The 144,179-nt window shown below is 41.5% G+C and overlaps 1 protein-coding gene across 1 annotated transcript; it reads left to right on the forward strand.

The window, feature by feature from the left end:
- Positions 1–21,405: 21,405 nt before the first annotated feature.
- Positions 21,406–100,770, forward strand: LOC126488687 (histone deacetylase 9-like). Its single transcript, XM_050122335.1, has 7 exons — positions 21,406–21,528; positions 34,096–34,203; positions 55,609–55,664; positions 55,911–55,998; positions 61,225–61,344; positions 61,656–61,753; positions 100,539–100,770. The coding sequence occupies exons 1-7, from the start codon at positions 21,406–21,408 to the stop codon at positions 100,768–100,770; spliced, it is 825 nt and encodes a 274-aa protein (XP_049978292.1).
- Positions 100,771–144,179: the final 43,409 nt, after the last annotated feature.

Genomic DNA, 144,179 nt, shown 5'->3' on the forward strand with positions numbered 1-144,179 from the left:
CCCCCAGCCTCTTCTCTTGCCTCAAACACAGTAACGTATATTGAAATTGCATTTTCCTCCCGAAGGCAAATTCTAAAATCACAGTGAAGTGTTTTAAGCTTTAAATGCGTAGTTTTTATTGTTTTCACACAGGATCTTATCACTATTATGAATATAAACTTCAGAATAGCTTATCCAACCTTTGTTTTTGACATGAAGAAACCAAGGCCTGTGGAAACACCTCAATGGGTCGCTATTGTCACCCATGACATAGGAGAGTTAGGGCTGGAATTCTGGACTCCCAATTACAAGCCAGTGTGTTTCTGTATGACCAATAAAAAGGACCAAAACCCAGCAAGGACACATGCTGAATTGCTTTCTTCCTCACCTCATTCCCCATTTTAAGCAAAATTCTGAGGGAACCGGGTGACTGGGGGCTGCAGGAGTAGCTGGAGGGCTTACAGAGAGTCTTTTAATGGAATAGCCAGACATGTGACTACAGCCTGGTAATGCTGAAAGAGATACACTTGTGCATAAATAGTGAGAGCATGCTCCTTTTGTATCCTGAGAAAAACTTATATCAAGAATAATCAGTAAGCCATGCTGAAACAGTTTGATATTGCATTTGCTGTCGAAGTCAACTAAAGCTACTTACAGCTCATCCCCCCCCACACAAACTCTGACTCTCTGCAGCTCTGTGGAGTTCTCAGAGAAAAAGCCATATAAACACATCCTTCTACTTACAAATAATGGAGGAAATCTTCTTAGAAATTGAGACACTTCGGTAGATAATTTTGCCTAATATGTCCATACTTTGAAAATGATTAAAGAAAACGGAGTCTCCCTGCCCCCAGTGAGGGCAGGTACTTTGACTTGTCAAATTGAAGTTGGACATTTTCTCTTCGTTTGGAACTGCCGCAGAATAAGCCCTTTCATGTCCTCAATAATACCAAACCAATGCAATCCATCTGTTCTGCCAAATTATTTCTAGTTCCCTAACCAAAGGCACTGCTTTTTCATGCATTTTATCATGATTTTATGCCCTTTATTATATTTTACAAAAGGTTCTGATTCCTCCAGGGCCAATGAGAACTGATTAGGACACTGGCCTCAATCCAGCCTTTGAACACAGGAGAGGAAGGAATAGAACCGTTTCCTTTTTTCTCTACTCCTTGGCAGAAAAGCATATGAATCTATACCGTGTGTGCGCTCCGTGTGTGGGTGGGTGTGGGCAGGCCATGTTTTATCCTGTCACAGTATGACTTTGGAGATCATGTTCAGAGCATTCTTTCTGTAATCACGTTGCATTAAGGGGCTTTATTTCAGAAAGACTATTTCTTTAGGAAAGAACCACGGAGCAGCGTGAGACTCAATGATACCGTCATTTTACAAGACTTTAGTCAAACTTCCAATCTGAATGGAAACCATCTTGGATCTGTGTTGAATCAGAATACACTCATAATTGCAAAGTAGGTATTCATTAAGCACTGGTTCCTTCCTGATTTTCAGTGGGCACTGATTGAAGGCAAGACACAGAGAATGGTAATGGAGCAGTACACACAGGCTTAGAGAGACATAAGCACTGTAAGTACTTATTGCCTGTATAGGCAAAAATCTAGGCCTATGTTTGAGTACCATGAAGAAGCTCCCCAGATAAACCATATCTTTTAAATGCATTAAATGTCCCAATGTGCTCAGAATTCTTAATAATACTTTGGGTCAGACTATCATAAATGAGTTTACATAGCCATCCTTCAGACCAGTTATCTCTGAGAATAGAACCAGCATCTTCCTAAATCACGATGAACAGAGCACTTTGTTCCATTTTGATGCTTTTGACCTTTGGCTCTTGGGAGCATCTTGGAGGGAAAATGAAGAATAAAGGGCACGTGGGAAACAGAAAGAGAAAGGATGAGATAAAAAATATCTACAGTTAAGGCTAAACAAGTGAAAGAGCAGATGAAAATGAGAAGTACTGGCTATCAGTCTGGGGAAAGTTGACGGTGACCAGTGTATGGCATCTGGGAAGAGTGGGCGAGCCAGAGCCACTCCAGTGATGTGGAGAGAGAGCTCAGCTGTCCACTAGGTTCCCACAGAGAGACCAAACTCTCAAGCTCTGCTTTCTCCTAGTTCCTCCAGAGAGTGAGAAGCCTGTCAGAGGCTGGCTTCTGCTGCTTCTTCCTCTCCTGCAGCTGGGAGAAACAAAGGTGGTTGTCAGGAGATCAGTTCTTCCTGTCTGGTGTGATGGAGCCTCCCTGTTCTCCCAGTACTCACAAAGTTGAGGCAGGAGGATGGTGACTTAAATAATAAAGCAAACACAGGAAAAGAATGATTGCTTCCTTATATTGGATACGATTATTTTTCAAGCAGTGTAGATAGATGGTAGATGGGTAAATATATAGATGGAGACAGATAGATCCAACATTTGTGTCAAATGAGTTATCAAGATGAAAACTTATCTACAGTGGTGAATTTAAATAATGAAGCAAGAATAGATTATGAAATAGAAGTGGAAACTCAAAGTAAGAGCAGAGCTGGATCCTTGTCGCCTGTCTGGAGTCTTACCCTAGTGTGATTCAGTAGGTATCCTCTTATGGTTGCCATCACGGAGAGACTACTGTTACTTCTACTAGGAATCCTGATCCTGTTACAGAGTGTTTGCTACATGGCCGGGCATTCAACTAGAATGCTTTTGGAATCACTGAAGAATAAGAAAAACATTTGCAGCAAGCATGGGGTATATAGTATGAACATGTACGTGAACAGCTATAAAAACACTATTGATTATACCAGAGGCAAAAATTCAATGTAGACCAAAAAAATCTTAGCAAGAAAGGAGGGGGAGGAACATGATAAGTGTTTAGGATAAAATAGTCAAAACAGGGATCTAAATGTCGATTGTAGAGCTGACTTTGTTAGCGTGGCTTAGTGGCGTAGCCTGTCATCCCAGGCTGAGGCAAGACTTTTGCAAGTCATGGCCCTCCTAGGCAATTTAGTAAGATTTTTTCTCAAAATCTAGTGTGCTGTGGATGGAGCTTAGTGGTAGAGTGAAGGCGTAAGTCACGAACAAGGCCACACCAGTTTGGAGTTATGATTAATAGGGTGTTATTTATTTAAAGGGGAAAAACTTACAGATCACCGTCCCAGACAACAGCCATCTGCACAACCAGGAAGGGAGTCTAGTCTCCGGTGGAGCAGGAAGTGAAGAGAGCGAGCAGAGGAAATAGCCGCTTTTTTAAAGGGAGAGAGACCACGCCCCAATGGGCTGGTATCACAGCAGCTATTGGTTGGAGGGGCGGAAGGACCTCCCGCAACAGTAGAGTGAGTGCTCTTGGGTGCAATCTCCAATCCTTTAAAAACAACAGAGGACTTGACATTGTTTAATGTGCTGCTGCCTCACTGTATCCACACACATCATATGTGTCTAGGGACAGGCTGTTGTTTCCTTTCCAAGTGGCCATTGTTATGCAACTAGGATTGATTGGCTCTTTCGATTTTCTGATCTCTTCTCATTGTAGTTTTAGATGACTCAGACCATAGAGTTACCAGGGTTTCAGTGGTTTCCACCTTTGAATCTCCTTATTAAACTTTGTCTTGAGTTCTTGACTTTCAACTTTCTCTTACTTGTTTTATCTTTGTTAGTTGCTCTAATTATATAGTTGTCCTGGGCTTTCACAGACGTTTCCAAACCTCAGGTTTAGCAGCCGTTCACCCACTTCCAGCAGATGTTTGTGACTTAATCAAAACAAAGGCTAATCATTGCCAAGTTTTTCTTAATCTTTCATATTAGATTTCTGATCTTAAAAATAATTTCTCTAAATTATATCATTCTAAAGTATAGTTTTCTAGAACTGTAAACTAGATTTATATAATGCTGAATGATGGTGTCAAAAACAGGAAACTTCTTCAATAGTATAGCAAAGAAAATTCCTAACTATTTGCTTGTTTATTTGGGACATGGCGGTGGTCTTTCCTACTTCCTGTCACTCTCTTACTCTGTGGCCCCTGCCATTCCTCCCTAACTGTGACCTGATCATCTATTTTAATGACAAGCACAGCACTGCCCCCTGCACAGTAAGACGTGAGGGTCACTATGCAGCCCTTTCTCCAGCCTGCCCTCTCAGTGAACCATACATCAGCATTGAACGGCCAGCCTTCAGCCTCACCCCCTTACACCCAGGAGACGAAGATGGGCCTGACCTGGTCCCTGGGGAGATGCTTTTCTGATTTACCTAGCGCTCCTTTCTTCCTCTGCGACATGGAAGAATATTTTTTTTTGTTTTGTTTTGTTTTAAATCTCACCAAAGCTCTGGGCCTCAGTGTTCACTTGCTGCTTGCTTGTGATCTGGGTGTAGCATTAACGTCGTCTGTAGCTTTAGGGAGCACAGCAGCTTTCAAAAGTGGAGGTGAATTAACATCTACGTCAGAACAACCGTTATCAGGTTCGTGGATGTACTAACAGAGGAACATAGCCAGGAAGACCACACGTCAGCTAATTGAGATTTAATTTAATGCATTGCTTTGACAATTACAAAGGTCACTTCTTTGTTAGAGTGAGTGAAATTCTCTCCAGAGCCTGAGTCTAGATTGTCTCAAATTATCAGTAGCGTTTGTATTTGTTTAATTGCGCATCTATCACCAACTAAGACTTTTATAAAATACATTAAATGAGTCATTTTAAGAGTGAAATCTAGACTGAGGAATTGAAAAAAAATGTTAGTTTTAAAACACACAAAAAACTACAGTCAGATTGCCTTGTAAGTTTCTAAATATTGACTGCAAATTTCTACACTGACTCAGTAGAGACCTTTGATAGCCAGACTCTGAGCTTTATATCCTGTGGATACACTTTGAGAAATGTCAATCTAGTGCACGGTTACCATGAGGGGCGCACACATGAAGTAGTAATCGCCATGTTTGTCATAGTGAAAACCCAATGCAGTCAGATTTAGTGATGTTAATCATATCCTTCCTTCAGCATCTTCTTCAGGTCAGTGAAAGACAAGAGAGCAATAAGTTTGCTCATTATATAAACCGTGACCCCTGTTATTCTTGAGCAGACACTTTATACACAGGAGTCAATTGCTAATTTCTTTGTTATAAGTTCATTTTTATGCCAGAAAAGAATAAGTTTAATGTCATCAGATGCCTATGATCTGAGTCTTGCATCTGCTCTTTTTCCAGTTTTTGGTATGGTACTTTACCAAGCAGACTATGTCTCATGCTTGCATGATGAATCTGAGTCCATTATTAATCATCTTAAATGTGACTGGAGGTCTCATTCTTTCCCGAGTGTTGCCAGTGGAAGACTGTAAATTGCTGTTGTTTTCTTTCAGCGAATTCAAGGTCGAAAAGCCAGCCTGGAGGAAATACAGCTAGTTCACTCTGAACATCACTCATTGCTGTACGGCACCAGCCCCCTGGACGGGCAGAAGCTGGACTCCCGGACACTGTTAGGTCTGTACGGGCCTCCCCTCTACTGAGAACAGCACATTCCACCACGGCCATTAGTCAACGCTGGTGTCAGCTAAAATACTTGGCAAGCAGTGTGACAAAATAAAAATCAATTTTTCCAGCAGTTGCTGCCTGGAATGAGTTGTGTAAGATAGAAAAGCCAGTGCAGATCAAGAGAATCCTGCATGAGAAAATGACGCAGCCGAGCGTGGGGGCTTATTTTTAAATTAACTTTTATTTGAGTAGCGGTTATACGGTAATGCTTTCGCATGTAGAAATATTGGAGTTTGCCAAATGTGTTTGCTCATCTTTTTAAATGGAAAGCTCATAAGACCTTTTCACACTCTTTATAAAGATTTCTTTTACCCTTCTTGTTTTCTGTCTTTCAGTTCTTATTTCTGAGCTCCACACAGGGAGATAGCAGAGTGCCTTGCTTAAATAAAAGCTGGAGGTCTTAATGCAGTCCGTTAAATACTTGCTGTTCTTCTGAAAACTAAATATTCCAGTAAATGCTGCAAGTAGAAAATTAATGGTTGTAATTTGTTTTCATGAACAGATGATTTTTCCCCTAAAACTGTATCAGATTTTAAAATAAAATTTAAGCAACGACACCTAGTATGGATACTTGCAGCAGTATTTTTGGAAAATATTAGTGCAAAACAGGAGTAGAAAACTGTGTTTTATTCATAGCCCCTCATAATTGAATAGCAATACCTAACTTGGAAACGTATGTTAAATAATTGTATTTTACAGTTTTAACTTAAAAGGAACACTTGAAAACTTGCCTCTTTCCTTTGAAGAAATCTATTGAATCAGCTTTACTTTATCAAACTCTCTTACATAACTCAACACTATTTCAAAGTAATTTATGTTAACCGGCCTTACGTAGTTCAGAGCTAGTATATGGCGCTCATAGGGAAGCGTCACGGAAAGCAGTGAAGCGAGGTTATTGGCTTAGCACACGTCCCGGGCCCTCTTACATGAGTGGCAAGCCCCTCTGATGAGGGAACCCTTCACTAGTGTGCCCTGCCCATGTGTGGACCAGCACAGGCCTGGCATCTCGGGAGAGCTAAACAGAATGAGAACAAAGACATTCCTCAGTTTTTAGAAAGAATGTTGCTCAAAATTGGTTCTGGTAAGCAATTTATTTCACATAATTAAATTCATGTATGACACACGTGAGTACAGATAAATCAATTTAAACATCTATAGCTTAGATCATTTTTCTGGTTCTTTTTATTGGGTCTATGAGCGTGGCCCAGGTTGGCTTTGAGCTCTTGGTTCTCCCTCCTCAGCATCTCAAGAGCCGGCCACCATACCCAGGTCCCTGTCCTTTGGGTGAAATCACACTTTGAAAATACAAATGCTTCACTCAGGTGTGTGTAAGCATTAGTGAGCATGGACTGATGTGTGCAGTCTTCCCTAGCAACCACCATTTCATTCTGGCAACCATCATTCCATGTTTTAAGAACAAAGACATTTGTTAATGAAGTGAATTTTGAACTTGGACAACATTATACTTTAGGAATACACTGTATTTATCAATTACAGATAACTACATTGATCAAGGCAACACTTTCAGTACGGGCTACCCCAGTGCAGGCAGTGCAGAGGGGCTACATTCTCTGAAGCCTTTCAGGCAGCCGCTCTAGTTCACTTTGGTGACACCTAGAACTCCCTGAGTCGGTGTGCAGAAGGAACAGTGTAGTTGGTCCCCATCTGTTCCTGGTCTCGGTAGATGGCTAGGTTCTCTTAAAAGCTTGCACTACATTCTTTGTGGAATTTGGATTACTGTGCTTTGTGAGTCCTTAGTTTCCAATAGACGGGGGGAATGATGCTGTTTTCTGTGTAGAAACTCGGGATGCTTTGTCTAATGTATCCATCCTGTTCAGCCCCATGCAACTGCTAGACTTCCCCTATTCCTCCCAACAAGATGGGAGGTGTCACTTCTAACTCCAGATCTATACTAGACTCCAGATAACTACGATTTGAAGTAGAAGAAAGATTTAAGTAAAATTCAGTACGACCAGACCAACCAGTTTTTGTATCTTGAAAAACATCTATATATTACAAAGTAATTGTGTTTTATTGTGACTGCCCATTTATCTCTGTAGATACTCTGGACCTTGTATGACGATATTTTGAAAATATTGTCCTCCCTGGTTTCTAGCAGGAGATTTTCTGTAGCATCTATGCCTCTGCCGTTTTATTGCCATTTTCAGTTCCCTCCAGTTCATCAGATTTCAGGCCACTGATCAGTTAATACAGGCTGCCAACAGCAGTTTCAGAAAATGAAGTAAATGTTTTTCACACAGCTGAATTAAAGTGATCAATTACTTAATTCATTTTATTATCACATAACTAAAGTTTAAACGTCATTAAATAAATTTATTTCCCTTATTCCCTTAGAGTTTAATGAATTCTTTGATCACTTCTTTAAAATACTTGATTGCATTAAACAGTTCCTTTACCTCTGTTGCTCGCTCATAAATAATAATATTTTAAGATAATAAAAATGTGTTTAATTCACATTTGAGATATGAGTACCCTTGTTAATAATAACAATATTAAACAAGTTTATCTGTGGAGTTATGCAGAAGTGTTTGTTGATTTATGTGTGTGTGTTCACTTGTTTGTATTTTTGTGCAGCACTATGCAGTAGTATTTACTGATTTATGTGTGTGTGTGCTCACTTGTTTGTATGTATCAGTGACGTTTGCAAGGGCCCTGTGATCAGAGAACAAGTTATAAGACTCTTGTTTTCTCTTGAGTCCTGAACACAGGTTACCCTGTTTTGCAGCCCAACTAAGCCATCTCTCTTGTCCCTAAATTTTCTGTCTTGTTTTTGTCTGTTTTTTGAGACAGGGTTTCTCTGTAGCTTTTGGAGCCTGTCCTGGAACTAGCTCCTGTAGACCAGGCTGGCCTCAAACTCCCAGAGATCCGCCTGCCTCTGCCTCCCGAGTGCTGGGATTAAAGGCGTGTGCCACCACCACCTGGCTCTGTTTTGTTTGCTTCTTAAGTGTTGTTTACTGGTGCCAGTGTTCCGAGGCCTTGCGCCTTCTACACAAGTGCTGTGTGATTGAGCTCACTGAGCTATGCTTCCTGTTTTTTAAGAAATAATGTCTCTTCCTAATTAGATGTATTCATTTACACACTGGATGTTCTTTATAATTTTCTTGTAAGTTAGTGTACTGAAAAACCCAACTCATAAAATGTATTGCTTTCAAAATAAGCTCTTTTCGGTGACAGTCCGTCTCTGTAGACTTACACTCAGCTCGTGTGTATTTCACCACAACCTCTTTTCCATTTTAATTGGCATTTCACTGATTGGCAGCGGAGCATAGGTGAAGTGGAAGATTGTACCGGGCTCCACCAATGATGCGGAGCACCCTACCTTCATTTCAGGAGACAATCATAATTAATATTTCAGGACATATGTTAAATTTGACTTTGTTTATATCAATAGACTCTCCCCCAAATGATACCATCCTATTATATTACATTTTCAAATATTTGTGAACAATGGAGAAGCCTGTGCTGTACTTGATCTTACTTATTCCTTAGGTAGACTGAGATACTCAGAATATGTAAATATACATACACATTTCTAGGACTAAGTTCCTGGTTCTGGGGGGGTAGCTGGATGGTTAGAGCACTGACTACTCTTGCAAAGAACCCAGTTTGGATTCCCAGCACCCACAGGATGTCTCATTACTACCTGTAGCTCCAGTTTTAAAGAGTCCCAAGCATACACGTGGTGCCCATACACATAACCTGGCCAAACACACAAAAATAAAATAATTAAATAACTAATAAAAAGCCAATGACACTTGAGAAAATATATTGCATTTGAACTTTTTAAAACAGCACTGTGAGCCACCCTATTGGAAAATAAGCTCAGTAGATCACAGAGTCGCCTTTCATGAGTCGCAGTTTTTTTAAATGCCAATAAACAGTTACTGCCATATTTTAAAATTCTTTTGAGCTTGTGTGGTGCTTTAGTGCTTTAGAGACTGGGGCAAGAGGATTGTTGTGAGGGGCAGCCTGGGCTACTGAGAAAGTTGTACCAACCAGCAAGACAGAAAGAGATTCTATCTCAAAAACAAGCAAACAAAACCAAAGTTGCTATCTTCCTGAGGAAGGCAGAGTGTATTTCCAAATGCCCTCACGGGGAGGTGGGGTGGGCAGACTGTGTGTACAACCCACAACCCATCTCTGCTTCTGCTTCAACCCTGAACACACACAGCATCACCCAAGGAGGGTTCCGGCAAGAGAGGGGCTCCAGGGAATGAAGGTCAGGGACATCTTGGAAGTATAAGTGAGGGAGTAGGGGAGACAAGGGGACACTGCTGCAGGCCAGGAAGTAGGGAAAAGCTTCAGCTGATGCTCAGCCAGTATCTTCACTTGGGGCTCAAAGGCCCATGGGAGTCATGAGCTGAAGAAGTTTCGTACCGCAAACAACAGACCAATTTTTACACCAAATTTCATTTACATGTTCTTGTTCATGTGAGTTAACCAATTCTCTCTCTCTCTCTCTCTCTCTCTCTCTCTCTCTCTCTCTCTCTCTCTCTCTCTCTGTGTGTGTGTGTGTGGTTTATTTTCCTGTTTTCATTGGCTTTGAGTTTGTAGCTGTGTACCTGTATAAAGAAGCAGCGTGTTCTGAAGATTAACTCTGATTGGTCTAAATTTCCGTTTATTTTCTAATAAGTGAAATAAGGAACACATACGGTGTACAATGTTTATAAACACCCGAGGAGTGGGAACTGTCCATTCATAGCACGTATGTTTCTTGTCTCTCACTGTGCAGGTGATGACTCCCGAAAGTTCTTTTCCTCGTTGCCTTGTGGCGGACTTGGGGTAAGTAGAAATTTGTTTACTGCTTTTAAGTTGCACGGGCTTACAGAAACTCTTCCTTGATTTCCAAGGGTTGCCTTGCAGAAAGGGCTGAGTGTGACCTGCTCAGCTTGTTGCAAAATCTGGAGCTTCCTGTTCCAAACAGATTTATGGGTTTTGAGATGATGACTTAGACTTAAACCGAATGCAAGGGCCTATCCATTCTCGCTGTGTGATAAGGCACGCACTCCTCGAGACGGCTTCGTTAGACTTTCCTATGGCAGGAGAACATTCTCAGGAATGATTTCTAAGTGACTGTGCTCACAACTCCCTTCTCTAGACTCCACCAGCTGTGTGCATGCATTAAAATGCCACGGACTATGCAAAGCGCTTTGCACTGTGGGGCACATTGTGAGCCCCTTGAGGTTGATTTTTTTTTCTTCTTCTTCAATAATTAGCAAAGACTTTTGACCCAGGATATTTCTACCACATTTGAAGGAAAGATATGTTCAGATTCAGCAACATATGAAGAGAAATATCTCCATTTTTGTGGATGATGAGAGCAAACCTTATAGCCTACAATCTAGTTAATCCTTACCAGTAACAAACCTTCATTCTCTAACAGAAAGTGACCAGTCATGTGGGGTAGTCTACCTCTCAGAAAGTGTCCGGTCATGTCGGTACAGCTTACCTCTAGGTCAGCTTCCCAGGGACTCAGGCATTTAAATCAAGTACAATTTTGCAGCACACAACGCCCATCTGTGCTCTATGCGCTACCATATAGTTCATGATCTTCCAGGCTTCGGGCAAGGGGCTGGAGGTTGAAACACACAAAGACACACAGACAGAGAGAGACACGGACCTCTAGTCACTAGTAAGAAGCTCTTTATTGAATAGCACCATGGAGGCTTAGATGCCAAACACAGTCAGGGTGGCCAACAGGTGAAAACCTCATCCTCTGATCCTCAAGGCCAAGGCAACACGTGCTCGTGAAGCAGAGCCGGTAAACAACTTTGACACAGCTTTCAGTAACTCAAATCAGAAGGAAAGTAAAGATCTCTAGCAGGGAAGAGCANGAGACCTCTAGTCACTGATAAGAAGCCCTTTATTCAATAGCACCATGGAGGTTTATATACCCAACACAGTCAGGTGGGCCAACAAGTGAAAACCTTATCCTCTGATCCTCAAGGCCAAGGCAACACGTGCTCGTGAAGCAGAGCCGGTAAACAACTTTGACACAGCTTTCAGTAACTCAAATCAGAAGGAAAGTAAAGATCTCTAGCAGGGAAGAGCAGCTGAAGGCCAGGACTCCAAATGGTCCTAACACAATTTGTAGAATTTGAACAGAGAGAACAAAAATCATGTTTTTTGACAATTCTTTGCTAATCCTTACACAGAAAATTTCCATAGACTTCTGTTCATCTCATCATTTTCATGATGCCTAATCTAGGAATCTCTTCCTGTTCCCTGTTCTTGCCTCTCTGGAAATAAAATGCCAACACTAATCAATATCTACTTGGACTGGACAGTTTATCACAATTGTTTCAAATCCCACAGCCAGTGGTGAAGGACTAGAAGAACCGACAGGCACACTCACAAGTAGACGCTGTGAAGCAGCCTTTCCAGTTCTTCCAGGGGCTTCACCATCTGCAGACGGCTGCTGGCTCTGTCCTCATCCCTCCAGCCTCACGGTTCCTGGTGTGGCCTCTTCGTAGCCGCTCGCCACTGACTGTGGTTGTTTGAACCTTGACACAGAACAGTTACCATCCCACTCTAGAGCTGGCTAGTTGTAGCAAACCCCTGCGGTGCTGGGAGCTTGCTGGACGCTTCTAAAAAGGCGGAGGATAAATGACTTTTGAAATGGCTTCCATTGCCTTTGCAGCATGTTCTAATATCACCAGTAACTGCTCTGGGAGAAAGAGTGCTTACTTACAAGTGGGACAAAAGATAACCTGGGTTCCTGCGGTCCACCCTTCAGAGTGCCCCTACAAACCCTCACTAAACTCACGCCAAGTTAACTTAATCTTCAGCGAGAATGACTTCGGTAACCTCTGTAAAGTACCTGAAGAAAGAGTATTGACTGCTCCTGCTGACTCTGTGTGCCCGGCGTGAAGCACAGCAGGGCCAAAGAACACAGTCTTATCCTTATCTCAGACACAACCCTGATCAACATGGCGGCAGTGCTGGGGGACAACCACAGTGTGGGCAGAGACAGGAAAACATGTAGGTCAGGTGGCCTCACTACTCCTGGATGTGGTTGGGAAGGACTTGAGAGGGACACTGTGATTAGCAAATTTTATTCTGTCATCTTGATAGGACTTGGTGAATCGTGTTTGTGTGTGTGTGTGTGCATACATGTATGCACACGTATAGCAAGAGTCACACTTTTAACTTGATGATGCCGTGGCAAAGTTATATGGTTCAATAGTTTCGTGTGTCTCTGCAGTTACATTTCAATTTCGTCTGTTGGGTTGAAGAGAACCCAAGACAAGATTGTGGAAGTCAGCAGCAACTCTGGGTATTTAACTCTCTCCTTTCACCATGAATCCATGAATTCTGGGGATTAAATTTAGGTCAGAAGCGCTTTTACCCACTGAGCCATCTTGGGTCTATAATGATTTTAATTAATTATTACTGTTATTTTAAAGAACCAAATCATATTCTTGACTATACCTGAGCCGTCTTGCTTCCTTGGGTCTTGAGTTTTGATACAGCCCTAGGAAGAGCTCTGGGTCCTTTGGATTTGAACCGGCCTATATCGTCGCCTCCAGAACAACCACAGATAAAGCATATACAAGAGACAGCCAACATGAACCTGGAGTAGCCCAGTTTAGAGTTAAGGATGCACCATGGAGGTTTGGAATCGTTTGGTAGTTGCTTTTGTCTTAAAAACACTCCTCTGGTTCAAATTATCTAAGACAGACCCATTGCTTTCAGTTCAGAAATACTCCGTGATTTCCTGGCCTGAATGTGAACTGTCATTGCTTTGAATCTAGAGCTTGATTCTCTCTGGGTTTAATGTGAAGCTACTGAATGATGATGGATTAATTGGTTTTTGAGGAGATGACCTGGGACATTATGAAATCACCAAACCTCTGCTTCTTATTAGACTTCTCCCCTAGAATTGCTCGCAGTAATTGGATTCTCGGTCAGGCAGCTCGCGGGCAAGCAGCATCCAGGATCCTTAGGATATGCTCGCCAGAACTGGGTTTTGAGCGACGACGTCAGCTTTCCAATCTTCTTTGTGCTCGTCTCATTTTCTTCGTTTCCAGGGCATGACTCATTTCTAATTATGAAGCAATGCCACTGCAAGAAAACCCTCCATCTGAAAGATCGCGTTGCCAAATCTGAGCCTTGGCCATCATGGAGTGAAACAGATTATCAGGAGACCCTGGGAACAATAGCCTGAGCGAGACCATGCTAGCTCTCTCTCCTCAGGATACATCACTAAAAATAGTGATCATTTTCCTGGCCATCTGACCTCCGGCTGTGTGAAGAAATCTTGAAGTCATTTCTCAGCCTTATTTTACCCCTCTTTGCTTGATAGGAAAAAAAACAAACCACAAACGCAAGGACGAGCAGGCTTTTATGATAATGTCGTCATCAGCTCCCGGCTTCAAACGCTTCTGTGGCTTTTGAGATGTCGTTTATAACTTGGAACTGAATCGACCCATAATTCCCCCGGCACACTTAGAGAAATTGATAACAGACTCTGCCCCTCTTTTATGGCTCAGAGGAGGCAACTCCAATCACATCACTATTGGCAGGCAATATTATTTTTTGACATGGTTGTAAAAGTATAAAGGGGCTCATGGCATTTGTTTAGATGAGGAATGGACTCTCAAGCTCTGCTGGGGTTTATGGGACCCGATCAGTGAGAAGCGGAGGGAGTATGGTGTTTGCAAACAGGATATGATTTTATATAAGTTTGGGTTTCAAGCTCTGTTCCCTGGGGGAAGCCCTGCAGACAGCAGAGAATTCCACTTTTATCCTCCAATAAACCAGCCCCCAGTGCCAAGATGTAGAAAAGAACATTGCTCACTGGGCAGCGTTGGGCCTTGCTGGGAAGAGGAGGAGCAAGTCCCTAGACCTTGAGAGGCACAGGCGCAATGCGAAGACAAAATCCGGGCCTGACTTGCCAGTCCAGGATGGGCCTGAAAGTGAGGCGTTGTGTGAGATTAAACTGAAACCCCTTCCCCCAGTGGCAAGCTTCTGACCCTGGGGCACTAATACAGCTTTTACATTACAAACGTCTATTTTTTTTTTGTCTCTGTTCTGTATGGTGACACCAGGATCTCACACACTTAGAGGGCTTATGGGTGTCGTTTTTATTTTGTTTTATTTATTTACTTAGGGGCAGGCAAATGGAAAAGAAATGATCGTGTGTGCTGGGGGATTGGTCAGTTAGTCTGAGGTCTCCTGCAGACACCCCAATTATGTGCCCCTGTACAGGGGCAGGCTTGGATGAAATCCTGTACGTTTGTTTTCTTTCCTCCTCTCAGAGCCGGTCTTCTTTCCCATATGCAAATTTACACATACGTGTATTTGCATATATATGACCACCTCCATTACCAGCATGCAGAAACTAATGGCAAAGGACATTTGCACCACTGGGTAGCATTATTGTTTCTACTGTGCACACTGCACCGGTACCTCACTACCTTAAGTCCCCTCAATAGCTGTGACCAAGTTCCATGGCAAAGCCTCTAACAGGTTGTTCTGAATTTCCCTTTCTATTGTGTAATACTAGAGAATAATTTAGTGACCAAATGTACGGACATACCGTTAAGTCCAATACAATGAAAGGTTCAGTCAGCAGTGGGATCTATCTGTTATTTAGAATTGTCTTCTTCAAAACATTACTAATGTTTTAGAAGTGTAACCTGTGCTGTCGGGCGGTGACCACAAGGCGGGAAGACTGAGTTCCTCGGGCCCGGGGATGGCCTGGTTTGGTCGGATGCACTGTGGGGGTACAGACAAGTGGATTTCCAATGCAGAGAAGGAGAAGGATGGTGTAGGGGTGCACAGTCGTGAGCAGATCCCCGAGAGCACTGAGTACTGTGCTGTGGATGTTTGTGGGAGTCGTGTAGAGCGAATCCGTCTGAATGCGGGAGTCGTGGAGGCAGCCTGGCATAACTGTCCTGGTCGTAATGCCCCTCCGCACTGCTGACCGTTGTACCAACCTGATGCCTCTGGGAGAGAATTTCCACTCTCCCGACCCGCTAGAGCAGTTCGTGTTGAAGCATGCCAGACATCTGGGTGTTCCTTAGGTTATGATAATTAACAGAGGAACCTCTTTTTTTTTTTTTTATCAAATCTCATCTCGTGCAGTTCCACACCAGTAACCTCCGCAGGCACAATGCCTTTTATGACATCAGCAGAAAGAGAGTGCTCTCACGCGGAGAAATCAAGATAGTGTTCATTCCCCTTATATTCACGTGCAGCTCAGAGGTGTTTGCAGTCAGCGCCAGAGCTGAATGTAACTATGTATGCTCCCCCCGTCCCTGGATCAAACCAGCATCAGGACCATCCCCTCAGCACAGAAGATTTGCCATGGTTTCTCATGTCTCCTTTCCTTGTCCTCAGCCTAGTGGTATTTGGATTTTCATTAGTTTTAAACTTGGTACAAATGACACTAGGAAAAAGTCAGATTGATAAATCTGTCCTTTAGTTTTATTTCATGTTGTGAATTCTATTCAAAACTCATGTTGCCCTTGAGTTAAAAAAATGTAGCAAGAATTATTTTCCAGGAAGTTTCTAGTATTATATAGATTATGCTAATTGTATATCCTCAGTTGTATAATAGCGGTGGAGTATTGACGACAACATGTTGGTACTCAGTGTTTACTGTAAATGCTGGCATTTTATAAATATTGAGAGCTCAGAAAGCTTAGCTGTGGACTCTGTGGTTGCTGCAGATAAATTAATGGGATGAGTTTGAGCTTTTATATAAACTGACACACACACAGAGTGAGCTGCTGGAGAGATGGCTCTGTAGGTAAGGACAGGGACTTCCGTCTAGAATGTGTGTTTGTGTCCCAGACCCACCTGGTGGCTCACAAATGTGTGTAACTCCACCCAGCATGCCTGATGCATGCATGTGGCGCACGTATGTACACGCTGGCAAAACATTCATACACATTTAATTAATTAATTAATTAAAAGCCATATGTGGTATTATGAAATAAAAACCCAGAAAATTGAAACATACTGACTAGATTTAAACATATAAACATCTGATTGTCACTTCTAACTCTCAAGAAAAAATATAAGGGGGGCTGGGGAGATGGCTCAGTGGTTAAGAGCAGTGCCTGTTCTTCCAAAGGTCCTGAGTTCAATTCCCAGCAACCACATGGTGGCTCACAACCATCTGTAATGAGGTCTGGTGCCCTCTTCTGGCCTGCAGATATACANATAAATAAAAATTAAAAAAAAAAAAAAAAGAAAAGAAAAAATATAAGGCCAAGTGAAAGTTAAGGGCAAATAAAGGAAATGGAACTATCCGGATATAAACAATCTTCTGACAGCTTGCTGTGTGGTAAACTGAGTCCCAGCTCAGCATTTTCTTTTGGATATGACGATATCAAACTCACAAGGCTTTTATTTTGTTTTTGTTGTTTGTTTTGTTTTGTTTTTGTTATACTTCGATCTCCAAGGATTTCAGTGTCAGAAACCCAGCCTCTTAACAAACTAAACCCCAGTACACAATAGTGATGTTCCATTATTAGGACTGTCTGTGACTACAACCATACCACCGCTAACACATCTGACCTTGTCTAGTTTGTCTGCTTTGTCTCTATTAACAAAGTTTCTGTTTTAGTTAACATAAAACGGGATGTTTCTTTTGTTAGAATCTAAAACTAAAATGAAAAACAATCCCAATGCAACTCAAGCACTAGTGAGGGAGAGAGAGAAACAATGGATATATTTCAGTTGAAGTGTGCATGATGTGTGTGTATGTGTGTGTATGTGTGAGTATGTGCATGTGTTATGTGAGTATGTGAGTGTATTGTGAGTGTGTGTATATGTGTGTGTGTGTTGTGTGAGGTGTAAATGTGTATGTGTTTTGTGTTAGTGTGCGTATATGTATTTATGTATTGTGTTTGTGTGTGTATTGTGTGCAGATGTATCTGTGTGTGACTGTGTGTATGATTTGTGTGTGTGTGTCTGTGTGTCTGTGCTTGTATATGTGTACCCTGTGTGAGTCTGTGTGTACGAATATGTGTTTGTGAAGACTGTTATAGGGAAAAGTCAACTAACATGGTGTTGAGTCTTGTGTGGTTGGAAGACTGAGCTGGAGAATAGGGGAAAAGTGCTACCTTTTCACAATTAGAATAGGAAAAGTAAGAACTGGATTGAGAGCCCCAGAATTTTAGAGACTGGCTCGAAGAGCAGTGTTATAGGAAGGCTGCTTGTTAGTTCCCGGCTGCGCTGCCCTGAAATAATAATCACACATATTATTTAAATTGATGCTTGTCCCATTAGCCCTAGATTCTTTTTGGCTAACTCTTCCATATTAATTTAACTCATCTCATTAGTCTGTGTATCACCATGTGGCCGTGGCTTACCGGGTAAAGTTCCATCAGGCATCTGTCTCCGGTGGGGGCTACACGACTTCTCTCCAACTCCACCTCCTTTCTCCGAGCATTCAATTTAGTTTTCCCTGCCTAGCTCTGTTCCCCCATAGCTCTGCTATAGGCCCAAAGCAGTTCCTCTATTAACCAATGATATTCACAGCATACAGACAGGAATCCCACATCAGAGGAGTCCAGAAAATAGAGACCTCTGTGGAGGTAGTATAGAAGCAGTGAGAACTCAGAAGGTTGAAAAAGAGCCACAACTACCAGACATCTGGGAGAGCTAGCCCATCCTCACTGTGAAGTCATGGGCAACAGTAGGAGGGTTGTTTTGTCCAGAACCCAGAATAGGTGGACTTCCTTTTCATTTCTGGATTTTGGTGCAGTAGGCCAGATGGAGGAGTGATGAGCACTCCTTGAAATCCTAAGATCTCCAAAGATCTGGCCAGGAATGACAGGAAGAGCCTAGGTGCAAACACACTTATCTAGACATTCAAAGGTCTAGGACTTACATGTGGTCTGTGTGAGTGACCCCAATGTCTGAGACTGTGTGTTGGGGTTCCCAGTGTCTGGGGCTATTATTTCTATATACTTTATTATTTAAATTGTCAAGCTAAAGTTATGCACCGTCCTCTAGCATCTGCCCATTTTCAAGTCTGATGCAAATTTCATGACATTTGCATGTAGCGCATCTGCATGTTGACAGAGGTTTCTGTCTGCCTGGTCCCGCAGTCATTCAGGCCCAAATAAACACACAGAGGCCTATATTAATTATAAACTGATTGGCCTATTAGCTCAGGCTTCTTATTAACTCTTATAACTTATATTAGCCCATAATTCTTGTCTGTGTTAGCCACGTGGCTTGGTGTCTTTTTTGGCAAGGCAGTCACGTCTTGCTTGCTCTGTGTCTGGGTGACGACTGCAGAGTGAAACTTCCCTCCTCCCAGAATTCTCGTTGCTCCACCTCTACTTCCTGCCTGGTTGTCCCGCCTATACTTCCTGCCTGGTTGTCCCGCCTATACTTCCTGCCTGGTTGTCCCGCCTATACTTCCTGCCTGGCTACTGGCCAATTAGCATTTTACTAAACAAGTACAAGAAACAAATCTTTACAGGGTAAAACCATTGTCCCACAGAAGATGTATGTGTGTTTTTGTGGCTTCTCAGCTGGCATTTTTGTTATGACATATTTATCTATGTCTGTTTCCTCCTTGTTTATATCTGAGCTGCAAGAGCCAGGAGAACAAACATACATGTAGGTTTCATTAGGTTACTAAATGGGCCAACAAATGCCATCTCATGACCCTTAATTCTCAACATGGGTTTCTCTGTGTAGCTTTGGAACCTGTCCTGGAACTTGCTCTGTAGATCAGGCTGACCTCGGAATCACAAAGATCCCCCGTCTCTGTCTCTGGAGTGCTTGGATTAAAGGCGTGTGCCACCACCGCCTATCCAACATCTGAGTTTTTAGAGATTTATTTTTATGTGTGAATGCCTGTATGCATGTATATTCACCACATGCATGATTGATGCTGTGGAGGACAGAAGAGGATGTAGGATCACCTGAGACTGGAGTTACAGGTATTTATGAGCCACACAAAATGAGTGCTGGAAACTGGCGTTCTCTGCAAGGGCAGCAGGTACTCTTAACTACTGAGCCATCTGTCCAGCTCCGGACTTCCCCATTTTTATTTTATGACTTCTAATTCTGTTTTTTTTTTTTTTTTTTTGGTTTTTTNGGAGCCTGTCCTGGAAGTGGCTCTTGTAAACCAGGCTGGTCTAGAACTCACAGAGATCCGCCTGCCTCTGCCTCCCGAGTGCTGGGATTAAAGGCGTGCACCGCCATCGCCCAGCATGACTTCTAATTCTGTATCGTAGGAACATGTTCCATGGAACACAAGGGATAATATCTGCATTTTAGGAATACTTTTTGCTGTCATATGCCAGTCTTTATCCTCAGAGTATTCTGTGTTGAGACATTATCAGTACATTTTTGGACTGAGTCGTTTGGAATTATGCCCAGAAGGCTGATTTTAGTGCTGATATTATCCATCAAGAATGGGACAGAGAAGATGTTTTAGAGGAAGTGGCTCCACAGAGAAGCCAGTGAAACATGGCACATTAGTGTTGGAAAAATTAGGGTGGTTCACAGCCTCACAAAAGAAAATGGCAATTACGTCGGCAAGCGTCCAGTGACAATCCACATCGGTCTTCTCAGTCTGCACAATAGGCCCAGGCATCTCATTCCTAAGGATGCCATGAAGACTTTGTATTCTATAGAAGAGAAACTGCCGCTCAGAGAGGCCACTTCCTTGAGTCACATGAATAGGGGTTATTGCAATAGAGGCAGGCTGACCTCTTAGCTCTCAACCCCAGTACTGGGCACTCACACTTCACTGTGGTTTAACCTCATATGATTGTCACTAGTCCTGTCTGGAACAAAAACACCCCAACCACAAGGAAAAAATATAATTTCTTCTTTGACCACAAGCATTTTCCTTTTATTAAAACTCCTATGAAGGGTTAAATCTAGTTCCCATGGGTTAGGGTTAAAAAGAATTTTATGTCAGTAGAAAGCATGTCTCTGGGAAATCTACGCGTTGGACCAAACCACTGAGATAATGCAGAGGAAATCTCATTCCACACACCTACTGAGGCAGCTTAATTTTATTACGCTGCTCTCTGTAGAAACAGGGCTATAACATTTGCCATCTGATGAATACGGGATTAGCGTATTATGAAGTACTCCTTACGCGGTATATACTTCAGATGAAATGAAGCGGTAAGTAGATCATAGAACGGTGTTTTTTTGGCTCTGTTTCTAACTCAGCTCTAAGAGGACGATGAGAACTCACTGAAACTATGGGTAGCAACAACCGGATGCTCAGATTGCTGGCCTGGCCCTTTTAACCCACAGAATCTGTATACTATTTGACACACTTTTGAGTGCATCCGTATCTGCAAGTCAGCATCCTTCAAGTGTCGAGATGCAGCCCCACTGCTAAAGCAAACACACTCTGTCCTTTATTTCTGGCAACTAAAGAGCAAAGGATACTTTGCTGAAGAGGATGAGTAACTAGAATTCACACCTGCGAGATCCGTGAAGCTTCCAGAAAGCAGTTGGTCAGACTGGGATTGGTTGTGGTTGCGTGTGAAGGCTGTCAGCATTCCCCTTGACTCCCGGTGGTGACATGAAGTTCATGACTTCTTTCCATATGGAATATCAGTCACAGTGTTCATTCATCATATCCATGCTTTTCCCGGGAACCTGAGGTCTTCCCCATAGCCGCTCTGTTTATTTTTCATCTCACCATGACTAAAGAAGCTAAGGTGTGGGCATTACAGCCTACAAGTGATCCCACGGGAGTGGGCTGTCAGTCATGTCTCCTCCTAGAGCTGAGGAGAAGAGAGAACGTATGTGGGTTTGTCTGCCCATTGTCATCACGAATCCATCTCAGCTCCATTTCAAGAGTCTCGGGGTGTCAACAGAACATGGCATGACTACGTACACGTCTGTTTTGTATCATGTGAGAAGCGAGCATACACATCATTACAGGCTGTAGAGATGACGGAGGAAAAGCACCACATGGAACATGAGGATTATGAGTCCAGCACCATCCCACAGGAGGAAATAAATGACAGTCACTTTGAATCAGAGAGGTCTCGCGGGGTTTTAGGGAATGGCAAAGTCACTGCAGAATGGTTCCTGAATAGTTTGATGATGATGTTTAAGATGTCTTCTTTCAATCTGCGATTCTAAAAAGTTGGCCATACAAAGCCTCTGCCAATTATTGATCTGAGTTTCAGTTTCTGCATCTACCCAATAGAATTCAAGAAGCCTCCCTTATTACACGACCCTCCCTGAGGGTCAAATGTGATGATGTATGTTGGTACACCTCCGCTCCATCCCCATGAAATAGTCCAGTGGCTTTGGGGAGCAAACGCATGCGTGTGCCCTGGGAAAGCCGGCTTGTACCCTTGAGATCTGATGTGATTGCTGAAACAGCAGATGATCTGCCGTGAAAACCATGACACCATAGGACGCTAATCCAGGGCCATAACTGGTAGGCTTTACCTTCAGAAACGTCAGTGAGGATACAGAAGCACAGGGGCTTTTATTTACTAATTACTAAACTTGGACCCAAAGCCCTGATTGCCAGTACTTCAGGTGCATCTCTAACCTCACAGTGAGGACCAGGTGGGACCAGATAGTCTGCACTACTCACGACTCACAGTGTGTACGGGTAATGTCTGCGCTACCCAAGCAGGGTCCCTGCCCCAAGTGTCAGGATTCTGAGGAGTAGCTGCCCACTGTTTAACTTCTCTAGGCCTAGGTTCTTTGCCGAAGATGTCCAGTGGGGGGTGAACAATGATCTTCCCTAGGTATCACACAGGGCGTGGCCATTGCCTGCATTTGAAATTGAGGTTTTCTAAAGATTCTTTTGTTTCTTCTTAAGAGATCGGTTAGCAGACTCCCACTATCCCATCACTAGGAACTTAGTTGTCTTGTGCTCTAGACAATCTATCTCCTTTTGGGAAATAGATACTGGAGAGAGAAATTTCTATGGAAGTCAAAGAAGTCCATAGCAATAGAATGTCCAGATATGGGGCACTGTACAGTGTAGGTGGTTTAGTGAAGACCCAATGTCACATGACGTATAAAGTGAAGCCCAAAGCATGGGCAGGTGAGAGTTGAATTCCTGGACTGTACTAACTGCAGAAGAGAGGGAAGCTCTTCGTTAAATCACGAACATATTACAGGACCTGAACTGGAGGCAGGGGGGGCATTTAATAATACATTTTAGGTTCTTATCTGCAGTGAAATCCTGACCTAGAAGTGTGAGCATAAGACCACTGATCACATTCATTAACTTAGCAGAACTGAGAGAGTCTCTCTTATGTGTCTCATCTTTGAGATGCGGTTAGAAGCCAACCACTGTCCCAGGCTTAGGGCATTTTCCATCAGCATCATGGTGTATCATTAATAGGGATGTTATGCAGCAAACATGTATAGACTAGATGTGAAGTTCACCTCCCTGTTAGTCCAGCTAATGTTGCCAAACCAAAATTCTAGCGACTGGACAACTTAGGCAGAAAGCTATTTCTTCATAGTACTGGTGTCGAGAAATCCAAGATCAAAGTGTGGCCGTATCTGGCTTTTCAAAGGCTCCTGCCCTGGTGTTCCGATTATTCATATGTATGCTTCCTGCGTCTCTTTCCTTATAAAGAAATCCGTCACATTGCAATACACCCTTATAATACATCCAATCTTATGGGACTTTGAGAGGCCTTGTCTCCAAATGTGGGCACAATAAGAACTTCAATGTCAGGGAGGAGGTCACGATTCAGCCAGTATGATGATGAGCAAAGCAGACTTAGGTACAATCCCAGCTATTTATTAACTATTTATGTTCAAGTTGCCTAAATTCTCTAAGGTTCAGCTTCTCCTCTTCCAGCAGAAACTAGCCACGCACCTCAGTGTTAAAACAGGTAAAGCACACACGCAGGGGGTGCCACCGTATCACCATGGATGTGTGAGATGCTGGCGAATCTATTTATGGGATGATCCATCTGACACACGTACGTCCACTAAATCTGCTAAGAAGTTAGATTTTCCTTTCTGTGGACTCTCTCCTCCCACCCCTTCTGTGTCCATGGCCCGAAACAAAGGGTTAGCATTTCTGGAACTAGCTCTGAGAGTGATGGGTTCAGAATAGAAAAAAAATATTAATATTCTCAAATACCCTTTAAATGAAACAAAATATTATTTTAACAAAAAGAAAAAGAAATTTGACTTGTAGCTCAGCTTACTCAGCATATAGGGCTTAAAACAGAATAAGCTAGTCAAAAAATATTTTTAAAAAAACAGTATTTTATATGTTAAACAAAGTAAGAACTATTTTAACAATCTGAAAACACTGGATTTGTTTTCTATATTACCAAACCAGAATGCTCCATGCAGAAACAGTTGAGTCACAGTAGACGGCTGCTTTAAAATAAACGCACTACCTGGGAGAATGCAAAGTTCAAAATGCCCTCAATTGCATTTGCCACTAACGATTCTACAGCATGCTTGCAAAGGCAGAGTCTGCGCTGTGATGAAAAGCCTCTGCTTCATTGTTGAGTCTGGTGTCTGTCAGGGGTCTCCAAGGGCATCTGATCATTATTTAAGCTTAAACTCAATTATTCAGGCATGCTCACGGCCCTAGGAGCCCAGCACAATAATAGCAAATGCTCACAGAACTGCTTAGTGCCAGGAGAGGGGCTTCAGTGCCCAGCTTACAGGGTGAAATGTTCAAGACATCGGAGTAACCATCATGTGCCACATGGCCACCTCATAGGAAACCCGTTTTCTTAATGGGAACAGTAGTATTATATTTAGCTCTGGAACTATTTCCAAAAGAAATCAACCGGCCGCGTTCAGATCCTACAAAGGAGACGGTGCCGAAATTCCTTTTCCTCTAAGTCATTCCCTCTCCAGTTTAAATACCATCACATCCATTCAGGACAGGTAGCTTAATCTCTATCACGTGCGGCTTTGCAGGCCATTAGCTTTGTTTCCAGTGCCAGTGAAGGAGCACTGCTCCATGTGCTTGGAAAGCCCGCAAAGGCCCACATTCATTCAGGAAACTCTGGCTGAACTAGATCCATATGTTGCTTAAACATGGAGCTCGCTGATTGGAGGGAGTTTCTGGCTTCCAGCATCATCACAGATGATTCTTGTCCTTTGATGTGCTGCTGAATAGAAAGTAATGTTAGGACCAGACCCTCAGCTTCCCTTCTCCTCCTCCTCTCTCTCTGTCTCTCTCTCTGTCTCTCTCTGTGTCTCTCTCTCTGTCTCTCTCTGTCTCTGTCTCTCTCTCTCTCATATCCCTTCTCTCTCCTCCTCCTCCTCCCTTCCTTTCCTCCTTTTCTGTTTGAGTTAATGTTTACTGAGCGCTTCCTGGTGCTGCGTTCCACCACCCTTTCTGAAACACACTGTGTAATCTGATGAATTCAAAGCTATTCTGATGGGGATGGTGTCGCTTTCATTTTTCTTGGAGTTTCTATTATTTAATGAATTTGCCAATGTTTATTTAAGTAATCTGCGAACAGGGGGGGGGTTGGTCCTTAAGGTGCCTACCATTCATGTCAATACAGAACCTGAGGTCTCATTGATCTATGTGGGGGACAGTATTAGCATGCTACCACTAGAACAGAATAGGGAAGATACCCTGCAATTATCTGTAAAAGTATATTTGGCATTAATTGTTTTCTAGTCCTAGGATTTGGAAACCACTAGATACAAATTCTTCCTATGTGACTAGACACGGTATTAGCAATCCTTCTCTCCTATACATTTCAGTAAAATGACTATGTGTAAGTTATTACAAATATAAATACTTCAAGTGCATTTCTCGTGGTCCTGCTTTGCATTGTTTTGTGTCCTTCTCACTCAGATAAGATTCCTTCTTTGTTCAGTTTGGAAGGAAAGTCCTTTTCTGTGAAATCAAGGCCGCTCCAGCCATCACAACTTGAAAGACATGTATTTACTCATGTTATATTTCCTATCGGTCACGCAGCAATACTTTTATAAAAGATAATAATTTCTAATCACTAAGGATGAGGTTAGATGACAAAATAAGAACGGAATAAAACCCCTAACTATTTTTCATTCTGTCCAACCCGCTGTTCTCCAGTGGCAGCCCTGATACAGGGGCTGGAATCATGAGCACACCTCCTGAACTCGGAGGTCAGCCTCCCAAATGCTCTACCCTGAGGAGTCTCCTGGGCTAAGCTTTGATCTCAGCTACACAGGAAGCAGCCCAGTTAGTTCACATGAGCCGTGGTTTTGCCTTCTTCACTCTGGAACTTTTAAACTTTGCGTAAAAGTGTGGCTCCCCCGATGGTTTGTGTAACAATTGGTAGTAGAAGGTTTGCCCAGCATGTACCATATTTCGGGGTCTATCCCCAGCACTGTGAAATAGATAAACCAATAAGTACCTGAATATAGATAAAGAGCACACATATTGAACACAGATAGGTTTGGTTTAGCATGCCCTGGGACTTTTCAAATTTTAATTTTTATCAATATTAATAATTAAAATGTTGCCTCTAACCATATAGCAACTAGGAGTTCTATTAAAACACCATACCATCCATTCCTTAAGATAAAAATTTGGAACTCAATAGCCACTGCCCTTTTAGACAGAACGCAGACACCATCTGATCTGAGATCATTCATCTTCAACCTGAGCACAAGTGATACCTGTGGAACCAGCCTGGCCATGGCTGTGGAGCCTTTCTAAAGATTAAGTTTCAAAATAGTTTTAATTTGCATTTCCTTAATGGTTAGGATGTGATACATTTTAAAGATGTTTCTCAGTCATTTATATTTCATCTATTTTTTTTTCTATTTGATACAGGATTTCTCTGTGCAGCTTCAGGCTATCTTGGAATTCACTCTGTAGACCAGGCTAGCCTCAAACTCAAAAATTCACTTTCCTCTGCTTGCCGAGTGCCAGGATTAACGACTTGTGCCACCACCATCTGGCTTGTATATCATCTTTCAAGAACTCTTTTGTTCTATGCCCCATTTTAATTGAGTTGTTTGTTTTCTCAATGTTTATTTTTTGAGGTATTTGTATATTCTAGATATTAATCCTTTGTCATATGCATAGCTGGTAAAATTTATTTCAAATTTTGCCTTTTCTCTCAAGTAATAGTGTTCTTCGCTCTATAAAAACAATTTAGCTTAATGAAGTGCCATTTATTTTTGGTCCTAATGCCTGCACTTTTAGGGTCCTGTTGAGAAAAGACTTCCCTGGGCCAATGGTTTTAAACAGAGGTGCAGGGTGTCCACTCCTTGATCCACGTGGATTTGAGTTTGCACAGGGCAAGAGATAAAGATCAGACCTCCATCTTCTAAATGGTTTGGCCAACACAATTGGTTGCAGATACTCTCTTCACCTATATATTGTTGGACTCTGTCAAAAATTAAGTGGGCTGTAGGGTGTGGATTTGCATATGGGTCATCAATTCTAGTTCACTGATCACAGAGTCTGTGTTAGTGCTGGTGCCATGCTGTTCGTATCCCTGTCACTCCAAAGTATAACCTGACCTCTGGGACGGTGATGCCTTCAGCAGATCTGTTCTTGTTGTTGTTGTTGTGGTTTTTGAGGATTGTTTGGACATCCTGAGTCTTTTGTATTTCCATATGAAATTTAAGATTTTTTTCTTCATTTCTGTAAAGAATTGCCTTGGAATTGTGATGGAGATTTCATTGAATCTAGATAGTTTCTGGTAGGGTGGCAATTTTCACAAATTTAATCTGACCAATTCATGAGCATTGAGTTCTTTTCATCTTCTGGTATCTCCTTCAATTTATTTTTCTTTTCTTTTAGTGTCCAAAAACTGTTCTTTGTACAAATACTTTTATTTTCTTGGTTACAGTTATTCCAAAATATTTCAAGGTGTTTTTGAATGGTTTTGCTTCTTTGATTTCTTTCTAGATGTGTTGCCATTAGTTATAAAAGGACCACGAATTGTTGTATGTTAATTTTATTTTATTTATTTATTTTTGGTTTTTTGAGGCAGAGTTTCTCAGGGCAACAGCCCTAGCTATCTTATAACTAGTTCTTGTCGACCAGGTTGGCCTTGAACATGCAGAGATCTGCCTGCCTCTATCTCCCTAGTGCTGAGATTAAAGGCGTGCACCATCACCACCCAGCTGTGTGTTAATTTCACATCATGATACTTTGCTGAATGTATTTATCAGGTGTAGGGGATTTTCTGGTAGAGTCTTCCTGTCCTTTTATGAATATAATCATATCATCAGAAATTGAAAATAGCTTTATTTTTTTCTTGTTTGTAACCACTTTATTTCTTTTACTTGTTTTATCACTTTAGTTAAAATTTTAGCATGGGCATCCTGGAATTGCTCACAATATTAGCAGAAATCTCAATTTTTCTTTAGTTAAGATGATGTTGGCTTTCTTTCTTTTTCCTTGGGGTTGATTTCACTTGGTTTTTATATCAGGGTCATATGGAACTTGGAAATGTCCCCTCCATTTCTGTCTTCTAGAGTAATTTGAGAGCTGTTGCTGGTCTTCTTTGAAGGTCTGGTAGAATTTTGTACCAAATCCATCTGGCCCTTTAAAATTAATTGCTGTTTCTATCTAACTAGATGTCATGAGTCTATTCCAATTATTTACTTCATCAGGATTTAACTTTAGCATAGTGTATATATCTAGAAATTGATCTTTTTTTTACAGTTTCCAGTTTTATGGATTATATGATTTTTAAAGTATGTTCTTTGATTTTCTGAGTTTCTTCAGTGTCCATTGTAATCTCTCCCTTTTTCTCTCTAATTTTGTTATTTTGAATCCTCTTTCAGTTAGTTTAACTAAGAACTTATCAATCTTGTTGGTCCTTTCAAATAACCTGTACTGAGAATCACAGCTATAGGATGTTGACAGATATAAATAAATAAGCAAATAAGCAAGCAAACAACAACAGAAGAAGCACCAAAATGTGCCAGGTTCAATTTATCAAAAGCATCTGATATTTAAAATAAAATATTTTAGTAATCTTAACAGGGTAAAGTTAAATTATTTTAAGCCCAAAATATTCACCTGGTTTTAGAGAATGTATTTAATTAGGGAACTATAGATTCTGCAAATATGATTATAATCTGCTTTTAAAAATCATGTTGTTTTGCTTTCTGGATTTCGGTTTTACTTTTAGAATAATCAATATAGTTAAGCACTCCAGATGCCTGAGCTCGCAATGCAGTTTTCTATTTAGTTATGGAAACATTTCTATGTACTTGGTTTCTGAACTTTTCTGCTTTTTATTTCTTCTTCTTTTGTCAAGACAGTTTCTTTGTGTAGTCTATAGACCAGGCTGGCCTTGAACTCACAGAGCTCTTCCTGCCCGCCACTGCCTCCCGATTGCTGGGATTACAGGTGTGCGCCACCACCACCCAGCTGGAACTGCTTAATAATAGTGCTTCCTTCCAACAGTGATGGCTGGGAAACTCACAAGTTAAATAGGCAGAAGCTTTATATATTTCAAAGATTGCATCAAAGAGCACATCAAGTTCTCCGTACGTGTTAGATGAGAACCACCAGAATAATTAGTAATAATCTTTACTTTCAAATAGCAGAAATCAAAGCTTCAGAGGAAGGGAGTACATACAGCTAAAAATATAAGGAACTCATGCTCGCTCTCTGGTGTGCCTTTGCTGGACTGTACTCTGCTGTGTTGTGAGTGAATGAGGTGTGTGTCACCTCTCCAGGCTCCTTGGGGACGTTTACTGTCGTCCCACAGCCTTCAATCCTACATCCCCTTAACTGTCAGACAAAGATCGGGACGTGTGATTCTTCCAGATGGCAATAGCATTAGTGAGTGTTTGGGTTTCGTGTTTAGGTGTGCACGCATGAACATAGCATTATGTATGCATGCCTGCATGAATGTACGCATTATATTTAGAGGCATAGTGGCTCATTTTTTTATATTCATAATATATAATGTATAACATACATGGGTACTTTATGGATATTTTGCCTTCATACATGTTTATGTACCATGTGCATGCCTGGTACTCTGAGACGTGTTGCTCAGAAGAGGACTGATGACCGCACTATCTCCTTCATCCTGGCTTTTTAGAAACAGTAACTATTTTGCCCGTTTTAGGTTTTTCTTAGGCCTTTCTTTCACTCTAACACAAGGGACATTCTTGTGGCCTGCTCAGCCATAGTTTGCCTTACAAACATCTTCCTTTCTGCCTCACTAAGCAGACATCTCTCCTCTCCAGGGTGGATATTTTCATTGTGTCTCTGCCTCCTAGGCCTTCCTCCTGCGGCAAGGTCAAAGGCTCCTCACCCAAAAGCAAAGTACTGGCCTTTCTCAGCAATCTGTGTTTTTCCTATCTCTGTGATAAATGACCCTGTCGAAAGCCACGTGACAAAGGCTGAGCTGCTGGGTGATGGTGGTGCACACCTTTAATCCCAGTATGTGGAAGGCAGAGGCAGGCAGATGGATCTCAGCCTGGTCTACAGAGTGAGCTGACTCAAGAAAATATGTCAGAGGTTGAAAGCACACTGTTAATTAAAATGACATAAAAATAAGTTGGTAAATGCTACAGATGAATTGGGAGGATGGTAATTTGGGTATTGTCCTTTTAGGCATACTATACAATTATACCCCCTTGTTTCTGTATATAGAATAGTCTTTAGATATGGAAAACTCAAGTCCAAATGGATCAAAGATCTCAACATGAAGCCAGTCACACTGAACCTCATAGAAGAGAAAGTGGGAAGGACACTTGAATGATTTGGCACAAGGACATGTGCTCAACTATGTTCATAACCGCATTGTTTGTCATAGCCAGAACCTGGAAACAACCTAAATGCCCCTTGACCAAAGAATGGTTAAAGAACACATGGTAAAAATTATATTTAAAAAAAATAAAGTAAAAAAAAAAAGAACACGTGGTACATTTACACAATGGAGTACTACATAGGAGAAAAAATAATGACGTCTTAAAATTTGCAGGCAAATGGATGGATCTAGAAAAGCATCATTTTGAGTGAGGTAACCCAAACTCAGAAAGACAATTAACACATGTACTCACTCATAAGTGGTTTTTAAACATAAAGCAAAGAAAACCAGCCTATAAATCACAATCCCAGAAAGCCTAGACAACATTGAGGACCCTAAGAGAGACATACATGGATCTTATCTACATGGGGAGTAGAAAAAGACAAGATCCCTAAGTAAATTGGGAGCATGGGGACCATGGGAGAGAGTTGAAGGGGAGCAGAGAGGAAGGGAAGGAAGCAGAGAAAAATGTATAGCTCGATAAAATCAGTAATAGAAAAATAGCCTTCAGAGACTTTGTTCAGAACTCGGGATAAATATTTTCCCCTGGGATCTAGCCAAGTCATTTTTTGTCCTTGAAAATGAGATAAAATTTGAGGATGTAGCTTAGAGGTAGAACCCTTGCTGAGCATGATATGACACAATGGTGCAAAATTAACACTGATAATAATAAGATCACACGTGAGAGGTTTAAGCAGTTGACCTCACTCTACGTCTACTCAATGTAAAAGCGTCAAACGTGAGTGCAGAGTCTTTTCCCTTGAACCACTTTGCTAAGCTCCTGGATCTGTCTGGCGTGTGCTAACAGTCCCTTCCAGATCTTGCTAACTGGCTAATACGGCCATCAGAGTATCTTAACTATTCTGCGGGAGGTCTTGTAAGATGTGGAAATACAGGTGAGGTGTGTTTCATAGCTAAGTTGATCCTGAAATGCCATTTGGAACCATAGTATCTTGGGAGTGTGTTTGTAAATGGACTGGTGAACAAACTTTGGGGATAGAGCCTTGATATCCCTAAAACTCTTCCAAAACTATTACAGTGAATCCAAAACCCATGATAGTGATTAATAAGCATTTAGAAAATAATTAATAGTAAATGAAAAGAGAAAAATGGGCTCCTCGTCTAATAGGACAAGTGGCCTTCTAAGCATTAGACCCTGAGAACAAGGGAAAGCTGTGTGAGAACAGAAAGTCGTCTGCAGGCCAAAGGTAACTGTGTCCAATGCACTTGTGCTGTGCAAATTACCCTGTCTGTGACTTGTTGTCACAGCTGAGTCACCGAGGGAAAGAAACCTACTCATAAATCTAGGCTCCAGTGATCGGATGATCTCTGCAAACCTTGCTCATTCTTACCACCTAATTATAAACTGTACATAGCACAGATATTCGAGCAGTTCTTACATAAGCATCCTGCATAGTTACATATGAATAAATGAACACGTGAGAAATCCCATGGATTCCTAAGGGAGGATGTGTTTGGAGATAAGCAAAACTTTGGATATAAGCCATAAAATCTCAAGAATCCATTGACCAGGCTTTGAGAACAATAACTATATCTTTATTACAAAAAAAACCCAAATAACAACTCATACTGGATATTAGACAGATGTTAGCCACATCAAAATCACACTGTCACCACTACTGTTTTATGCACTACTACTAATTGTACAGGCACAGACTTTTTATCAATACAAAATACTTCCAGAAATCAGAAGGTGTGTGAACAGGCAGGTGGATGTCACCCAAATGTATCTGTGGTAACTAAAGCCTTTTAGTCTTGTAGTTAATCCAACCTTGTCCTTAGTTGAAATAACAGATAATATTTCTTTTACCCCCCCCCCCCCATTTTTTTCTTTCAGACAGGGTTTCTCTATGTATCTCTGCCTGTCCTGAAACACACTCTGTTGACCAGACTGGCTTTGAACTCACAGAGATTGCCTGCCTCTGCCTCCCAAGTGCTGCCACCACTGCCCAGCAACAGCTAATACTTCTAACCCGATGGGGGTATTTAACATTTTTGGAAGGAAATTTCTAACCGCTTTAAGAATTTATAGAAATGAGTTATGCCTGATTGTTCCAAATTGACCAGTCAAGGTGCTTAGAATCTACGTGGTTATTCAATCCAGTCTGGCTACTGTGGATTCAGCCAGCGATAAGCCTTTAACTTCTCAGGTCAAGCTCCCATGCATTTAGACGCTACTATAGTCACAGCAGGTGTTTAGTGATGTAAAAAGCTGATTCTATGCTATATGGCGCCAATCAACAGCGGTTCATGAAGCGTTTGCCAGGGCTTTGCTTCTCACCTCCTTATTCAGCCTCGGAGCAACCATATACACATGGTATTCTATATTATTTTTTTGTTTGCATGGAGATGTGCCATGTGGTTACTGAACCTAGATCAGAGCCTCTGGAAGAATAGTTCGTGCTGTTAACCTCTGATGATACTCAAGATGGTTTCATGGATAAGCAAATCAGGGCACAGAGAATTTAATCATTGGCTCAGGGTAGCCCAGGTTTAATAACAAAGCTACAAGGTCTTTCCTAGCAGACGGGCTTGAAAAACTTCTCTCCTCACAGCCACTCTGTTTAGATTTGTTTTCTGTGTGCCTATTTGTGTTTGTCTGCATGGTTATATAGCTCTCATGCTTTTTTATTTTTTGTTGACAACTTGGGGTCACAGTTGTTTGGATAAGGGTCAGAACTCAAGCATCCATCGAGCACCTGTATGCCCAGGACTCCTAGACATCAGTGTGATTGTGTTATTGGTTCTATTGTTGACAGCTTGCCATGATTAGAGTTAATCATGAATGCATGAGAAATGAATAGACATGTGTCATGACTCACAAAACCAGTTAGGGCTTTGCAAGTATGCCTTGTTTTTATCGATTTCATTTTCCCATGTTACTTGGCCTTAGATTTATTCTCAACTTTTTAAAACCAAATCTTGTTTTGAGCAGGAAACCCTCTCTGGCCCATTTGAAGAGGCTTGATATTTGCATCCACAAACATTTAATCTCATTTATTAACACTTCACATGGTTTACACACTCTGAAATCTGGTATCAGAGCTGCCCGTCATTTGATACTGACATTTCAATATTTGAAATACCTGATACGTACGATGTGGGACACACGTTATAATTAAAACCACTACTACTGTATGTTTAATATTCTTAATGTATGCATTCTTAGTGTGTGCGTGGAAAAGAACCAGTGGCATTTTCAAAAGGCCCGCTAGTACACTAGTGCACAAATGGTGCTCTAGCTCAGAAGCAGTGTGCACTGAAACCAGCCTCAGAACCGTACCTGTCCAAGAAGAAGGAAGCCTCTTTGTAAATCAATCCCTCTACGTGGGAGGTCCAGGAGTCCCTTCCATCCTGGGGCTGAGCCGCGGTTGCTCCTTCCTCTTCACGGCCTGCTACTGCTACCTGCCTGAACCTTGTCTTTGGCTCCCGACAAACCTGCAGTCAGAATGGCGTTTTCTCTCTCCAGCACTTGCAAATCCGATTTTTATGTCTAGCTAAGTGCTCTTGGTTTTCGCTCTACCTACTGCTGGGGCCTGGTTTCTAGCAGGCCTGTACCTAAGCCAGATCCGGCCTATGTAATGCTGTTTGTAATGAGAAATCTAAACAGGGAATGGCAGTGAGGCATGGCAAGAATGTGTTTCCATTGGAGAAGTCAGCGCAGAGAAAAAGTATATGCAAAGCTGTGTCCAGAAGGTCTTTTCAGCGGGCCAGGACTGCAGACTAATGTTATTGCACTTAGCTGTTAGTCTGCCAGCCCTTCCTCACAGATTTGCTTTCTTGTCCCTTCCTCCCACCGCACCCTCTTCTCACCCTTCTCTTCTCTTTTCCTTTTCTCTCCTTCTTTGGCCCCTGCTGACTGTTTGCTCAGGTGGACAGTGACACCATTTGGAACGAGCTGCACTCGTCCGGTGCTGCACGCATGGCTGTTGGCTGTGTCATTGAGCTGGCTTCCAAAGTGGCCTCAGGAGAGCTGAAGGTGAGGTCTGGGTTGCATTAAGTGTGGGAAATCCAGAGAAGACACTGAAACAGAGATGTTGTTGTTTTGGGGGATGTGGAGGGTGTAGTGTGTTAATAAAGGGAAGAGATGGAGGGAGGAGGGCGAGGAGATGGTCACTAAGGTGTGAGCAGAACTCCTCTGTAAGGAGGTGGTTGCTATCCTGCTTTAAGAGTCTTACTCCTCTCTGGAATGTTCTGTAGTCAGAGCACAATAGTGTACTTGTAAGACCATAGTCATGGTGAGCAAAATTGTGGTCCATATTAAAAATACGATGTGGAGCGTGTGTGTGTGTGAGTGTGTGGTGTTTGTGTGCTGTGTGTATGTGTGTATGTGTGTGTGTGTGTGTGTGAGAGAGAGAGAGAGAGAGAGAGAGAGATCTGTGATGCTCTCCCAGCGTTCTCTTTTGAAGTGACTTAGGAACTAGAGTTCCTGAGTAGTGTGTGTAAGTTCAGAATACCACCCAGAGAGAGGAGGGGGAGAAAGTCAACACAGACGGAAGGATTGGGAGGAAATTGTTGATTGGATGGGTAATGAACCGAAGTATGTTTTTCCATGAAAGAACTTCAAACATGAGCTCTGCTTTATTGTTCTTCTCTTTCCATGGTCTCTTCTTTTTACATCATATGAAAAGAACAATGTCCAAACCCCAATGTCTCCAGTCTAAACAATTTATAAAAACCAGAGACCTGACAGACATTGACATTTTATTTGCTATTTTAACAGTGCTCTTTAAAGGTATGCCATGTGTGTCTTGAATGTAGCTACCCCAATAAACCTGGTTGGTGCTAACACAGTTTTTAATGCACTGGTTCACACACTTCATAACGTGATCTGGGACGGTGATTGGTCTGGTATTTTTAGCAGTTGTGAGGCTTGAGGGAAATTACCCCGACTAGCAATATATGCACTGGGAGTTTTGTGAATCTAAGATAAAGTCCAAATAGAATGGCTATTCTTAGGGTTAAATGGAATTTTATTCAAATTATGCCTGAATCTGATGATTGGAAAATGTAGGGTGGTCCTGGAAACTGTGGTGTCATCTTTCCCAGAAGTCAGAATTTATAGAAATAAGCGCTGGATGTGGTAGGTTCTAGGGTTTTGTTGTTTTTAAAGAATTGCCTGTGTGTGTTTGACAAAACTGAGCCTGGGGACATTAACTGCTCATCGGAGACTAATGGGGCCATTAATGAAAGCAATGTTAATTTTCAGGCCTTATCTTTGCAAATGATAAATTAAAAGGTCAGAGGGATTCCGCTTTCTGGGCAGGCTTCGCTGTCCCCTGTAATTTCTTCGGGATAATTACTCTTATTTGATGACGTCATAAATTATGATAAGTGGACATCTCTAAAGAATATTTGAGAATCTTGTTTTCAAAAGGACTCATGTGGCAAGCACTAATACCACGGCTACATATTCCAGTGTTTACGGTTGCTTTGTTGCCATGCCCACTCTTGATGTCAAAATTGCTTTTAGTGTCAGACAATTTCATTGATAATCTAGATGCCTACTTAACTGGAATGCAGACGGTCAAGAAAATCATGACTGTTCTTACTCGGGCTCTGCGGAATTCATAAATTTATGAATGAGGAGAATGAAACAGAAACTTAATTCCATTTTAAGCAGGTAGTCATTTCAGATGATCAGTTACAAATAAACTGTGGACAGTGTCCTGCGGACATGCTGGCCACCAGCTGTACTAACACGGGCTATTTATGTTAAGAGCAAGAATTCCTGCAGATGGTTTTTCTCCACTTTGCTAAACAGTCAGCAGGCTTGGTTGGTAGAGGAAAGGGCTCTGCTATCCCAGTACCCTGTGCAGCATTGTATGGCTTCTCTGGGCTTCTTTCCTGACCGATCGCCAAGCAGGGCTGAAGAGGTTGAACGTTGTCCACACCACAGACACTGACCCTGAGAGGGTTGTAAGTAAGAAAAGCAGAGTTCAGTCTCAAGTATGACTGACAGCATACAAAATAAGCAAATATCATAAACCTAAGTTCATCTGGCTTTGGCGAACGTTTCAGATTTTGAAGTTAACTCTTCTTTCTGAGGGTCAAGAAAGAAAATCCAAGACAGTACCATAATAAACTGATTCCATGTTGACATCACAAGTGAACCCCTGGCAGTTACTGATTTGGGGACAGGGAAATTACATTGGAAACATAGAAACCAAAAATGATTTGTAGCCACAGTGAGAATTCCAAAAACTAAGCTAGAGCCACCTTTGTGAACCCCTGGTCAACCAGATGGTCGTTCCATTTCACTGCTCTCAACACCATTTTCCAGCCTGGAGGACCTGCTGGCTCAGGGCATTGCTGCCCATGACTTCTGGGTCCACTACATTCTGACCCAAGAAGGAAATGGGGTCAGGAAATTTAGGACCCTGGTAAACAATACCTTGGTAATAAATACCAAAAGAAACAAACAATTAAAAACCCCCACTTTTTGTAATTTTCTGTCTATGTTCAGTTCTCACACAATTTTCCCATTTTCCTAGAAAGTCTAAACTTTAATAAAATACCACTGGTGTAGCATAATATTACATCTTTTAAGAGAGTGTTACTTTATCTTGGAAAATATCTAAAAGAATTAAGAGCTTTCTTGAAGAATAGTGGGGATGGATATGTTAGGAACTAAGAGATGAGCTGGAGGGAGATCATGGGGATCACAAAGGATGGAAAACTGATTCAAACACACTATAGAAGAGAAACAACCAAGTAAGATAACCTGGGTCCACCCAGGAGCTGCATCTGACCTTGCCTGTCCTGTCTTCCTCCCTTTTTGCCTGGATTGCACTGGAGAAACTAATAAAGCAGAAGAATTACAAGAATGAATCCAGCAGAGAAGAAAGGCTTCAAAGTGACATTTAAATAGAACACGTGTAGCAAACTATCGCTGTAAATTGGTATATTTTTAGTACAGAATGGAAATAATCATCAGAGTGGAATGGAAATTATGAGACATTTCAAGCTTTCTGGGTTTTTAACAACACATACGCATAATTCCTCACATAGGTTTCTGGTACCAAGGGACAGACACTCTGAAAATGTTGGAATTTTTGGTATACCAGAAGAGTAATTATCTCAAAATGAAATTCTGTAGGGCGTTATAAAAAGTACATATGGAATATAGAAATATCTCTAAATTGTAATACTTGTTCAGCTCATTAAATAAATACACAGTAAGAATCTCTTAAGAATTCCTGTAGCAATCTACTTTGATGACACTTTGAGCTGCCTGCACAATTTATTCAGAAATGACAACAAAAAGTCAAACTATCTGGTTGCGTGGCAGATGATGTCTCTGATGTTTGAGCGCATATTTTGCAATGTGATGTTGCTATGACAACCCTTCTTTGAGTAACTAGTAGAGTTGGTTTGCTTGGCATGCACCCCCCATGCTCACTGAGCACCCTTGAAGTAAATTCCCCTGCTAGGATACTGCCTTAAAGAATTTAACCAACCCTTTAAGATCCTGTATTCAGCTAATAATGTTTATAAACTTCACGACCCTCTATTTTCTTCCAGCTGTCACATTGGAGCTGTGCTGTAGCACACGTAGCTGACCTGGATCCTCATTTTATGGCTAGAATTATTTGATGTGTGTGAAAAGAAAAGATGGGGCTAGAGAAATGGCTCGATCATTAAGACCAACAACTGCTCTTTAAGAAAGCTGGATTCGGTTCCCAGCTCCATCTTAAGTAGCATCTTAAGCACCTGTTACTTTAGTCCCAGGAGATCTGAGGTCCTCTTTGTACCCCGGAGGACATCAGACATGCATATGATGCACATGCAAATACACAGGTAAAACATTAATAAGCATAAATTAAAAATAAAGAAATCCTTTTTTGAAAGACAAAAGAAGTACTTCCAAATTCAAAAGGCAGGAGAATAGCAAGCTATCCACGATCCATACATTCATCAGACTCGAGACTGTGCTGGCCAAACAAATGTGCGCTCACAACCACCTCATTCCTAGCTTTTTGAACCAGGCATAGCAATCTACTTCTCTTTCAGAAATTACCTACTTATTTATTTTGATAGTTTTGAACATTTTAGTCCTTAAAAAAACATAGAATAGTATTGATGTTTTCTCCTCTAGTGTTCTTCAACTTAAAATCATGCCAGGAAGATGTGTGCATCTTCATTGGAGTAATAAAGTATTCCTTTGTACATCAAAAATAGTTCATTCTTCTGTTAGGTGTTTTTGTTATTGCCAGCATTTGCTCTTTGAACAATACTTCAACATGCTGCCTTTTTTTTTTACTATGCATTACAAGAATGTCTAGTTTCTAGGCTAACCACATAATAAATCTTAGTAAGTAATGCCAAGTGGAATTCCAAAGTAATTCTGCTAAAATAAGATCAGTATAAAAGCTTTCCTCCAAAGGCATTTATTGAAAAACTAGGAGGCAATCAAGAAGCTTCACGTGATTCGGTTGATGGACAAGTGCATGGCCAACATACAGCAGGCTACATTCATGACAGGCTATGGCGCTGTGTGAACCCAGGGCTGTGTTCAAGATCAGGAAGGACCTACAGAGGCCCTAAACTGGTTCAAGCTGATTTTGAGACTCTCCTCAAACTGGCAGTGAAGGACAAGGTTAGCTGCCCAAATAGATACTGAGTGTGTACACTGACACACTTGCATACATGTGGTGACCCCACAAAGGCTGAAGCAATACCTGGGCACTAAGCTAACAAAACAGAAGGCATCACTACACAAAGCATAGAGAGCAAACTTTATAGAAGATGTTCAGAAAACCACCAAACAAAACAATTATCAACTGTACTAAGCCCCACTCCCAGAGAGGTGGGGCTCTAATGTTCAGGGATAACATAGAAAATATCTTTAAATGATACTTACTATGTACTGTTTTAAAAGCTTACATTTATTTTTTATTCTTTTTTCTTTTTATTTATTCTTCTTTAATACAATGCATCCCACCTGCAGCCTCCTTTCCCTCCACTCCTCCTGTCCCCCCAACCTCCTTTTTCCCTTCCAGAAAAGAACTGGGATGTGTGACATCAATCACTCCATTGATTAGGGGTTGATTCAGCTAATCTGGTTGACTAGATGGGTATTTCCTGCCTGCCTCACCACTGTAAGCCCTACAGCTCAGATGGGAAGGTATCAAGGCAATTGGGAGCCAAGGAATCCCACAAAGTCACACCACATACCACACGACAAACCTCACACAAAAGATTTATTGCGAGGGATAAAAAAACAACACAAAAGAGTGGCTGCCTCTTCTGTGGCAAGAAACAGAAGAGAACTGAACAGGATACAGGGTTTATAAAGTCTTTCTTGTGGAGGGGGGGGGAATTTTTCAGGGGGAAGCTTTCGAGCGTGGAAATGGGTGAGACTTCATGTCACCATCTATTGCAGAAAGAAGCTTCCACGGTGAGAGTTGAAAGATACCTTTACCTATGAGTGTAAGTACTTCAGAAGCAGAATAATGCTATGCCAATTTAACAGAATAAAAGATTTGGAGTGTTTTTTAGCTCGTGTGATCTGCCCAGCCATGTGATTTTGGCCCAGTTAATAGTATCAGGCATGAGTCCTCCTTATGGTGTAGGCTTTAAGTGCCACCGGAAGTGGTTTGCTTACACCTGTAACATTCACACCAGCCTTGAAACAGTGGGCATATGTGTCAGACCACTTGGCGTTATGTGATAAGACCTTCTGGAAGCATGCATAGAAACTTCCAACACTATGGAAGTTAGCCAGTAGGGGTTAACTCCCAAGTAATTATCAGTTTGATTTCTCTATAAGAGTGACAACAGAAATGCTTAACTATACATAGCCAGTCATCCCAACTCAAGGTAGACTCCTAGCCAGTCATCCCAACTCAGGTAGACTCCTAGCCAGTCATCCCAACTCAAGGTAGACTCCTCAATAATGCATTACATTTTTTCTTAAATAAAAGAGTTTTTGTTTTTGTTGATTTTTTTTCGGTCATAGTATGATGTAGAATTATATCCAGTATGTATGATGGTTTGGTTTTGTCAACTTGATACAAACTAGACTCACTTTCGTAGTGGGAACCTCAATTAAAGAATTGCTCTCATTACATTTGCCTGTGGCAGTGTCTATGGAACATTTCTTGATTGACGGTTGATGTGAAGAGCCCAGAGCACTATGGGTGATGCTGCCCCTGGGCTGTGGGCCTGGGTTGTCTATGAAAGCAAGCAGAGCAAGCTGTGGGAGCCAAACAGTAAGTTCCTCCATGGCTTCTGACTCAATTCCTTCCTCTAGGTTTCTGCCTTGACTTCCTGCCCAGACTTCTCTCACTGATGGATATGACCAGACATGTAAGCCAAGTAAACCCTTTCCTTCCAAGCAGCAGAAATCAAACCAAGACATTACATCTTTTTAAAAATGCCTGTACCTAGATATACCACAAGTTGTAAATATCTAAATATTCCCCTCATATTCCCTCAAGGTCAAGACAAATGTGCATCCGAGTTTTCTCATCATTAGATGTTTTTCTTTTTTGTGATATAGAACTTCACCTATGTGTAAACTACAATAATAATGTAGTTATAAATATATAAAAACTTACTTCTAATATTTTTGCTTTGACTTCTCTTTCTTAGCCCAGTGTTATAGTAATGCACCATGAAGCTGCATTCATTAGGAGCTTGATAACATTTATTGCTAGATGTCATACTGGGTGAATATTACTCCTTATATTGATTCATTTTTGCTTGAATTTCTCATGAATAAAATCATCACCAAGATACCTTTCCAACAATGTTTTGGGCATATGTGAATATTTTATATGGGAAATAGCCTAGGGGATAAAGCTCTGTGTCATAAGTAAAGAATCTGTGTGCTTTATGAGAAAAAAGATTTTTGAAAGAAATTAAATTTTCGACTGTAGACCAAATGCTAGCTCTCTCCTTCCTAATCGTGATGCTCACAGATTGTTTCGAAGCAGCTGCTTCTGCTTTGTTATCATCCTCTTCTTTTTCTCTTTTCTATTTCATGGATTAGACCTTCACTATTTTCTGCTTACACTGAGTTCCATGTGATTGTTTTTCAACATTTGAAGAAGCTAAGTCTGTAGGTCTCAGTTTTTCCAGTAGAGACATTTTAGGACTATATATTTCTTTCTTTTAACACTTCTTTAGCCACATTTTATAAATTTCAATGTATTAAAATACTGTCTTATTTCTCTCCTGACATCTTCTCCAGTACGGTTACTAGAATTCTGTTATTCAGTTACTTCCTAGCTGAACGCTCCCAGACCGTCTTTCATAATTCACTTAGAATGAATCCTTCTACGGTCAAAAAACTATTTTCTGTAATTTGAACCTTTTGTAATTATTGCAAGTTATAATGGTGAAATTCTCTTTACCTCCTGATGTATGTCTTATTACTTTATCATATATTTTAGTTCTGCAACAATTATAGATACCCACATTGAGTTATCCATATTCCTTTAACACCAAATGCTTTTGAGATAATTAAATTTCTTATGATGGATTGTAGTTGGGAGAGAGGGGGAGAAGGAGAGAAAGGAGAGGAGAGAAAAGAGTAGGAGCAGAGAAGGGGACAGGAAGAGAAGATACGTATAAACATATCAGTAAAACAATGATTGATATTAGCCCACATCTTTAATCTCCCCAGTGCTCTGAACCCATTCGGGCAGATCAGCTATCTGTACATCTGGCAGTGTTTCTTCTCAACCTGCAGTGCATCCTTCCACATTTCTTGTCCTGCAGGTCTACTGACACCAAATCATCTTTAATTTATAAATAATAACAAGTCTAGAATTTCATGCTGGCTGGTATTTCACACTTTAAACGTACTTTCACAGTTACCCACTTTTTTCTTTTTATTAGAGAAATCAGCTGTCATTTGTCATTTTTATTATTGATCTTTTTAAAAATATTTTATTGTCTTTTATCTCCAAATTGGATAACTTTACTCTTCTTTGAACACTTTCTGCTGCACCCGAGGCTCCGGTTGCGTGTCCTATGCCGACTACATGCTGTTCTGTTAGACACTGGCGCTCTGCTTATTGTCTTCAGTCCCGTGTCCTTCTCTGTGCTTCGGTTTGGATCCCTGCCCTCCACCGCTCTGCAGGTTCTGTGGGTTCTCTCGCGTCCTGTCTGCTCATCTTCCTTTGCAAACAGGTTCTTCCCTTTCACATCATGCTGTTAAGATTCCTCCTTAGTTCCTCTCTTTTTTTATAATTTTCCTTTTCTTCAGCATACCCATCTCCCCAAACTTTGTGTGTGATAATTTACAAATGCTTGGAATTTGTTTGTACCTTATTTTTACTTGCTTGTGTATCCTGCTTTTTTTTTTTTTTACTGCTTGCTTCTTTCCATGTTTTATATTTGAGTATATGCTAGGTGTTGCCTTTTGGAAGGCAAGTAAAGCCTAGCAAGGCTATTTATTTCTAGTTCAGTTTTGAAAGTTTTTGTGCCCCAAGATCTTATATGATTTTTAAACCATGTATTTATCTATTTAGTTATTTGTTGTTAACTTTGCAGACTTGAAATTTTGTCCATTGTTTTTCTACCAATCAGGCATGGATTTTAAAAACAAAAAAACAAAAAAAATCAAAAAAAAAAAAACAAATCTATGCTTACTAGAATGCTGAAATTCTTCCTATTTGAAAATTCTACATATCAGACTCACAGAGGACACATTTCAGTGATTAGGATGGAAATGGGTTTAATTTAAATTTAAATCTGTTTGATTCTTCGGTCCAAATGAAAGAATAAGCAGCTATGTTACTAAGGCAGTGTCCGCATGGCTGCTTGTAAGTGCTGTTACCAGTCCTGAGAACAGCAACAGCCCCCACTCACATGCGTGATCTGTGAGTAGACGCATCCTTAGGGCCTCCTCACAGCTGCCATGTGTGTCAGCTGCTCTGACTTGTCCTGAAAGTTGTTCGGTAAGCCATGATGTCTCTGAGAACTGACCAAGTTAGGAACGTTTATTAGATCTTGGTAACGGTGAAGTAGATGGCAGGTCTGTCTGATGCTTCCGACCATCACCTAGGTGTACGGCTGGGCTCCTTCCGTAATGTCTTCCCACCCATCTGCTCTTCTCATAGCTACTATTTCATTGGGGTTTTCACTGTGTGGTCCTTGGTGGTTGGATGTGCGTATTCCCAGCCTCCGCAACTGATTGTTATCTCTGTTGTGGCTTAACTCAGAGTGAAGAAAATTTGTTGATAGTCTCTTACTATAGACTAGCAAAGGCCAAAACCTAAATCAGGCACAGGTTTTCTCACTGACACCTAATTTACACTGTTAGTAAGAAGAGTGTTCATGAGTGGATTGGGAGCAGGTGTGGAGGGAACATGAAGGGAGGGGGACAGAGGCGGGGAGGACTGAAAGAGACTGAAAGGGGGTGCATTTTGAGGTCAGACCAGAGCCCGCCACAAGGGAGGACTCTGCAGAGAAGACGCTAGCTCAGACTTCTAGCAATAGCACATGGGAAGCCTGAGCTGGCCATCTCCTGCGACCAGACTGATGCCCAGCCAAATGGTCATCAGAGAGGCTCCATCCAGCCATTGATGGAAACAGATGCAGATGCAGACCCACAGCCAACATTAGGAGGAGTTCTGGAATCCTGCAGAAGAGAAGAAAGGATTGTAGGAGCCAGAAGGGTCACGGACACCACAAGGGAACTCACAGAATCAACTAACCTGGACTCATAGGGGCTCATGGAGACTGAACTGACAATCAGGGAGCCTGTGCGGGGCTGCCCTAGGCACTCTGCATATTTATTCCAGTTCCACAGCTTGGTCCTAACAGTAGGATTCCTAACAGTGGGAGCAGGGGCTGTCTCTGACTCTTTACTGGCTTTTGGGACCCTACTCCCATACTTGGTCAACTTGCCCAGCCTTAATATATGGGGAGGTGCTCAGTCTTACTGCAACTTGATATGCCATGTTTTGTTGATTCACATAGGAGACCTGCCCTTTCCTAAACAGAAATGGAGGAGGAGTGGATTAAGGGGTAGCAACAGAGAAGAGGTCCAGGAAAGGACTGGGAGGGGAGGAGGGAGCAGAAACTGCAGCTGGGATGTAAAATAAATAAATTTATTTTTAAAATGCCAAGTTCCAGAAAGTCAATAAAGCTTCTTCCCCAGTTCAGTGCGTTCTCTGGAAAGAGGCAAGCTCAGCCACTGCCTAATTTTCTCTTCCTATTCTTGTTTCTGGGAGTAATAAAAACCACTGGATTTTTTTTTTTAACAAAAAGAAAAAAAAGCTTCAGTGAGACTTAAAAAATAATTTAGTTCGGAAAGAATTGCAACACAAACTCTAGTATCAAATTCAGCATTTATATACAAAGCTTTCCAGTGCTTTGTTTTACTTTCAGAACTTAAAATATGAAATAAGTAATATCTTACAAATATATGCTCCAAGTAATTTCTTTTGTCTGTGATCCTATTAAGTTCAATACCTACTGATTTGTTTATACTGCAAGTGTTTCAGTTTCTACAAAGGAAATATTTTTCTATACTGAAACCTGAATTGCACATATCATACACTCTCAGGGAATGTAAGTTTTTTTGCACCTTTGGAATTTGAGAAAAGGTAAATTTCACATACAACCACAGACTCAAACACACATTCATATAAGCACCATGTAAAATAAAAATTTGTTTGGTATTCTTTAGCACTAACCACTATTAAGTATTTAATGCGCTGCGATTTAAATTCTGTGGTTGAAATTTTTATTTAATTGCCTAGCTTGAAGTTATTGATCAAACTTACTTGTTGGTAGCTATTCTTCCCAGGAGGTGTGTTCACAGACAATTAGAATTTGATGCAAGAAGCCATCCATGGCCAAAATGGAAATCCTACATGAAAAATTATTATTTTGGTACCAGAAATAAAATTACTGAAATTTCATTAAATTTATCAAAGATGTTTGTATAAACTAAATGATACCAAAATTATCGGGGGGCTGTAACTGAGAACAAATTTCCTGGAGTCCGCAGGAGCAAAATGGTTTGTGACACTTGGTGGTCATCATCCTTCTCACCCAGCACAGCTTTAATTCACAGCATGGTCATCACCATATTTGGTTTTGCTACTTTTATGGAAGGCTATATTCATCATTCTTTATTAAAAAAATTGCAACTTCTGAAAAAAATAGCAAAATTATCTTGCCCTAATTCTTTTTCCCCCTGAAGTCTTTCATAATGTGGTTCTATTTACATGATGAAAAATACCTGATAGTTTTTGGTTAATGTGGTCCAAGAAACAGTCATGTTTCAAAAAATCCAGCAATTGAATTGCTGGGCCATGAGTCAAATTCAACCACTGATTGATAAACTAAACAAATTGCTTTTGGTAGGTTATTATGGCCTTACCAAGTCCACATCCTGATGACTTCCTCCCTCCCAAGGCCTTCTTCATAGTGGACCCATTGTTATTATTTTCGAAAAGGCTCAACTTAAATTACATGTAACATGAGCATCATCAGGTCCCTTGTCTCCTTACCAGAAGCCTGATTTTCAGGAGTGCGTTTCATCCCTGTGCAGCCAGAGTGCTGCCAGGCTCGAGCCTGAGGGCATTAAAGCCCACAGATGCCAGGCTGCCCTGACCCTGTGTTCTAATGCTGTCATCAAGCTCCTTCCTTCTGGGTCTTCCAGGGAGAAAGAAAGGCAGCCGTCTGTGCTTCTGCTCCTGCATCCTCGAGCAGTTAAACTGCTAATGTTGGGCTCCCATTTTCCCGGCTCCCTTGAGCTTATTCAATGAAACAAAATGCGATTCCCACATGTCCTTTATTGTTTTCTTGGCAAGTCTTCCCACCTCTCTTAACCTTCCAGATTCTGGTATGCTAAAGACAGCCTTTCTTTGTGGTACTTTTCTTCCTTCAAAGGTTTGATTCATAGCATTGGTTCTAAGCTAAGCTAATCATTTTGGAAAGTCCTTCTGCAGGCTAAATTAGCTGGTATTAAGAACTATACTAATACATTCCAAAATATTGTACAGTCTAGTGAAGTAAAGTAGAAGAGAATCCAAAAAAATCGACTATGATTTACTAATTTGAATGTAAAATTTATAAATATGTAATATTTGGATAGTGTTAGGGCATTCCTATTGGCTAGTGGGCCTCTTTCTTTTCCTAAAGAATTGTATGTTAGAGAAAGCTGAACATCTATGATCTTTAGCAAATGCAAATTATTTTATTACTCTAGGTAGACATTAATTTCTAGGAATTAAATTGCCATTACAATGTAATCAACATGGAGCCATATTTCATAGCAGAAATGAGCATAGCTCAGCAGAAGGGGCTCAGGACGGATCCAGCACCACGGTGGGTAGGGAGCAAGGGTTTTGATGGGAAGCGATAGAAGGCACGTTCACGAGTAAATGATGAGCAGTACCAGTTCATAAATGTCAACGTTAGAGAGTTCGGTTACTTAGCAACTCCTCAGCCACATGGCTATGCGTGAGTTACTCCTGGAAAGTAGACTCTGATGTACTTGCTATTTACTCTTAAACTACGGATGTGGGAAGGAATGAGAGGGGACAGAAGAGGAGACAACTTGTCTGTCTATCCCTGAGTCCATCTCTGACGGTGTGTCCCACGTGCAGTATTGGGGACTGGCAGGAGGAGGGACAGTTTCCTTCAACATTTGTGTAGGATCTTGGCCAGAAACCTTACCGTGCAGTGGTAGCAACAGTGAAGCTTCACTTCCACTGGAGGGTTTTTCAGCTTAAGTAAAAGAGTCAAATCCCACGTCGCTCTCTTTAGTATCATATGGGTAATTGAATCAAATCTTACACCGCTATCTTAGTACCACAAATGCAATTTTGGATGGGAACACAGATAAAGGAATTCAAATGTCCTATCATAGGTTTCCTCCAAGAATTGTGATTGATATTTTTGGTCTGATTCAAGTACTTGATGTGTGTAGTGCGATGTGATTCTCAGTGTTATTTACCAACCAACCCTTAAATGAAAGATTAAAACCCCAGTAATACCTAACAGATTATAGTTTAATTTTAAATACTTATTTTATTTTACATGTATGTGTGTTTTGCTCACATTTATGTATGATTATCAAGTGCATGCCTGGTGTCCATGGAGGCCAGAAGAGGGCATCAGGTCCCTTGGAACTAGGGTCAATAGTGGTTATATGTCAGAACTGAACCGTAATCCCTGGAACTAGGGTCACCAGTGGTTGTATGTCAGAACTGAACCCTGGTCCCTGGACTTCTACAAGTACAAGTGCTCCTAACTACTCAGTCATTTCTGCAGCCCTACACTGTTTAAAAAACAAATTTTAGAATCTGGAGATGGCTCAATGGTTAAGAGGACTGTGGCTTTTACAGGATACCTAGGGTTTGTTCCCAGCACTCACATATCAGGTTAAAACCGTCTGTAACCAGTTGTCTAGAATTCGATTCCATCTTCTGGCCTCTGTTGGAACCAGGTATGCATGTGGTACATATACATACATGCAGGCAAAACACTCACACACATAAAATAAAAATAAATATTTTTATAGCTTGAGTATTATAGGAGCACTTTAAAATAGTTCCAGCCTTCCTTCATTCCTTCCCCACCCCCCCCCTCTCTCTCTCAGAGAGAGAGAGAGAGAGAGAGAGAGAGAGAGAGAGAGAGAGAGAAAGTTCATCATCATCAGATAAAAAGTTTGTACATACGACAAACTCTTTGAGAATTTGGAAAGGGACTTATGGTCAAGTTAATACGAGGGAAGAAGAGACAGACCGTCACGGCATAGTATTATACAATGAATAACAAGAAGAAAAGCTGCTTCTTTTGTTTGTTTATTTGTTTACTTAATCAGAATCAGATGGTTTATTCATAGGCATATTAGATAAGTGTAGTTAGAACTGAAGATCAGTGTGGGTTTGAAAATCCCAAACTAGCTCTCTTGAAAGAAATAAAACCCACCACAACCTCTACAAAGGTAAAGAATGAACTGCAAAGTCGTTTGTTTCACTACACATCTCTCTGGCGTGGCTGGACTGTGGCTTCCAGTTATCTGTTACAGCCGCACAAGGCATAGCTTATGAACCTCCAGTTCAGCCAACGCATTAGAGGTAAGAACTCAACCATCACATCGATGCTACTTAGAAATAAGTGCTGCAAAACTTTTCCATTCTGTGCCTGGTTTGGATAGACGCTCTTCCCCTGAGCACTGGTACTTTAGTACATTAGAAATACTTCAGTAATGGTCCTTAATATCAGGAGATAATGGCCAAGCTCTAAATTAGCAATATATTGAAATAGTCCTTCTGCAAAACAAATCCGAATCTGCTGTTCTGAAATCTCAGTCAATATTTAGATGGTTTGTGGTTAATGCTACGCAGAAAGCACACTGCAATGTGCTCAAAATAAAGCTATGTCTAAAATAATTGATCAAAAAAATCTAAAATGTGATTAGGGACTTATAAAAAAAGACATGCAGCCATCATGGCCTGTTTTCATTTTGTGAAGGCAACATTGACTGTCTGGTCTTCCTTTTGCTTTTACTTTAATCTAGAAACAAGAAAAGAAATGGCTGGCCTATGAGACATGTCAGCATTATAGGTTGTGTTGGTTCATGCCTCAGATTTTCTTAAAATGTGCATAAATAATAACATGCACTTTCCATCGGAGACTGCATTAGCTGAATGTTCCTTCAAGGTCACTCTCGTCAGGGGTCACCGAACCCTGCATTTCCCATCTCAGCGCGTGTTGGAATTGTGGGTGATATTTTGTTATTTGTGGACGACCTAGCTGTTCACATGGTTGTCAGGTAAATGAAAATGTGCATTCCCGCCATTTGTGGGACGATAGTTATAAGCAGGTCAAACAAAATAGCTGGGTTATTTTGTACCTTCTGAATTTTCTGTGCCTGCTGTTGCCATAGCAATGGACTTAGCTTTATGTGGAGAAGCAAATGTTTAAAGTGGTTCCAGTAATTTCTTTACTGCTTTCTCTTTATTTGCCTTGAAAAAAATTTTACTCTGCCTGTGAAGAACACAAAAATAAATTTGACATTTTGATAAATTTGTCCAGAAAAATATAGATTTCATCAATTGTAAAAATAGAGTAGTCTAAAGTGATTAGAATTCTTTTCCTCAAATCGCGTTTTATATATAGGTAATATTATAAATGTCATCTGGCCGTATAGCAGAGTCAATTATATTTCTTCACATGCTGTCACCAAACACACATCGATTCTCTCCTTTAACTGAGAAGTTCCCTTTGCACTAATTGAAGCTCCAAACACAAAGCCGGAGTAAATTCGGGACGTAAGATATAAACTCTCACTGTTGATGGTGATGAAATATTCTAAAAGCTCCCTGGTTTGTCGCATTCTAAGCTGCAGAGAATTCGAAACTGGAGCAGAGGAAAATTGGATTATTCAAATGAAAATGTTAGCACCATAAAGTTGCCCCCAGTGCACAGAAAAGTATGAATTTGCTCGAATTAGTGCCTTGGTCTTTACAACTTGGAATAAAATGTAGATTAAAGAGCAGTTCCATGGGGTAAAATGGGAAATAAATCAGAATTTTACGGAGTAAACACTCCTCCTTTTGTACCGTAGCCCTCTAGATGCAGATTAAAAGGACAGCATGAGCTAGGAGCAGTGCATGTGTTCTCAAACTTGAATACCTGGTTATTTTTTACAAAACTAAAACCATTATCTTTTACCATGGCCATAGTAGTAAAACAGGACAATGTATGCCTTTTGTGTGCTCTGTCTGTTCACCTCCTTCCCTTTGTCCTGACCTCCTTCCTCCTTCCGTCCCTCATCCACCTCTCTATCTCTCTCTTTTTCATTCTTTCTTCATATGTGGATAGGATTTTGCTGTGTAGCCCAAGCCAACCTCAAACCTCCAGACCTCCAGAGCCGCCCAGAAATGCTGAGAATGCCGGTAGTTTCCCAAAATGGCTGCATTCTTTCTAATAGCTATGCTTTGTGACTAGTATATTATTGTTTCAAAACAGCGAAGTATTAAAAACTATAGAAAAATATTAATGGAAGTGGTATGGATCTAAAATCTGGGGAAATCCTGTTTTACAGTATGCCATACAACAAATCTTTGTTTGTCGGACATAGAGGGATATAGACAAACAGTAAATGAATTACTTGTCGTGGAGTTCAGAGTATCTAGATAGTTCTATAATATTAATATTGTCATTTGAAGTCATTCCCAGCCTATTTCGTCAAACCAAAATGCTCTTCATCTTTTTGCCATTTTGTCAAAATTCAAGAACAATTTAACTTAAATGTTTTATTTGGCATACGGTCATGGAGGGCTCAGTCCAAGGTCTCTGGTTCTATGTTTCTAGACCATGGTAAAGAGAGTGTCATGATAGGAGGCTGAACTCGGGGAAATCTACACTCATGGCAGCCAGGAAAAGAGAAGATGGTGGGAGGAGCCAAGGATCACATGTCCTTCATGGGGCCTGTGTGTTCCAGCTAAGGCCTGCCTCCTTTGTTTCTACTGCACCCTAAAACAGAGCCGCCAGCTGGGGCCCAAATATTCACACAAGTGCCTGTGAGATACACTTCACATCGAAAATGGAACACAAAGATTTTATTTATTATTATAAGGCATAAAATACTTCATGTGTTTCTGAGGAAGCTAGCCTAAGAGGTGACCTCCAACTTAATGGGTGACTTCCCATAACAAGTCTAATGGTCACCTACAAAAAGAAAGAGTACAAACACCTGGGAGAGTAAAGAACTTGAAGCCAAGGCCAGAATGGAGGAGCGAAGTAGGCACATGCTGTACGACCGAGCAGAAATACCTCATTTTTTCACTGGCGTCTTGTTACGTGCCCAATGTCATGTCAGAGTAGAGAACAGTGACAGGCACAAAGCAGGTGCCTTGGTGAGTATGGACATGATACATCCGGGTCACAATATCAAAACCAATCAAAGGAAGTACACCCAGTCTTCACCCACATTAGATGGTGCTCAGAAATAGTGCCTGGCACAACTGTGAGAATGTCTTCTTCTGTTTTTGTCAAAGCAAAATTCCACCAGCTGCATAGCTCAGAAAGTGGATTAGCCTCCCAGCCTGACATACTTGAATCCCAAGCCTAGATGAGGCTTGCTGCGATCCCAGAGCTGAGCTGCCTTCTGCTTCCAAGATGCTGGAAGGAAGAGCAAATAAACCACAGGCTGCACGAAGCCCCTGGAAACAGGACTTTAATCCCGTTAAAAGGGAGAAGCCCTCAAGATGAGCTCCCTCTATAAAGTCCCACCTCCTGAGCACATCACATTGGTCGTTAAGTTTCTGTTTCTTTTCTTTAAGACGAGAAAATTAAACATTTGCTCTGATTGCAATACTGTAGCAGAAGAGAAAAAGATGCTACAGAGAGAGGAATGAGAGCCATAGTTAGCTGTGCCTAGAACGATGTGGGAGGAGAAAGGGCAGACAGGTCAGCAGCAAGGACTACTGGGAGTGGGTCAGTATATTTTCACTTGAAGTATGTAGATATGTTATTCTACTTGCCTTTTTTTTTTAATGAAATAACTTTTCAGCAGAAGCAGAAGTTAAGGAGTTAGCGAAGGGTTGTTGAAACTTTGAAGGAAAAGGAGAAGCCCGGATGACTCATGTGAAAGTCAGGGACAGTCGGTTCATTGATGGAGGAATGCGCTGTGGCTTCCAGCCATCCTGAGGAATGTACTTGGAGTTTAAGATCCTAACTGTAAAGGACAAGCAGACATCTGGCTTTTATGTGTGCTTCAATAGATGCAGGGATGGAGCAGGTGTGAGTTCTATCTTATCAGACTTGTGATTTTGCCTGAATCCACAAGAAGGGAAAGAGCGACATGATTGAAAATGTGTAACAGACTGGATGTTTGTGCCTCTTCAGAGATGGCGTATTGAAAATTTAGCTCCAGTCACTGGAATAAGGCTATAAGTCAGTAATAGAGTATACAAGGTTCTTAGGGTCTTAACCAGTAGCGCTAGTGCCCTTCAATGAATAAAAAGGACACCAGAGTTATCTACTGTGAGTCCCCAGGAAAGGCTGCGTGGAGACTGTAGTGAGAAGTCCCGAGGCAATGAGTGCCCTGCACAGACAAAGTCCTGCCAGAGCTCGGTCAGCATGAGTGACCATGTGAGAAAAGGACAAGGTGGCCGTCCGTGTGGATACGTAATGACGTAATGACGGCCTGAGAGTCCAAGCAGGATGAGAGGGAACTGAACATGGTAGCTGATGAATGCCGAGCTGCGAAATTAAACATGGTTGATGAACGAGGAGTGTTTGTCTGGGAAGAGAAGGTCCTTGATGAGTAGATGCTTGCTTGTCATAGAATCATGAAAGTGATGCTGTCCCTGGACAGCCTAAAAGAAGGAGACTGAACAGGATGCGAATTTATTAATGGCAAGCGTCAGAAAGCAGAGAAGCCAGGAGACAGAAGATTGTATGGATACTGAAGATAACAACTCCTACAAAGCCAAAACCCTCAAGGAAGGGCTGAGTGTGTGGCTTCTGGGCAGAGCACTTGTTGCCCATGTACATGGTCCTGAAACATAACCCAGCAAAGCAAAAGGACTGGACATATGAATAAGAGAATAAGTTTGAGTAATTTTTCAAAATGATATCATCAGCAATAGGTTGTAAACTAAAATGAAATGGAAGAAGGATGGAGAAGGAGCCAGGAGAGAGAATTCATCAGCCTCTGACTTGAGCTGATGGAGGGACAGACCATGGTGTCATTGCCATGTTAAGGAGATTAGGAGGTTTGCAGATTGTTTTCCAAAGAAAACAATCTCTTTTTGAAGTACCCTCGAGATATCCAAGTAAATCTGTTGAGTAGGTAGATAATATTAATATTACATGGATAAGTGGGTCATGATTTATTTACCACTTTCATAGTACTAGCTGATTATTTAGATAATTAGAAATTTCTATCATTATAAATTAAATTTGACCTTTCACATAGAAGCTTGTAGACACAGTTGATAAAATTGTGTTAGGGAAAGCACTTTTTAATGATTCAAAGAGTGTCGACGCTTTCCAAAAGTTCTGTCTAGATACAGGAAGGCTACATTATGGAGAGTTTATGTCTCTTCTGCAAACATCATATGAACGTAAAACTCCCTCACAGCATGCGAGGGAAATGATAAAATATGGCTTACCATTGGGGGTTCCATGTTTTTTATTTAATTAGTCATAGTGTTCAGTACACATTGGTGATTGGTTGTTGTTTCTTTGTAAACATGTAAACATTACCTTCATTCATAAACTAGTTTAATTGAACCAGAAATAAAATACTGGTAGCTGCTCAGAAAAAATCATAAAACAAAAGGCCAATCTTGTTCAGAAGTCAGACTCTAAAAGGCAAGGCGGCCATCTCGACAGCGATCATGCAGGGCTTTGCACGTGGGTTGTGTTTACCAAGCCTTATATTCATTTCTTTCATTCGGTGGCTTTTATTGAGTGTATTGCAATAGTTGCAGATTTCCCCCCACTAACTTTAAATTTTCCGGTGTCTGTTACTATTCATCAATAGCTCCTTTCTCCATAATAAAGTCTGGATAATGCATAAATGATTTCAGGAAAACGGTGGGAGACATGTTTATCGTCATCTCCAGCATTTAGTCAGTGAGATGTGGTTCAGCTTCTTCATCAATTTTCTGCTGCTGTAACAACATACCACAGACTCACATGTAGACAATACAAGGTTAGCCAGCTATGATGTCGGGAGGCCAGGCCAGCGTATGGTCAAATTGTAATTCTTGGTCACAACATAAGGAAAAGGCAAGAGATGTAGGAGGAGGTAGGGGCCGCTTGTGCTTGTTAGTTCCTGGCGGCTTAGCCCTGAAATAAACACACAGAAACTATTAATTAAATCACTGATTGGCCTATTAGCTCTAGTTTTTTATTGACTAACTCTTGCATCTTAATTTAACCCATTTCTTTTCATCTGTGTGTCGCCATGTGGCTGGGGCTTACTTGATAAAGTTTTGGCGTCTGTCTCTGGCAGGGCTACATGGCTTCTCTCTGACTCCGCCCTTCTTCCTCCCAGCATTCAGTTTAATTTTCCCTGCCTACCTAAGTTCTACCCTGCTATATGTCCAAAGCAGTTTCTTTATTCATTAGTGGTAGTCACAGCATACAGAGGGGAAAATTCCACATCGAAGAGAGAGAGGGAAAATCAGTCTTCCTGATCCCTTTTGTCAGCAGCCTGCTCTGTTCATCTCTAGCCACCCCCTCAATTACGGCAGGAGTCTGCACACGAGGGAAGAGCCCGCGGGAAAAAACTGCCCTGTGATGGTCCCATTTCATAATAGATTTGTACTAAGGGTGACGTTTCCAATCACTGGAAGATACTATTGCCACTTCTAATTTGTCTCTAAAATCGTTACTATATTCACTCAACATAATATATAGTCAATTTACCCAACGACTATAAATTGTAACAAAGAGTGATCATGTGCATGAAGGTCAAGTAGGACGACTCTGAGTCTTTATGATTTCAGGTAAAGATTTAGAAGGAAAATTCCTGAGGTTTATTAGAATTATCTCAGACGTTATGGGTTGTGGTTAAGGAAATATTCTTTTTGGAGCATGCTCCTCGAATCATAGTTAAGTGAAAAGTGGCGTGACCCGTGTGATAAACGATTATTTTCTCACATCAGACAACCCATCGTTCGTACGCACGGCTTTCTGGGGATTTATGGCTCCCTGCCTTCATGCTGAGTCTCTTCAGCTTTCTCTGATGCATTTCCACTAACCTGGAGGTTAAGGCATTTCTTGATCATGGGTATATCTGACTGCTGCTCAGCTCTGGAATTCTTTATAAAATTCCAGAACTTGGGCTAGAAATTGACTTAGGGAATTCAATAAACTCACATGCCTTGGCAGTCATCCAAGCTCAGTTTATAGACTGGAAGAAATATGGGATTTCCATTGTTCTCCTTTTCACCTTTCTGGGGTTTCTTTTGTGTCTATGCGCGTGTGCAAGTGTAAACTTATCATGTTGCTGACACTGGGGTGGAAAGAACCATTGAAGGAACCCAGGTCAGGAATTTTCACTTCGCATCTTCCCGGCTTTCTGAACTTTGACCCAAACTTGCACCAAGAGTGAATTTCTCTCTCTCTAGATGTTGACGTTAGAACTTTAAAGGGTATTCTTGCAAATGGGTTGTGTGAGTCTAACAGCTGAGATGATTGCCTGACTGCTATGAACAACTCCCAGCAATCTGTTCTTCTGGGTCAGTGTGGGCCTGTTTGAGACGGGATCTGAGCAAAAGTGACCCAAGTGTCTCACTTGATGCTGTGATATGGTGATGACACGGAGATATGCTTGGGTGTGTCTGAAAGACGTCAGACTTCCTGTGTGTCTGTGATGCTTAGCTGCAGAGATCTGATCAGTATCACTGTGCCTGCTACTGAAAATCCCGTCTTGTGCTTCCAGAACGGGTTTGCTGTTGTGAGGCCCCCAGGCCATCATGCTGAAGAGTCTGCTGCCATGTAAGTACCAGGGCCCACTGCCATCTTCCAGTGCCATGGTTCCTGGCAGTCACCTGCCCTATGGACATTTCTGAAGTCTCTAATTGCTAACAGATGGGCTGAAAACTCTCGCGAGGTACTCCCAGAAGCAGATTTATGACTTCAGAGATCATATAGCATCTTTAAAAAAAATGCTCTGAACATTATTTATAATGGTTTTCCTGGATGATTTTCCTTCTTACTTCTCTGTTCTTCTTTATTCCACAGGGGGTTCTGCTTTTTTAATTCAGTTGCAATTACCGCCAAATACTTGAGAGACCAACTCAATATGAACAAGATATTGATTGTAGATCTGGTATGTATGCCTGACCAGGGTATCATTTTCAGTGGCTCCAGGTAAAGGGGAGTGGATGCGCACTTCTCTGCAAGGCTGTCTTGCTCTTAGCCCTGCAAACCTCTGATGGGCGTGTTTCCTTTGCATGTGGAAACGCCTTAAACTCAGGACTGCAGTTCTGAAACCATAAACATTCGCGTTTCACTTTCATGGTGTTAACTGCAATTTAATGAGAAGACGGCGCAGATCAGGGCAACTTTTATGATCCTTAAATGAATTGATACTTCCACAGTTAAAATAACCCAACAGAACCTGAATTTACTTTTCCCTACAGAATATAGACTTTAACTAGTCAGATGTGCTGGAAGGAATGCTGTTGCTTTGGTAACCAATCGGCCGCTTCCCCCAGTTAGCAATCACGTCCCTTGTTGTACCACACTGGTATCATTAAAGCAAGTCAACATGTCATTCTCGCTGAAAAGATCTCAGGTCTCAGATGCCAGTTTGGGGTGACTCCCTGCAGGAACCCTGGGTGATTAAAAGTCAGAAGCCTTGGCTGCATCCTGCATTTTAGCATGGAGCATTCTTACACAATAGTTATCATTTGTTCAACAAGTGGCTTGTTTAAATGCAGATGACACTTGGCAGGTTGTCTAAAATGTATGCATGAATAATGAGCTGGAGATCTGCCCCATAGAGAAAGAACCAACCCGGGAAAGGGCGAGGGAAAGGCAATGGTGATTTATGAGCCCGCTTCTCAGTTTGCCTGCACTCCACCAGGAGGTGTAATGGCTTGTCTGACAAAGCATAGACAGGAAATGAACCCTGGCATCCAAGCCAAACCTGCTGCATCTGCACTTAATTAATTTTTACAGGTGATAAAAGATTTAAAGGCAAAAAAATGCTAGAGCTTTTTTTTGAAGTGCAAGCCTTAATAGTTTAAATCTTGCTCATATCTGCACTCATAATTAAATCTTATTGGAAGTCATGACATCAACCTCCAGCCCTTAGATTTAGTTAAGTGGGTACCCCCAAAGGGGTGGAGAGACCACTAACAAAGTCTTGTAAAGTAATATTTAAATTAAAATGAAGATTTTTTTTTTTAAAGTGGAAGATTGACAACCACTTCTATGACTTGGTTAAAATAGGTAATTTTTATATTGTGGCTTCTGTGTAGACATTTTCATGTGAAAATATTGAATCCTAATTTTCTATGTGTTTCTAAACATACTTAAGTTTTAAAGTAGGTCACAGTTCACTGAACAGGCTGTGTTGAAGGAGAGAGCTATAACACTACAGAGTTCTTGTAATTTTGCATGAATACCTATTTTCTCAAATACATTCAAAACGATGCTTGAAGTAATTCAGAGTTTGCATGCACGATAATCTAAATATCATTTCTCCTGGAGTTTTGTAAGGATGAGCTTAGAAGGAAAAGATGGCAAGTGGAGATGCAGGAACTTGAGGGTTGGGCAAGGTCAATGGTTAGCTTTGTTTTTCTTAAGAGTGACAAGCTCTTCTAACTGTAAGTATTTCTTGAGAGATATATGGGTCTGACTGTAGAGAGAAGCTCTCTGGATTTCTATACTGACTCACTTGGTAGCTCTAAGGAGTCACTTTCCTCTACGTGGATGGCAATTGTGATTTTACTCGGTTATCCAGTTCATGAAGGATGTTCCTCTCCAAATCGGCTCCCAAAGATGAGAAGTTTTTGTTTCAGGTCCTCTCAGTGTATGAAGTCCAGTCCACAGAGTGGCCTCTGAGGTCACCACCAGCCCACACTTCTTACTTTCCAGTGTTCCAAACTCTGCAGCTGCATGGCACTTTGAGGAAACTCCTGTTTCCTCCAGAAACTGAGAAGGACATCTTAAGGCGCCACGAGATGCCGAGATACCCCTTCTCCCTGGCCAATTGGTCTCTGTGCAAGTGACGGAGGAGAGAGGAAGATTCTACAGGGGGAGAACAGTTCACCCCTCAGATCCCCTGGCCTCAGGCTCTGGAGCCCTTCACAGTAGTACGGCTCTCTCATCTAGTGCCTAGTTTCGACATTTTATAGCCAAGTAAATAGAAAGCCAGAGTTGCAACTCTTTCTATTTGGGCCAGGGCCTACTTCGGAGGTGTTTTCATGTTAGGCAGGTGGGATTCCAGTTATTTATGAAGTCTTTTCATGTCTTTTCTCTCTCTGATGTGCAAATCAGTACGAAAAGGAAATAGGCCTCTTTGCCTTACCACTTTCCAGAGCACAGCCTTGCCTTCCAGGAGGCAGCATGTCCATGGAGTAGCATGTCCTGAATCATATGTGTAACGTAGAAGGAAATTTTAGATCACAATTCTTCTTAAGTTCTGTTTTCCCTTATAACAAAACAGTTACTTCAATGTCCTTATAGTTTATGACATTTGATTGTTGATCAAAGACATTTAGACCTTTGTCTCCATATACTAATTAGTTATAAAGGATAATATTAACTGGAAGAATATATGATTTGTTCAAAGCATTTTTAGATCAGAACAAAATACATAGGTTCTAAATTCTTATAAAGAATCGGATTTTATAGTATGTGTTTTAACCAGTAAAATATTGATACACATTTTTCCATAATTCTAAGTACATCTTAGATTCAATGTTTATTTTAAGGCTGTGATGATTCATTTCATCTTTATTCTAATTTCTCATAAGCACAGATAAGCTTCTTGTCTTAGTCTGATATATATTTGTTGCCATGGAGGAGCAGGTACAGCTAGTTCCTGAGCAGTCTTTGGTTTGAACGGAGTAAGTAGCAGAAGGTACTCTCAACCCTACACTCTTAAGTTGTTGCCTCACACCTACTATGTGGGTTCATATTTATCTTTAAGTACTTGGCAAACAAATACAGAATCAAGCATTGCTCAAAAATTAGGATGGATTTGTGTGTTTTTGTAAATGAGGAATGCTGGTGTTTTTCTTTCTTTCGATGTGGACAGGATGCATTTCTTACAATGTGTGAACAGACAAACACCCCAAACAGTTTTAAAGATCAGATGATTTTGTATCAGGGCTATAGGTGTCATTTTTTTAGTCTCCTTTTTTCTTAAATAAAGTTTTCCAATGTCACTAAAGAAATAGGAATAGTCAAGCCAGTGTTTCTCTCTGCTTTCCAACTGTGGACTCTCTTATCCCTAGAACAAAATTGGCCTTACAGCTCTGGCTCTTGCTGCTGGAGGGGAAACAGAGATAGCCCTCTGCTGGGGCTTCCTTGGGAGTTATTTTGGTTTTGTTTGTTTTTGAAACATATTCTGGATAAGTACTAGCTAGTATAAAATACATTGTGGCTTAAATTCTTTCATTTTTGTTCACATAAAAAAGAAAAAGTTAATTTTACTATCTTTTCTTTTCTTTTGAATCTTCAGAAATCCAGTAATTAATATGTTTTCATCAAGTTATATACTTTTTCTGATGTGTTTATCTTTGGCTAGTAAAGTTTCTGAGATGATTCCTGTCTGCCTGAGCAGTATGATTCTCTGATCACTTTTGGGCGTGTCTGGTATGTGAAGCACGGAGCGGATTATTGTGTGTCTACACCATGGATAGCAAGTGCAGAGGAGGGGTCCAGTATCAAGGGGGCTTTGGAGATGTCTAGTGGAACTGGGGGCTGGCGACTGGAGAAGAAGGGGGTTCTGCCCATCTCAAGGAGAAGAGTTAGTTTCCAAAAAATTCACCTCATAAGCTTGCTAAAAGAATCAGATAAGTGATAAATAATTAGCTCTTCATTTGCAGCAATAAGTGGATTCAAGAACCCATTTCACAAGGTGCTGCCTGGAGATTCATAGTAAATTTTTGAAATTCTTTGAGCATCAGTTGTCATATTTTTTACAATAGAAATAATATCACATATCTTATATAATTTTTAAGTAATTAATTCAAGGTGTTTAATATTGTGTTCACTCAATGGTGGTAAGAAACATTGTTTAAAACAGTATAAATCTTACTGATAAAAATGAAGCCCAATGTATTTAAATAGCTACAAAGTACCAAAGCTCTTTATAACTGTATAAGTGAATAATGTAATAATATTTTTCTGCATAAAATGTGTAGTTCAGCACTCGTTAGCAGCCTGCTTGGTTTTCCTCAGGAAATATTGAGTGTATTAACTGAAGTCCTTAATACCTGAATTCTTCTTAATAAAGATTTTAAATGGTGCTCCTTTTATTGTTTCCAATAGTTATGTCAATTGGGACATATATCTATATTAGAAATAGAAGAACCATCAAGTTTTGAATCATTATCCTCTGCCAATGTCCAATAAATTATTTGTTCGTTTATTGATAATGGGGTTTTTTGAGTGGGAAGTTGGAGACGTATGAGAGAGACAGACAGATGAGGAAGAGAGCGGGGATGCCATCCGTGATGCAGTCAGTCATTTCTGTGAGACGGACTGGAAAGGACTGCGTAGACCCCTGTGCCATCTTCCTGCTTTGCCCAAATGATTTCACAGTTAGTGAGCTCGCGCCCGTTTCTTCTACTCTTGCTTCCACGGTTTTAGCAAAATGTATAGGAAGTCCTCTTCCCATCTGGCGTCTTTTTTTGAAGTAACTCTAGCCGAGGGATTGCTAACTGAACCGAATGCTTCAAGAAAGCCAATTTATTCAGCTGGTTGCAAAGCCTTTGACCTTAATGGTGGGACTTGGCAAATCAAGGCATACACGTATGGTTTACTGTTCTGTCAAGAATTGTGAGAATGCTCTGTAAGCCACAGATCCCCCTGAAAAGGACTAGTTTGGAGTTTAAACATTAGTCCTTTTTTTTTTTTTTTCCAGAGGCCAATGAGGCTAGTTAATTAAGCCTGAGGGGTTATGAACTGTTGGCAGTTAATAAGTCATAAAATTCCTCTATAAAACAGGATGCAGGATTCCATCACTGAAGCAAAGAGTACAAAGTGCCGATGTATAAATATCTAATTGGACCGAAGGACTGGGCTTTCTCACTGACTGCTCATCTGGAGTCTCCAGGGCATGCTCGCTGTGGTTTCCTGATTTTTAGAAGCCAGTTTAAAAAAAAAAAAAATGAGAGCATTAAAGGGTAATTTGCCTGAAAGTTCAGGAAGTAAAGGGTTGTGTAGAAGGGGGTTGAAAGGGAGAGAGAAAGAAAGCCGAGGAGAAGACAGAAAATGAGAGGGAGGATGGGGTAGGAAGAGAGGGAACCAGGAACGAGAAGAGTCGTCTCCAGAGTCAGATGTGACGGTGCTTGTCATCTGTTTTCTTTCCCCGTAGGACGTTCACCATGGCAACGGTACACAGCAGGCCTTTTATGCTGACCCCAGCGTCCTGTACATTTCGCTCCACCGCTATGATGAAGGAAACTTTTTCCCCGGCAGTGGAGCCCCGAATGAGGTTCGGTTTATTTCTTTAGAGCCCTGCTTTTACTTGTATCTCGCAGGTAATTGCATTGCGTGATTACCCCTAATTTTCTTGTCCTTTGCTGCTGTTTTAAATTACCCCAGATTACCTGCTTGTCCCACAGGACCAAGAACCAGCACAGAACAAGTGCATAACCCAGAGAGCTGGCTGTCAAGCAGAGCTGGCTTGATTTGACGCAGTGTTTGATGTTTATTTCAAGAGCTCCCATGTGCTCGTTTCCCGCTCCTTTTGTTTCGTCCCTCCCTCCGTTCTCCGCCCACAGTGGTGTGTTTTTCTATCCCCAGGTTGGAGTAGGCCTGGGAGAAGGCTTCAACATCAACATTGCCTGGACAGGTGGCCTTGACCCCCCAATGGGAGATGCTGAGTACCTCGAAGCCTTCAGGTTGGTACTTCTTTCTCCCTGAGAGTGTCCACCAAGCCATGTGGAGATATGCATATGAAAATAAGGCTTATCAAGACCTAGCTGTTTTATACAAGTATATTGACCAGTGGCCATGTTTCCCTCTGAATGCAAAGGGAGAAAATGCATTATTAATTGACTTTTCCTGGAAAATATTGCCTGTTATAATAGGTGAGGTGGTTTGCAGCAGACATTCACATATTAAATGCTCTGAGAAGTCCTTTAGTGCCTATGTCCCATTGTAGAGCAAGCATTTCCTAAGCTAAAATCCCTTTGGCCTTCTCAGACCATTGGCCTGAGCTATGGCATCTGATAACAAAAGACTGCGTGTTTCCTGCTCACGTTAAAATATTCGCCAGTTCTTTGCTTTCTGCTTATTTAGAAGTAAATTCCACTGCATGTGTTTTTTACTAAGCAAAGATTGATGATTCAAAAAAATAAATACAACTTCCTGTTCTGTCTCTAGATCTCACTCATGGTCTGTCTCCCTCCCCCTCTCTGCCCTCTCCATTGCTTTCCCGCTCTGTAAAATTTTAAAAGCAGCATTTCTTTTCTAGAATTAAAAACTTAAAAACAAGGTCTTTGGGAAGGTCCCCATATAAGCTCAGCATGCAAGATCCAGAGGGTTAACTCACCGGTGATGCAGAACTCCCCATGTATTTTGTTTAGCTCACAGCATAAACTCAACGACCACGTGAAAACAAACCTGAGGGGCTATCACAGCTTTGAAATCCACCATTCATAAATTCCCCAAAGAGAAGCCCTCTGTTAAACATCTGAGCACAGGGGAAGGGCCGGGAAAGTGTCAATGAGTGACATTCCTGTGAGCTGCCAGTGTTCTCTGTGTTACGGAGTTTTCATTGAAAGGGTCACATCTTAGAAGAGAGGGCCAAAACACTGTAGAAAAGTAGCTACTTATAAACGAACAATGCTTGGCTATACAAAGGAAAAGTCTACCCACATTTTAGATGTACACTTTGGGGAAAAAAATATACACAAAGGTGTCCACAACACTTAGAGAAAGAAAAATATTAACAATTTTATTTATCATGAACTTAGACTGTATTTGAAGAAATTTTGCTTTAATTATCAGCAAGTTTGAAATATTATTTAAAAATAATTAACATCTTAAAGGAACTCTAAGGGCTTTGTAGACGTTAATATTAACATATAAATACATATAAACATAATAAATATATAAATAACATGTATATGTAAAAATTATTAACACATATAACAAAGTTAATGTGGGGGCTGGAGAAATGGCTCAGCTGTTAAAGGCTAGGATCACAACCAAAAATACAAAGTTGATGTGGTTTCACAGCACACAGTAAATTATCAGCTCTGTGTAGAAATGAATCTTGCATGTGCAGTGGCCAAGGGCTATTTATATTTTGCTCCTATTATGCTCACATCAAATGTGAGTGGTAGATGAGCTTGTTTCCTTTGGTCATAATTTCATTTAATAATATACAAGCAGATAGTAAGTGTACTTCGTTATTTTGTGACTGAGACGGTAAGTGAATCAGGAAAGGCACTTGTGTTTGCTTGCATGTGGACAAGTTATGTTAGTAAACTGTTATGAACTCCCCAGTTCATTCCACATTACCTGAGTTTAACTACAGACATGGCCTTATATATTACTGTAGCAATTAAAAACTATATTATACAATATTCATAATTGTTTATGAACCATATTTTAAGCTATAATAATTAGTTAAAACTATTACTAGTTGGCAACCAATCGTGACTATTTTTTAATGTTTATGCCTGGAAATACTTGTGAATTTGTTTTGAATGAGTCAAAAATGAAAGCAAATTATCCACAAAGTATCTTTTGGGCATGCTGTATGCCATTAGACTGTGGTGCTCAAAATCAGGGTTATCCTGGTCTGTAGCATTATTAGGAAGTGAACTGTAACTTTTGAGGAGCCCACAAGGCTTAGGCGAAGAGGGCCAACTCTCCCTGAAAGGTCAGGGAAGACTGTGAACTGTTCAGCCTTTCAAGTATGAGTAGAAGTTTGCTAGTCCACCAGCATGGACTCTAACCCTCTGACGCTGTAAATTCAATTAAACTCTTCCACAAATTGCCCTGGACATGGTGCTTTATCACAGAAATAGAAAAATAGCTAAGACAGACTTTGGTACAGGGTTGCTGTGACAGACTTGACCTTGTAATGTTCTGAATGACTGTGAAAGACTTTGTTACTTCAGACTAGAAGAGGAGTTGAACACCACAAATAGGGCTTAGTGGGCTGCCTATTAGGAGCCTAAATAACAGCCATAAGCACTATGGGACTGTGGAAGCCCAGCTCCAGGGACTTCAGGGAGAAGTAAGGTCTTCAGCAGCTGCTGTGGAAGAGGCTGAAGAATGTGGTTACTGCACGCTTGTCCTAAGAGTTTGCCTGGGGTTAAATTCAAAAGTAACGAACTAATTTCTTTGGTGGAGATTTCAAGACAGTTTAATATTGAGTCTGTCATGTGGTTATTAGTAATCACTGATATGCAGATCTACAATGAAAATGATGAAGGAGGACAGAAAGAAACACAACATGTACCATTTGAAGAGAAAAAGAAACAGAAGAATTAATGTTGGAGCCGAGGCTGGTGCTGAAAGAGATGAGGTTAAGGAGAAGCCTTCTGCAAAATGGAATAAGGGAAGGGTGGGAGCCTCAGGCCAAGACCCCATCTTGCTAAGCTTTCAACTTGCAAAAGGAAAAGGGCCTAAAGAATTTTCTGTTCCTAAAACACTACAACAAAAGAAAACTTTTACAAATGTAATTCAAGGGGGTCAAACTCCATCCTGAGTTGCCTTGCTATATGGTTATTAATCAGAGCAATAGAAAAGTAAGACACTGCCCTTCCTTTTCTGTCCCCTTGGTGTGATCACGCCTGTCTCTCTGTCTCTCTGTCTCTCTGTCTCTCTGTCTCTCTCTGTCTCTCTCTCTCTCTCTCTCTCTCTCTCTCTCTCTTCTCTCTCTCTATCTCTCCCTCTCTCCTTTAATAAATGTTTTCCATGCCCACTCCCTTTTTTACTTCTGACCTCCGCCACCATCTCTCTCTCTCTCCTGTTCTCTCCCGGTGTACACACAGGGCTTTGTCTCTCCTCTTCTTTTTTCTCTCCCTCTCTCTCCCTCTCTCTCTCCTGTAATAAATGTTTTAGCTTTATGCCAAAAAAAGAAAAGTAGGACACTATCATCTATCTATCCATCTATCATCTGTCTGTCTATCTATCTATCTATCTATCTATCTATCTATCTATCATCTATCTATCATCTATCTATCTATCTATCTATCTATCTATCTACCTGTCATCTATCTGTCATTCATTGGCATTTATAAATTTTGCATTTAAGTCAGATGGACTCCAGACATACTAATAGTAACAACAATAACAATGCATCTGCATGCCATATATGCATGCAATAATTGTTTAAAGTATATAATATTATTATGTAGTATAAATAATATAGTAATAAGTATTATTGCATGTATCTGTGGCAAGAGTGTATCTGTATTTTGCACGTATGTGGGTGCAAGTCTGTGTAGGGGTACTGCCAAGTGTCAAGCCTAGAGGTTGACTGACTGCAGGTATCTTGATCATGAGACTCTTCACTTTATTTACCTAGACAGGGTATTTTGGACCAGGTGCTGATGGATTATCTCATTTAGCTAACTGGATTGCTCTGAGGACATCCGGTTTCTGTCTCCTTAGTGATAGCATTACAGGAAGGCCGTCATGTTTGCTTTGCTTTTGTGTAAGATCTGAATTCTGGTCTTCACTTATCTTCGGCTCCATCTTTTCAGTCTCGTGAGTCACTTTAGATGCAGTATTACCACCCAAGCATATCACTGTGCTTTTGAAATGTTCCTTACAGGTTTGTGTGTTTGAAAACTTGCTCCTATACTAAGGCTGCTGTTGTACAGTGGGGAAATTTTAGGAAATGGAGGGAGCCACTAGAACTTAAGCCATGCGGGTGTGCTGTTGAAGTCATAATATACTCTCCTTTCTTTCTTCATGTCTCTGGTCTCTGAGAAGTGAGCAGTTTTCTTCTTGTCCCCAGTCACAGTGCTTTGCCCCATTACAGTAAATGTATAGTTTCTTAAGAATTTTAGAAAATATTCAATAATATTAAATATATTTTATGTTCTACTAAGATATGCTTCCAGGGTTACCATTTATAAGGCAATTATGCTTTTTATAATGAGGTCTTATAAGCCAGGTCCTACTTTATAAGCATTAGAGCTAATTAAAATTCTGAATATAAGTCACAGTACACTAACTGGAAGAGTCATGATCTGAGCTTCGATTTTGGCTCTAACCTCTAAGCATTTTTTGTTTTACTACATTGCTACTCTCTTCTGCCCTAAAATGCTAAGGAGTGATAAAGTACAGCAAATAGTGCCAAAAGGTAAGACTTTCATGTGCCCTCGGCTGTACAGTCTACCCAGAAATGGTGACTGGGCACAGAATTCATGCATGACTCCGGCTCCCTACTCAGAGCAGAGACAAAGTGTTGACTGTAAGGGGTGAATTGTAAGACTCTGTTTTAGATCATTCCCAAGATGTTTGCAAAGGCTACCTGGAATTTGAACATCCCTTAGCTTGCTCAGAGAATGCCAGGTGTCTTCTCTTTCTTCAGCAGACATCAACGTGCCTGCTAAATACCATCTGCCCAGTCATTTAAGAGATCACCCCAATGATTCTAAATTCTTGAGCATGTCTTATGAGTGCTGTTTTTAAATGTTGTCTTTATCATGTCTTATGAGCCCACTGTTTTTAAAATGTCTAGGTGCCTTCAAAGTCATGCCTCTCTTCTCATTAATTGTTATTACTGCATATATGTATGTATTCCTAAATATAGCCTACTCCGTCTATATACTGGTACATGTATTTCCTAAGTTGACCATTTGTTCTTAGCTAAGCAGTGAGAGTGCCATTCCTGGAGAAAGCCACTCCCTTTACCAGTGCTCTTTGGCTGCCTGTTGTGTAGGGTTGAGGTCACATGAGCTGTCTCCATCCGGCGTGGTATGTCCATTGGTGCCACCTTGTTAAACTCCCGTTTGAGCAGACATGTTGGTGAGACTGTAAGGATGTACCTTCTGACACTCCTAGGGGACACACTGTCATAGCAAACTCCCTTTCCTGTGACTCACACAGCCTCTCTGCCCCTTCTTTTGCAGAGTTCCCTGCACCTTAGGTGAGGAAATGTTTTGTAGATGTATCTATTGGGAATGGGCTCCACAACTCTGCCCTTTGATTGGCTATAGCCTTCTGTTGTGGTCTCCATCTGTTTCAAAGTGAAGTGTGCTTCATGTGGGGTGATACGTAAAGAAGGACAAACAAGAGAACATACTTGGGAGTTACGACGGTTTAGCAAAGTGATGTCTATAGTTTCTCTTCCAAGATGCATGACTTCACAAGCCCCATAGAGTTGGCAACGTTGCCTTTCCTTATTATGGTTCCCATCTTGTTGAAAAGGTCGTAGGTCCAATTAGAGAGCTGGTGGTTGCCATCAAGGTTTGTGTGCCACTACTGCACTCTTGTGTTAGTGTGCCGTGCTGGTTTTTGAAGTGGTTCATAGGTGTCATAGCTGGGTAGGATTTTTGGATGCCTTCCTCCTTTGTAAGTTTTCATGTCACTTTCTGGTACCATGGAAGTCTCCAGGGAGGGGGCATTCAGGTCCATTTTAACTCAGAGGCCTCTGTTTCAGAAGTGCATGTCCTCTTCAGGAATAGAGTCTTGCCTTCCACTTCATGGGGCAATCAAGGGCAATAGCAATACACTGTATGTTTTGAGAATTCCTTGCACAGCTCTGACCAACAGCTCAAAAGAGGGCTTCTCAAGTCTGGGATTGGGTTTCTGTTATGTGGCATTCAGCTCTTGGAGGTTGCATTGTCAACTCAAGATGGAAAAAGTTTATTAAAAATAATCATATATATAATTATTATTTTGAATATATTGTATTATATACTATTGTATATTATATAATAAAATATGATATATAATTATTTTGTGTATATATACACGAAGCTTCATTTATTATATTTTTAATTGTATGATTAATTGTATGATTCTTAATGGCATTTTTAGAATCCTGATCGCTATTTTCCTCCCCTTTTGTGTTTACCTCCTCCACTCCTCCCCTTTAAATTTCAACACAACCACAGTGGAGAGTCCCTTCTATGTCCACATGTGTTATACCCATGGACTTGATAGTAATGGGCCATATTTGAAAACAACATTACAGAACTTATTTAGACATTGTATTATCTTAGTCTTAAAACAGTATAGTGCTGTAGAGTTTATATTATATTAAGTATTATCAGTAATCTAAGATTGATTTATGTTGGGCGGTGGTGGCACAAGCCTTTAATTCTAGCACTCAGGAGTCAGAGGTGGGCAGATATCTGTGAGTCTGAGACCAGCCTGGTCTACAGAGCTAGATGCAGGACAGCCAGGACTGTTACACAGAGAAACCCTGTCTTGAAACAAACAAACAACACAAAGCAAAAAAAGTGATTTAAAGAACATAGGAGGAAGCCAGGGATAGACCAACGGTGCTTGTCTATCATGTAAAACCCAGGGTTTGGTCGCTATCACGATAAAATTCATTGATTTGTTAATGTAGAAAATATAGACAGATGAACACAGATTGTACACAAACATCACACTGTTTTATGAAAAAGGATGCAGGGGGCATACGCTCTTATAAAGTTCAGTTTCTACAGGATCAAGCTCCCATGGATTCTGAGTGAAGGCTATGCCATCTCCCGCAATGGGCGTCCTTTTGGCAGGTGCTGAAGGCGTAACCCAACAGGGTTCATAGAGCTGTCGGTCTGCATTGTGTCAATCTGTCTGGATTTTAAGAAATAAACACCAAGCCAAGGTGTTATATTCTGTAGCTACTTTCCTAAGTGTTTGCCACTGATGAGACTTTCCAAAAGACCAATGTCTGAATGAGCTGTACAGAGAAAATCATCTCAAGGCAAAATCAACGGAGAATAATCAGAGATGACTTGGGCTTCTCAGTGTGCTGAGAGGGAGATTTTAGAGCTTTCGTTTTTAGAAGTGAAAATTTAAGTTATGGATCTTGGTGGTATCATTGTGAACACCACTTTCCCTCATTCTGTTGACTTATGAAGTACGTTTTGTCAAAGTGTGCTGTACCCCATGTTGTAGACTTTCCGCAGCATCATCGGCCATATAAGTAACTAAAGATGTCAGAAGGGCAGCTTCTTGCTTCTTAGCTAAAAACAGTGAAGCCACATTGAGGACATAAGAGTTGTTCCAACCCCTCTGTCTCTTTCTTCAGTTCATAACTATTTCCTTACTTCATAAGCATGCTTCAAACTCACTATTGTAAAACTGCAGTAAGCATTCTCAACTCATCATTCAGACTTTCAAGTCCTTCTCTCAAACAAGTTCTTCAGAACAGAAGTGGTGTCTGCCCATGGTTCCTCTACTGGTTATGAGAAGCAACAGAATTCTGCTGCCACATTCCTCACACCGGCTTCTGACAGCTACTAAAAAATGGTTTGTCTCGCGTGTATGTTTTTGCCACAGGTCAACAGCAGATCATTTAGAGCAAGACATATAAATTAACACCTCATTTTTGTTTCTCTCATTGTTATTTGATCTAGCACTTTATCATTTTATAATTAATTTTAGAAGACTATTTCTAGAATCCTTTGTTATATTCACAGGCTAAAGAAAGGCTGTTTCCCTTTAAAAAGTTAAGCAAGACCATACATAAATGCTTACATGCTTACTTTACACCACATTGGCAAGGATAACTAAGTAAATATTGTTCTAAGGGCATTGTTCTTATTTTAATATAATTTAATGTTAAATTGAAAAGGAAACAATATCATCAAGACAAGAAGAATATAATGATAATAATAGCAACCTAGAGCACATGCATTGTGGTTGTAATATTTGGTAGATGTTTGTTTCCAAAATCCCTGGTGCTTTTTAAAGGGCTGTTGTTTCCATGTGACGACCCCAAGCCTCTTAAGCTCTCCAGGTCTCTCTATGTCACACACCTCTAAACGGTGGTTAGAGCTTTGCTGGCGGTGCTCTCGGGCATCATTTCTGAGACGATACTTATTAGCCCCAAAGTGTACGCTGACGAGGGTGCAGGCGGCACAATAATAGTATAGTGAGCTTGTGTTTGCACACACTTGGGCCCCTCAGCAGGTAACAATAGCAACATTTGGAATTGAAAATGACCTGTTGGACTTTTATTTGCTCTCTCTCTAAGAGGCTTCTGTCCATTTGATCAAGCAAGAGTTTTTTTCATTCAAACCAGAACCCTGTGACCTTCATCCTTTCTGGTCACAAAAGTTTTATTTACAATAGATTTTTTTTCAAGTTTATTTAAAGAAACATGTTCTTCTCACATATGTAATTAGATTTTTTTCAAGCAAGGCACATATCACAAGACCTAAAACAAGTTAAATTTTAATATAGAATGAATTTTTAGATTCTATTTTGAAAGAAAGAATAGACTTCAATCTCAGTAGCATCAAATGATTTGGGGGTCTTGCTTTGTTTCTGCGAGCTGTGGTTGATGCTGCCCAGTTTGGGAACGAACCCTCCATCATCAGTGACAATAAATATATTATGCTTATGATAGTATACTCCTTCTCAAGGATGCCCAAGACATTTTAGCAATAAGGATAAAATTTCTTGAAGCAATTTGCCAATATGAAATACTGTACATATCAAATTGGCCTTGCTCCCTTCTTTCTCAGACCATCTATCATAGCTTACAAATCAAGCCCACATTTTCTCTTTCTGGAAGACGTGGCTAATAAATACGATGTGGGCCTCAAATCTGAACTTGTCAATCAATCTTGAGAACAAAGCAGTAATGACTTTCAGCTATTAATATTTTATTTCAGTAGAAACCAATATGTATAAATTTATGGTTGTTGTGAGGTTCATTTTTAGTCATTACCCATATTCTGTTCTCTATATTCAGAATGTTGAGATATTTCAAGACATTTAATCAAAACTAGTCACAGAATACACACACACTTAAATTTTAGGAAGTTATCAGCTCTGTCTGTTCTTTTGCTATGGGAACAAACATAAGAGCATTTTTTCTCATCTGTGCAACATATTGTACCAATTTTCATCAAAAAATTACAATTTCTATAGGTGTGTGTCTCTAGATACCCTTAGAATTTCTGCTCTTTGACCCTGAGAGAAAATTGATCTTGTGCACACCTGTCTTCCTCGGGAAGCTTGCAAACTTGATGTTTGAGCTGAGCATCAAAGAGATACAATGCTGTTAGACAGTGTGGAGTCAAGTTAACAAAGTCCAGGAAATATCGTGAGGTCCTGTAGTTCTGAAGTGATTGGTATCTTCAGTAGACAACTTCTTAAAGTAGTTCAAATGCTATAATTTACTTTTAAAATTTATTCTAAAGGGTCAGATAAACTATTACAATTTTAAGAAAAGGTTTTTCTTTGCCCTAAATGGATTCTAAAGTCTAAAATTTCCATGAATTTGTGGAGGAATTAAACAGGTTTCCAAATACTGAGGGTACTTAAAGGGATGGCTGTACTTAACAACATGCTTCTCAAACAGTACTCCCTAACACAGGGGCTCAGCCGTGTGCTTAGAAATGGTGTTTTCAGTTTTAAAGTGAAAAATCTGAATTACAAAGCCCTCATCTTCATAAAATCTTCCCAGTGTGTTTGGAGCTCCCTGAGATATCAAGACATGGCATCCCTCCACAAATTATTGTTGCAGAGTTTCCAGGCTAGAAGTAACAGGTCAGCTGGACTGCCGGCTTACATGATTTCACCTTTAGGCGGCCGTTTGTGATATAGCCAGACGGAAGATAAATATCTAGGAGAAATTATCAAGTCCCTGTTGCTCTGTTTTGCTACATTCACTAACAAGGGAGAGCCCTGCCCTGAACTCACCCTGTCCTCAGCCAAGAGTGCCCAATGTCCAGTGTCTTTGGGTTTTAGTGTAGTTGTTTGTTTTGTTTGATTTTTTTTAACTGAAGAAAATTCTTTTCTCACTCCACAATTTTACATCTAAAGTTTGCCAAAACTAGATTTATTGAGATGATAAGCCATGTGGGAAAAGTGGACCATTTCAATATACTGTGAGTATAAATCTGTATTCCTTTTGTGAGAACTAAATAAATATGATGATTTACTATGAGGAATTTAATCATTGACTTCCTCCGGTGGAGAAACCATACTCATGAAAATTCTGTTTTTCCACATCCGAAGGGCTGGGCTGAGGTTAATACAGTGGCAGAATCTTCATGGAGAGTTCCCGTATTTATAGGACATCAAACTCCAGATTGTAGACTCAGTTTTCCATGTCTGTCCCCATGGTTTGATATCATATAGATGAAACTTTCAAATCAACATCTGTTTTCACTTACGTAGGTATTTAAACTCCTCTGGCACCTTCTGGAAGACAAAGGCTTACCCTTGTATCTGGTATAAATCTGCCCCCTCTTTCTTGTGGGCACAGCAGAACCAGGTACTGGCTGTCTAGATAAATTCTGATGAGCAGGGTTGACGGAAAGCCACAAAGGAGGACAGTGAGCTTATAAACGGCAGGAGAAGGACGGCCAAAAGCAATCTTACTGTAGCAGCTCATATTTCATAATATAGGAACCATGAGGCGAGGTTAATGATGGAGTCTGTGCTGATGCTCAGCCGAGTTTCAGATCTATCCACATCTCAATTTCAGGGGACCTTCCTTCCGAAATGCATCCATATTTTATCTTCCCCATTAAAGAGGTACGTATTATTGCACTTAGAACCAAAGGGTTGATTTCCTTAGGATGTGAGAGTTTAGCTTTCTCCCAGCTTCACGTCATCACAGCGATACTGTAGCTACTGAAGTAGGCGGAGGCTCAGACACAAACGAGCCCTCTAATGAGACAGGAGCCACAGTCAAAGGGATGAGGCGACACTCACTCAAAACCTGAGGTGGGATGAGCCAGGCGCGAGCTGCACATGGATCCTCTCCTCCTCACTTTCAGTCTGGATCCCTGACTCCTACAAGCAGGGTGGCTCTCCTCACTCTCCAGCCTTATTGTGTGCATGCCAGCCCCCTCTCTGGACAGAGCTCTGCTACTTTACCCTTGGCCTGTCCAGAAATTCCAAAATGAAAATACCAGTTCAGAAGTGCAATGGCTCCTTGGCCTCCAGTGAATATGCTCATCCTTGGTGTTCCAGTAGGTGGAAAAGGAAGGCAGGGGTGAATGGTGTTGACTTCTTTCAATAACGTATTAATTCCTAAACTACTCAGAAAATTAAAGCCTGTCCAAAAAATGTCAATATATTCCACTTGACTGAGTTTTTTTTAAAATCCAATAATTAGATGCATAAACCAATGAAAATATTAACTGATGTGAAGGTTTCACTTAATTTGCAGTAGCTTGTCTTTGTTTTAAAATGGAGATACTATGTAAAAATCGGTATGGTCCAGAGGTGTATAAAGTCACAAGGTCAGGAGGGCGTCATCCCATTGTCAAGGGGAAACACAAAATTTGGGGTCAGGCAGCATTTACATAAGACAACTTAAAATTTTCTTGTTTCATAATCTTTGGAGCAGTGTTTGTTTCTTATAAAAGGCCTGCATGCTCTCCTCTGGAAGGGCTTCTAACTATAACTGAACCACAAGGTTGCCCCCTGGTGCTTTATGTATTGTTTAATTGTTTGCCTTTGGTGAATGTTTTTATGAAAAGCCTATTATTTAGAGTAAGACCAAAGTGTCATTTTAGGAACAACAGAGGCAGAGCTGTTCCGTGTAATAGTTCTTTTTCATGGGCGTGTTTAATGCGCACTGGATGTAGCTAATGAGCCAAAATTTCTTCTTGTAATACTTCAAAAAGAGCAACAACAACAACAAACAAAACTGCATGTTTTATTTTCCTCTAATAAAAGGTGGCTGGATTGGTTGGAAGAGCAGTGCGTGAGTACGGCTGTGCCCTAGGCAGGAGGCAAGAAGGGTGTCTGTGTGTGTTCATCTGCTCTGTCTGCCTTTGTTCAAGGAGTCGTCTCCAGGCTCAGGCACGCCGGGGCACATGGCTCTAGGACCCAAGAGGCCAGCGGGCATGGCAGCTTCTCGCAGCATTTACCAGGCCCATGTGTGTTTCCGTGTATACCCGAGTGGCAAGGATGGGTCCCGATGTCTTCTGAATCTTCATAGCCTAGTTGTCAGGGAACTCTTTGCTGCTCCGCTGACTCCCAGCATACTTCGGCCTGGGAAGTATTTGAATTCAGTGATTCTAATCCTTAAGGTTCTGCTCTCAGAATGCTCCCTTCCTTGAAGCTGCCTTGCCACAAGGCTCACTCAGGAATTCCTTAGGATTTGACTCTGGAGAAAGTTCAGTATTCCCCACCAGGTCCTCACAGACAGCAAGGGTTGTTTTCATTGTTTGCTTGTCTTCTTCCAAAGCTAATCTGGGACTGGGACCCAGCCTCCAGCAACGGAAAAAAAAAAAAAAAAAAAAAAAAAAAGTAAGCCAAAGTACCTCGGTACAATTTCTAGGACCTAAATGATCTCATTAAATTCTGACTCTAGATATCAAGTAGACATTTGAGGAAATATGATTATTGACAAAATGTAAGCCTGTTATACACTATATCACTTCAAAAGGAGAAAGGCCATTAGGACATAATTACATCAGAAACAGTATACACATCGGGCTGGTTTATAAACTGTCACTTTCAGAAGTACGAAGACGTATAAAAGTTTCCAAAGGTCCCATTATGACCCTATTTCCAACAGTATTCTCTGACAAACTAAATAAATTACCGCATGTATTGGACCTTTGAGGCTTGGGGCAAAGAATGGAAAAATTATTTACAAAAGCTTGAAAATATTTAATCACTGGAGGCAGGGGGCAACGGTGTTTTAATTAGCAGGTCCCCGGGCCATTGGCCGACTGGAGGCTTTCTCAAACCACCACACAAACGCACTGAGTAGCTGTTTGCCAGCCTTAGGGTCAGGCCCGAGATGAAACAGATAAGATAATTGGCCCTAATGAAATCCAGAAGGCCTTGGCTTTCTCGTTTGAGCTTGGATTTGAAAAGCGCGTGTGGAAGTGGGGCCTAATTCAAACCAGGACTGAGCTCGGGCCGTTTCTCAGTGACTTTGATATTGTTTGAAGTTCTAAAAGTGTTCGCCACACCACTAGCCTGCTGGGCTGGGCCTCCCTGGTACCCTTAATTACTGAGCTTTATTGCTGGCTTTACTGCACAGGAAAGGGGCCATTATATGTTCCATCAACATCAGCTCTTCTCAGATTGGAGGAAAGGGCAGGGTTAAAGGCCACTGTAGGAAGGCAGCAACTTCACTTTGAGGTACGCAGGTCATTTACCAGTGTTAAATTTCAGCGTTCTGTACATACATTCCTCACAACACAGAAGCCCAATTTCCATTTTTTAAAGCAAATGATTACTTCTCTAAACATTTTCGCTGTGCCTCTTCCCACTCCCCCACCGGAGGGAAAAGTTATATTTAGGGTCCCAAAATGATTTCACACCATATACTGAAAATATAAAATGAGAAACAAAAACTGTCAATGCCTCCCAATTAATCACGACTCCGGCGGATCTGGTAGGATTCTATAATAAGGAGGATTATTATTAATTCACCTTTGAAGTAGAAATGAATGCGGAACCCTCCTGTGCCGGGAGAGCTGTCCTGACACCCTGAGGAGTAAAGACCCCCTCAGGAGAGCCTACAAAATTAAATCCCCACTTCCAGAATCTCTCACAAAGAGGTTGCACAAAATGGAATGCTCCCATTCCAGTTGGAAGCCAACGTGCAGAAACGTGGAAGTTTCCTCTCAGAGGGTCCGCTGAGCAGTGTGTGTGGGGGTGGGGGTGGGGGAGTCCACGCTCTAGAGCTGCTCCTTCCGCGGTCCGGTGGGAAAGGGCGGGTTACGCATCTGAGCAAATGAGGAATTATCCAATCCTCAGCTCTTTCAGAAACTCGCTTGTGTTATGAAAGCTGCAGGATGTGGGCTCTCCAAACATTTCCTGCCCCATCCACCCTATCTTTGAGTAGCCAATGTGTGAGTGATACCCTCAGATTTAGGTATTATGAAAGAAATAACTAAGTATGTTTGCATTATGTAGGTAAACCTGCCTGGTGTGTTATAGTAATATGCATGATCTTGTGGACAATTGGTCCGTCCTCCTGAGCATTCTGAGCATAAGGTGTACAGGTGTACAGGACAGCTCTCCAGGAGGGCCGTGCGTTAGGAAGTTTTCCTAACGCGGGCTCTCTGGAGGAGGCGGGACGAGACCACGAGGAGACCTTTGAGGAAGCAGTTTAAGTAGATTGGGGGCGTGATCTAGATTTTGGCGGGCTCGTCTTGACACTCCTCCAGGGAGGAGTCAAGGCTTGGCGGGCACAGGAACGGGGCCTCCAAAGATGGAAGACAGAGACCAGGACTTGGAACTTACACACGGTGTACAGCTGACTCTAGGTGAGCAGTAAACTGTCGGGGAGAACAGTATTAGGAAGATGAAACCGAGATCTACTCTGTAGCCTCTCTCTTTTCTTAGAGAAATGCAAATGAGCCTTGCCAGAATTTTTCCAACCATAAACATGACATCAGCTTGAGGCAGGTAAAGGAAAAGCCATGGTGTATTCGGCTCACTTGAAATATCAACTTAGTTATTGTACCCTTATAGACTGGATGTCTGTGTCCCCCACCATCCATATGTTGAGACTTAATGTCCAGCATGATGGTACTTAGAGACGGGACCTTAGAATGGTGAGTAGGTCCTAGATGTGGTTCTAAGGGTGAGTGCCCTCGCTGGGAACTACAAGGGGCAGGGGAACTTGCTCTATCACTTACACACCAAGGGAAGGCCTGGGGACTGCATGCCTGCAGTCCACGAAGAGGTCCTCAACAGAACCAACCACCCCAAGCACGCCAGGTCCACATTTCTTGCTTTCAAGATTTGCTGTTTAAGATGCTAGCCTAGGCAGAGTAAGAGGGATGCTAAAAGCCTTCTGCAAGGTTGAATAGCCCACTAAAAACTGCACTCTGATGTATCCATGAAAGTGCTTCCAAGATACAGTTACAAAACACTAGACTTAAGGAATATTAATGCATATGTTTCAACAATAAAAAAATCCAGTAGAAAATACTTTTCTTAAAATATCTACCAATCTATAAATGTTTATGAATAATTTCCTCAAATTATTTGATAATTGGACTCCCAGATGCTCTCAGCTTTCCTCTTTAAAGTATTGAATGGATTTAAGACTAACAGTCAACCAAACACATTTTACTTAAATTCGTGATAGACAGGCAGGAATGCAATGGGTGTTTAGGTAGCGAGTTCACCGTTCACTAAGCATGTTTCACACATGAGGTTAATCTACCTGGAAGGCTCGTACTGTCTGATGCTATGTAAGTCCATGTGTACAGTAGTTTATTAGTCTACAGTACGGCATTATCACACACGCCAGTCATTTGAGGAAACACGTGCTGTGGATGATGTCCCCATGTCCTGAGGACTGCGTCCAAGCAGTTCCTAGACAAAATACCCTCAGAAGATAAAGGAGGAAGGAGAAGCAAAATCAGCAAATGAGGGAAGAGAAGACCGGTTGGTTTCTTTTGCTATCGCTATGAAATCACTCAGTGAATTTTCTTAGTGTAAAGTTACTGCCATTCAAAATTATAGCAAATTACTGATATTTTGCAGTCTCTGTGTATATTTAATTTCAGTTTAAATATAGACACGTATCTCCCATGTGTGCTTTAGATCAGATACAACACATTAAAAATATGGATTGCTTCTTTTTTGAAACTTTTGTAATTAACAACTGATTTGTGATTAACAACAGTGTGAACATTTAATTGGCTGTATGAGTAGATCCATCTATGGATTTACAAAGTTAAAACCTCATTTTACTGTTTGTGATGCTATTTTGCCAAGGGAAAGAAAGACTTGTTTGTCTGCGTGTCAATGAGATGACAGTGTCAGCCGACACTTGCCTTGCGAGTATTTTGTATGACACGAACGGAACACATGCCCTGATGAGAGAGAATCCATCAGTTTCCCTGATTAAAAACGACCATGGCTTTGGCAGTAGATCGTCTGGGTCCAGGAGCGTTAGTGGCATTTTGTTCTCAAAGATAGTATTTCTAGATATACAGATGTTCTGTACTTTATTAAACCACAGCTGTGGTTGGCACATGTTTATTCAAAAGATACTATGACTATCAAAGCCCCGAGTCAGCAGAGTTCCTTGCTGCTTCCTTAGCGTGCATCCATTTTACTGCAGAAGTACCAGCGTCCTCAGGATATTCCCATAGGCTGAATTACATGAGTGAAAAACAAGAAAAGAAGCATTATTTATACCATGTTGCTCAGAGTGGTGAAATGGCATTGTGACAAGTGGGTCTTTGTGGCATTGTATAGGTTACTAGGCAAAGGAGAAAAATAATCCTCCTTCCCGACTGACAACAAATGCAGGTTTCTGTGTTTCTATGTTGAGTCATATTGCTCTACCTAGCAGCTGTGTCTGGGAACGTACAACGTGGTTGTGAGGTGTTCTTCCTAGCTGGAACGTACAACGTGGTTATGAGATGCTCTACCTAGCAGCTGTGCCTGGGAACACACAAGGTGGTTGTGAGGTGCTCTACCTAGCGGCTGTGCCTGGGAACACACAAGGTGGTTGTGAGGTGCTCTATTCATGTCATACCAACTCCTGTGCTTCTTCTTCGGGTAGAGCAAAACTGACCATAGAAGGGAGGTGTTTTATTTTATTTATTTATTTTTTTGTAATCAAATCTGTAAAAAGATTTCTCCTGTGGATGTAATGGACTTGTCTGAGCCAAGAACACTGAGTGGATATCTTTCTCCTGAAAGTTCAAAACCTTTGTATCTCATCCTTCATCTGTCCTCAACAACCTTAGGCTTGGGAAAGAGCCTTCTCATGAAAGAGCCCGTGGAAATTAACGCAATGGTGAAAAAGGTGTGTCTGTATGCCTTCGTCATTCATTCAAAGTAGAAGACTAGTCCATCCCCATCTCCAACTATTGAGGCTGGTGTAATAAAATATCATGGACTGGGTGGCCTATAAGAAATAAACATTAATTTCTCACAGTTTTGAAGACTGTAATGCCCAAGATCAAGATTCCAGCAAATTCTGATTCTGGTATGGGTCAGTTTTGTGCTCTTCTTTTCTACTGAGTCTTTGGTCCGTCACAGAAGGACAAATTCCCTTCCTCAAGGCTGCAGACTCAGCAGCTCGTCACTGTCAAAGGTCTCCGTCTTGTTATACCGCCCCTTTATCGGGTAGGATTGCCAGCTTCCCGTCAGGACCATCTGGGCTGCAGCACCTGCCCTCTACTTCTTCCTCCATTTACCCTTAGCATTATCTTTAGCAATTTCCATCCTTTGTTTCCTTTCCCACTAAACTGTATTTTTAATTTTCAAAGAGTACACATGAAAGGTTAAGACCTAAATTTATATGATGTAATTTTTCTGAAATGCTGGTCATTGCAATGACTTCTATTACATCATCCAATCAACTTGTTAAAATTCCATTAACATCAAATGCCGGTAATTACTTTTGTCTTTTAAAATGTGTTTATGAAATGAAACCATTTTCCACTTTCTTTGCTCCATCATCAGCCCAGAGTTGGTTTCCTTCCATTCATTAGACTGTCATCCTCTTTTCAAATGTGAAACCAACCGGCCACTGAGCAATGGCGACTTCCCTTGCACGCAGGTACCTGCCTGTGGCAGAAACACCAAGGAGACTAAAGATATTGGAAACCTGTCTCCCAGGCATGGCACTGAGAGCACCGAAATAGAAATCCCCCTGTTCTAGTGCCTTAGTCAGCATCTCAGCTGAGCCTTTGGTGTTTTGAAGAGGTGTGTTTTCCTGAGAATGCATTTACATTTAAAATGCCTGAGGAACTGAAGGAAGTAGGAAGTGACCTACTCTGTGCTGAACTGAGAGTTGTACGGAAAACTCAGAGTATGCAATAGTCCTGTTCAATTGCAGAAATACAAAGAAAATAGGTAATGTGTCTTGTAAGCGAGGGGTTTTGACATTGAAACTCTGTTGGTTCTATGATAAACATGCTTGGGTTCATGTAGCCTTCCTGGCTTCTTCTGTCATTAGTTGAGATAAAACAATGTACAGCACCCTGCACACTGAGCCTTAGATGAAATGAAGGATTACTCTAGGTCTTGATGGGAACAGGAAAGTGATGCAAGAGGAGAGAGTTTCTTAAACTGTTTTCAGGAGGAATGCTCTTCAAGTACAAACGCAACTGGGATGCATTTCCATGTGAGGGCTTATGCCGAGATCAAAGTAAAGATTTTTTTCTCTCCAGCTTATATTAAGGTATATATATGTATATACATATATATATGTATATACATATATATATATGTTTTCTGGTTGGTCCTTTTGTGCTTATATATATTAAGCACAAAAGGACCAACCAGAAAACTAATGAAAGCATCCCAAACAAAAGGGAAAAAAATCCGTATTGGAACAGGAGACCAAGTGGAGCTTATGTGGGAGTATGCAGGTTTCTATCTCCTCCGGTGTGAAATGTGGGTACCTGTTTGTGAACACAGTCCAAGCCGGGGCTAAAGCCAGTCCTTAGCGGGAGTGGCTGAGTTCCTTCCTAGAGGGCAGAGTTGCTTTAGTGCAGATCCTGTGTAGGCGGTTTCATCTTAGCCAGTGTGATTTATGTTAATGAAGTGAAACAGAGAAAGTACCCTTGACATACTACACTCCTTTGAAAAATACTAAATAAATATGTCCCAGATTTTTGCATAATTCTTTTTATTAAAATAAATGGAAGGCTCCAATACATAGCAGAATAAATTTGTAGGTGATCTTTGTTAAGGTTAAATCCATTAGGGAAAAGTCTGGAAGTTCTAAGTGGCCATTATTTGAGATGAGTGACAGAAGGTGCAGACAGAGACAGTCATTTTCAACGCAGCTGACTAGATGATAATGTCAAATGTCATTTTGCCTGGCTTCTAAAGTTTAACTCCTTTCTTGTCTTGCTACTGTTTCTATTGCTGTGAAAAGACACCTTAACCAAGGCAACTCTTATAAAGGAAAACATTCAGTTGGGGCTCACTTACAGGTTCAGAGGTTTAGCCCGTTATCATCCTGGCAGCCATGGTGGCATACAGCCAGACAGTGCTGGATGAGGAGCTGAGGGTTCTGCATGTGATTGATAGGCAGCAGGAAGACACTGAGACACGCTGGGCCTGGTTTGAGCTTCTGAGACTTCGAAGCTCACACTGTGTGACACACTTCCACCAACAAAGTCACACCTACTCCAACAAGGCTGCATCTTCTAGTAGTAGACTCCCTATGAGTCTGTTGGGGCCAATTTCATTCAAACCACCACGCTCAAATCATGATCCGAAATTCACAAACCTTTATAAGTCCAACGCTAAGATCTCTACTAATAATACTTTCTTATTGTATTGAAAATAAAGCATATGCCACCTTACTTTTAAGATACCCCCTTAAATGTTTTCTAACTTAGAATTAATGCTTAGTGTTTGTCATTGCCTTTTTATTATTATCTTTTTATTATATTATTATTCGCTAGTCCTCTTAATGGACTGGCAAACAGCAGAAAACTTGTCAACTTGCAGACTCTTCTAGTGGGTGGTAGTGGTCTGTCCCTACAGAACATGTTTATGCAATTAAACTGTACGAAATTGAATTAGTCAGATGAATCAATTTTTGCAAAAACAAGCTGATTGGCAGTGTTCTCAGAAGTTATCTGTCTGGTGAAAATTACTGGACAAAAGATAATCTTAGCTGATTGAATTGTGTCTTACCCAGCTTGTGAAACCATCGTTGGACAAGAGGCACATGAACTGCTTTCCAGATACTTGTTGCATGGTTATAATCCCTCTGGTATCAGAAAACAGCAGTCAGTATTAAAAAGACGATATTTAGGAATCAAAATTAGAATAATAAGTTATATCCTCGAAAGTCTTTCTGGCTGTTGTTATGTGAGTACATCTCACTAGGAATGTTCCAGAAATTTTCCTAATGTGGTATGGTTGGCAAGCATGTTAGTTAGCCAGTAATGCCAATAGGCAGGTTATGTTAAGAGAAATAAGAGGATGTTTTCAATACCTTTCTAAGAAATGCTTATATGCCATTTGTGATAATTACCCTTAGCTGTAAACACACACATATGTATATACAAATATGTATGTACATATATATTTACCAAAATGTAAATATATTTATATTTTGGTGTGAATAGTAAGGCTATGACGGCTTTGGGGGGCCCTGGCAGGGATAGTGATGGTAATGCTGCTGATGCTGATCATTTTAGGTGATCTGGGGCTGCTGGCATCCCTTAGAGCATGGGAGATGAAGGCACTGTTGGTGATGCAGAATAAGGAACAGAGAGCTAATGGAATGGTGGAGATACTTCAGATGACTGGAAGAACTGGAAAGGAGGCAAGGGCAACACGCTGAAACCAAATGGTTAAGGGGCCTTAAGGAAAAACAGCAGAGGAAATATAAAAAGTCTCACAGAAGAGCAAATGATCAAAGTGTGTGCTTTTGAAAAATGAATAAGGAGCCAAGGATGGTGGTTTACATCTGCCATCCAAGCACTTGCTAGGCTGAGGCAGGAGGATGTTGGAAATGAAGAACGTTCTGGGGTCAAGTGTTGAGTCCCACTGTGGCCCTGTTAAAAATAAGTAAGTCATGGTAACAAGAAAGCAAAGAATAAAATGAACAGAAAGCAAAGGCTTCTGCTGTTGATTGCAGATCGCAATTAATTTGGGAACTATTAAATCGCCAAGGAAACCCACATGACTAGTGACTCCCCCCAAGTGGCAGTGTCTTGTGCTGCCATTGTTAAATATTTGAATATCACCAAGGGTTCAATAATAATTTGATTATGATTTGACATATGACTAAACATGTATACTTGGTGGCTAAGTTATTAGCAGTGCATGTCAGAGGTAAGAGGCCTTAGGTAAAACGGATCCTTTGGTCCTCGGTTCTGCTCTCCAGAAACAGATGGACTCTGTCTGCACTGTAGCAGGGGACGGCCGGGCCTAGCTCTGCAGCCAGGGGCCTCCTTTAGCCTTGGTCCCATACAGCAGTAGTTTCTAGACGCAAACTCCCGGAAGGAAGCAGCGCATGTATGTGTCCTGCCCTCTCCTGCCACTACGCTGTTTTATAGAGAAGAGTTTAAAGCTTGATTCCTTCTCTGATCTGGGAAGACAGCATAAATGTACATTTTTCTCCAGTCAAGACAATATTGCTAGTTTTGAAACCTGGCTCAATGATGGTTCTGTTCTCATCTCTAGCGTGTTGAGAGCGCCCATGCTCCAGGTCTTCCTTGTGATTCATCTCTGCTTCTCTGTGCAAGTCCTGCTTCCGCTCAGATACCACTGTGTTAGAAGCCACAGCCATGCCGAAGTCCGGTGCTCTTTTCCAATGGCTTGTGGTTTCTCCACTTCTTAATGTGTTTAATCTCATTAAGCGGTGGTTGCTAGTTCCTTAGTTTCTTGCTTGCCGTTCTATCGACTGTGTCCCTTGAGTAGGTCAAAATACTGAAAAGCCCAAAATAAGTGATCCCTAACCAAATCCTGGCCGTGTTGCTACACCAGAGGTATCGAATACCACTGCCCTCTTGTTACTCTTGCCAGTTTTGAAGGCACCTAGAGACCTTTGTGGTCATGGAAACACTCCTTCTGTAAGTCCTGCTCACTACGGTCTTCCTTGGATTCAGGCAGAGAAACATGAGGGGCAGAATAATTGCAAGCGGTTCAAAGCAGAGCGTTGCTACTGACCGTGACTCTGCCCTGGGAGAAAGGCCTAATTACAAAGAATAAAGCACAAGTCACATTAGCAGGAAAGACGCTGTTCTGCACACAGATGTAACATCTGCCTCCAAGTGAGGCTTTGGTGTGGAGATGGAGCCCTGCTCTTCCCTTAAGAGGCACAAGTTGAAAGAAGGCGCTTGTATTTTGCTCATGAGAGATATTGCAGCTAAGGTGAAGGTAAAGGCTCATAAGTCCCAAGAAAGTATGAGTAGCTTTCAATCGTGACTTCAATCTCTAAAACAACCCTGACCATCAGAATATGTCCGAAAGCTCCCGTCATGGCAGTGGACAGCAGGGCTTCCCACCTGGTCGCTCTCCAGTACAGCAATTACTAACAAGGACATATTGACAGGATGGATTAGAGAAGCAATGTCAGCACGTCTTTTATTCTTTTCTTATATTGAACTTGAAGAAGGCAAAAAGAAGCCTGTATGTTACAAATACTCTGTGTCCCTCTCTTGACTGCAGCTTAGTATTTCGTGTTGTTAAGGCAGAAAGTGGAAAACCTCATGTGCACGCATCTCTGCGCCTAGAACAGTGATGGGATCAGTTGTTTTCTGTTATCATAATTCTGAGTAATGGGAACAATAGAGCAGATCTAATTCAAACTCAGGTGTAAACTATTTCTAATTAGAAAACTGGTTGTCTAGTTTGTCACACTCTTAAACAGTTTGTGTAATTCCCTGGATTGTGTGCTCTTAGGACCCACACTACCGGTTTCAAAACTTAGCCCTTCCATTTCCTGTTCGGTGTGGCAGAAGCAACTTCAACTGACTACCTCAGTGTTTCAGATCTGCAAACTAGGAAGCATGGATGGAAAATCTTTAGGGCTCTTTGTGCAACACAATTAATATCTTTACATCAAGCTCTTAGAATAAGGCCTACTGCCTACTTGGTATCATGTGTTAAAACTATCATTTTTTGACAAAGGATCTAAGTCTTCAGAAGGCAAGTCTTCAAGAAGCTACATCTAGCCCTCTTCTTCTGGATACATCTCAGATTGGCTGATAAGGTATCAGTAGCCTTTGTGGAGCTCACTGTGGTGCAGATGGAGGGAATGTTATGTATACAGCATGGGCCATAAATGCACATTACTGTGGACTCTGGAACCCGATTGAGAAGAGCGCACTCTCCCTGGTTATTCAGGCATTATCCCCTCTCCAGAACCACAGTCATTTCTTCATCTGGTCACCAAATCCAAAGTGCCAGTGGTTTGGTAACTTCTTATTCTCACTGTTACTTGACATTTAAATCTTTCCTGAATCTTCACCCTGTCTGATCTTTGTGGTTCTGTGCTGAAAAGGCTCTTCTGTTTGACTCTTTCTCCTTTGTGTTCTCTTCCCTTCCTAGCTAGTATCCAAGGTTCTGTGCCACTGTTTCTTTACGTCTAGGGATTTGACAAAAGTAGCAAAAGATTTGTTAGGCTTTTCATAACTTAGACTAGGACCTGACAGCAACGACTCACACAGGAAGTTTTCTTATTTATTTATTTATTTATTTATTTATTTATTTAGTGTACAACATTCTGCTTCCCACACACCAGAAGAGGGCGCCAGATCTCATAGATGGTTGTGAGCCACCATGTGGTTGCTGGGAATTGAACTCAGGACCTCTGGAAGAGCAGTCAGTGCTTTTAACCTCTGAGCCATCTCTCCAGCCACAGGAAGTTTTCATTTGGCCCCTGACCCTTGGTGCTGTTGATGCTGCACTGGTGATCAAGCAGAATGTCGGGTTAGTGTGAAGCTTGGCAAAGGGATTCACCATGGCAGTCATGAGGCAGATAGCGAAGGACTAGGAACCATCCAAAGTGTTTGAAGACCCGCCCCTTCAGCTGTGTTCTGCCTCCTAAGGACTTAGGAGCTTTGGAAAGAGCTGCATCAGATGAGGATCCAGCACACAACACAGGAGCCTGTAGGTTCCAACCGTAGCAGAAGGGCTAATACTTCCACTCTCTCACCTACGGAAAAGGATGTCCTTACAAGTGCAGAAAATGAAAAGATAATAAAACATCCCTTATGGAAGATAGCATAATTATTTTAAGATGAATATGATTAAAGTGTTTTGATGTAGCTAATATATTTATGAATTTGATAAACATTCAGTCTTAATGTAAGTTATATTTATCTGTGGAATATTAAATTGTAGTTCTTTGGGAAATTTGGGTATCCTGACTATTGGTTCAGTTAGAGAACACTTTGTCCTTGTCCCCAGGATAATTTGGACTGTTCCATCGATGCTTTTGCAGGAAAGGCCGTGATGGAATAATGGTGTACAATAATTTAATAGAGGTTTAAACTTTGAAAATAGGTTTGGGTTTGTTTTCTATCTTTGAACAACTTATGTACTCTCCCAAACTTTTGGAAGTTATGCTTGGCTTTTTCACCCCTTTTTAATAAAAAAGAACTTTAAGAGAATTTGGAGGGGCCTGGAGAAATGGGTCAGTGGTTAAGAACATTGACTGTTCTTCCAGAGGACCTGGGTTCAATTCCACACACCCACACAGCAGCTCACAAAAGTCTGTAACTCCAGTCTTAGGAATCCGATGCCCTCTTCTGGCCTCTGTTGACACTAGGTGTGTACATACATGTAGGCAAAATATCCATACATGAAAGTTTAAAAACTGATTTCTAGTCATGAGTGAATAATGGATTAATGGTTATAATTTTATATATGATACCTATTGTTTACCACATTAGATTTCAAAGGTCGTGCTTATAATCATTAGCAAACTCATGAAAAATATAGAAGGAGAGTAAGAATAAAAAGTTATTTTAACCACACGGTAATTTGGCATTTCTCTTTTTACATGTGTTTTGACTTCTACATTTTAAAATCAAAATAAACAATTTCTTAGGTCATTGATAATTTTTTTCAAACATATTTTATCAAAGTGTGAGAGCAAAGTCCCGTCAGCTGGATGAAATTCTTCAGAATAGCTCCGGGTTGTGGTGTACTTCTGGTGGGTATGTGAAGTGGTCTTCAATCCCCACTACTTTAACTAGTGAACAGATAAAGGTTCTTTACCATTTAAATTCCCCCACATCCACCCTAGAGAAATAATTTCCAAGCTGAGTCTTTAGTCCACATCTATGGTAATCATTTTTAAATGTCTTGGTATGAGTAGTCCAACTGAATCCCAAAAGATCACAGAAATGTAATGTTGCCAGTAAAATAAGTGCTTACTAATTTCAACTCTTCTGTATCAATATCAAATATTGAAGCTATTAATCTTAGACAATTGGTAAATGAAAATTGGAATATTCTGTTTCTCTTCTTATTCATAAGGTGAATATTTTTTCAAATATTTAATAGTCAATCCTGCAAACCTGATATTCACTTGTAACTTGTTATTTGAAAGAATGACTTGAACTCTTCAGAATAGCTGTTTGAATACATGACTTTAAAAAAAGGTGTGTCTGTGTGTGTATGTGTATATGTGTGTATCTATGTGTCTATATGTGTATATGTGTGTGTGTCTGTGTCTGTGTATGTGTGTGTGTCTGTGTGTGTCTCGATGTGTGTATCTGTGTGTGTGCGTGTGTGTATGTGTGTGTATATGTGCGTGTGTGAGTGTGTGTGTCTGTTGGGGTCTGAGAGGGTGAGTATGGGTGCCTGGTGAGGGCAGGAGATACTGGATCCCCTAGAGGGGGAGTTGTGGATGTTTGTAAACCACTCCGCAAGAGCAGTATGTGTCCTTAACTGTTGACCCATCTCTCCAATCCCATGGTGTTGTTGAAATATTTTTTTTTCCATTTGGAAGATGGAAACAATTTATGTAATTTTTTCATCTTCACCTTTCTAATTTTTTTCTTGTTTACTAGGATATTTTTTTCCCTCTTAACTGTCTGACTTTGAATCTCTTTCTGGATACATTGCTTGAAATTACTGCCTTCCTGCCTGTTCCAATGGATCTAACCTTGGCTGAGGATTCATAGCTCCTCCTCTCCGCTGTGTTATGTACTCCTCTCTCCCATCCCCATCGCTGTCTGTTGAAACGCAGGTGATTTTCTGTCCCCGGGTTACAGAGCAGGGCTGCTGTCCTCCCGCTCTGGCTCTCCTGGAAGATCAGCTGCACTCAGAGTCCTCGCCCACGTCCTCCCCAGCTACAGCGCTTTTTCTGTTCTTTGTCTTCAGCTTCCATCCTTCACCCTTCACCGTCATGATTCATTTTCACTAAGCTGATCATTTCCTTCAGTCTCGGCGATTCCGCGAATGAAATCTCTCTTCTCTGTCTGGAACTACTTTCCTTCCTTTAAAGTCCTGTTTGCTTTAGCTATGAGTTGAAAGTCATTAGAAGACTATGAAATCATTTTAATGGGTCAAGTCTAATATTATTAATAGAGTGTATTAGGGAATAATAGAAAAGGCAAGAGTACAAATATTATTTCTCAAATCATGTCTGTGCATGTGTGTACATGTGTGTGCACGCGGGCACGTGTGTCTGTGTACTGGTTCAGGAGGTGCAATGTGTGTTTTGTTGGTTGTGAATTAAAAACATCGAAACCCTCTAAGCCATTGTTTAAATAGTCAGTTATTATTATAAATGTCCATTTATCTGTGAGGCCTTTTCTCCTTTTTCTGGGGAAAACCTGTCACTTCCTTCTCTGTGTCTGTACCTACAGCTCTACTTCTTAAAACAATTATTCTTCTGAACTGGAAACAATGTGTCTATGGGAATGTGAGGGAGAAGATGCCATCTTGCACTGAAAAAGGTTTTGTTTTCAAGCCTATTTCTTAAATGTTGCGTAAGCTTCCAGAATGCAGCCGTTTTCCTTATTCGGTGAGATCCTGCCCTTCATCCGGGGGCACTGAGATCCAATGCGGATGTGTGAGGAGGGTTTGGAGAATCCACTCGCTCGTGCACAAACAGATCTATGAGGAAGACAGACTCGTCAAAGCCGGCTTTGATTACTTTGCTTATTGAGAAAATTGTTAAAGCAAATGAAATCTTGTGCTTGAGTGTGTGAGTGCATGGGTGTGTGAGTGAACGAATCAGTGTGTGTGTGTGCTCTATGTGTGTGTGCTCTATGTGTGCATGTGAGTGTGTGTGTGGAAGCCAATGCTCAGCTCTCTTCATTGTCTGACATAGTGTCTCTCCTTGAGCATGGAGCTCACCCAACAGATGGCGTGATGTCGGCTCTGGGGACCTATCAACCTGTTTCTGCCTCCGCAGTGCCGAGATTGCAGACGTAGGCCACCACACCGAGCTTCCACAGGTGCTTATGCAGCAGTAGCGTGGCTTTCACTACAGCATCCAACCTTTAAAATCTGAAAATAGATATTGAAAGCCACGTATCTAAATATTTGTGAAAATAATGAACAATAACTTTTATATCTGGAGTTTGAGTGCATTTAGAAATTTTTCCATAGGAAATCAACTGACAAACTGTAGTGTTATTAATATTTCAATATTTTCCAAAAATAGTAAGTATCAGGGGCAAGAGAGATGGCTGCTTCCTGGCCTTGCAGAAGACTCGTGCTTGACCTGTAGTGTGCCCATTGGGTGCCTCATAACTGCTGTAGCTCCTGCTCCAGGGAGTTCAATACCTCTGGGCTCTGAGGGCACTGGCATTCGTGGGCTCACGTGGGTGTGTCTGTGTGCACTCAAGTGTGTACGTGCGTGCGCGCATGAACATACACACATACACAATCATAAAATAAACGTTAACAGAAGTAAACATCAACTATGCTACTCCAGCACTGTAGAAAACTCTTCATTATTGTACCTCAGAGTAGACTGGGCCTTCGTGGGTCCTGTCTTCTACTGAAGCAGGGAACTGCACCCTGGCTTCTCCCTCTTAGGAGCACTTAAGGGCCTAATTAGGAACACGTGCCCTCCTAGCCGCACCGAGTCCTGTCGTGCAGAAGTGGCACATTTTCATCTAGAAATTCAGTCAAACGCCAGTGAAATGATCACGTTTCAGAATGTGCAACCATTGCTTTAACATAGATCTGGGTTTCAATCAAAATCCAATCAGCTAATTGAGCAGATGGACCAAAGGTTTTCACCTGATAATAGTCTCGGTTTCCTTAGCTACAAATTGTGAACACAGGTGAATATCCACTTATACTCACCTATAATATCCATTTATACTCACCTATAATATCCACTTATACTCACCTATAATATCCACTTATTGTCACCTATATTCACAATTTATTCACCTATAGAGTTGGAGTAAATGCATATTTTCACATAAGACACATAATTTCAAGTCATCTGTGGGTATGACAATATTAGAAAGACTAACAACTGTAAAACATCGTCCCTGGCACATAGTGTCCTTCAAAATGGCCAATACGCACAGTGTTGCTAGAACTCAGGAAAAATGAACTATTTCACTGCCCTGCGGACTAATTCTATCCCCGGTCATTTTAGCTATGAGTGAAATCCAAGGTCCCTGGCCTTGGCCTGGTCTTCAGACAGAGGATGCAGCCATGTCTGAACTTCAGAACTCCAGGCAGGCCTCAAGTTTTGTCTTTCTGGCTATGCCTCAGGGAACAAGAGGGTTTCCTTACTAAATGATGGTGCCTTTTGTCTTGTTCATCCCACATTGTTATTCAATGTTTTTAAAAAACCTGATGATGCTGCCTCCCTCAGAAAGGCCACATCAAAAGGTAGAGTTCACCAAAAATAATACACACTTTTTCCAAAGACACAAACAGTTCCTTGAAGAGGATGTCATGCCGTAATTTATTTTGTGAATTCTGTAAACCACAGAACATTTACTTAAAGCCAAGTCTGACCTTTCTTTTTCCTTCTTTTTCTGTCTACAAAGTCCTCTCTTTAAGAAAAAATATAAAGGCAAACATTCTTGTGCACGCACACGTGTGTGTGTGTGTGTGTGTGTGTGTGTGTGTGTGTGTGAGAGAGAGAGAGAGAGAGAGAGAGAGAGAGAGAGAGAGAGAGAGATTTTATTGGAATCTTGAGTTAGCCCGGACCTTTGGCTTCATGTAATAATATTTTATGGAATGCAATCGCTTGTGGAAAGACCAAAGAGAGACCCATTTGAAACTTTACAAAAATGATTGTTCTGTGCTGTTGTCTGGTGATGGGAAAAGCAATAAGTGTGCTAAGCCCCTCAATACATCCCCCAAAAGCGGAGAAATCCTATGACCAATTGGATGGTAGTAAAGTCTCTGTAGGAATAATTTTTTAGATAAAGAAAGTCATAACAAGAACTGGGCACATGATTAAGTTTCCCAAGTTCCCTCGTCACAGTCATCTTACTGTCCCGCTGTAAGGAAATCTGCCGTGGTAGACAGTTTTCCTGCTATGAGCCCATTTCAATAAACAAACATCAGATTTTTTACATTTTCTGAACAGTACTCTGCTATTTCAGTTAAGAAGTTTTTACTGTCTTTTCTGTTTTACTTTCAGTTCATTACAGCTGGGTTTTACAGCCACCATGTTGCTAGAAAAATGAAAATAAACTAAGATTTGCAAAGATACATGTCACTGGAGCTTGTTCTGCCCATGTCACGTGGATTCTGTTCTTCCCCATGTCACATGGACTCTGTTCTGTCCATGTTATGTGTACTCTGTTCTGTCGATGTCACGTGGACTCTGTTCTTCCCATGTCACGTGGACTCTGTTCTGTCCATGTTATGTGTACTCTGTTCTGTCCATGTCACGTGGACTCTGTTCTTCCCATGTCACGTGGACTCTGTTCTGCCCATGTCACGTGGATTCTGTTCTTCCCCATGTCACATGGACTCTGTTCTGTCCATGTTATGTGGACTCTGTTCTGCCCATGTTACGTGGACTCTGTTCTGCCCATGTCACATGGACTCTGTTCTGTCCATGTCATATGGACTCTGTTTTGTCCATTTCACGTGGACTCTGTTTTTCCCATATCACGTGGACTCTGTTCTGCCCGTGTCACGTGGACTCTGTTCTGCCCATGTCATGTGGATTCTGTTCTTCCCATGTCACGTGGACTCTGTTCTGCCCATGTCATGTGGACTCTTTTTTTCTCTCACATACTAATTATATTTTCTCTTGTTTGTATCTTTGGTGTTTATTTAAGGAAATAAAGTTGAAATTTTTGTTTTGATTTCTGTATATATTTTTCTAGAAGCATCTTACATTTTTCATGCTCTGTAAGAATAAATCTTGAGGCTGGAGGATAGCTCAGTGGTCACGTGCACTAGCTATTCTTTCAGAGGATCGTGGTCCAGTTCCCAGCACCTACACAGTGGTTCAGAACCATCTGTAATTCCAGCTATACAGCTGTAAACCCTTTAAAAGCACTGGGCATATATAATACCCAGACATAACACCCATCCACAAGCAATAAAGAAATAAATAACTTATCTTAAAAAAAAAAACAAGGACTTGAGCTAACAATGGTTAGGACCTTTGGCCCTCACATATCATGCTTTTTGGCTGTGACTGAAGACTCAAGCTGTTTCTAAGTTAAAGATTGAGTAAGAACACAGAATGGACCCCATTCCTTTCCAGTCTTGGCCTTTACAGATTTGAAAAATTGGCTTAGAAATGCTTGTAGAACTATTTGTGTAAGATAGTCTGTAAGTTACTATCTATTTGTGTAAGATCATCTATAAGTTACTATCTGTTTGTGTAAGATAGTCTATAGTTACTATCTGTTTGTGTAAGATCATCTATAAGTTACTATTTGTGTAAGATAATCTATAAGTTACTATCTATTTGTGTGAGATAATCTATATGTTACTATCTATTTGTGTAAGATCGTCTATAAGTTATTATCTATTTGTGTAAAATTGTCTATAAGTTACTATTTGTGTAAGATCATTTATAAGTTACTACTGTGACGTGTCCTGCCCAAGGAGGTTGAGGAGGCAAGAAACTTCAGCTGAGATAAGTGGAAAAAAAGAAACCCAAACACGACAGAAGGAGTTTCATTTGAGATTTTGTTCAGTGATTAATTGCTGAATGTTCCCCATGTGTTAAATGGGCTTCTGGCTACTGGGAATTTGTCTGTGATGAACTAGATGTTGCAGTGAGTAGATATAAACCATGAGCATCATAGTAAACAACTAAGCAGGTGTGTCCTTGGGCAGGTGAGTGGCGTGAAGGGAGCAGGAAGACAGAGCATCCGCTCTTAGAGCCGAGCGAGTCAGCACCATTTGCTATCCTCACTGTGGTGTGCAGACTCCCGGCTCTTCATAGTGAGCAACTTCATTATCGTTGTATGGACAGATAGATGAAAAAGACAGCAAGACTTGTATCCAGTGGGATACTATTTCATCTTTATAAAGAAATCTGGGGTCCTGAAACCATGACTCGTTGGGTAAAGCACTTTCTGCTCAAGTCTGAAGACCCAAGTTCAAATCTCTAGAACCCATGTAAAAGGCACAGTACTAGAACCTGTAATTCTGATATTTTTACCAAGAGATGGGAGGTGGATAAAAAAGCAATCCTTGGAAGATTGTGGACTGTTTGTCCTCATGTATGGAATAGAGAAACAGCAAACACTCTTGACTCTAGAATGTGGAAGGTGAAACCTGACTTCAGCAGTTGCTCTTTGACCTCCACGTTTGCCTCATGCCACGCCCTTGTATAAAAACACGGGAACTCAAGGAACCAATACTAAGTGTAATAAACAAGCCACAGAAGGACAGATTTGCAGACTTTTTACTTAGAAGGAGTAGCTGAGGCAGTCTAATAATAACGGGATCTATAACGGTGAATGTCCAGCTGCAGGAATAGTGCCGTATGCTCCAGTTCTCATAGTGGAGGGTGAACTCTGTAGTAACTGTCCTTGCCATGGTGGAAACAAGGAAAGAAGAACGGAAGGGAGGGAAGAAGGGGGACAGGAAGGGAGGGAGGAAGGGAGGGAGGGAAGGAAGGAGGGAGGGAGGTGTAGCAGGAAGCCTTGACCAAGGCTGAAAGCTTTACATCAAAGCTGTTGCTGGATTCATAGACAGGAAAGTAGAATGCTGGTCACAAAATGATTGGAGGATGGGAATTAATTATTGTTTGACTCATGCAGAGTTTGCTTAGGAACAAAAACTGTTCAGGAGCTGAATGGTCATTGCATAGCAGTTATTGTATTTAATGCCCATGCCCTTTAGAACTGTCAGTTTTATGATACATGCAAATTACCACAAGACTATTTGGGTTGTGAAAACACTCCCTTGGCCTGAGTGAGTCAGGCGTACTTGTGACTAAAGTCCTGGCAAAGAATGGGAAGACAGGCAAGGATGTGTTGCCCAGCCTCACTGTCCGGGACTTGTAGGTCGTTCAGAACGTATTTGTCCTGAGGGAGGTGATGGGGCTCTGATAAAATATGCTGCTGTGCTCTGCCGCTGTCCACCAGAGGCAAAGATGATGGTGACACTGTCTAGGGAGAGAGCATTGGTCCTGTGGGGAGAGTTAGTTTCTGGTGCATTTTCAAAGTGTAGACAATGATATATTTTGATGTGTTAATTATGGGGGAGAGAGTGAAAAAGAGTTGCCAAAGATAGAAAATTAAGTTAAAAGAGCTAGCATGAGTGTATAAGTTGAAAGAAGAAAGAAATCATGCATGTGTATATATGTGCTAGTACACATAACTGTGTGTTTGTGTGCTGGAAGTTAGGTTAAAACATGCTTGATTGTGGAGGGCAGTTGGGATGTGATTGATGGGGGTCTTGGGAATATGTATATGTGTGCACTGGGTGTCTGTGTGTATTTGGGGCATGTGTTCTGTGGGTATCTGTTTTGAATTGGTGTATTGAGTACATATACAAGAGTATGTATTGCAAAAAGAATGTGTTAAGCATATGTATGCGTAAGAATTGTTGGGTGTGGGGTACATGTGTTGAGTGTATGCACAGAGTAGAGGGTAAATATGGGTGTATTGGGGTGGGTCTCCATTATGTGTTTAGGGAGGTGTGTGTGTGTGTGTGTGTGTGTGTTGTGGGGTGTATTTGGGATGTGTGAGGTGGTTGCACACGGAGATGCAAGATGAAGACAGAAAGACAGGACAGAAGTCAGGGCTTGTGTAACTGATTGTGAACACAAACCATCTGGTGTGCGCAGTGACCTCAGCACAGATTCCCTAAGAGATGCCCTTGGGCACTTCCACAGTGGTCCAGAGGTGACAGAGATGTTGGGCATGTCCCAGGCAACTGTCTGGATGTGCAACAGTGCTGTTTGCCAGTCCAAGTGTGGCCTGTCATGAGTAGATCTCCTGCGGAATGTTGTTCTTGCACTTTTGTAGAAGTACAGGTGTGTGAAGGGCAATGCGCATGACATCATGTGTGCTTTGTTTTGTCGGGAAAGGATCATAAAAGAAAAGAACCCGTGACCCCATTTGGAAATGTTTAATTTGTAATCTGATGCCTTGAAGCCATGACCAACAATTACACATACAAAAAATGTCGACATGACTCTTCACCTATAATTCACGTATGTATGAATATAATAGGCCATCTTCAGTCACATAGGAGATAGAACCCATTGTTTGAGGTGACATCAGTGAGAACTTGGCACAGTCCTCTCCAGTCTTAAGAGTTTTCTCGTTTATCGAGACTTAGCTTCAAAGTGCTGCATGGCCGCCAGCGCTCCACCTGCCCTGGCGTCATTACCAGGTATGCGACTGACCGTACCCAACAGACTTCCACTGTTGTCACTGTGTGTCAGCCGCAGCAGCATCCAGTGCATTCAGGGCGGTATGGCGATGGACTGCTTGACCGCTCATAAACTCCTTCTCAGTTAAGACGTGAAGTCTATGAAGTAAGAGGTCAGGACTGTCTGTGAACCTGCCTGATAGATGGCCGGTAATATCGTGTTTCGTAGGAGAAGCGGACGGATGGAAACTGGCAGGCATTCCTGCCACCGCTCGCTCACTCTCCAGCTTCTGAAGAGTGCATTGTTAGTAGAGGAGACACAGACCACTGGAGAAAGCCGAGAAGAGAGCCCCATTGGGGAAATCTTTCCAGGAGAGTTGAAGAGATGGATTCAGAACATACAGGAGATACAACCATGACTGTGTCGTGAGACACCGCCACATTCTTCCTGAGGAGCAGGCAGAGCCCGGGATCTGTTTGCTTTCTGCTCTCTCTGCCATTGTTACCCTTAGTCCATGCTCAGCACACCCCCACTCTCCTTCCCTTCCTCCATGTCCACATCTATGCTCTCTTCCTTGTTCTAGTTTTTATTTGTTGTTTATCGTCAACCTTCTTCACTGATGTCTGCACCCATTCTTCATTTCTGCTGGGATTTATTCCTGATGTTTTTTCCCTTTTGGTTACTGTCTCGTGTATCTGAGCACATTGTGTATGTTTGAGGCTTAATGTATAGTAAGTACTACAAAGACATGAATTTTTTTTCTATACTCTTGGGTCTTCTCATGAGTCAGGAAATTCTCTTGTTTTCCATTGATAATTAAGAAGACAGGACATAGTGTCAGTTTTCCTAATGAGTATGTAAATGTCAATTGAGAGTCGGAATCAACTAGTTCTTTAACCCCTCTTCACTCTACTTGGGATTAACCTTCTGGAAGGGGGCTTAGTGGTAGCTGAATGCCCTGAGCACAAAACAAAGAGAATTGTATTTGGAGGCCACCAACATCACAGGAAAATTTGGGCTTTGTGCACACCTACTTGTCAGTAAGGAAGAGAGGATTCTGCTAAGCCTAGTTGTTAGCAGGAAAAAGGCAGTTAGGATGTGTGGACATCTACTGTTTTTTGTTGATCACATTTTTTTAATGTCTTCTTTTCAGTCCTACCTGTCCCTTCCACTGTGTCTATTTCCTTACTGAGGGCTTCCTAGGGCCAAATATCTCTTCTCTACTTCCTTATATATCAAGTTCTTCGTAGCAGCTTCCTTTTCTAGTTCATTTCCTAATCTGTTCCCAAATTTTCACTGCTCAAAATTTGTTTAAAAGTCTGTTTGGTAGGGCTGGAGAGATGGCTCAGTAGTTAAGAGCACTGGCTGCTCTTCCACAGGACCAGTGTTGCCAGCGTCTGTTTGGTGGCCCACAACCATATGTAACTCAAGTTTCACCTTTTGTCGTCTTTAGGTTCTACACACTTGTGGAACACACAAACTCATGCATGTACACATATTCATAAGTAAAATAAATGAACAAGTAATTTTAGAACGAAAAAAATAAAAGTCTTTTGCTGATAGCATTCCCATTGTTGAGTTGCTAATTTTTCTTTTCGGATACTTTCTATTTTGAAGAATATTGGAGGAGTTTCAGGAGCTTTTACAATAGTAAAGGTTCTGTGGGTATCTCTGTGTCCCTGGTGTGAAAAATGCACAGAATCTGCACATCTCGCTTCCTTCATTTCTTTTTCATCTTATTCAAATGGTGATTTTCTCTTTCCTTAAATACTTGAATTCCTGGACATTTGTTAGTTGATAGTTTACTCTGTAGGAAGAGCGGTTTCCTCTCTGTTCGACTATATCTCTGTTATGCTATGAACTCGTGACTACTTCTATGGTTTGCTATAATCCACCACTAGTCTTACTTCTTGTGTTTCTGGAATTGTTACAGCTCCAGCCTCCCCAGGCTTTTCTGCTTTAGTCCGTCTTCCCCTAGGCACATTTCCATCCCTTCTGACAATTTCCTTGCCTCCATACAGTACTCCTGAGCTGCTTCTTTTTTCCAGTGATAATGTCCTAGAGTCAATCACTTTTCAAGAACCTCTGTATACTTTTATTGGAGATTGACAATGGAAATGACAGGTTTTCGCTATTGGGGTGTCATTGTTATTAGGAAGTGTATGATAACCCAAGCAAACATGCATGTTTTGCTTTTCTCCTTAACAACAAACCCCATGAATGCCTCTGAGGAATTTATTCAAGAAAAATTATACTGCTTTTTTAACTTAATATTTTCATAACAGTCTTTTGGTCTTTTATACATGGTCTTAGTCCATTTTGTGTGGCTGTAACAGATAGATGATTGGTATAGAATATAGATTTATTTGGAAAATGGTTATGAAGCTACAAAGTTGGGAACTGTGACTCTGGTGTCTGATATGGGTCACCATACTGAGCAATAACATGGTGGAAGGACAAACAGGCAGAGCACAGAGAAGACCCTTGACAGACTCATCCTTGCCACTCCCAGAACAATGGCAGCGGTCCACACTCTAGCAATGGTAGTTAATTTCAAAATGAGTCTTGGAAAAGAGACTCGGCTGTAGTGGGCATTCTAGACCCATGCCAATATAAATAGAAGAGCTTGAAGATGAAGGTGATGTCTCTTTAAAAGTTTCCAAATACGGGGCTGGAGGAATGGCTCAGCAGTTGAGAGCACCAGCGGCTGCTTCGTTCTATTCCCTGCAGGGTTGTAGTGACTCACAATCATCTATAACCATCTGATCCCATGGGATCCAATGCCCTCTTCTGGCCTCTGTGGCCATGAGACATGCCATGATACCCAGACATATTTTCTGGCAAAGCGCTTGCACACACAGATTTTTTTAATTTACCAATATAATGATATTTGGGGAATATTAGTTCTATCTGTTTATGAGATGTAGGCAAGGAAGAATTTGTATCAACAGTATGAAAATCACTAAGATCTAGTTTGGAATTGAACAATCTTTAGCCTTGGCAGTGTTGGCAACAAAGTAGGCAATGTGTGTTAGTTGGAGTCAATGAACAAAACATCACCAATGTTACTATTCATAAGCAGTTGCTGCCATGTAGTTCTCCAGTTTAACAAAAAATTTGTAGAATAATTTATATCAGAACATCACACAAACTTTCTATAATCACACATAGCTAGTTCATTGGGCAGACAGTTGCCATCTGGACAAAATTCTAATAATTCTAATAGTAAAGGCTGAGGGTTGCTCTCAAGAGGAACCAGAGTTTTAAGAATGTATGCTTTCAATGAAAGATTCTAGTAGATACTGTCGTATCCTAGTTCCCTTTCTTTTGCTGTGACGAACACCATGACCAACGCAGCGTGGGGAGAGAAGGCTTTATTTCATCTTGTGCTCTGTCTGCCGTCCTCCCTTGAGGAAAGCCACGGCAGGAACCGGAAGGCAGGCTTGCTGACTCTTTGAGTAGCATGCCCTCTTGCCCAGTGAGCAGAAACCATTGAAGAATGCTGCTTGCTGGATGGATTGCTCAACCCCAGGACCATTTATTTGCCTAGGGATGGTGCCATCCATAAGGGACTGGGCTATTCCACTTTAACTAATAATCAAGACAATCCCCCCCCCCCCCCACAGACATGCCCATAGGCCAATCTGCTCTAGGAAATCCCTCGGTCAAGGGATTTTCTCTCAGGTGACCCCAGGCTGTGGCAAGCTTGTATCTAAAGCTTCTGGGATGTGTGGTAGATTCCCCCCCCCCTAAGTTCTGATTGTGTTATTATTTGTGGAATGAATCCACCTGCATCGGATTGAGTTCCCTGAGACGAAGTGTGACTGAAAACCTCTTGTTTGTGAGTTCAGAAATGATTGGCACACCGAATGTGTTGATTGGCTTACAGATAAACTAGACCAGTTTGCTAAGAAAGTGTGTACTACCCGCCAAAATAAAGGGAGAATCTTGGGAAAATATTCTGAATTCTTTGAGAGAGTAGCCCAATGTCTCAGTAACACATGGTCTTTTCATTCATGACCATCAGTGAATGATTAGACATGATGCTTCTACAAAAACAATGTCAGAGGTGATAATATTGAAGGAAAGAATCTTATGAATCTCTTCAGAGTTGGATCCATACTAAATATTCATAACATTATTGAATAAAAACATAAATAATCTATACATAGTGGGTTGTATTCTATTTCTCTCAGTTTCACTAGTGACTAGTTAGGCTCGGTAGTTTTCCAGTTGCTGGCGGGATGACTGGAAATCTGATGTGTGCATATGTTTGGAGGCACACGGGCTGGCGTTTTATGCTAGCAGAGGAGGTGTGAGAAAAAGTGTTGAGCTGATTTATCTCTCTAGATAAGTTTCATTTAGCTATTTTCTAATTTCAACTAACTAATGTACAGCATTCGGTCAAAATTTCTTTACATAAAGGTAAGTGATCATTGTTGAAAGTCTAAATTGTTTTTCTTAAAAAGCCAAAGAGCTAATTAGTTTTCTCTTGAAGGATTAGTCCTGGAACACTTGCTTCAGTTCCTCCACACAGACAGAAGTCTTCCTAGTAAACTTCATAATAGTGTGCTGTTTCCTCGTCTGATTAAATAAGTCTTTGGTATTTGAATTTTTATGATGGCACTCTGAGCTTGAAGCTCTCGTAAACTTTTTTCCTGAGGTCCTGCAGTCATTTTCTCTCAAAACTAACAGTGATGGGAAGGTTCAGAGCCCTGAGGAGGCTGAGAGGTGACTGCTCATGTGTCTAAGTGGGGCCAGCAGGGGCTGCTGCCAGGGACAAGGCTGCCACATTCCAGCTGTGTCTGGCCTTGGACTCCCTTAACATCATGATCTGGATTCTATTAAGGGAATTCTATGTTTTTCCTCTGCAAGAGTCACCCCCTACCATGACAAATATTTTTAAATATATATATTTTTTTTAAAGTTGGGAAAGCAAACTTTTTCCCAAAAGAAATTTATAGTTCAAATTTATACCAATTTCTTCTTAACTAGAGCAAGCTAGTTTCTCCCTAAAGCTTCGGTTTTCCCGTAAAACATTGCTCTCCTCTGGAAGAAGCGGGCTTTCGTTTTTATAGGCCAGGGGATGAAGCAGCACACAGATGTGTCTGTGCTGGCACAGGCTGCAGAATGTACCTGGGGAGCATGGGGTGTGCAGTCTGGAGGGGGAAAGATGAAAGGGAAAAGACTGTATTGGGATGCTCACATATGAAGGAAATGCTAAGCTTTTGATCCAGCTAGCGTTTCCTTCTCCTTCTTTCCCTGGGAAGTGACTGAGGCTGTGCCAAGTCATTTTCACAAAGCCGTTTTTACAGGTACCCAGCTTTCCCATGAGTGACTGTTGCCTTTTCACCGTACAGGACCGTCGTGATGCCCGTGGCCAAAGAGTTTGATCCAGACATGGTCCTGGTGTCTGCAGGATTTGATGCGTTGGAAGGCCACACCCCTCCCCTAGGAGGTTACAAAGTGACAGCAAAATGCAAGTATCTCTTCCAAGATGTCATGAAATGCTATGACGTCATAGACCATTTTGTCCTTTACGATATACGATACCTTTTACATGAGTTCTGTAAACACTGGGGAGATGTTTGAAAATGATTGGCGTGGTATTTACTGCTCTGTCAGTTTTGTGTCTCTGTAGAAAATTTCATTGAACAAAAGCAAAATGATTTCCTATGGTAGACTTGGTAGACATGTCAGAAACTTCCTGCATTTCAGGAGTCTTAGTTTTCATTTAAAGAGTACAGCAGTATGGCTTCTGTCTATGATCTAATAGGTGATCTGAGAAGTCATAAGTCTAGGGAAACTACTGGGTCTTTTGAACGGAGAACGTAGCTGTGATTTTTTATTCCATTGTACAGGGAATAGAAATAGCTATTTGGCAATAATGTCGTGTACTCCCAGGTTCAAATACAGACTTAATTGTGCTACAGCATTCCTGAGGGTCCCTGAGGCCTATGCTGGTCTTCTGTTGGGTTGCAAGGACGCACTTTCTGGCTGTGTTCCACAGCAGCCAGCTTCCCAGCAGAGAAGTGAATTTTGTGTTTTATTGTGTTTGAAGAATCTGACTCCATGGAGTTGAGCTAGATGGGAACTTTCTTTAAGAACAATTTCCTTACTCTGTGCAGGAAAGCGAAGCATGTGTGCAGTGCATACATGTAAATATGCATTGGCATCGTGTGCGCCTACTAAACAAGACAAGACTGTAGAACTACAGAGGACGGCATCCGGTATTATAGGCTTTGGGGGAGCTGAGAGCAAACAGATTCCAGCGGTTTTAAGTGGGAGAGATGAGTTTGGAACGCGTTTGCTATATTAATTTGAAAAGAACCAAGAAACAGCTTTGTGCCAACCTTTGTTTGTCGTTGGCTGCTGTTGTGAGAACATTTCTGCGCTCTAATTGTTCCAGTAACATTGTTAGGTAGTGGCTATTTTTAACAGTTATTATTTACCCAGTGTTCTTGGTGCCTTGTTGTCTATCGAAAACATATTAGAGCCGGCAACTCCACATACACAACAAAAACTAGATAATGCATACTGTGAAAAGTGGAATACAGAGGCATTTTCTTGTATTAAATATCTTTGTGATCCTTCTGGTGATGCTGCTTATGGAACTCACCTCAAGTAGAAATCTGTCCTTCTATTGCGGCTAAATCTCACTGGAGTCAAGGCTGGTGACTCGTTTACTTTAAATAAAGAAAAGTAAAGTTTTACACCAAAACAAAGGAAAACCTAAATGATATAAACCCCATGAGGAGAAAGACAGAAGCCTGGGAAAAGTGGCCTTTTTCATGAAATTCACCCATCTCCTTCAGGAGCTGGAGGACGCCGTCTTTGAGTCTTTCCCCTTGCCCAGAGGTGGAGGTTTAACTTCTCCTTCTCTCCAAGGGAAAAGGGACTAACCATTGTGCTAAATCTTGGACAAATGAGTTTCAAATCTCAAATGTCACATTGCAAAGTAGAATCACAAACAGTAGCGATGTGGTCTCTTTTGCTTATAGATACTAGAAACATTGTGTCTAACACTTTTGCTCCAGCACTGCCGGTCAGCTTTCCCATGACGTAACAAATTAGCTGAGATAGTCGGCTTACACCCCAGGGAAGGGTTGTTTCTGCCAGCAGCTTTTGAGTTTATCACCGGTGGGCCTGTTTTGGTGAGAAGTGAGTGGCAGAATACAATTGTTTATCTCATGGGTAGGTGGGAAGACAAGAAGGGAAGGCACTAGAATTCTCTACTAAAGCCCCTCTTCAATGACCGGAAAACATCCTACTAGGCCCACCTCTTAAATTTCTTTCCTACACCACCATGTTCATCCTGAGCACCCAGCTGCCAATTTGGTGGCCTCAGACCCCAGTTCTTTCTAACAGAATGCAAGGGAATCTCCAACGTTTCAAATCTACTAATACAGCAATATTTTATTTATATCTTAATAAATAAAGCTTGTCTAAAATCAGAAGGGTAAAGCTAAATCAGTAGAGGCCAGGCAGTGGTGTCACACACCTTTAATCCCAGGATTTGGGAGACAGAGGCAGATGGATCTCTGTGAATTCAAAGCCATTGTGAGCTACACAAGATCAGTGCAGAAATAAATTCAGGTGGTTTTAATCCCAGCACTAGAGGGAATATCAAATGGGAGGAGATAGAAGCTCTGGCTATTTAGTCTGTGGTGGCCCAGCCTTGGTAGAGGTAAGACTTCTCTAATGGATTGGCCGCTTTGCTTTTCTGATTTTCAGGTTGAACCCCAGTATCTGACTCTAGGTTTTTCTTATTTGTGCTACATACTAGCATATTTGTATTTATATAAGGGATATTTTATTGCTTCCTGCCCCCAAATAAATCTGACTGTAGAGCAGTCTCACTGTCCCTTCATATATTCCCAGTCCCTGCTCATCTCTCTCTTCTTGGATTTACTGTCCAACAGAAGCTGCCATGCAGGAGGCTACCAGGTACTAGTGATGGCTCTTTGGTCAGCTCTTGGCCACTCAATCAGGAAGGTTCATAATGAGGGGAGAGGATCTAGAATGTGAAATACAGGAGAGGCTGTTTAGAACAGGTCACAGATTTTGTAACTAGGAGTGTGATTAAAGTGTTTATGGATTTGTATTTAGGTGAAATGGCGTGAGCTATGTACTGGATTTCTCTTCACTGAGGGGAAAAAACATGCCACCACATACAAAAGTATAGAGATTAGAATGTGCCCTTAGTGGGTCACATTGGGGTCAAGACCACAAATACTATCTGTGATAACATGGACACCAGCAACCACATCACCATTTCAGGGAGCCTTCGGAATGCTGGCAACAGTTTCTCACCGTGGATGTCACCACCCTAACCGGGCAGGATCTGGGATTGCTGCACAGCCTTCCGGAGACTCCCAGGTGGCTCTTGTCTGGCTTGCACCAAGCAGAGGCATTCTCTTCCATTTGACAGACAGGCGATTAGAATTGAGATCTCAGTGCTCTATGCCAGAAGTCGTCCTGCCAGGGTGCAGAGTCCCAACACAAAGTTGAAAATGGGGTACAAATCTAAAGTAAATTGTAACTAAACTATATGAAAACAAATGTTCTGCTAAACTTTTTCAATTTTAGCTAAACTCATTCTTGTTCCAAGTCAAACACTGGATGATTTGATCTGAGAGCGATTTGAGGGTACTGTCATTTCAGACATCTGAAAATTTATTTCCTTGGCACATCACATTGAGTTTTTACAGTACTTTATTTTATATTTTCGAAAGGAAAGGAAGGATCAAGTCAAAACAACAATGGATTTTGTTCATTTTAAACATCTAAATAGCTGTCTGACATTAAAGGAAGAAAGGAAGGCTGTTTCTGAGACAAGAATTTCAGCCTAAACACAGAGGTGACTTTAAATAAAGACAATTCTTGGCGTGGCTTTCTTCTCTCCTCTCATCCTGTTTTTGTCTTAGCTACAAAACTACAACATAAATGTTGGGTTTTGTTTGTGCTAAAGTTGAAAACAATTTTAATGGAGTTTTAGAAATATTTGCTTAGAATTTCTTCTTTAAATTCAGGGCCAAGATTAAGTTCCAACCTAAATGTAGGCTTCTCTCCCTTAAGCCCAGAACCATGACCTTGAAAGCATCCATTCCCCTTACTAAAGATTCTGGTTCGTATCCGGTTGTCTTCATGTTATAGTTTAAGAAGATAGCCATGGCAGCAGTGCCATGTTCAAGAGTGAAACTGGCTTTTCCCCTCCCAGAGTTCCCAGTTTTGTGGTGGTATCACCTCAGGAGAGCAAAGGCTCTTTATTTATTTATTTATTTATTTATTTATTTATTTATTTTTATTTATTTATTTTTTTGGTTTTTCGAGACAGGGTTTCTCTGTGGCTTTGGAGCCTGTCCTGGAACTAGCTCTGTAGACCAGGCTGGTCTCGAACTCACAGAGATCTGCCTGCCTCTGCCTCCCGAGTGCTGGGATTAAAGGCGTGCACCACCATCGCCCGGCTGCAAAGGCTCTTTAGTTCCAGCTTAGTTTCACAGTAAATCTCTCTCTCTCTCTCTCTCTCTCTCTCTCTCTCTCTCTCTCTCTCTCTCTCAGAGATGTGTCTGTTCTCTGTGTTCCTCAGTGTGCAGTAGTGAATTCCTACAGGCAGATTGCTCATGCCATGTGAATAAGAATCCTTTTTTCCTCTGGGAAAAATGATAGGCATGTCTGATAAGATGTGTGTTATTGTAAAACCATATACAATTTTTACTTCAGTCAAAATTCTGTAGTTCCTGGGATATAACCCATTTGTACCAGATAATACACCATTACTTTTATTCATTTAATTTTTCAAGAAGGAATCATATAACATTATCTTAGAGAGTTGCTTTCCTACTGTCCCCTGTATTGAGAATTACTTTGCTTCTGTTTGTAAATCTCCTCCCTACTAGTAGGAGTGTGGTAGGGTAGGGAGCCAGCACAGTTTTGGACAAGCACCTGCTTAGATGAACTCAGACCTAACTTCCAGTGACTTTCAGGGAAGAACAAGTGTTTCCCGATTACTTGTCTCTCCAAAAATAAGTCTTTAGAAAGTTGGGTTTTAATCAAAACAGCAAATTAGTGCAAAGAACCAAACGTGCTCCTTGCGTTAGGCCGTGCAGGCCATCCCATCTGCCCTTAACGTGTGCTGCATCTTGGTTCTGATCTGTATGAGGATGGTGGAGGTTAGAGAGTCTTCCCTCTGTGCATTTTGTTAACCCAGAGCTGAAAATAGACCGAGCCAGAACAAGCACAGTGTGGTACAGCTGACTTCCCTTTCTACTGCGTCTTTCTCTCCAGGGGCCTCGCATCTATCTTAAATTGCCCATTTTTCTAAATCTCTGGTTTTCGTCCCACTACTTAAAATTTATGAAGACACTGAATGCATTTACTCATATGATTTCTTTACTGTATACTTCGTCCTTCTCTGTGAAGGAAAGGGCATTTCAGCCTCTGGAGAAAAGTCTATCCACCAGTTTGGTCTTACCTGTGACTGGGGAATCCGTGTCAGGACCTCTAATGATAGAACGTCAGTCCATGCGCAACAAGGTGGCGAGGACAGCATCTGTGACAGTTAATAGCCGATACTTCTGAGGGTTCACTGAGCCCAACTTCTCTGCTTGTCCTCCTCTGTATGAGGGTAAAAACCGGAGGAAACAAGCTGGGTGTGGTGGTCTGTGCTGTTAAAATCTCAGCACTCCGGAGGCGTAGGATGGAGGATGAACTTGAGGTCAGCCTTGTCTACAGAGTAAGTTCTAGATAAACATGGGTACATAGTGAGAACCTGTCTCAAAAATAGAAACGAACACAGCAACAGGAAAACCTGGAGGAAAGGAGTCAACATTGCCTCTCCAAAGCTCCTATCACCAGGCTACATTGCAAGGAAGGATCTTGTAGGATTCTGCACTGTGTTTTCAGAGACTAGCCCAGTGTCTGGCAAATTGTCAATGCTACGTTTTGAAGGAATGAAGCCAATGGTGTAGATCGTCTACTGTGTTTTCTGCTCTGTAAATGAGTTAACTATTTGTTCACCGTTATACTTCCTTTTTATTTTGAACCACAGATACATATCTCTCACAATATTTTCATTAACACAAACTCAGAGTTCTAAAAGTTACCCCTCACAGTTGTAACTCTTCAGTGTTTTCACCTGTTGTGAGTTGTGTTGAAAGAAGCTCTAACAATCAGACAAGGAAGTCATGATTTCCTTGTCCCTCTGGGTCTTGGACCATGTGCCTATTCTAGCTATTAGCACCTGCTAGATTCTAATTGGTAAGACAAATTCATTTTCACCCTTGCTGGGAAAAGTCAGACTAGAGAATTATTGAGTTCTGTAAATATTAAACTCCAGTTAGACATGAATAATTACTACAGAGGAGCCGTGTGTGTGTGTGTGTGTGTGTGTGTGTGTGTGTGTGTGTGTGTAGTGTGGTGTATGTGATCAGATCTCTTTGTGTGATGCTGGACTGAAATATGTGACCTTCCTGCATGAGCCAGTAGTATAAGCATATTCTACTAGGTCCAGATAAGTTATTTCTTAACTAGGAAAACAATTTAGTGAGGATCTAGAGCAATATCATCTCAAAAGAATAAATAACTTACTACTGTCAGTTGTTAATGTTATTGTTGACATCACCTCAGACATTCTAAAGATAAGGTTAAACTAAATCTTGGCATGTAATTACTCTCTAGGAAGACCAGATACACTAGACAGATACTATAGTTTCCTCCTTGAAGGTGTAAGTTCCTATAAACTACTTGAAGAATGGTGAGAAGTCCAGGAAAGCCAACAAAGTTCTGGATACATAGTATCTGCATACATAGCAGCTGATTACTGGTTCAACTGCAGATCACTGTGGTTGCAGAATGCAGCTCTTTACTAGAGGACTTCCCTAACATGCACAAGACCCAAGGTTCAATCCTTAGTAACATAAATGCAGTGTGGAAGTACATAGTTCTGAACCTGGCTCTCAGCCATGGAGGGAAGAGGGTCAGAAGTGCAGGATCATCCCGGGTTACATGCCGAGTTAGCGGGCAGACTTGGATACATGAGACACTGTGTCAAAGAAATAAAATCAAACAAAAGTCAGTTTAATAAGAGAAGTGCCTGCATCTCATATTTCCTTATCTGTGTCTATGACTGCTATGTAAAAAGTTCAGAGGCAATTGGACAGATATTGTGCCTTTAAAAGAAAATAAACAAGTATTTCTTCATGGTAAGGATGCATTAGTCCTCGCCTACTTAAACACTTTGTGTTTTGTTTTGCTGTATTGAGAAAGGAAATCTACTCTTGACATTTTAATATGATACAGAACAAATTCTTTACTGTTATGCATTTTTAGCAACTGAACTGTCTAAACACAGTCAAGAAACAGGAAGAAAAAAAAAAAGCCCGAGTCAAACATTTGGGGTTCAAGTCAATAGCATAGTAAGAAGCTTCACCATGGTCAAGTGGGATTTATCTGCAGACACATAAGTAGTTCAGTACAGTCGAATAAATAAAGGTGACACCCCATGCTAGCAGAGTAGAGGATAAAACCATACGATCACCTCACTAGATGCCAAAAATGCATTTCTTTTATGAATAAAAAAATCCTCAACAACTTAGGTAAGATCATATACAGTGGTGAAAAGCAGAAAGCCTTCCCTAATTTAAGACAGGAAGAAAATGTTGAGGATGTCACATTTGACAGTTCTGTTCAACCCAGGACTGGAAGGACTAATCAGGACAGTAATACAGGAAAAAGAAACCAAAGCCATCAGTATGAGAAAGGAAACCCATAAATTCTTGTTTGCAGAAGAGAAAATTCTGTGTATATAAAATTTTAATGAATGTGGGAAAAAACTGGACCAATAAATAAAGACAGTGGAATTGTAGTTTCCAGTTATCAAAAAAATCCATAATACATCTATAAATAAACAATAAACTATCCAAAAAAAGAAATGAAGAAAATAATCCCAAAGTCAGTGCCCCCGGGCTCTCAGATGACCACAAATTCTTGCAGACCATTTCATGACTAAAGCAGGAACACTCATTTCATCTTGATAGTGTGGTCACCGCTAAATTGCCTCCAAGGAATCACAGAGTGTTTGTGCAAGGGCCTGTGTTCAACAGCTGTCTGTCTGAACTGCCTAAACTTGTTTTTATGATTAGGTACAATAGTAATCTTTACCAAAAGCAATCTACAGATTCAATGCAATGCCCATCAAAATCCTAGCAAAATTCTTCACAGATCTTGAAAGAACAGTACTCAACTTCATATGGAAAAACAAAAAACTCAGGAGAGCCAAAGCAATCCTGTACAATAAAAGAACTTCTGGAGGTATCACAATCCCTTACTTCAAACTCTACTACAAAACTACAGTACTGAAAACAGCCTGGTATTGACTTAAGAACAGACAGGAGGGCCAATGGAACCAAATAGAAGACCCGGATATTAATCCTCACTCCTTCCAACACCTGATGTTTGACAAAGAAGAAAAAATATCAAATGGAAAAAATGAAAGCATATTTAACAAATGGTGCTGGCATAACTGGATATCAACATGTAGAAGAATGAAAATAGACCCATATCTATCACCATGCACAAAATTCAAGTCCAAATGGATCAACGACCTCAACATAAAGCCAGCCATGCTGAACTTTATAGAAGAGAAAGTGGGAAGTACACTTGAATGTATTGGCACAGGAGACCACTTCCTAAATATGGCCCCAGCAGCACAGACACTGAGAAACAATTAATAAATGGAACCTCCTGAAACTGAAAAGCTTCTGTAAAGCAAAGGACACAATCAACAAGACAAAACGACAGCCTACAGAATGGGAAAAGAGCTTCACTAACACCACATCAGAGAGTGGTCTGATCTCCAAAATATACAAAAAACTCAAGAAATTAGTGATCAAAAGAACACAGAATCTAATAGAAAAATGCCGTACAGACCTAAACAGAGGACTATTAACAGAGGAATCTCAACTTAGTCATCAGAGAAATGCAAATCAAACCAACTCTGAGGTTCCATCTTATACCTGTAAGAATGGCCAAGATCAAAAGCACTGATGACAACTTATGCTGGAGAGGTTGTGGGGGAAAGGGAACACTTCTACATTGCTGGTGGGTGTGCAAGCTGGTACAGTCCCTTTGGATGTCAGTGTGGCAATTTCTCAGAAAATTAGGAAACAACCTTCCTCAAGACCCAGTAATACCACTTTGGAGTATATATCCAAAGGATGCTCAATCGTGCCATAAGGACATGTGCTCAGCTATGTTCATAGCAGCTTTGTTTGTCATAGCCAAAACCTGGAAACAACCTAAATGCCCCTCGACCAAAGAATGGATAAGAAAAATGTGGTGCATTTATGCAATGGAGTCCTACACAGCAGAAAAAAATAACCACAGCTTGAATTTTGCAGGAGAATGGGTGGAGCTAGAAAGCATTATTTTGAGTGAGATAATCCAGACCCAGAAAGAAAATTATCACATGTACTCACTTATTGGTGGGTTTTTAGACATAAAGCAAAGAAAACCAGCCTACAAACCACAATCACAGAGAACCTAGACAACAATGAGGACACTAAGAGAAACTTAAGTAGATCTAATCTACAAGGGAAGTAGAAAAAGACAGTAATCTTAAAACACCCTTTTGTATTTTATTATTATAGCCTTGGATATTATAACCCTGGAATGTTTAAACAAGAATTTAAACTGTCATTTACATATCTAATTTTAAGACAAGTGTCTTGTGGAAGTTACAGAGCCAAAAAATAACAAAACATATCTTGATCTTATCTCTTTATTTCCACCTTCATGTGTTTTCCACTAGGTTTAAACGGTTACTAAAAATATCTCCAATGTATAAGCTCATTCAGTATTGTGAAAATATAGAAAATGAAATAAAATCTTCACAACAGTGAGTTTCTTATTTGAATAAAAGTCTCCAAATCAAAAAATCTGCTTTGCTAAAAGGCCAGTTTGCAGGCAGTGCTCCCTGTATAACATGGAGTTTTCTTGCAAGAGGCAGCAAGAGCTGCAGGCGGTACTCACTGTTTAACATGGAGTTTTCTTGCAACAGGCAGTCAAGGTTTGGCGCTTTGGTTGAACAATGTTGTGCAAAAGCATCTCGCTGTGCTAAATGCTCAAACAAATGCACAATCCCCTATGAACACATGCAAGTAGAATTGTAAGACATTTTTAAAACTACACAGCATAATCCACTTACCAATGGAAAGAAGCAACATAGCTAATTTAAGGAAAATATTAGCATAAAACTAGCATATCTTAAATTTGTGGATAATTTTATTTGTTATGACAACCAAGATATTTACTCAAATGAATGAATTCCCTGTGTTTAACCTTATTTTTGTTTACTTTCTGCTCGATTGTCTCTCCCCTTACACTAGATGACAACTCAGAAACCAAGCTATAGTGACTCTTTTCCACCTGTAGTGCTTAGTTACTGATGTTAGAAACCATCCTTAGCCTAGGTGGTGTTGCTTAGCCTTGAAGACCAAAATTACTGTATCTGGAGCCACATTAGCATTGCTTATGAAAAGAAGACGCATAAGCAGAGCTCACCCTGAAGGAGTTTGCCACCTGCAGTTTATATTCAAATGTATAGAATATTTCATTAATGTTAATGTGGACTTTTTTCATACTTTAACATGTCTGAAATTGGGATGCCATTTACATTTAGTGACAACCCAGCAATGGATTCCTATTTTGACAGCATGGCATCTAAAACTATTATGATTATTTTGTACCACAGTCAATGATATCTTCTATTAAATGCACTACAATATTTTATTCTTCGAGATACTTTTTGAAATCCCAGCTGAAAGCCATGCTAAACTATAGCTTAGATTTTAATTCTATACTTCCTTTTCAGAGTCTTATTCATTCAATTTTGAAGAAAATCCAAAGTAATAATATTATCAGGGAACTTATCAATATGTGTTTTACTGTGAGTTTGTACTAGCTCAGACAAAATTTGTTCTTCCTTTTCTCGAAAGGTCCGTAGGAAACGGCTGTAACCCTTTATTTTGATGATTTCTGTCTGTAGTCATTGACTTCATTACTAGTCTCTCTCCATCACTGTGGCAAAGACCCAAGCAGGCAAGGTGCTTCATAGATTTCAGCCCATACTTATGTGCTGCATTGCTGGAGGGAGAAGTATCATGTCATGGAGGTACAGCTGGGCAAAGATGCTTGCGTGCATCCTGCCTTCAGAGAGAGACCAAGAGAAAGGGGGCAGGGAAAAGATATCCCCCAAGCTGAACCCAGTGCTCCACTTTGTCCGGTCAGGCTTCATCCTCTGTATGCCCAATAGTCTACTCAGGTAGGAGTGCACTAATGCCTTAATTAATTGCTGAAGTCATTGCTTTCTCTGACCCAGTCATTTCTCCCAACTCCCGCCCCCAAAGACTCTATTGGAAACTAAGTCTTCAATCCGTGACCTGCTGGGGACTATTATTTTCAGCTGTGTGACTTTTGTTTACGCTGCATTTGTTTAACTCTGTGAAGTTGTGTTGCTGTGCCTCTCTAAAATGCCTGATGATCCTAATAAAGAGATGAACGGGCAATAGCAAGGCAGGAGCAAGGTTAGGAGGGCCTAGCAGGCAGAGAGTGTAAATAGAAGGAGAAAGAAGGAGAAAGAAAACAAGGAGAGGAGGCATCAGGGGCCAGCCACACAGTCAGGGGCCAGCCACACAGTACGAAGGAAAGTAAGACATACAGAAGAAAGATAAAAACTGAGGGAAAAGGTTACTTAAATTAAGAAAACCTGGCTAGAACCAAGCCGAGCTAAGGCTAGGCATCCGTAAGGAAGAACAAGCCTCGGTGTGTGATTTATTTGAGAACTGGGTTCCCCCCAAAAAGGTAAAAAAGCCAAAAGAGCAAACGACATTGCACAATGGCTCCCTTAGGAAGATTCCATGTTGAGGCATCACAACCATTTCTGTTTCCTTTTACAAAGCAGATCAGTTCCCAAAGCACCAGTCCGGCAGTGTGATAAGTGATGTCTCAGGTCTGTGCAGGACTATGCAAGAGTTGTAACTATGTGACCAAGAATTACCAACAATCCTGTGTGTAGCTGATAAGCAGTCAAGGAAATTATCAGGAACGAATGTGTTCCTTGCACCCAAGAGGTATTTTCTTCTCAATGATATCATGGGACAGAGCTTCTGTGAATTGGTCTAGGGGTTTCCAAACTAGCAGGTATCTCCTTACAGAGAGAAAAGATAAGGGCTCGGGAGATGAATGGTTTGCAGTTTGGTCAAATTGACTAAAAACTCGCTTTTTCTGTGCTTTTAACTTTTTTCTCAACTAGAATTAAGACTATGTGAATGTTGGCTAAGTTTAGAGCCATTTTAAGTATCAGTGAGAGGATGACTTCAGAAAGTTCAAGTGTGACAGTCTTTGAAAGCTAAGATTTTGAGCTCAGTAAATTTTAGGATCATTCTATTCCCATGCATATAAGGCCAGAATTCATGTGTCAAATTGCTTTTGTAGTCCCAAACAAAAGCTAATACTACATTATCAAAATGCTGCGGAAAGTTCAGTATTTGAAAATATCCAAAACACATGTGAAACCCTTAACTGTAGTTATCCTTAAAGAGGAGAATTTCCTCTCCCTAGCTTTATCCCAACAGAGTCTTTCGGTTTCTACTCCCGATGCTGGGATTCCTGGTTACAGATAAGTCTCTGGGGATTGGCGCAGTTCTCACGCCAGTCACTGCCTTGATTCTGAGAATCCTAGACAGTTAGCCTGCTCTGTCCAGATTCCCCCTCGAATTCCAAATCAAGAGCACTTCTGTATCTCTTGGCTCACGAAACCCAGACTGCACCTGAGCCCGAGACACAAAGAGCTCTGTAGAAAGTCGCTTTCTCTGGTCCCAGAACTGGGTGCATTTTAAATGCACGGTACAAAACATTATGAGATAACCTGCGTTGCTCAAGGAAGGCAAAACGTTCCTCTTCACCATCTTGCCAGATGACAGCTACAAGGACTGAGTTGTCAGACAAGAAGAAAACCCTGACGCCAAGCATGCCGATACCACACTAACAAGAGGATCCTCAGATCTAAAAAACAGGAGAAAATGTCAGTTCCACAGCTGACCGCCTCTTCCACAGAGGGCTACTCAGATGATTCCAGTTCATGCTATCAGTTTGCTATGTGCTCCAAGGGCCACACACAGGAGGAGGGGACAAGAATGGAGGTGCCCAGATCTCCAGGTACCTGACCTAGGTGTGATCTTACCGAGTATGGCCACTAAGGACCCGTGAGCTACTACTGTGCAAAGCCCAGCAGTCAGCCTGATAGAAATGCGAGAGCCCGTGTACCCGGGACTACATGATTGTCCTCCCCGGGCGCAGGAAGGAGAGGTCCTCCATAAACAGAGAGAGGGACACAAGCTTACAGAGCTGTGCGCGCTGGCCAAGAAAGCTAAGTTCCCAAGGTTTACCACAAATCAGAGCTATCACTCAGTCTCATGGATAAATGCCATTTATTTCTATTAGAACCAATGAAACTCATTCTCATAGGGACCTAGAGAAGTAATGGACACGGCAGACAATAAATGCAAAGCCTCCTTTACAGTGGCTTATTCTTTCTCTCCAGTTCACCCTCGCGAAGGACTTTATTACTAGATCATCCCAGAAGTCGTGTACGTTCAACCAGGATATAAGTTCTTATTTACCTCATTATCACTTCCCAATGTGTGGAAGTACCTATAATTTTAATGATTGAAGCTGAACAGAAGATTTAGGATAAGAATCATGAAGTCTCTAATGTTCGTTTTATTATAAAGCTTCCATTTTGATATATTTAATGGTATAATCTGTACATATGGTCTTTGATGGCTACACTTTCCTCTGCTTTGGTTAAAAACTCCAGAGGACAAAATACTTATTTTCAAAGCTGAGTTATTGTCCACTGACGACCCATGACTGAGCACACCTTTCCACACACAGCTTCATATTCTTTTTCTGCAACAACTTGCCTCACATCTCTTACAACATGGGCCCTCCCTCCCCAGGCTGCCTCTTCTGCTCTCCCTTCAGGAGACTCCAGGCTGGTGAGGTTTACTGTATCACAGAAGAGCAGGCTGCTCCAATCTAGAGCCCTTTCTCCTGAGTTTCTCTTAGGCTGAGATACATTGGTTAATTATTTTCTTCAACAAGGCCTCACTACATAGCTCTGGCTGGTCTAGAATTCCCCATGTAGCCCAGGTTGGCCTTAAACTAATTTCTTACAGCTGGCTCCTTGGCTCCACTGGGTCATTTCCTAAGACTTGTTTCTGATGTCTTTCCAATTGTGTGAGCTTACACAAAGGGCTTTGCCTTTTAGTGAGCCTTAATCACTTGCATTTTCTCACATACAAATAAAACTGTCTACTGCATAGATTTGTGGAGATTAGCTAAGACATCCCATTGAATGCGTCCTCCGGAGTCGTGCCCTTTAGCAAACACTCCACAAACATTAGCCAGTGTTAGACAGTCTCAACATCTTTATCTGCCTCCAGAGTATGCTTGGATCTGGACTGTAACAAGCCCAAGGCTGGCCATCAAACCACTCTCCTGTGCTGGTACCATCTAAGTCTAAGCCTGTGTGTTTGGTTTTGGTTTGCTTTCACTGTGCTGGGAAGAGAACACAGTGTTTCAGGAGCTAAGCAAGTGCTCTATCAAGCAACTCTAGTCTTAGACTTTAACAGGAGACATTGTTTTGAGAGACAGACTTGCTAAGCTGGTCCAGCTGGCCTTGCACTCACTATGTAGGCCAATGGGACTCAACCTTGCAGCCTTACTCCCTCAGTCACGTTACCAGCTGTGTTATAGACATGTGGATCATGCTAAACCCATTTGTGTCTTGAAACCAACCTACTTGTCTATGTTAGAATGCTACAGTTAGAAGCCAGTGACTTGACATCCTGAGCAAGTGTCCTACCCCTGAGCAACTTAGCCCAGCCCAGCCCAGCTATCGGGTTGTTAAATGCACTTCAAAATAACTTATAGTCAAAATCAGAAATAGTTAACAACTGTTGACCTTTTTATGCAACATGCAGATGCCTTTGTCTGGCCACGGCATGGCTCTCTCAGAATTTTGCGTAAGAGAGAATCAGTCTAACTGGACAGGCACACATAGGCATTGCAGGCTAGTGACAGCCCCTGCATACAACAGACGTCTTCGATGGGTAAACACGGCTACAAACACGTCAAAGGTTTCCATATAGGGGAGACAAGCATCTTGATACTGCTGGAGAGAAAAACAAGGAGTCAAAGAAAGGAAGCTTGCTGCTGAGACCAGGAGTATCCCACGGCAACATAATTCATGGCCTTTTCCCAAGCGGCTTTCTGAAACTAAAAGCTAAGGCGTTCACTGGAGTCTTCCAAGGATGTTTTATGTGTATGTGCGGACATACAGACGTGTGTTTCTCTGGTAGAACTGTGATGCAATTTTAAGTGAAGGTTGAGAAGAGAGACACGAAGGGTTGACTGAGGCAGTGACAGACAGGCAAAGATCAAGCAGCCTGCTGCTCAGTCAGGTCCAGGTAGCCCAGGCAGGATTTACTGTAGTTAGCCCGCCTCCTCCCAACTCTGACCCTGTGGATTTCGGTGAGTCTCTCTGATCTGCCTTTCTAGAGCATTCGTGTGCCCTGTAACCTCCAGTGGTCCCTTTCAAGTGTCTTATCTCAGGTTCAAAGCAGGTCGCCGGCTCTGTTCACTTGTTTGCCGTTTGCTGGGTCGACGGTAAGCAGCTTTCTCGGGTGTTATTTTTGGTCTGAAACATTCCCCCACAGCACTGTCTGTACAATGGTCTCCTCTTCTCTAAAGAAGGCACACAGAAGGATCCCTAAAACCACGGCATTGCCAAAGTAGCCAGCTGAAGGGATCTTTTATTAAACAAAGCTAGTTTGAGTTACTGACAGGCCTACGAAGTGCCTGAAGAAAACGGGAGTGTCCGGCTACTTGGGGCCATTCCAGGAAGGTCGGCTGCTTTTAAAAGCTGCATCTCATTAAGGGTCTGGATGGTCACTGGAACTCCGCCTGTTGTTTTACTCAGTAGTCTCTGGGGGACTATTTGGCACCAGGGTGCAAAATGAGCTCAGCAATTAGGGAAAGACACCACCTCGGCCCTTGAGTAAATCACAGAGTACCAGACTTCACAGAGAGTCAGTACCAGGCCAAAGTCATAGCCTAAGGATGCTAGGGAGTCTGGCTTCTCTCCTTCCCAGTGCATTCTGGTCCAGCTCCCGCTGTCACTGCCTCCAGGGGTGCTTTCAGGTATTTGGCAAGGACAAAGGCAATTTCAACCAACTTTTCAGGCCAACAGAATCGATCCCCAAATGTTTAGAACATTTATCCCTGGAAGTGGAAAACTCCACTGGCCGCATCAGTTTGTCTAGCCTGGCCCTAGAGATAACGTGAGATGGGCACGTGTTTGGATGCTGAGAAGTGGGAGCCCTACGTCTGGGGTATGTGGGTCCTTCCAGGGATCTGTGTGATGGCCTCTGTGTAATTAAGAGAGGACAAGAACAGTAACTCTGGGATTGCAACCAAATCTATAGCTGTACCTCAAACCTTCTAGGTTAAACTATCCATTTTAGTCCCAGGAAGTGTGGGAAGCATCCAGAGGGAAGGAGTGCCCCACTGTCCCACACCTTGCCTCTAAGCCTAGAGAAGGGAAGGAGAGGCAGATCACAGCAAGTTCAAGGCCAGCCTGCCCACAGGACAAAGCCAGTTTAGATAATCCAGATATACACATAGACTGCAGTCTCAGGAAACAAGAAGAAACAAAAAATAAAGGAAGTCAGGAGAGCTTGCCCTATGGCGCTGAGGACTAAGAACTAGCATGCAGTTCTCTCGTGTTTTCTTCAGACACCAAGGATCTACCTCTCTGAGAACCTGTCTGGTCGTCTTCAGATGGAAAGAAGTGTTTGGTCCGTTAATACAGCATTGCAAAATTCCCTCTCTAGAGTAACAGGAGACACAAGAACTGACAATAAATGCTTATAATCTGGAGTAAACTCAACTCACTCCTATTTATTATTTCTAGCAAGGCCATCAGATAAGCAGTTTTACTAAGGAAACAAAAGTATAAAAGTGATAAGGGACAGAGGTATGAGCAGCTGGGATCTCCAGGTGGAATGTATCTTCTATTTATGCTAATATGACAAATAGGCCTTACTAACAGGGAGAGGCACCTCTCTCTCTCTCTCTCTGTCTCTCTCTCTGTCTCTCTCTGTCTCTCTGTCTCTCTCTGTCTCTCTCTCTGTCTCTCTCTGTCTCTCTGTCTCTCTCTGTCTCTCTCTCTGTCTCTCTCTGTCTCTCTCTCTGTCTCTCTCTGTCTCTTTCTCTCTCTCTCTGTCTCTCTCTCTGTCTCTCTCTCTCTCTCTCTCTGTCTCTCTCTGTCTCTCTCTCTCTCTCTCTCTCTCTCTCTCTGTCTCTCTCTCTCTCTCTCTCTCTCTCTCTCTCTCTCTCTCTCTCTCTCTCTCTCTCTCTCTCTCTCTCTGTCTCTCTCTCTCTCTCTGCGCCTCTCTCTCTCTCTCTCTCTCTCTCTCTCTCTCTCTCTCTGTCTCTCACTCACATTTACACTGATATTCCTTCTGTCCCAGAGTGACATCTTGTATATAGAGAGCATAAATTTCTCCCCTCCCCCCTTGAAGAACCTAGGCCTCTCTTGCAAAACCACACAGAGGTAACTTGGTCCCTGATCACCGGTTTGGCTCTAGCATCTTCTCTCCCACAGACTTATTAAAGGCTGGCAGAGGACAAACACCGTGGGGACAGGAGAATGACGGCACAGACAGACATCCACACCGGGCTTCCTGGTGCAGGCCTATAAAATAAATAGTGACCCTGGAGGCTGAGACACAAGGACTACAAATCCCAGCGCTGCTTGCGCCACTGAGTGAGTTACAGGTCAGCAACTGAGAGGCTGTTTTCGAAATTTAAAAGAGTAACAAGAAGACTGGAGGTTGCTCAGTGGTCAAGTGCTTACTTACCATGTGAGGTCATCGGCTTAACCCCCATTTCCCGGTGCAGGGTGTTAATTCAGAAGGTTTAGAACACCGAGGAAGGCTCATCAGATTCTGAGCTATCCCTGCAGGGCTATGAAGGTCTACCCAGGCTTGTTGAAGAACTTTCCTTTTTGTGGATAAACAGGGATGCCAGTCTGCAGTCCATATCTTCCCTTCACCTGAGTAGGGCTCATCTGATGATTGAGGTTAGGAAGCCTGTTAGTGTCAAATTGTTGTTGTTGATTTTAAATGCCACCACTATTCTCCCGTTCCCAGACCACAGCTGTTGCTCCTATCTGACACCCTGTCCCCTCCCCGTGTGTTTTGTTTTCTGAAGTTCAGTGTTAAATGCCAACACAGAGTTTCAAGTAGGAAAAAGATGGAATCAACAACAAAATTGTCCTTTGTTACCTCTGTGGCCGGGGTAGTGACAGCAGAGTCACAGGATGCCATCCCCCTGCCTCTGCCTCTGTATCTGCGCCTTTTCTCACTGCTGGTGATGGCGAGGGAAAGGAGAGTGGAGGGGGGAGCTGCCCACTGGGAACAGCACACCGATGCCCTCTCGTTTTGTAGGCGGCGTTTGCATAACGGGATCTAGGATGAGGAGATGGTCAAGGTGGGATAAACGCTGACTTCAGGAGAGGGCCCATGCTCTGCACAGGAAGGAGCTGCTGATGACTGAATCAGGAAAAGGTGTGGAGTCAGACTGAATCTCACGATCAGGCCTTGATCTTTGAAAATGTCAGACCTGAGATGTTCCTCACACATCCAAGTAGCTATGTCAAGAGGACAACTGGATGCATTTGAGTTCAGGACGGGCATTAAGCCAAAAGCTTAAACTTAAAAGCCCTGCTGGGATCACTAGGGGACAAGTGCTGGTTAAGAAGACTTGAGGTGGGGGCTGAGGAGGCTCAGAGGAGGAGCCCACATGGAGGACTGAGGCTCTGCACTCTGCACTCCTCTGCCACCCAGCGGGAGCAGGTATAATGCGAAGGAGTTCTGTCAAGACTTGTTGATGGATCTGGTATGATGAGAATTGGCCACTAAACTTCCTAACAGGAAAGTCATCGCTGACCACGACAGAAAGCTGTTTGGTGGGGAAAGCCTAGTTCCGGGAGATCATTGTAAAACAGAACGTTAGGCTGCGCAATTGGAATTTCTGAGGAATTTCGCTCTAGAGGGATCAGACTCATGGAGCAATGAGCAGAGGCAGTTGAGTGATCCCACGATTGTTTTAAAAGGGGATATTAGTTAAATAGCAACACATCTGCAGAATGCTTGCAGCGACCTGCTACAGAGGAAAAATTAACGCAGCCGAGAGTGCAGAAGAAAATGGCTGCAGAATTGTCCTCGGGTGTGCGAGGGTAGTAGGAGCTACTCTTACAGGCGGAAAATCTGGCCGGGGTATGGGAGACTTCCTCTGTACTAACAGTGGGGAATGCAGAGTGCTCCGTCCAGATGGCAGCCTCTCTGTGGCGCACACAGTGGTTGGCAATGGATGGAGTGTGTTTCTGACTAGGTTTTCCCTCAGTAAATAAGAAAGTGATCATTGTGAATTAAAGTAGGGAGACATTTTGAAGTTTTGAAAATAGAAAATAATCATAATTATTCAGGGGTTTGAAGATGGGACTTTACTAGAGAAAAACATCTTGGAACAATTTTAAAGACTGATGTAAATTTCATGGACATCACCTAACAGTCTAAAGTCAGAAGAGTAATCTAATTGCCACAGACATATTCAGCAAAGGGGTTAGATGCCTATTAGGCAGTTGGATCCAACCAGTAATGAGAAAGCACAAAAGAGGAAGGAACCGGTTATGTGAGGGAGCAAGAGTTTTAACTTGACTAAAGGAGGGAGGAAATGAGGATCCGAGACACAAAATGTTGACGGGAACTGTGGGTTGTGGGTCCAGGGATTATCACGCTATTCCAGCGGAGTCGAAGCTAGAAAGGCAGGAGGCAGCGATGAGGAGACAAGGATGTTAATAATAAAGAAGTGTTCCAATTATTGCTAGCAAAGATAGCCAGCATATGATCATATGAACAATTCCTGACTTGTGTCCCAGAGGTCAGTTCATGTACAGACCCTCTAAATGCCATTAGATCTATGAAAATCTCAGTGAGTCCCATCCCTTCATGAAGTGAGACATTTTTGATGAGATACAACTGATTGACATTCAAATTTGTTATCAGAAACCAACAGGTTTCTCCTCCTCCACTCCTCTACTCCAGCAGAAACTCTTGGACTTCTTTCCCCTGCACGGCTGAACAGGGAGAGATGGTATTCCATCTAGCCACTTGAAAAATCAAAGAAATCTCTGGTATGAGCAAATAAAGCCTTCACTCATGCAAAAAGAAAAACTCAAAGACAATACTTTGTATCTTTATATGTAGGAAATTCCATTACTTATGATAATAAAATATATGAAAAATATTAGTTTTGGTGCTTAAATTTATTTCACATATAATTGTTTTTCAGAGTCAACGAACAAATGGGGTGTATTTGTAACTCCTGTTTAAGAATGCATTTGTAACACAATTCCTAAAGTCCCAATTAGTCTTGACATATGTGTTAAAATCTCTGTTTTCTGAGGTGAATATTTATTGCCGTTCAATCATGGGGGGGGAATCAGAAACAAACAAACAAAAAATGACTTTGAGACCCAAGCAAAATGTGTCTATTTCCCGAGGTTTACAGTGACTTTGATAAAGCACTCAGTGGGGTCAGGCAGAATTCATTCCCCATCACCCTTAAAAGCACAAGGTAGGAGCTTATCTTTGCTAAGTGCCCTGGATGTCGGGCACCACATAACTAACCGGAGAATCAGTAGCATTGGTCTATGGGAAGCCTCAAGTTCAAAGGGAATGGAGACATCCTGTTTGGTATTGTGTTTCACTTGGGCTGCTAAAACTGCCCAGACGCCCTCTGTGTTTTTCTTTTAATTCTTCAACTGGTCTTTTGTCTCCCTCATGAATCAGCCAAAGTACAATAAACTCCCGTGCCAGATGAATCACTTCCCAGTGTGTCTGAAGATTTTGTTTTTAGGTATAAAAATCTTTGTAAAGATTTATGTAAAAAACCATTCTGTCAGCGATGGTGAGCACGGGTCACATGCCACTCCTGAGGACCTGGGGCTTGTAGGAGAAACGAGAACATGGGTTCGGCCCAGCTCTGTCAGACTGCAAGTTCTGTTACTGAGACCTTCACTACGAAGGACACCGACAGAAAAATAAAGAGAAGAGTTGAACTTTCATCTGTCCAATGCTGAAAATTCATCCTCAGTTCCCAAGACAAAAGAAGAAAAAAGGGAGGGGTTTTGAGCTATCTCTAGAAACGGTAACAGTCTAAAGATTTAGCAACATTCATTCATTCAGTTCAACAAGCAGATGCTCATCAGCTTTAAAATTTTAAATTCACCAAATTTAAAATCATGACCTTTAACCATTTTGTATTTTCTAAATCAGCTTCTACTAACATTTTCCGTTAAAATCCATTGTGGGAAAACATCGCCTGACTAAATAGTTCTGAAACTGGTTTAGTGGAGCTCCCTGCATATTTGTTTGCAGCAGTATGATCAACAAATGTGAAACTATGTCACGTACATGCTGAAATAAGGAGAAACTCGGCTGTCACTGGGTGAAAGGCAAGAATGCCTCTCCAGTGATGACTCGCTGCATGATATTTGACGATCAGAGGGAGCGTGTGCTGTGCTAGGACCTCACCCATCCCTTTCGTATTAGAATATAGCTGGACGAGAATGTGTTCATAACAAAATCCCTAACACCCATGTGTACCTCACCAACAAACTGTTTCAAGACCACAATATATAGCTGCTGGTCTTTCATTGTCCCCTGCCTCCTTCATCTGCAGAATATGAAATAACCAAATTTGAAATCAAATTGAGTGTGACCCTGCTGTGTTAGAAAGGGGTCTGGTTAAGCTGCCTGACTGGGCAAGGTGACGAGGGTGAATGGTAGGTTATCATTCTCCATAGTTGTCGTCTAATTTCACTTTTTATCTGCTAGTTGCTACCTGTGTTCAATGGGTATCATTAAATGCTAAAACTTATGTTAAAAAACAAGGTTTATATTTTCCTTATCCACATGACTCGCTAAATTTTGGGGGTTTAAAACATTGTTTAGTCGATTCCAGCAAAGGGTCTGTACACAAAGGCACGTGCACCATGGAACGAGTTCAAAAGCCCATGCCCACCTGTGCTCTTTCTAGTTACTCTTTTTGCCTAATCCAACCTTCAAGAAACACAGAAGGATGATAGCAGACACTCGCGGGTGTACAGGAACTAGTAAAGCTTGCCCCATGCATGCTTGTGAGGGACCTATTTCTCTGGAACACACATCCCAGCACAGCTGTTGTCCTTACAGTGTGCTGCTTTAGACATTCCTCAGTGAGACTAGTTCTTAGTTTCACTTAAGTGTTTGTTGGTTCTTGAGTACATGAAAAGCCTATAACCTATTTACAGAGACATGGACCAACTGTAACACTATAGATGCAAAATGCTTGTAATAGTTCAATGGGAGCACAAATAAAAAGCATGTTAGTTTTCTTTGTTGGGGAAGACATCACCAACAAGGCTGCTTACGTAGAACATTAAAAAGAAGTGGCGCTTTGTCAAAGCAACAGACAGAGTCTGCAAGTGCATCGTATTTTCAGTGGAAAAAGTAAGTGAACTGTGCAGTGTTTGAGGGGCATAAAAGATAGTTAATAAGAAAGTTTGTTTGTTTTTTGAGGAAGCTTGTTGACAAGAAAACAGATTGAGCTATCATAAGAAGTGTTGAGAAAGACAGATTCTCACTGGAGAGTAGTTGTGTGCCTCTGTGTGTGTAGACACGCATGTGTATCTGTTCCTACGTGCCAACCCACCCATGCCTTGTCAATGACGGCACATCATACATTGTACATCACAATTCACACCTTCAACGCTGGAAAGATAAAAGAGAGAAAGGTAGAAGTGCGGATCTTGTTAAGTGAAGGAAACGGGCACGGAAGACAGCTACTACATGACTTCATTTCCACATTGAGTCTCAACACTTGGCACTTGCAAAGTTAAGGGTATAATTCAGGGGGCCAGAGGCTGGTGTGAACAGGAGCGGTGTGGGAATAGAGAAAAGCTAAGTAATGGGAGCAAGGTGCAGGTAGACGGTGAAGAAGGTCTACCAGGCTCGCGCACAGTAGGGAGACCACAGGGAACATCATGAGCTGTGCAGTTAGAGGTAGACGGTGAAGGAGGTTTACCAGGCTCACGCACAGTAGGGAGACCACAGGCAACGGTCACGAGTTGTGCAGTTCAGACTTAGATGAAAAGATTTTGAAACATTTCAGTGTTTGTCTGAGGAGAGAGAGTTGACCTAATATCAACATTGCATAATGTATGCATGTGTTTAAACATCACATTGCTCCCCGCTACTATGTATAATTTTGGTCTTTATAAACTGGTAAAATTAATTTTAATTTAATAAAAGATTATGATGCCAAGGAATATGAAGATGGATGTGTTATTTTATGGGGAAAGCTTCCAAAGTATGGCTTTGGGTTTGGAATCCCCACAAAGTAAACGGTTATTAATGAAAAAGCATGTTTTAATCTCAGAATATATTTGCTATGCTTTCACTGATTGTAAACATAACTTTTGGATGAGATAGAGATTTCCCCCCTCCCAGTCAAAATGCTAATTGGATGTCCCATCAATAGAGGGTCCTTCCTGTGTGGAGCCTTGATGGAACTAAGGCAAAGAGCTGTGGGTTCCACTGCGTGAACCCCCTAGCATTCTAGTTCCTAACAGCACCAATTCCTCTGAGAGTCACCTACTCTCCCCTAAAAAGGGAGGTGCACTCTGTTAACAGAAAATGTTGACAAAAAAAGAATCAAGCTTCTAGTTCATATTTCCAAACTTCAGATTTTGAGAGTGTATACTCTTTGAAGTGAGATGTTCCTTGAAAGAGTATGCAACACACACACAATTGCCTGAAAACAAGAGAAAGGCATACTTTTGTATATGACTCTACAAAGTAAACTACTAAAAATAAAGCCTTCTGTCTGCACAGTTCTCCAGAGGGGTTTCTCCTGTACGAAAGGTTATAAAGAAGCAGGAAGTTACAGTTGAGTTTTGTTTTGAGCATCTTGCTTTCAAGTTCAGACCCAATTTCCCAACTCTCTCTCTCTCTCTCTCTCTCTCTCTCTCTCTCTCTCTCTCTCTCTCTCCTCCCTCCCCCTCGCGCTCTCTCTCTCTCACACACACATACTATTTATACCATGCCTACATATTCTTTATTTAGAGATCAAAAATAAACTAACAAATATGCACCACTCTGATTAGGAAAGCTTACTCCAGTCAGCGTGGAGTGTTCTTGATCCTGAGACGGTGGGGGAATGGAAGGACATTAGCTAACTAAGGAACAGATGGCCCCAATCACCCCATGTGGCTAAACACACAAATGCCAACCTCGAGACGCCTTACCTTTGCCCTGTCTGTCCCCACTTGGTTGGCTCTGTTATATTAAAGGGTATTGCCTTTCTGGCCCTCAGTGTTTGAAGTCCATGGCCAAGAAGGCGGGGTGAGAATACCATTATGAGAGAGGTGTTTGCTTAGAGACATAGTCTGGACAGGATTCCAGGACCCCCTTGATAGTCCAGCAGGGAGCCACAAACTCCAGCCTATGTCTCCTAATCCTCTGAGGGTTCACAATGACCCACCATAAAGCCATAATGGGCTGTTTATCTGAGCAGCCAGGAGATAACATCTTGAAGTTTCCATCTGAGTTGCAGACCTGTTACATGAAGCCATAGGGAGCAGGAATACCACCCTGGCTGGGAAAATCAGCATGGGGATGGCCAGTGGGTAGACACCTCCTGACGCTCCTTTCTCATGCTAATGAGAGCCACAACTTTCCCAACATTCTTCTGTTGAATAAATTAAATGTACTTGGGAAGAACTCGCTGGGCCCGCCCTCGCTGGGTTCACATGCTTGCGCTGTTTTTGAAGTTCAGGACTATGTTAGGAAATATTCCCACTGGCACAATCAAGTGAATTTTTGTGGCACATTTTGACTTCTTTTCAAAGATTGCTTAAGTTCTGTGACATTAATCATGATCTTCTAATAAAAACCGGCAGAGATCCTCCACAAGTGTTTAATTCCCAGTGCTCCCATGGCACAGCAGTTCAGATGCCCCGTGCACACATGTGTCCGTAGTGTGTACATGTCTCCCTCTGAGAGTCTGTGAACAATATATTCTCTTCTCTGCTGGGACAGAATTAAAATATCCCCAAAGTTAAAAAAATAAAAGCGCTCTTTTCCCAAAGCCCTGCTATTTGTATGCGTTACTGGCTTTAGGAGAAGGAAAAGCAAGGCCGGATACCGAGCTAGCTATGGAACACGCAATGTGGTAGAAATCTTTACAACGGTTCATTTCTCATGAGGCTGTTGTCGGCTTGTAGGCACACCCCTCCCAACAGATTAGTGTCTACAATCAAGGAAAATGAGCAAATGAAGCTCTTGACTGTCAGGGTCCTCTTCGTTTGCTGTGTCCACATATGAACGTGTGACCGAGGATAAACTGCATGTCCCCCAGCTTGGTTTGTGTTAGCTGTTTCTGTGCATCTTCTATAAAACTGCTTTCATAATAATCATAAAAAACGAGGCTCCAAGTATCAAGCGAGTATTTTGAGTTTAATGCTAATGTTCAGATCTGCATATACCTTTCTTCCCTGCATTTAGCCAGTGGCTTTCCTTTCTCTCTTGGTTGGAGGAGGGGGTGGACGCGCAGAGGGTGGCCATGTTATTTTGCGCCAGATTCAGTTTCATCACGCTTTGTCTGATCTCACCTGCTCTACTTCTCTCTGCTCTTTCAATAACCATATGAGGTGACAGAAGAAATGTTGCACATGACATTGCTCTGGTTTGTGTGGAGACATCAGCTTCAGCAGCGTCCTGCTTTGCAATAAAGAGACTCTCAAGGTGAAAGCCCCCGAGGGCCGAGCCTCTGGAACTAATCTGGTAGGATCCTCTGCGTTCCCAACTGTGTTCCTGGAGGCTGGCTAAAAAGTGGAATGCGGGCCTGGTGGGGAGAGACTGATGCCGCCATCTCTCAAGGCTCTAAACTCAGTAAGGGCTTTGAGAACAGTTCAATGGAATGGTAGGGAAGCGATGGCCCTTCCTCCTCCCAGGACAGCTCACTGGGATATGGATTAGGGCAAAGCCCCTCTACCTTGTTCTTATGAGAGTCCTCGTAGTGAGCCCCACCAAGGGGCAGGGAGGAATGAAGTCTGCAGAATGAAGTCTGCCTTTAGCCAAGAAGAAAGAGAGAAATGAGGTTTTGGCAGGAAAACCTCCCTGCGTTTGAGAGAAAACTCTGAAGGAAAAGTATGTCAGTAAAAAGATTTCCCCAAAGATTTCATTTGGAATGGAATTCTCAATACAATGAAGACGAAGCACTTTTTGAGAAGCCCCTCTGACAATATTTCATTTCTAATAGAATTGCCTGTGAGCAACTGCAACACTGATACGGGCAGGTCAGTGATTGAGTGGACTGGAGAAATAAATAAAAATCTGCTAACTTCAGTTAAGCGTTGCCTTCTGTTTTCTAGACTGCGATGGCTTTGCCAAGCACTCAAGTCTATGCATGAACAGAAGAAGCACATTGCTCTCTTCAATTTTAGTGTCCAAGGACCAGAAAATGTTGGGAGCAGGAAATTTCACACTACTGATGATTAAGACGCGCCTCTGCCCTGGATACAGGGGCTTCTGCTTCCTTTGAGTGTGTCTCAGGAGTGTGGCCCTTGTTGGGGGAAGGGAGCCCTGACTCACAGGTGGTGCCTTGCTAAGAGTCAAACCAAACAAACTGCCCAGAAAATGTCCAGGTCTTACAGGAAAGGTTGGTCTGGTCGAATAAAGTGTTATCCAGTTATTAGGGGAATTTAAGAAAATATACTCCAGAATTTTCTTGCATGCAGACTTTGCAAAAAATTTACATGTTCATGTTCCAGTCAGAGAAAAGGTGTATAGGTCAGAGTGTGAGGAGAGGGAGTCTGAGGATTAATGAGTCTTGCCTGGTGGTAGCTATAGCAAGGCTTGTAGCCAGAAAAGTTGCTTCCGGGTCCTAGTGGGCCATTTTCTAGGTGGTGTTACTCAAGCAATTGTTGTTTTCGCAAATTCCGAGTCTCCTCATTTCTGTAAAGATATAACAACTCTGCTTCCCCCCCCCCCCCATTACATAAAATACTTTCAGGCTGAGCTGTTGAGATGGCTCCGTGGGTAAAGTCACTTGTCGTAAGGCCTAACGACCCAAGCTCTAGAATCCACACGGCAGAAGGGGAAAACCATCTCCAGCAAGTTGTGCTCTGACATTCACACATGCACTGCGACATATACATGCTCACACACAAAATAAAACATCCTAATAAAACTAAATGCTTTCAGGGTGCCCCGGCAATGGTACGTGTTAGAGCAACCTCAGTCAGCAGTTGTCCTTCAACTTTCGGTCCATTTCGCCTTCCGTAGCTTCTTCCTTCGTGTTCTTTTGTGCAGCATTAAGTAGCTCTACACTGGAACGTCCTGCCCTCCGCTCTCTGAGAACAACTGTTGAGTTTCTGTTTAGCTTTCTTCATTCCTTGTTGAAGGATAATGATCTCACTGGCTGCCAGGGTTGGACCACAGGAAGAGTGAGTTTTCATATCCACAATGAACTTAATAGGTCTTTTGTTTGTTTGTTTGTTTGCTTTACTTTGATCCATTTGGCCAAATATTTATTGATGTGGGAGTGTCATATATCAATCTGTTGATTTCATTGGCTGAGCAATAAAGAAACTGCTTGGCCCTCATAGGTTAAAGCATTGGTGGGAGGAATAAACAGAATAGAATTCTGGGCGGAAGAGGAAGTGAGGTCAGACTCTGCTCTGCTTCCGGACAGACACCATGCTCAGCTCTCCTGGGTAGACTCGACAGCTCTGCGCTGGAGCAGAGACACCAGGATGGACGGAGGCTAGAATCTTCCCGGTAAGCGCACCTTGGGGTGCTTGCACAGATCATTAGAAATGGGCTAGTCCAGATGCGAGAATTATCCTGTAAGGGCTAGAGTTCATGGGCCAAGCAGTTCTTAAATGAATACAGTTTGTGTGTTGTTATTTCGGGCATGAGCTAGCCAAGTGGCCGGGGTGTTGGGGACGCAGCCCCGCCGCTCCATATTTCAACAATTTATTTTCATGTTTTTTAGTTATCTTTTTTTAACCAAATGCTTTCATTTATTCTCTCTACACTGGTAAAAGCAAGCTTCCATTCCTCAGCCTCCTTCCCCATCCCTGTCAGTCACTGTCAGTCAAGAATGGACCATTTGACTTGTCTGGCTAGAGATCTTTGTAGTCAGGTTTGCCGTCCCCTCTCCATCTTTCCATTTTATTAATCTGGAGTCTCTTTAATGTTCCAAAAGGAACTGGAGCCAGATACTTCATATTCTGTTCACCTCTACATGACCTCCACACACTGGCCAAGGCTCTATTACCAGACCGACGTCGGCTCCTACTGGGATCAGAGATTCTGGTGAATGTCTATAGTTTCAATGATCATAATTGCAGCAGGAGAAATTCCTATCTTTTCCCCCAAACACCCAACAGTTGGAACAAGCACAAGCTTTAAAAATAACAAGATAAAAAATATGCACATATACATAATTTATACAATGTAATAATATGCATATATAATTTATAATTTGGGATGAAGTATAAATTTACTAAAACAGTAACTTCACTACTTTGCATATCCATAAAATAAAAGTAAAATGTATTATAAAATATCTACTTTTCTTGACATACCAAAGATATTTCTAAAGAAGAAATGGCCAACATAGCTACCAAATGAAAGCACACTGCTCTAAGAAAGTATTCTTATGTAAGACGTGGTCTTCACCCTGGTAGAAGTTATCATGTATTTACAAGTGTGTAGAAGGAATGAATTTGTTCTAAAAACCATTGATCCTTAAAGTATTATGTCATCTTATTGATTATCTGAGCTTCTCACTTGCTAGACACAACATAAACAAATGGGGAGCCCTTCAGGGTACCTTGGCAGCCATTCAGGAGAGGGATATAATGTCATTCATACCCTGTGGAAAACCGTATTAGAAAAGTATCATATGAAAGTTGCTTCTTTCTTTTTCTTCTTTTTCATTTTTTATGAAGAAACTGACATGCGAGTGTCTTCATGTGGAGTCTTAATGACTTAATGTGAGTTTGAGAAGACTCCCATTATAAATAAATGAGACACAAAGTACCCTGATGGTAAAGTACTCTGCCATTGGCGTCTAAGTGTCGGCCGTTGGGCCCATTGCTCAGCCTCCTGCTCCTTCTTCTGGGGCCATAGGTTCCTTTTCCCCCATCCCAAATTGTGATTTTTTTTTCATGGGGAATTGTTTGTCTTATTAGCGATAGCCACGGGGTATAGCTCTTGACTCCCTAGTCGCTTTGACATATAATTTTGTAAATGTAGCTCAAGTTGTGAGAAAATGCAATTTTATTCCTTGCTACAAATGTACAAACTGGCAAGGGCAAGTTAGCCAAGGGTGTTGAGTTATAAGTAGGATTTACTTATGGTGGGGAAACGGAGGCAAAATAGAAAAATGACAGGCAGAAGAATGGAGAAGAAAGACCCATCCACCAGTTGCTTCATAGATCCCACAGTGTTCAGAGATGCTTCTTAAGGTCTCATTTGAAGGTCTCGGTCGACATACAGTCAGAGGCGACTAACCAAGCAGTCTTTGGCACGCAGCTTCTTCATTTTGACTGGCAAATGTGCTTTAAGCCCTCTTCTGTGCACACGTGCAGTGAATTTTAAGGGCCGTAGGCGGTAACGATGACCATGAGGTCATCACCAATGTGATCACAGCCACGCTGCACCCTTACACAAGGTTTGAAGTTCAAAAAAGCTTTAATTTGGAGAAAAGGTAACCTGAGAATTGACAGCCTGGAAATGAGAGAGTCTGTGTGTAAACTTGGGAGAAGAGAGTAATTAGGATGGTAGGAAGATGTTTTCTCTTCGTATTGAGAACATTTTCTTGAGAAAAGAAGGAACCCTGGAATGTGTGCTTGGCATCTTGGAAATCACAAGAGGCACTGAGAGCGTATACATAGTTTCAATAAAAAGTCAACTGGATTCCACGGGACCTGTCCCGCGCATTGTGGTCCACGTGGAACACAGTGGCATGTCTTTTCTTTGTAATTTTTAGCACGGTAAAACAGTTGTTCTAGGGCAGAGGAGGAGGGAGGCTACCATCTAACTTACTAGAAGACTGTGATTGGGAAGAAGGTTGCCAAGCCAAACAGAACAGTGTATAGTAGTACAGCCACCAAGTTGCTTTGTCACTAGGTACGCAACCATAGGGATTTCAAAGTGCGGGAGCCTTAGTGTTGAAAGTTTGTTTGAAGAGAGTGAAAGGGAACGCACACACTGCGATGCTATGAAGTATTCCAATATTGTGTTACCCCAGGTTTTCACTGGTGAAGTGATAAAGAAAGTGTGGTATGTATACACAGTAGGATTTACCCAACCATGAAAATGGAGTTAATTTTGTACTTTGCAGCAACATGGATGGAAAATACAAATGAAGCACAGAAAGAGATATTCCACATGTTCTCACTTATATTTGGGAGCTAAAAACTTCATCTCAAAGAAGTAGATAAGAGAGTAATGGTTTCCAGAGCCTAGGATGCTGTGGGAAGGAGGAGGGAGATAGCGTTAGTAAAGGACACCAGGGGGCTGCAGCTGGGTGGAAGGAGCAACTTCTAAAGATTTTGTTATATTAGGTTGATGGTGGTTCTGACAACGATCAATGAATATGTAAAAATAGCTATCAAAGAAGAATTTAAACGTTTCCTACCAAAACAACAACAAAAGCAAATTTATGTCAGCAACTCTGATCTGAACTTCATGCATTGTGGTTGTGTGTACTGAATGGCCAGCTAAATCCCCGGTCCCTAACATGTCCAGTTTCTACTTGTCAATTAGAAATTAGTACACAGTGGAAGTATTTATTACATCACTGACTTTCACTCTTGGTTGCACTTTATACCTTTTGTAAAAAGATGGAGAAAACTGAATGGGGTACGTTCTCCTCCAGCCTGGAAAAACCAAGTAGAATCCACTTATGATGCCATTATGACACTCGCTTTTGAGAAGAGGCTTGGGTGGACCAACCATCCTCAGTGATATGCAACCAGATAATTCCAGAATTCAGCCCAGTGGACCATCAAGACCGCACTGGTACTCTTACAGGTCCTCTCAGTCTTGGGAGAGTAGTGATGTATCAGTAGACTACTGACATCTAAGGACACAGGGGCTGGTCACGTGAAACATCATTACATGGCCAGCAACACGGAAGGTGTGTGCTCAGGGAAACGTCATGGGATTGATTACAATTACGTACACAGCTGTGTTTTACCACACAGTCTATTTTACTATATTTGCATAGCATATTTAATAGCATATTGTTTGTCTTTACTTTAGCTGTTATATTCTATTTTGTTTAAAAAAAGAGACAATTGATTATACTGCCTCTTAACAAAAAAAAATACAAAAACTACTTCAAAATACTGATACCACATAAATTAGATAGATTCTAGGATTAATGTTCTTAAAGATAACATACAGAATAAGAATCTCAATATTTGTGGTACCTTTAAATAGTCATAACTTAACTTTGCATTGTATATGTTGTTTGAATATCGGCTTTTACATCTATTTAGATCTTTATAGCCTTATAATCTTTGAGGAGCTAATTTTCTTTCTTATACTCAGATTTTTTATCTGTGAAAATGAACATAAAATCCTACATTCCCATAGTTTTAATGATAATCACATGAGATAATGTTATAAGTGAGAACTATTAAATACACAGTAAATAGAAAAAATAGTATCATAATTTTTAATAAATTCATAGGAAGCATGAAAAGCTATTGTGTATCAAATTAGCATTTTCTTGTAAAGTATTGCTATTTGGTCTTCTCAGCTACAGGTGAATTGTGGATGCCAGGGGTTGTTTGACAACAATGTCTTAGAAGATTGTGACCATCACAACTAGAGGGGGCTGCTAGCCTGCAACGGGGAGAGAAGAGCATTGAATTGAAAACTTGCAATGCATAGGTCACTTTTCCATAGCAACACATCTCTGAGTTAAATGTCAACACAGTGGAGATTCAGAACATGGCTCATAGCGTGTCTCACAAAGAGAAACGAGAGTGTAAGACATTAACAGTAAAGATTCTAGTGACAGCTAGGTATTCTACTGCAAGGAAGCCACCCTGTCACAGGCTGTGTTAAACCCAGGCAGACCTAGTAGAATTGTTATAATAATGTGTGAAAGTTATTCTCATCCAGAAACTACTATAGCAGATGTTAGAAATATGCTTCGTAATTTCCTTACTCCTACACCACAGATAATATTAAACCTCAGTTATTAGAATATTGTCCAGAGCACTGGTTCTCAACCTTCCTTGTGCTTTCGCCCTTGAATAAAGTTTTTCACATTGTGGTAACTTACAATCATAAAATTATTTTGTTTGTACCTCACAACTGCAATTTTGCTAATGTTATGAATCATAATGTAAATATCTGATTGCAGGATATCTCGTATGTGATCCATGAGAAAAGGTCAGTTGACCTCCACCACTCAGGGTCAGTCGCCACCCGCAGGTTGAGAACCACTTGTGTAGAGGCAGGCAGAGTGCCATAGGTCTCTAATTGCAGGGCAGAAGGATTTTGGAGAGTTTAAGGTCAGTCTGGTCCTTGGGGTAAGACCCTGTCTCAAAAAAAAAGGAAAACTAAAGTGGAGATTTTAGTAGAATTGTTCAGTTGTGACACCTATAAATGAATATTTTCTCTCCTTAAAATCGTGTGATTCTCTTTTGAGTATGATAGGAATCTAGCTATCTTAAGGACCAGACTAAAGACTAGGAAAGAGTGTATATATACATTCAATCTTTTCAACATATGGCTGTTGTCCATGTTCAAACTTCCTCCAGTTCTTATCTAGATCTCTTCCACATCCTTTTCCAGAGATAGACATATTAATTTATTATGTCTAAAGTCTGTTTGTATTCAAGAGAGTCACTCATATCAAAATAACATCATTGAAACCCTTGGCATAAAAATGTTTTTCATTTCTAGATGGAGGCAGTTATCTAAGTAGAACGGGAGGAGGTTGGCAATCCATGCGATGATTTTTTAATGCTTATGGGATTAGGCTATACGACATCCTTGACACCACCCTTCCAGTCACTGGTCTCAGATGCTAGGGTAATGACACAGAAATACACAGTTTGCACCAACCCCCTGGAAGAAGATAATAGGTGTAATTTTGTTCCTGTTACACACAGACCACATGGAGCTAGCTGACCCTGTGCCAGACAGAAGAAGGTTATTTTAGCTTTCCCAGTGACTGCTGACATCACACAGGATGTATGTTTTCATTAAAGCTGTGAGGGGTGCTTTCCAGAGACTTGAAAGTATAACTTTATTCCTGGTAAAAGAGAAATTAAGAGCCCGGCAGATGAGACAGATGACACTGTGCACGGAAAGTCCTTGTGTTGACTGGTGCTGGAGAGTAAAGGAGAATATGCACCTGAGCAAGGAGTAGTTTTCAGTTGTATGGAAGGAGAAAGGAGTCCCCGCATCTAGTGTGCCTCTTTAGTATCCGCCAAAAAGAACGCAAGCAGGAGTCTGTGCATCTAAGTGTGTGCTGTGGGACAGGGTTTGTACCCTGCCAATTGTATTTTTTAAAAACGCTGGTTGGCCAGTAGCCAGGCAGGAAGTATAGGTGGGGTGACAAGAACAGGAGAATTCTGGGAAGAGGAAAGCCCATTCTGCAGTATTTAACCAGCCACAGAAGAAGCAAAATGTGACTGCCTCGCTGAAAAAGGTACTGAGCTATGTGGCTAACATAGACAAGAATAACGGGCTAATATAAGTTAGAAGAGTTAATAAGAAGTTTGAGCTACTAGGCTAATCAGTTTATAATTAATGTAGATCTCTGTGTGATTTCTTGGGACTAAATGGCTGGGGTGGGACAGAAACTCTGTCAACAAGTGTGCCTATTTAATATCTGCCAAAAGGAAGGCAAACAAAAATACATTTCACATACAGTTCTTGCTTGATATGCCCAGGTCACACTATCAAAATAAAGTGATCACTGTGAACTGTAAAGAAACTCCTCTGAGTGTGTTGGATGTGGTGGACTTTGGCAAGTGACCAGTGCAGGCAAGCAATTTCAAAAGCAACTCTTCCAATGATAAGAAAACAGAAGTCCTGTGATGTGGGAGTGAGTATTTGTGTCTTTCAAAATTGACATGTTGGAACTTAATGACAGATATTGAAAGGTCTAACCTTGCACAGATAAACAACAGGCAGCAGAACCCTCAGAAGTAGAGCTAGTGCCCCAATACAATTAGTTCCCCAAGAGCCACCTTGTTCTTCCTGTGTGACGGTGTAAGGAGAATTTGCCAGCATGAAGCAGAAAATGGACCATCTCTACACAGCAGACCTCAGCATCTTGGACTTGCCGTTCTCCAAAACTGTGAGAAGTAAGCTCTCTTCTCTGTCATCGCAGACGGGTCCACACTCAGCCAGTGTGAAGCTGCCAACATGGAAGTCACTGGTGTTATTTTGGATTGATGCACATTGGGGATGTCAGAATTTCCTCCACGTGACACAGTAAATACAAACAAGTCTAGAGCATGAATAATAGTAAATATCATCCTACAATCAAGAAGTGATGAGTTTGGGGTTTTGTAAAGCCCTATAAAATATAATCCATAAACTAAAAGCTTATGAAATTAATATTAAACAATAGTTGTAATATCCCTGTTGCAAAAAAGTTCCTGACAGTTCAGCAGTCCACTCTCCAGGGCCAGCTGAGACAGAACAGCGTTGTGTGTAGCTATTTCAGCGTCACAGTTCCCATCGGCCACAGAACGGAACCTAACAGCCACAGGGACCAGTGGCCATTATAGCGGTACTGAAGGTTAGTCTGTGGGAGAATAAGGTTTTTTAAAAAGCTCATTGAGAAGAAAGGAGACAAAGGCACCTTGGGTATAGGAGTTTCACTATTAGAAGTGCAAAAGATTTGATAAACTGTGGCAGCAGCATTCGGAAGGGTTATAAATAATTGTTTGGAAACATGATAAAGCCCAGAAGAGATTATGGGTAATGATAGAGACCGAAGATGACGGGCTGGGTGTCTGAGCACTCTCACACGGTTAGACTTGTAAGGTGTATGTATAAACTGACGGATGGTATTCACTTACGTGATTTAGACATGTGTACATGGGTTTATGTGCCTCAAGTGTGCAAACCTGGGCACATTTTCATTGAGAACAGCTGAAATCTGAACCTTTTATCATTAGAACACGAAGGCCAGATCGACATTTTCTTTGGCCTGATTGAAAATTCTTCACATTTTTGTCCTTATACCAAGAGAATTTGGGTACTTTAAAAGCTAAATATAATATATATCTATGGCTTTTATAAAAAACGTAAAAGATGCCATTTAGTAAATTTCTCTGGATCTTCCTAGTCCCATCTTGCTTTAAAAAGACACAAAAAAACTTCTTTTCAGTTGAATAAAGCAAAAGTAAAATTCCTGACTTTTTAGGCAGCAGATGAAGAGTAAGCTGAGCAGACAAAAAAATAAAAGTATAAATTTATGTTCCCTAATAAGACTTTGCAAAGACTGGAAAACCTGGGAAAAGGCACAATTTGTACATCAGGGGCCAGAGGTTCTGTTTTATGATTATGCTGCAGTTTAATTTCTTTATATCTTTCTGCCATTGTTAAAAAAAATTTTTAAAGAGCAAGCAGAACTTCAAAGGACCCCGCATGTGTTCCGAATCAAGGCTTCAGAGCCGATGTCTGACAGCCCAGGAATTAAAACGAAATAAATGTGCTGTTTAAACCTCTATTCTTTTCCCCCAACAACAACAACAACAACAACAACAAAATCACTTTTCCTGCATTTAGGTCTCTCCCTATTCCTGAGTTAACTTCAAATTTCTTTGTTTCTTGGATATTTCTTTATTTAGCAATTATGGCCCAGGCCCTTCAGAGAGTAAAACTCCCGTGGACTTCAGAAGGAATGTCAGAGCACCAGAGAGCATGTCAGAGCTTTGGGATCGGCCTCTGTGACTTTTTCTGTACATTAAAACAGATCTCCCCTCAAAAAAGAAAAAAAACAAAATGAACCTTAGTTTAGGCCACGCCCACACACCTGCCCTCCACCGGTCTTGCATTTTCTTGGGATGATGGAAACAGACATCTCAAAAAGAACAAAGCCAGGCTGGGGATGTTTTGTATTTGAAAGTGCACCAGCGTGAATATGAACCGTCAGTCACCAGCCAGAAATGTGGCAGCCATTTCTCAGAGCACGGAAGAGAGCAATGAGAGCTTGACCTAGCAAGCTACGTTTTGCATAAGCCAGGCTCATCACCGCAAAACAGCTTTCCTGTCACCTACAGAGACTTTGTAGCCTCCGAAATGACCAGCTTGGGAAGGACACAGACCCTCACGGTGGCAATGCAGTCTGCTAACAACACAATGAGTAAACGTGGGGTCAAATTCAGGTGGATCGTAAGATGTGGCTGCAGGAAAAGAGAAATTACTGGGCTTCAGGGAGGAATGCATTCGTAAATACCTGGGTTTGGATGCGGGCTGCTACCTGCGTGTCACAGCATTGATCTGGATCATACCGCTGGGTCCTGTTTTAACCAGTATTACCAGAGGACGGGTAAATACCCAGCGGGGGGGCAAAGGACTTTGCTGCTTCCTTTCGAAGAGCAGGGGAATAGAAAAGCCACTCTGGGGATATCCTAAGTTTAACGGGCTTGGGTTCCTTCTCTTTTCTCCCACAATACCATCTCACAGCCTGCACATCTGGCCTACAGAGCATCCCAGAATGTTTATTTCCGGACCTTGAGACACTTCCCCGAGTGTAGGGTAGACTCCATGTTGGTTAACTCTAAATTAAATTCTGAGAGCATATCCTCTCCAAGTGCAGAGGAGACATGCGGTGTCCACACTCCCTGTCCCGTAAGCACGTACGATAAAGAGGAGAGGAGTTCAAGTTAACAGGAAAGCCTTCAAAGCATGCTCACATGACATCTTCCTGTGTTCCTTAGGAAAGAACAGAGGGCTAGAGCTATGACCTCCCAACCCGGGCGTAGTCAGGATCCTGTCCTCTGTGATGAGGAGGAACTCAGATGCCTGCATGGGTACCATCTAATGTAGATGTGTCTCCGGACGTCACTGTGGAGAGGCAAACAGGCACTGGATACGGCTGTACTGGCTTGCTTGCTAGTGTGCTGAGAATGGGAATCCTACAGTTAAATTAAAAATAATAAAAAATAATCCAAGTGATGGAAAAGGCAGTATCTGAATAAAGTAAATTTTCCAGCACAGGATAGAGTGCTCAGAGGAAGGCATCTGTGTATGATGGCTGGGGTGGGGGTGGGGGCAGCACAGTTCATTCTTCCTGTCTTCCCTCCCTAATTTCCTCCCTCCTTTGCTTCTTTTCTCTCCCTCCCCTCCCCTCCCTTCCCATCCCCCCTTCCCTCCTCTCTCCTCCCTCCTTCCTTCCTTCCTTCCTTCCTTCCTTCCTTCCTTCCTTCCTTCCTTCCTTCCATGCTTCATTTTTGTTCTTTTGGAGTCTGTAATATTTTTCTTTTTCTTTTGGAACAAAATTTCATTCTATAGTTCAGGTTTTCCTTAAGCAGCCTGTGCAGCCTGGACTGGCCTCAAACTCTCTGCCATCCCATCTCAGCCTGGCAAGAGCTAGGATTACAGGCACGGGCCAAGATGCTCACCAGAGCTGTCTTGAACGATGAACTAACCGTAGATAAAAAGAACAGGAGAGGCTGACAGGAATAACGAAAGAAGTGACCATGTGTTTCCCTGGCACTTACTATGCCCTTGCATAGCGCGATCGGTAGGGGCCGTGTCCAGGTTTTCACAGCAATCCTCAAATATTATCTCTCCACCTACTGAAGAAAAATGCAGGCAGTCGGGGATTTCAAAGAATGTGTATTCGATGTCAGTGAAATTCCAAAACCTCAGCTGTTTACTGTACTAAGGAAAGTCTGTTTGAGAGAGTCAATTTGACAACAATAGCTTATTGGATACTTGAGTAGCAAGTCAAATAGTCTAACCTCATGGATCATTGCATATTTTGAACTATTTTGTCATTAGCTTTATAAACAAGATGTAAGGATGTCACTGGGAGAAACTGAGGAAGATGGATAAAATTATAATGGACAGTGCACTGTGTAGATATGTTTAGAGTCTTGTTACTGATGCATCCAAACCTGCAGACTGCATGCATGCCAGAATTACTATGAATGTGGCCCAAAGGTCTGGGCGGGCACCCCTGTAGTAGGTCTACAGAGAAATGTCCTACTGGCGATGTGTGACTGCAGACAGGAGCTAGGAAAAGAACGTAGAAGGTGAATTCAATGTTTGCCTTAGTGAGGTGGAGCGTAACTGTGACTGGGGAAGAGTTCACTGAGGCCAAGTGCTCCCAGAGAGAAGACAAAGGATGAGGGTAGTGCTCCCAGAGGGAGGGCAAAAGGATGAGGGTAGTGCTTTCAGAGGGAGGGCAAAGGATGAGGGTAGTGCTCCCAGAAGGGGGGCAAAGGATGAGGGTAGTGCTCCAGGAAGGGGGGCAAAGGATGAGGGTAGTGCTCCCAGAGAGAAGACAAAGGATGAGGGTAGTGCTCCCTGTGGGAGGGCAAAGGACGAGGGTAGCTTTGGACTCACGTTCTCAGTAGGGAGACAGTTGCAGATATTCCTACAACCACATCAGGAAGAAAGAAGCAATTGAGGGAAATTCTTAAGATATGGTGATGCATGGTTGGTTGAGCAGAGATATTCATAAACCAAGAGAGATCAAGTGTTAATACAATGCCACTCAAGAGATATCCTACAGATTAATGCATTCAAATTGAGGGACTTATGTAATTGTGTACAGTTTCCCTATGTGCTGCTGTAGATATGAGAGCTCCAGGTTGGTCTGGGAAAAAGTGGCTAAGCAGGTAAATTGTTTTCCAGGCAAGCCTGATGGCCTGAATGAGGTTTCTGGATCCCATGACAGAAGGAACGAAACGGTTCCTAGCAATTGTCATCTCACCTCCACATGTGTACCACACACATGCACGCCGACTCCAAGGCATACGTGTGATGCGCATATACACACAATAATAAATCAACTAATCTTTAAAAGAACTCCAGACTTTTTAAAGCAATTGCTGAATGTTGAGTTAAGTTGAGCAGCACACAAGCACGGTATTACCGTTCTTCCTGTCACCTGCTCCTGCTGCACTAAAGGTTGAATACATTCTTGAGCTTACGGCACACACCTGCACCTGGACTATGCATCTTTATAAATGCTGTCGCCTCTGTTGTCACAACCAGAAACAAAACTTTGCATAGAGTCAAAGGATTTTGCTGAATGAACTAAATCCAATAGCGATTTATCTTGAACACACGCATTCCTGTGTGTATTAAGAATAGCCAGACTTCTTTCTTCTTGTGATAAACTTGGTTTTAATCCCAGTGACCTTATTTTTTTTTTAAAGCAGCTGGTCTTTTTGCAATGCACTTCTCTGGTTGGTCCAACACTGTCTACATCCTCCTTGTTGATCCTGTCCCATGCCCTTTATTTAAAGTATCTGCATCTTTAAGTCTAAGGTAGAAAAGACGGCATAATCACAACACAGGAGTTTCATCAACAAACACTGCAGTTAGAAATCAAATTATGATTAATTTAAAGGCTGAAATAATCAGAAAAATTCAATGTTAGTACAGAAAAAATGTGTATTTTAAAAACACAAAGGCATTTGAATACTTGGGAGTCATTGTTTATAGGAAATAGAAAAAGAAGGGTTCTCTGTCACTCCAACTTAACACACAGGTACAAGATTCTGATAGTTTTCTATGATTCCTACGTACAGAGACATTGCAATAGTAGGATGAAACCCTCAAGTCCAAAGCTGCCAGAGAACGATGACCTCTTCACACAGATGAGCCATGCCAGGGATCTCGAGAATACCGAGTTCACGGGGTTAAGAGGGAGAAGAAGTCAATAGCTGAGGGAGGCTGGCACACAGTGGCATGGGGAACTGCCAATGGGCAGGCGCAGCAAGCTCTACTGTGTCTTTGCCATGCATACGTGTAGCTGGTCCAGTTCTGTTAGGAGCTTTCTTTCTTAGTTCGCTTACACTCTTGACTACTACAGACATATCAAACCCCGAACCCAGATGTCATGTCTAGAAGAGGCCTTCAAAAGTCAGATGATTCTCCAAGCTGTGTGCCAGCAGAAGAACCTAAGCAGAAGTAGTCGGGCTCAGCAGGATACAATTTAGAAGAATTCTGGGTCTCCCAGAGACTTGTATTCAAGTTTGACTTTGTCCAGGATGGGATTCAAAACTGCATTTTAAGACACTGCCCTGTGATTTTGGTTAATAAAGATGTTAACCCCACACTTTAAGAAATACTGATTTAGTTCAACACTTGTCTTTGATTCCTTGAGGAAAAAAGAAAAACTTAAATCATCCAACCGGTTCAAGAACCCTCCCTCTTCCATCCCGGAATTCAGTTGATCGGATGCTTTAACTGTTGTTCAGTACCAAAGGCCAGTCGATGGCTCTCTCCTGATTCTGCAGTTGAAGGTCACCAAGCAGAGAAGAGGATCTTTTCTAGCAGCTAAGAGTTTTTAGGAAATAGCTGTAGACAAGTGTCTGGGAGGAATTTAAACAGCTGGTGGAGCACAGCTTCATTAAAGGAATAGTTTTCTTTAATAAATTTGTCTGACGCCGGAAACGGTGAAGAGCTACACAGTCGAGACATACTCACCTCGATAAAATCTGCATCCCTGTAAAAGTCAGTTGAGGTTTCTACGACTAATTAGACATCTCTACACCCCCACTTGTCATTTTTGCTTCCAGTAACTATTGTACTTTCTGTTTGATTAAAAAAGCGTTGATAATCACACCTTAATAAAATCCCAATATTCCCCATCTTCTAGATATGGCTGTTAATATCGAGAATATGAAATTTTAAGTGTGTTTGAAAATCTGAATGGATGTTCTCAAGGAACAGCAGATCCAACAGCTATCCCACCTGGAGCATCCCAGCCTGGCTTCCAGCCTGGAGCTTCTGGGAGCAGCTTTCGTTTGCAATTCAATTGCCTAATCTCATTAAGATTCTCATGGAGAGGTATTTGTGACCTTCCTGCTGTAATGATTCTAGAATGGCCAGCAGACCATGCTTTATTTATTCTAGTACAAACCCAGCTAGTCATCAAATTCCTGACAACTTTATCTTTAATCTACCCATCCTGAATCTGGACTCTGGTCTTCACTGTCTCAAGATTCATGCTAGAGTCTTATCACCTTACAGATCCCAAAGGGTCTTGAACTATTTGAACTGCAATGTTGCCATACTTTGTGAAATATTTTGTCTATAACATTATGCAATCTTACATAACATAAGTTGGAGCCTGGCTTGATTCACAAAGAAGCCATAACCTGAGTCATAGTACCACTAGAATGGGCCATTTTCACGTTCCATACCTCCAACTGGGAAGAGCATAAAGCAGTGTGAATTAAAATCCTGGAAGAATGTGCTCCGCAATATTTGCACTTCTTCAAATTATAATAGTTATGTTAAAATACCTATGTGTGTAGAGTTTTAGAGGGACTTATTTTCAGCTTTCATTATTTTTATCCAAAAAGGAAAAAAAGGACAAAGGGAAACGCCCTAAAAAGAGAACAGAATCTCCTGAATAATCAATATTTGAAGCAAAGTCTTTAATTTGCTCATGTTGAAAGGATGCACCAGGCGTTTATAGAGACCGAAGGAAGAATCTGGTCATGGTTCCAGGGCGCATTTCTGCTCCCTGTGAGGCACTGGGAAGCACTTTGCTTTTGCAGTGACTTCCTTGGGCTGACTCGATTCTCTCAAGGCTTGCTGAGTGTTGTGCTTCCCTTTGCAAAGGTTCCTTAAGTATTTCAATTAAATGGTTATTTATTTTTTAAATTAGCAATAACGAATATGTAATACTACCCTACATATTACAGAGTTCTTGATCTTTATAAAATATCCAGGGCCATTTCATATTTATTTAACATACAATTGCTGTCTAATTTAATCTAAATTAAATGGTTGCTTGAAACCTACAATTAAGAGGGTTTCTAAGCTGCTTTTTAAGGAAGGAAAAATAAGAAATCATCAGTTTTGCCCTAAGGGTAGATACTTATCTTTTAAAATCAGGTATTTGGGTATTGAAATTAAAAACCAAGGTCATTTGGGAAATGCAATTCCAAAGAATGCTTTTGGCAGAGACATACATCGCCATATGGCATAGAGGGAATAATTTAGTTTTTTTTTTTTTTTTTTTTTTTAAAAACTACCATTCCTTGAACCTTAATAATAGAGCGGATACTTACCTGGCATTCTGAAGATGAATTATCACCTGTTCATAAGGAACATGTGTGATGAGACTTAGCAGTGACATTTCCTTCAAAGAGAAAAATAAAAATAATTTTGACTTTAGGTGCCATATACTAAGTAGGTTGGAAATACAAAATATTTTTTAAAAGTGATTATTATGCAGCGACTGTGGAGAGGACAGAGCAGAGTGACGGGTGCATGGTTGTGAGCGGAACCCTTGCAAAGGGATCCGTGCGAGCTAAGCTTGGGGCCACTGCCACGAGTGAACGCAGGGCTGACGTTGGAATGCAAACGCCAATCTGAGGGTTAGTTTGAAAGGAATGAGAGGATTTTGAGGGAGTGGGGTGGTATATCAAATAAAAAATTACAAAATACTCCAAGGGGATTGTGTCTCAATGCTTATCTGTATAATTGAAAGCAGCACAAGAAGGGTCTAGTCATCGTCATAGATGTATGAGGACTTTCAGTCAGAATGTAGCCGCCTTTGGACTTAGCAACGTGGCTTGCTGGAAAGTCCTGACTGACGATGTCACCACAGTCTGCAGGCGACTGAGCTGGCTGAGAGAGTGAGAGACCTTTCTTCTTACTTCCTCTCCCGTTGGTCAGTTACGGGCTGTTTAGATGAGAAAATGCCATCTGCACCTGTTTTGGCTACCTCTGACAAGCTTTAGCTTACGACCTATGATGGCGAATACTTCCTTTGCTTGACCCACAGCACAGTCACTGGAGTGTTTAGTCAGCCCTCCATAAGTGCTCCTTCCCTAACTGGGCTCTTCCTGAAGGTGTGCCCTTGAAAACTGTAGGAGCTAAATCAGCAGAATTCCTTGTGTTATAGGCTTATGTTACTAACAGTCTGAGACAAGAAGGGGTTGATTTTTTTCTTTGGGATATTGCATTTCTTTGGTTTGAATTTCTTCCTTAAACACTTTTTATCCTTCATTCCCTGTGCTCAATCCTTGAGAAAGATTTTCTACTTACATTTCAACAGTATCTGATGTGGGAGTGATTTCTTACTAATAAAGAAACTGCCTAGGCCCATTTGATAGGCCAACCCTTAGGTAGGCGGAGAAAACAGAACAGAATGCTGGGAGAAAGAAGCTGAGTCAAGGAGTCGCCATGATTCTCCCACTTCAGGCCGACGCAGGTTAAGATCTTTCCTGGTAAGCCAGCTCATGGGCTACACAGATTATTAGAAATGGGTTAGATTAATATGTAAGAGCTAGCCAATAAGAGGCTACAGATAACGGGCCAGGCCGTGTTTAAAAGAATACAGTTTCTGTGTAATTATTTCGGGCATAGGCTAGCCATGCGGGCGGCCGGGTGCCGGGGACGCAGCCTCGCCGCTCCTATCACTACAGGTATCTTTTAAAAACAACATTCTTATAGAAAACAGGACTGGAAAGATAACTTTATCTTAAAATGCTTCTAAGAAGACTTGTTCGACATTCAGAATCAACATGTTTTTTATAAAATGTCAGATGAGGTGGTTCAGAGAGTCACAGGACT

The sequence above is a fragment of the Alexandromys fortis genome, unplaced genomic scaffold, assembly GCF_014885135.2.
Source record: "Alexandromys fortis isolate MF-2015 unplaced genomic scaffold, M_Fortis_MF-2015_v1.1 scaffold_201, whole genome shotgun sequence".
NCBI classification, from domain to species: Eukaryota; Metazoa; Chordata; class Mammalia; order Rodentia; family Cricetidae; genus Alexandromys; species Alexandromys fortis.

Bases quoted from the DNA above. Each gene is read 5' to 3' on its own strand.
- LOC126488687 (XM_050122335.1), top strand. From the start codon at position 21,406: ATGACGGAGGAAAAGCACCACATGGAACATGAGGATTATGAGTCCAGC. The intron at 34,204-55,608 runs GTGAGGTCTGGG...TTGTGCTTCCAG, and splicing joins TGGCCTCAGGAGAGCTGAAG to AACGGGTTTGCTGTTGTGAG. The intron at 61,754-100,538 runs GTTGGTACTTCT...TTCACCGTACAG, and splicing joins GAGTACCTCGAAGCCTTCAG to GACCGTCGTGATGCCCGTGG.